The sequence below is a fragment of the Saccopteryx bilineata genome, chromosome 2 (assembly GCF_036850765.1).
Source record: "Saccopteryx bilineata isolate mSacBil1 chromosome 2, mSacBil1_pri_phased_curated, whole genome shotgun sequence".
Taxonomy (NCBI): Eukaryota; Metazoa; Chordata; class Mammalia; order Chiroptera; family Emballonuridae; genus Saccopteryx; species Saccopteryx bilineata.
The window spans coordinates 339,044,199-339,188,377 of record NC_089491.1 but is presented as its reverse complement, the minus strand read 5'-3'; the positions used below and the strand labels follow the sequence as shown (position 1 = coordinate 339,188,377).

The window sequence follows — 144,179 nt, the reverse complement described above, 5'->3', positions numbered from 1 at the left end:
ATTTTGTTCTAGTTAATGGAAAGTCACTGAGGGTTTTAAGCAAAGGGAGATGGGGTGACCTGACGTAATTTCTATTTTAAGACTATCAGCTTGAATAATGTGAAAACAGTGAATTAGTATGGGAAGACTAGAAGACGTTGATCTGGAGTAAGTGGTAACAGTGGAATTGGAGAGAAGAAGAGAGATTGAGACATATTTAAGAAATAGAAGTAACAGAATTTTATGATAGACTAGACACGAAGGAGAAGAAAAAGAAGGAATCAAATACTACTCTTAGTATTCTTGTTCAAGTAACTGAGAAGATGGTGAGCCATTTACTGAGATTCAGTGATTTGCAGAAGGTACCAAGAACCCATTTGAATCTTGCCACATCTGGGTTACAGTCAAGTGGAAATGTCAGATAAGCAGATGGATCTACATGCCGGGTGTTCAGATGAGAGCAGGGCTGGAGGCATTAATTTGGTCTTCAGCACGTCAACGGAAGAACAAACGTCCAAACCTGTAAGAATTTTTATGAGTTTGTTTGAGCCAAACTGACGACAGTTGCCAGGAAGCAAAATCTCAACGGATTGAGAAAATGCTCCAGAGAAGAGCAGTTTTGCACCTTATTTTATGCATTACAATCAAAGGAGAAAGCATAAGGTGGTTACAAGAAATGCACTGGTGGAGGGAGGCGGGAGAAAGCAAAGCAGGGGAAATCTCTGGATAAAAAGAAGAGACACATACTTCTTTTATAATACAGAGGTAGGTACAACATAGTTAACAGTCAACTATTAACAGGACAACAATAACAATGAGGGGATTTGTGGTCTCTGCTCTAGTTATGCTCTGTGGGTCGGGGTGGAGGGAGGAAATCCCTGGCATTCCAAAGGTATTTATCGTAGATACAAAAAGACAATAAACAAGCTCAATGAAAGTAAAAATAAACCTTTGTTAGGGAAGATACCGACATAGGACATGGACCTGCTCTTAGCCAGAAAGTGTTCATTTCAGACCATCCTGTGTGGTTACTCTAGGTTTCCCACCATGCTGGCCTCCCCTGAGTGGTCAGGTTTAGTATGTGGCCCCTTTTCCTACCCACCAGCATTATGATGGTATTTAAATCCCTAAAATTTGATAAGATTGTCTAGGAAGAAAATTTGTAAGGGTAAAACCCTTAAGAGACCCCTCCACATCCAAATAATTAGAGGACTAGTTGAGTAGGGGAGGCAAGCCAGGGAGTCTAAAACGGGGTGACTAGTAAAATAAGTCGCAAACGAGGGAAGTGAAAAACACTAAAAGAGAAAAATGGTCTTTCTTCTTGTTCTAAATGTTAAGCTCTGAAGAGCCTTGGATGGAAGTCCATTTGCCACAAGCACATCAATTGCCCCCAATGTTGATTTGTTTTAAAACATACCTTAAACTGGTGCTTTCACAGCCTGACCAGGAGGTGGCGCAGTGGATAAAGCGTCGGACTGGGACACGGAACACTCAGGTTCGAGACCCCGAGGTCACCAGTTTGAGCACGGCTTATCTGGTTTGAGCAAAAAGCTCACCAGCTTGGAGCCAAGGTCGCTGGCTCGAGCAAGGGGTTACTCGGTCTGCTGTAGCCCTATGGTCAAGGCACATATGAGAAAGCAATCAATGAACAACTAAGGTGTCACAACAAAAAACTGATAATTGATGCTTCTCATCTCTCTCCGTTCCTGTCTGTCTGTCCCTATCTATCCCTCTCTCTGACTCTCTCTCTCTGTCTCTGGAAAAAAAAAAAAAAAACTTCACAGGAAATGATAACATGTTTTATGGCATAGTGGGCACATGGGAGGGTGTCTAGAACCCTGTTGCTTGTGACCAGGGGTTTCCAGCTGTGGAATCCCAAATCATAGTAGTGAATGCTGTTGGCTTAGTCTGTGACTATACATATGGACTGTTTTGGTTAAAAAAAAATGGTAGAAAACCACCTGAGCAAACTTAAGCAAAAATGTGGCGAGTGTATTTTAACAATGTAGAGGTAACTTAAGAGACACAGGCTGCAGTGGCAGGCCTGAGGGAGGACTGGAAAGAACGAGAACAGGAAAGGCAGCAAGCAACAGGGGTTCTTCTCTCCGCGTGTCTCACTGCTGCTTCTCTCGGTAGCCTGCTTTCTTTCTTCTTGGCATAGTTGTCTCTCTACGATACTGTATATGCATAGCATGCTCTCATTCCTCCCAAGTTCAGAGACTTATCTCTGTGTTCCAATTCCGGATTCCTGGGGAAGGCACTCTGGTCCACCTTGAACCAGGGGTGCCTGCTTGGTCTGATCCACTGGGGCCAGAGGAATACTGTCACAGTGTGAGAAGAGCCACCAGGGAGGTGCTATGAGCTGACCACACACAACGCAAAGATATTGACATATCCAACCTGAAATTTTCAGTCATCTTGATTATATTTCCTGACTCAAAGACATCATCCGTTGTAAGAGGCATCAACTTACTGACAACTCTTCCAACAAAAGCAAACACCATATTATATATAATATATTATAAATATGATATATAATAATACATATATAATACATATAATTTTTTAAAGATTTTTATCAATTGATTTTTTGGAGAAAGGAGGAAGTAGTAGAGCAAAAAGTGTCAACTCATGGTTGCTTCACTTTAGTTGTTCATTGATTGCTTGTCATATGTGCCTTGACCAGGCAAGTCCAGGGTCTCAGACCAGCGACCTCAGTGTTCCACATCAATGCTTTATCTACTACACCACCCCAGGCCAGGCTATATGTATATATATTTTTTTTAATTTTTCTGAAGTTGGAAACGGGGAAGCAGTCAGACAGACTCGCGCATGTGCCTGACCTGGATCCACGTGGCACACCCACCAGGAGGCGATGCTCTGCCCATCTAGGGTATTGCTCTGTTGCAACCAGAGCCATTCTAGCGCCTGAGGCAGAGGCCATAGAGCCATCCTCAGCGCCCGGGTCAACTTTGCTCCAATGGAGCCTTGGCTGCAGGAGGGGAAGAGAGAGACAGAGAGAAAAGGGAGGGGGGGTGGAGAAGCAGATGGGCACTTCTCCTGTGTGCCCTGGCCGGGAATCGAACCCAGGACTCCTGCACACCAGGCCGATGCTCTACCACTGAGCCAACCAGCCCATATATGTATATATTTTAAGAGCCTACAAAAGTTCATATTTGTCTTTAACCATCACACACCACTTTCTTATCCCATATTAATATAACCATCAAAATCTGACTCCGTACTTCTTTTATAGAGTGTAAACTAATTCTAAGATTCTTTTGGATCATAAAGATTTTCTAATATTCATTGCCCATGCTCATTGTCATGACAGATGTAGCAATTTGGGGATTGGTAATATAATTTAAATGCATAGCAAAGAATCTAGAATTCTGTCTACATTTCTGCTTTGACAATACTTACAGGATTTTTTAATTGAATTACCCATCACTGGAATTTTAACTGCTTTTCTTGAAAGTCAGCTAAAAGCTTTTATATGATGTTCTGAGCTTGAGTGATAAGCCTTCACAAAATTGGTTAGAATCATCTTTCTCCTACCTTTGAAAGTTCTGTGTGTATTCTGAAAACTTGGCCTTCACCAATGTCTTTGTGTTGTCTGATGAGTGATAGGCAGTCTTCTGCATACACAATAAGTTTTTGTTTTAATGTTTTCAGTATGGTGCAAATGTGTTTAAAAATATTTTTGTTGATTTTTACAATTACACTTCTAACTTTAATTTAAATGAAATGCACCTGTGGTACTACCAATGGTACTAACTCAGCTGAGGTGAACACCTACCTTCCATACCAGGCTATGTTGGAAAACTTCTCTGACCGGCCCCTGGATAGTCTCTTTGGAACAATTTTAAGACATGTTCCAATTTCAGAAATCTCAAAATGTTGAAAATGTACATCTTGCTATTAAGCAACTATATAGAATTCTTTTTCTGAGATTTGATGTGGGATAGACCTTTTCTAAGTGCTTCATGTGGTTTAACTTATTTAATCCTCATAACAATCTAGCAAGCTACGTTTTATATGCCCATTTTACAAATGAGGAGACTGAGGTTGCAAGAGTAAGTAATTTCCCCAAGACTACTGACCTAGTAAATAATCAAGCCAGGATTTGAGACCAGCCTATCTGATTCCAAATCCTTTGTGTTTAATCAGTGTATCAAAATGCTTCCTAATTAATTGTATAGTAGCAAAAGTCATTAGATAAGATTAATAAATATAATAAATGATAAGATTGATTAACTATATGAACTGATCCATCTTGCTATGATTCAATGAGCTGAACTATCAGTGTTTTTCCAAGAAGTGTGGACAAGGCTACTGAGTAGTTATTGTGTATATCAATATATTATTTCTGGTACCAAGTTGGATGAATCACCATTCACATGTACTTTTTTAAATTTTTATTCAGTGATAGGAGGGGAGGCAGAGAGACAGACTCCCACATGTGCCCCAACTGGTATCCACCCAGCAAGCCCATAGAGGGTAATGCTCTGCCCATCTGGGGTATTGCTCTGTTGCTCAGCAACCAAGCTCTTCTTAGCACCTGAGGCAGAGGCCATAGAGCCATCCTTAGCACTGGGGGCCAACTCGCTCCAGTCAAGCTATGGCTGCAGGAGAGGAAGAAAGAAAGAGAGAGAGGAAGAGGTGAGAAGGGAAAGGATGGAGAAGCAGATGGATTTTTTTGTGTGCCCTGATCAGGAATCAAACCTGGAACATCCACACACCAGGCCAGAGCTCTACCACTTAGCTAACCAGCCAAAGCTCACATGTACTTGATTTCATCTTTACATTCATGGAACCAATTCAAATGATAATAGTGATGAATGGAAAACAACTTGAACTTAGAGTTATATGAGGCACTAAGCTCTTTCACTTATCACCCCTAGTCTAGGCGTCCAAAGTCCAGCCCCACTGAGCTGCTGCCTGAGCCACTGCACAACAATATCCATTCTCACTATCACTTTCACAGGATAGGAGACAGAGTGAATGAACATGAAAAGTGTCCCATTACCTTGGGCCCCTGATCCATTCATGTTAGGATTCTGCCTCTGGGATTCCACACCTCCAAGGGACGGAGTGTGGGCCAGCAAGATGTCACCTCAAAATGTTAGAGGACAATCCCAAGCACTGTGGCTTTTCTTAGAAACAATATCATCTAGGAGCCTATTTCCTTTATTAGGAAACAGTGATGCCACCTCATCCTAACCTGCTAGGATTTGGTAAGAAGGTTTTGTTCTAGCTGCAACCAATAGCAAACTTCTTGCCTATTGATTAAAAGTAAATTTAAAGCTCACAATTAATATCATAATTACAGCACAAACAACGTTCACAATCTGAATGAGGTAACTCATTCAGGGCACCAAAGGCCTCATGGATTTCCTTCTCTGATGCTGGGAAACCGCCCCCCTGCAAAGCCTCATTGACTCTCCAAAGGCCATGGTCAGTGTTTTTAAAAATAGATTATTTAGGCCCTGGCCGGTTGGCTCAGCGGTAGAGCGTCGGCCTGGCATGCGGGGGACCCGGGTTCGATTCCCGGCCAGGGCACATAGGAGAAGCACCCATTTACTTCTCCACCCCCCCCCCTCCTTCCTCTCTGTCTCTCTCTTCCCCTCCTGCAGCCAAGGCTCCATTAGAACAAAGATGGCCCGGGCGCTGGGGATGGCTCCTTGGCCTCTGCCCCAGGCGCTAGAGTGGCTCTGGTTGCAAAAGAGCGACGCCCGGAGGGGCAGAGCATCGCCCCCTGGTGGGCAGAGCTTCGCCCCTGGTGGGTGTGCCGGGTGGATCCCGGTCGGGCGCATGCGGGAGTCTGTTTGGCTGTCTCTCCCTGTTTCCAGCTCCAGAAAAATAAAAAAAAAAAAAAAAAAAGATTATTTAATGAATTGAAGGTGAGAAACTCACTATAACTTTAGAGAACTGAACAGAAGACACAAAAAACTTTGCAATGTAGGCTTTTAATGTGTTTGCCTCGCTTCTCTTTCCCATCTATCCCCTTCAGGCTTGGAGACAGCTCTGACTCACCGTCTTCGTGGTGTCCTCCCCGTTCACCTTAGTGTCGTTCCCTGGCTACTAGTCATTCTCATCTTTGTGGATCTGGGGTTAAAATCAACCACCGTAGGCCCTGGCCGGTTGGCTCAGTGGTAGAACGTCAGCCTGGTGTGTAGAAGTCCCGGGTTCGATTCCCAGCCAGGGCACACAGGAGAAGCGCCCATTTGCTTCTCCACCCCTCCCCCTCTCCTTCCTCTCTGTCTCTCTCTTCCCCTCCTGCAGCCAAGGCTCCATTGGAGCAAAGATGGCCCGGGCGCTGGGGATGGCTCCTTGGCCTCTGCCCCAGGCGCTAGAGTGGCTCTGGTCGCAAAAGAGGGACGCCCCGGAGGGGCAGAGCATCGCCCCCTGGTGGGCATGCCGGGTGGATCCCGGTCGGGCACATGCGGGAGTCTGTTTGGCTGTCTCTCCCTTTTTCCAGCTTCAGAAAAATACAAAAAAAAAAAAAAAAAATCAACCACCTTCTGGTTGATTATCCTTTTTATTCACTCCTTTATTGCCTTTCATTCCTTTATGCTGCAAATGTACTAGTGCTAGTTCAAACAGATTCTCGCTGTAATTAATAAAAACCAGAAAATTCAGGTCTACGCACCCCTAGCATCACAGCTGGAGGGTTCCGAGTTCCCCGTGTAGAACAGAATCTAAATCTTCCCCTCCTTTTGTCATTATCGCTGTGATTTAAAGGGAACCTCTGCGGTTGGAAGGCTATGGGTTTTGTTCTGGTCAAATAGGGTCCAAATTCTATGTCACTTACCAGGTGTGAGACTTCTCATTTACTAAATGGGACAGTCATACCTATCTACCTGGTAGTTCAAAGGTTTGAACACATTATTGTAAGAAAAGGAATACAAAAGAGGCAAATCAGTAAACATAACTTCTCTCCAAGGCCACACCCCTTATTTACATATTCATCTTATTTACATTCTAGTACATAATCATTGTCTGGCTAGTGAGCAACTACTATGTGCCAGGCTCCAAGGAGACAATGGGAAGTGAAACTGACAGGGAGTGCGTCTCATAGACCTTACTGTTTGGTGAATAAGATAAATTCTAAAGAAACAAAGAGCGAGACATTTTGCTTCTAAAACAGGACAGAAAAGAATAAGAGCTCCAGAAGTTTGGAAATAAGAAGGGCTGAGAGGCAACCAGGATGCCTTCGGGCTATATTTGCATAGCAAGCTGGTTTTTTACTACGATGGGGGTGGGGAGTGAAAATGCTGATGAAAGCTCCACCCCCTCACCCACCTGCACCGAACAAATACCCCTGGCGGAGACATCCTCCTCCTCTCAGACCTGAATGGTCTTGGCTGCTGCAGGCCTGCCCTCTGTACTGCTTAGTGTTGTAGGCTGCCCTGCTTATGAGCCAGGTGAAAAGAAGGTTCCCAAATCCTTGTTCTGAGGGTTCCACTCTCCTTCCCAACTGGTTCCCAGGAAGGCAACTGATTTCTCTGCTAATGATGCTTTCCTGCCCTCCTCTGGAGGGTGAGACCTCTCTTAAGCCAGCTTCCTCCAATGAGCTTAAGTCACTGAATTCTTCCACTCACACTTCCATTGCTTGTTGCCCACCCATTATTCATTTACTTCCTTTGTGTTGAGTTTTCTAATTTGGAAGTAGAACAAATCTATGGGTATATAATACCTGTTTTGTGTTTCTTTCAGGCCACATTTCACACATCTTATTCCGTTTAACTCTTACAAAACCATTACGATTATAGGTATTCTTCTCATATTTTGAAACTTTTTAAAAATTGAATCTTTGATTAACATGCAGGAAGGGTCTTCGACACCACATGCTCTCCCCATTACTCAGTATTGAAGAATTGCTCTAAATATTTTGCAAGCGAATTCACAAATGTAAGAGGACAGAAAAACGGTATGTGTAATTGCTGACTGAGGTGAGCACTGAGTTGCTCTATTTTCTATTTGTCAGATATTCAATTATAAGCGCTTGGACATCTTCTATAGACGGCAATTGAGTCTAAATTGTGAAAAGCAGCCTTTCGACTAACTAACGCATCCTGTTCTAAGGTGCTATTTAGCAGTATATTTTCTTAAGCATCAGTAGGCCAGGAAACTTTATAAAAGTAATGGAATATAATCGTTGCTGTAGATATCAATTCTGTTGTGTATGTATTGCTTATTTACTGACAAAGTCTTTTTTCCCAAGTGTCAGCACTATATCTGTAATGTAGCTTTCAACAAGAATTGTATTCTCCACTGACTCATCCATCACTAACAAAATGACTAGCAAAGATCCAATTCTCAATTACCAGCACAAAATTGTCCTGCGTTTTAGCATATATCAAGCCCGTCTAGTTCAGCTATTTTCTGACAGTGATGTATTTCATCAGGATGGCCCAAATCATTATAAGTTCCCCCCGGGGTCATATTATTAGGTTGCATTTTTCTTTGAGATCTTCAACTTTTGACTTCGCGTTATAAAATCAATAGTGACCAGAGTTTCTAAGGCAGCGTTCTAAGTGACATTAACACTTTTGCTGTTAAGGTGAGAAACCTTTGCAAAGTCGGCCAAGAAAATTCCACTAATTGTATCAGTCAGGTTTCCTGGGTCAGCCAGCCTACTGCTTGATTCTCTGCCACCTTAGTAAATATTCAACAATAGAGCAGATCATAAATGTCACAATACAAAGGCCTGCCTCAGTCTGCTCAGGCTGCTGTGACATAATTTACGAATTGGGTGAATGGAACAACATATTGGGATGTCCACAATCAGCTGCTAGTATGGTCAGGCTCTGGTGAGAGTTCTCCTCTTGGCTTACAGATGGCCACCTTCTTGCTGTGTCCTCTCATGGCAAAGAGAGTGTGCAAGCTATTTGATCTCTTCTTATAAGGGCATCAATTTCATCACAAGAACTCGATCTTCATGACTTCATCTGAACCTAATTACCTCCTAAAGGCCCCACCTCGGAAAACCATCACATTGTGGGGTTAGGACTTCAACCTATGAACTGGGGTGGAGAAGCATAAACACTCAGTTTATAACAATGCCCTCAGCATCTATGATGTAATCTGAAAGCTTTAAATTGCTGCTAATATCACTGGCTCGTGTATGACCCTGACCATAGCTAAGTATTATTTTGCTAATCATAACAGCAACAAAAAACTAGGCTATGACTAGGGAGGGAGAAGAGGAGAAGGGAATAAGTTAGGATAATAAAAAGAATAGGCGATTATGAGTCCAGCAACTTGGGACCTTGTACTGGCTCTGCTACTAATTCTGTGATTTTAAATAGCATCATTTCCTTAGGCGGCATTCTGCTTACCAGAAAAATGAGCAAAGCAAGACAATCTCGAAAGTACCACCGGCTTTAATGAATAAGTAAAGATTCTATGACTGTATGAATAATGTATGTCCTGAGATTGTTAAAAAGATACCATAAACATCACTGAGAAAAACTTCACAAAGACTAAATGTGAACAAAACAGGTAACTGAACGAAACAGTTAAATGACATGCTCATCCCCCAAGTGAGATCAACAAAACTTTCCTGCTTAGAACAGGCTAACTCTTTAACCTATCAAATATAAATTTGTAATCTATAAAACAAATGATACTTGTCTTCTGTTGGTTGGCCTCAGTACTGGGGACTTCCTACACTTAGCTCACATAATCCTTAAACACCCCTGCCAAGTATACCTCGTCATTTCCTCCTCCTTTGCCCTCCATCACACTAGTTTTCTGATGGTCCCTCAGGTACAACAAACTCACTCCCACATCTCCTGGCTCATCCAGGCATCTGACTTCTTCCCATTATGTGGGTCTCAGCTTAAATGTCACAGATCCTCTGAGAGTATTTCCCTGGTCTCCTTGACTAATATAACACCTCTGCCTTTACCCCCGGTTCTATTCTATCCAATGCTCTGTATTCTTCACACCACTTATCACTACATGAAATTACTTTCTGTGTATTTGCCCTCTGAATTCCCCACCCTGACAATGTGAGCTTTATGAAAGCAGGCTCTTAGCTTGCTCGTGGCTAGACTCCCAGCACTAGAACAGTACCAGCTTCATTAATATATTTTGAATGATTGAATGTCCTTCCCACTTTACAAATTCAGACACTGAAACCTAGAGAGGTTCGATGACTTTCCCAAAGCCACCTACTAAACCAGAAGGGCTAGGATTCAAGTCCAGGGTGCCTAACCCCAACATCCTTGGTCTTTCCAGTATCTTCCCAAATTCACAGGTGTCTGAATGCTCCCTACAGGAGATTTTAGTTTTGTGGTTTTGTTTTTATGATAATCTAACAGTAAAAATGTTCAGAATGATATTGAATACTGTTCCACAGTTTTAGGGCCTGCCTTTGCCATTAGGTTAACACTGTCTAAGCAAATACATAAACAAGGTTTTTACCCAAGTGAAGACTATATGATATTGTGATGTACTATAGAATATAAGCTTTACAAGAGGTCAAGTAGGAAAATATTGTGAAAGAATGAAATCATTACTTAGCTTATGGTGACTTAAACATACCAAGTTCCAATGAACTTATAGCATGTAACACTATAACGTAACAGGCAGAATTGTCTGAAAGTGGTCCTATGTACTCACTCTGGGTCGCAAGCCAGTTGGAACTGCACCAAACTGAGTTTAGTGACTATCTAACCTTCCCCCAAGAGTTGGAATGGTTCATTTTGTTTCGCTTCTAACATAGCCACGTTATTGTGTTTATACTATAAAAAGGTAAAGGAATAGAGAACGAGGCACCTTCACTCAAATATACATACACACACACACACAAATATACACACACACACACACACACACACACACACACATATATCCACAGCATGTCTAGCGAAGCTTGCTGGTTCCAACCCATCTCCCTCCAGGAACGATCATATGTCTGTTTTCTTGCTGACTTGCCTTGTAAGTCTCCCCCAACAAAGCCCATTACCTATTCATTCTGGCTGACACTGTGAATTTTTTTTTTTTTTGTATTTTTCTGAAGCTGGAAATGGGGTGGCAGTCAGAAAGACTCCCACATGCTCCCGACCAGGATCCACCCGGCACACCCACCAGGGGGCGATGCTCTGCCCATCCGGGGCATTGCTCTGTTGCGATCAGAGCCAGTCTAGCGCCTGAGACAGAGGCCATGGAGCCATCCTCAGCGCCCAGGCCATCTTTGCTCCAATGGAGCCTTGGCTGCGGGAGGGGAAGAGAGAGACAGAGAGGAAGGAGAGGAGGAGGGGTGGAGAAGCAGATGGGCGCTTCTCCTGTGTGCCCTGGCCGGGAATCAAACCCAGGATTTCTGCACGCCAGGCCGACGCTCTACCACAGAGCCAACTGGCCAGGGCCTGTGAAATTATATTTGAGCCCTATTGCAAGACAGAGAGTGATCATGACAGGATCCATCTAGAATAATATGGTAGCCACAAAGAGATTTATCCTGCACAAGTACTATATTCACATGATGACAAACCAGCATTAACTAAATGTTACAGATTTGAGTTCTGCTGGTTTTCTAGGTTGTAGATCATTAGTTTGTGACTTTGATTTGGATTGTAGTTATATAAGAGCTATAAGTATAAAATGTTTTTCTGTTTATCCATAATTAGTATTTTAACAAAATAATTTAAATCAACATGCGGTTGGAAGACACTGTTATGTTTGTAAGGTCAAGGCTCTGCTCAAGCCCAGGTCAATAATTTCGAGACTTTGACAAGTTGTTTTCCCATGGAAAGAACTACCTAAAGACGGTGCAGCTGGGTGGAAGTAAGTTTCTGTTGTACTACCGTGGCTGTTACCTAAGTAGCATTCTGAGCATTTGGGTATGAGAAAGCCTGAATTAGGAGGATGTTACTCACCTTCCAATATCAGAAAATGTAGTGTGGGCTGCCTTTCCTTCTGCAATCATGAGTTGTACTGAGTCACACATGCTCCCTCGGTCCCCCTAGAGACTGATGGCAGAACCTCTTGATATAGAACTTTTCTTACCTCTAAACTATGTAGGCAAATTCTGAACTTGCTATCAAAAGTAAAGACTTAACCTAGAGTATGGGAAGAAAACACGTGTACCATGATACTAGATCCTTACTCGAGAGCTGAAAATATTCCCTTGAGTTGCCTTATGGAATCAAGCGGTCCCAAACATATTCTATGACACCAACATTGAATTTACATGAACTCAGAACAGTGAGTTATATCAGACACCAGAACCAAAGCAAGTGTATAAAGGTGAAGGATAAAGTCTCTATACACACTCAGTTTTCACTCCTTCATTGGAGTTTTTCTGTCAAATCTACCATCCCTATATCTGCTTCTCCCTCTGCCTTTAGGGAGCTCTTGACAAGCATGTGATCACCTGGGAATCAAGCCGTAATGACTACATCTCTAGTCAAGTTAGATTGGGTTCTTTTCTCATTTGTTTTCCCATAAACCATTTGAGCTTTTAAGTTTTCCAACAAGCATCATTCATAAATCCATTTGCTATATTGAGGGTCTCAATATAATTTTAATTCTATGGTTTTAACGAATGAGCCTATAGCAATAATCTGAAGATGTCAAATCTCACTATTGATTCTCTCTTGGCATACTGTATTCACCCTACTTTCTACCTATATTCATTCTTCCAGAGAATTAAGTCAAAGTTCAAGAAGAGAACAATATATTTTTAAATGTTTTACTCATTGATTTTAGAAAGAGAGCGAGAGAAAAAGAGAAACATGGATTTGTTGTTCCACTTATTTATGCATTCATTGGTTGATTCTTATATGTGCCCTGACTGGGGTTGGAACTCCTAACCTTGGTGTATTAGGCCAGTGCTCTAACCAACTGAGCTCCCCAACCAAGTCCCAATACAGGGCGTCTTCAGATTACAACCATCTCAATATATGACATTTCAAGTTTACGAAGCTAACTCCCATAAACACTTTAAAAAATTGAGAAGTGTTTCAGCTTACATCATTAGCATCGTACTTACAGACTACGTGGGCGAACTAGTTTGGTTGTGCACGGTGGAAGAACACACAGTACAGTGTACAGTACAGTATATTTATGTCCTTTTCCTTTTTCTGTGGCTTAGTTGTGTTTTTATGTTCTAGATTATGATTTCACAACTGTGTTAGAATAGGTAAGTGACTTAGGCTAGGGTGTGTTTTGACTTACACCAAATTTCAGCCTATGTCACTGTCGTAGGAATAGAACTGTGTCATAACCCAAGGACCCCCTGTGTTTCAATATTAAATCCCACTAGTCTCTGTAACTTGAAACAAATGTAGTAACTGGTTTTGTATAAAGAAGCAGCCAACTAGAATTTTAATATATATTATAAAAATGTAAAATATATCAAATTCTATTTTAATATGCTAATTATTGTTCCAAATATTATCAAATATGTTAATGTATACATGTATATTAAATCAAGCATCGCCTTTTGCATTCTTTTAAGAAAGGGTTTGTAGCCTGACCAAGCGGTGGCACAGTGAATAGAGCATCGGACTGGGATGTGGAGGACCCAGGTTCAAGACCCCGAGGTCGCCAGCTTGAGCGCAGGCTTATCTGGTTTGAGCAAAGCTCACCAGCTTGGACCCAAGGTCGCTGGCTTGAGCAAAGGCTTACTCAGTCTGCTGTAACCCCACAGTCAAGGCACATATGAGAAAGCAATCAATGAACAACTAAAGTGCCACAACAAAAAATTGATAATTTTCATCTCTCTCCCTTCCTGTCTGTCTGTCCCTATCTATCCTTCTCTCTGACTCTCTCTCTCTGTCTCTGTCAAACAAACAAACAAAAAAAAGGGGTTTGTACAACTGATTTCCTATTTTGTACAAAATTAGACTAAACAGACCAGGAGAAAGCTCATAGGAACTATTTAGACACTTGGGTAGGAGCTAAGAAACAGAACTGTACTTTTCAGTGTTTATTAAAAACATTTCCCACAAGGTTTTTGAGGGGAATTATTTGAAGAGCTACAGCAGTTTAGTTGTTATGGAAATTAAGTTTCATTAGAGAGAGAGAGAGAGGAAAACAAGAGTTACCAAAAACATAGGATATAAAAGGAAATTTGAATTAACATTGAAATGTAATGTCACAGTTCATGGAATTCTTAAGACTTCTGCTGTTTTAGTCATGACTGTAAACAGGACCACAACACTCCAATGACCAACCACACTCTTCACCGCTCAGTGCCCATCACAAGGTCCCCTCCCTGCTCCTACCCTTCATCTGGAAAAACCCGTGGGAAAAGGCTCTGTCTTCATACTTCTTTAAGAGTGTGGACTTGTCAAGAAAGAACCAAGAGTGTTTCTAAGGATCTTATTTCTGTGTGCCCAGTGAGCCTCATAAAAGAAATGAAGATGGGACGTGTTACAATTAGGAGAGGGGGAAAAACAAAGGCTTCAGTACCAGACAGAAATGAAATTTAAAAGTCAAAGATAGATTTAAGTATTTCCCAGAAAGAGTGTGTGTGTGTGTGTGTGTGTGTGTGTGTGTGTGTGTGAGAGAGAGAGAGAGAGAGAGAGAGAGAGAGAGAATGTTTATGGATATACACATGCATGATGTATATTAATACGCCATAATCAATATATCTATAGATATATGCACACAGCCACACATGAAGAGAGTGTGTGTTTTCTTTCTTTAGAAAGATTCTGCTCATTTTTAGTGTAATCTTTCTGTGCATAATTTTAAAATATATATTGTATATTTTAAAGGTCATCTCTGTAGCTGTCAACATTGATATTAATATATACAGATAGAGATGTTAACAGTAGCAACAGAAAGGGTTTTTGAAATACCTAGGACTAAATGTAACTAGAAATGAGCGGAACCTTCCTAAAGAAAATGTTCTATTCCTACTGAGGTCCAGAAATGACAGCTTGATGAAATCCCATAGCCTGTTCTCTGATAAAAAGCTTAAATTTGTAAAGATCTCATTTCACTTAGATTAATCTATAAATTGAGTCAGATCCCAGTAAAGATACTGGAAAAGCTTTTAACCTTGTGAAATGGCAATTTTCTTTCCTTTTGTATAATTTTATTGGCCAATTCTTTCAGGGAAAAAATGCAGTAATGATGAGTTTTTATCATTGTCTTATTTCCTTTACTTGAAATACATTTCATCATTATGAGTTATGCCCACATCGGCTGATACAACTCATACAGACTATAATTTATTCACTATTAAAATAAAAACATGTATATTTTCATTTTACTAAACATCTTAAAAACAGCCAGCATAGCTTCTCTTTCCACTTTTTTTCTTGTGGCCACCACACACTGCTGCCTCTCCTTCCCTACTGTCCTTCGCTGTCTGTACCTCTTTAATCTGACATCTGAAAGGTGGAAGCACCACAGAGCTCCTCTCTATCTAAACTCTTGACCATGCAACCTCATCTGGTCCATCTGTATAATCCTAAATTTAAAAGGTCAACCTGAGCCTTCCTCCCAAGCTCCTTCCTAGACCCCAACTGCCTTATTGAAACATTTTCACCTGCATGTCAAAGTGACATCTCAAAACCACCATGCCCAAAATAGAGCTCTTTCTTCTCTCTGTCCCCAAACCTATTACTCATCTCACATTCATTTTAGTAAACATCACCACCAAACACTCAGTTGGTTAAGTCAAAAACTGAGCCTGACCAGGCAGTGGCACAGTGGATAGAGCGTCCAACTGGGATGCGGAAGGACCCAGGGTCGAGACCCTGAGGTTGCCGGCTTGAGCGCGGGCTCATATGGCTTGAGCAAAAAGCTCACCAGCTTGGACCCAGGGTCGCTGGCTCGAGCAAGGGGGTTACTCGATCTGCTGAAGGCCCACGGTCAAGGCACATATGAGAAAGCAATCAATGAACAGTTGGGGTGTTGCAGCGAAAAACTGATGATTGATGCTTCTCATCTCTCTTCGTTCCTGTCTGTCTGTCCCTGTCTATCCCTCTATCTGACTCTCTCTCTCTATGTCCCTCTAAAAAAAAAAAAGAAAAAAAAAAGAAAGAAATAGAAAAACTGAATTATTTCTGATTCTTCGCTTTCCCTCATCCTCACATGTCCAGGTTACTATCCAGTCCCTTTGGCTGTACCCCCCCCCAATATCTTTGAAATTTATTCCTTCCTATCTCTGCCATCCTCATCCTAGTACAGGCCAGCATCCTTTCTAACCTGGACCACTGTAACAGCCTCTAAGCGGTCTCCCTGCTTCCACTCTGGTTGTATCCCCCACCCCCCATCCGATTATCCATGCAGTGTGATTATTTTAAAGCATAGATCACATCTTGTCACTCCTCTGCTTGAAGTCCTCTAATGAATGAGTTCTCTTTGAAAGCAGCATCAAATGTACCTCTTCACCATAGCCAACAAGTTGGAGCTCTGTGGTGCTCCCAACAGGGGACCCTGGTAGGACCCCTACTTACTCCTCCAATGTCAACTTGTACCACACTCTCCTTTCCAACACAGGTTTCCAATCGTTTGGCCCAGAAGCCTTTGCATTTTTTGACCCTCATAACAAAGACATCCCCTGCCCCTCGTCACTCCCTATTCTTAATGGGAAAATTTATCATAAAAAAGTCAAAAGACAAAATGAAAAATAAATTGAAACACACAGAGGTCTCAGTACCTTAATATATAAAGGAGCTTTTAAAATATTTTCATGCAGTAAGTGTTTTAAGAAAAATACAAGACAGTGATCTTGCTGTGAAAGACTGAAATCATTTTTAAAATATCTCTCTAGTTTCCACAGAAATCCCCAAGAAATAGTTGTGTATGTTGCAGTGGTGGTAATGAGCTAGAATATCCATGATAATTTTGAAACTAGAGTAACTAAAAGAGAACAGCTTTATCAGACGTTAAAACATTGGTAGTCAACCTGGTCCCTACCGCCCACAGTGGGCATTCCAGCTTTCATGGTGGGCAGTAGCGGAGCAACCAAAGTATAAATAAAACGATAAATTTAACTATAGTAAGTTGTTTTATAAAGAATTATTCTGCCAAACTTAGCGAAAATCCAACATAAAGTACTTGGTAAGTAATTATTATTATATGCTTTAACTTGCTGTAACTCTGCTTTATAAATTTTATAAAGTAAAGTTACTTCCCTACTTTATAAATCACCATTACTGTGGAACTGGTGAGCAGTTAGAAAATTTTACTACTAACAGAGATACAATAGTGGGCGGTAGGTATAAAAAGGTTGACTACCCCTGCGTTAAAACATATCTCAGACCCTGACCAGATGTGGCGCAGTGAATAGAGCATCAGACTGGGATGAGGATGACCCAGGTTTGAAACCCCAAGGTCACCAGCTTGAGCACAGGCTCGTCTGGTTTGAGCAAGGCTCACCAGCTTGAGCCCAAGGTCGCTGGCTTGAGCCCAAAGTCTCTGGCTTGAGCAAAAGGTCACTTGCTCTGCTGTAGCCCTCCAGTCAAGGCACATATGAGAAAGCAATCAATGAACAACTAAGGTGTCACAACAAAGAATCGATGCTTCTCATCTCTCTCCCTTCCTGTCTCTCTCTCTGTCCTCTGTCTCTGTCTCTGTCATAATTAATTAATTAACAGATGAATGAATGAATGAATTGTTTATAATGGATACAGGAATCTGGAGCTCTCCTGGTTGGCTGCCCCCTGCTTCCTCATACTTTTCAACCCTGGACTGTTTCCTCCATTCCCTGGTGAGGGGCGCCTGTCCTATTCACTCTCTCCAAGGTCATGTGTCTGCTCATTCAGTCCTGAGTCTCCTAGCTACCAGGATCCAGTGCATCATCTCACTGAGTTCTCGCCCTACCTCGTGACAGATGCTGCTGCCTAAATCTCTTCCGCCCCACCTTAGCCTCCTCCCAAAGCATGGTAACAGTGTTATTGCTTTCTGGAAATACAATTCCTGCTCACTCAGCCCACTCTCTCTTTTTAGACCTCCAGTGTCTGGCGTAGTGAGAGCAGACCAGCAGCAGAAACACTCAGGTGAGGATGACAGACCCCTGGGGAGCAATGGGGACATGGGGTGAGACATGGGAAGGAGACAGGTGAGCAAGGAACTATAAGAAGGGAGAGGTTAGTTCCAGACTGAGAGAGAGAGAGAGAAACTCCATGTGCAAAGTGTTAGTGGTTCTCATTTTGAATAACTAATGGGAAGAAAAACTAACATTTTGTCTTGATTCCATGAAAAGTAATACCCAGTGATTTTAATAAATTGCTCATCATTTGCATAATTGTTATGCAGCATCAAGACTTTATATTATATCATTTTTGTGCTGTATAAATATGTGTGTATATCAGATTAATATATAAATTTAATTTGATAATGTTGCTTATTGCTGCTTGCATTACAAGTGGTAGATTTGTAATATCATATCAAAATTTTTAGTATATGAAGTTTGGTTTGGAAGTCCATTGTAGGATCTATAACATATCCAATTGGTATAAACTGAGTCCTGTGCTAGCCAGTGATTCTTCACAGAGCCTTATACAATATTCTGTCCAATAAGGTACCTCCCTTCCTCTGTGACTGGTCTAAAAAACAGGATTGATTAAAATCTTTTCAGTCCACTGCACGCAGCGATACATACTGTATGTGATATCCATTCCTCCAGCAGGGGGCTCCATCACCATTAGAAGTATAGCTGGAGTTCGAATAAAACTCCACTCAGTTTATCCACTCAGTTGTTCATTCATTCATTTGCTGATTTACCAAAATATCAAGTTCTCAGCATTTGCCAAATTGTTATTTTCCAGGGATATAGTAGGGAGGACTTTGGGCTCACAGAACTTAGGATCGTACCTAATTTTCAGCTACCTCTACTAGAAATAATGATTGTTTCCTGAGTAAAAGCTGTTATGACTAGGACATTCACTGGAAAAGAGGCTGATTCTGGTTGCTGAGAAAGTAAGTGCTTTGGAAAGGACTTTGAGTAAAGATTAAATGTGATTTTGTTCTCTGTGCTGTGACAAATGGATTTCCTCCTGCAAGTGGAAGAGAAGTTACCTCTGACCCTTCCTTAGCCTCTCCTGAGATCCAGCCGATGCTGAATTCTGAGTGGTGGAAGCTTCCTATGCCAACGCTTGTCAACTTCTAGTCTTAGACTCTATTATTCTAAGAGCTATTAAGGACTTGTAAACTATATTCAAGATGTGGAGACCATAAGCATTACCTAGAGCGATGCTAGTCAAAACTGAGTACAAGGACCAAAAAAAACTAAGATTTTATTCAGCTTACATTTTTTTCTCTTTCAAATGAAAGTGACATTGTTGCATCAAATGGGAGAAAACAACTCTTACAACTTGGATGGTCCACTTGCCTAAATTTTTGAAGTGTGAGTGAGATTGGTACTGTTTCATGAACCACTAACACATTAACATCTGGAGGCACTCAACAGGGAAAATATGGGGCAGATTCCAATGATTCCTCCTAATATTTCAGGCTGGATGCACCCCAAAAGTCAACAGATATACTTTCCTGATCGAAGGTCCAACCATCTCATTTTGCAGATGAGGGATCTGGAATCCAGAGACAAGGATAGACTTGTCCATGTCACACAGTCAGGTCTCAGAGCATCTTTTTGCTGGATTTTTTTCTTAAATATTGTGAAATCATAGCATCTTAGAGTTAAAATGAATCATCTTAGGGAGTCAACCAATCCAACCATCTACCCAAAGTGAAAGCCACTTTGGTAGCGCCCCTAAAAACGCATCACCCAAGCAGCACAGATCACTACCTGCCTTCTACCCCTTAAAGGGCCCACTCTACCCTGAGAATTCTCATCATGTAAAAATCATACATTGGGCCCAAAGATAATTTCTAATTGTTTCTGGTTTTTTCCTCTGCATCTCTATAGCGTCGCACTGCAATGATTTAAGAACAATGATCAGAACACCAGTTTTCTTTTTTTTTTTTTACTAAACATCCTCGGGTTTTAGCTGTTTTCCATATGCTGTCATTTTTCTGACATCCTCAGATCCCATTCGGAACCTAAACTGTAACATCAGATGCAAAATTATTTTAGATGAGTCTGACAGGCGGTGAGCACAGTGGGGTAGACAAAGATACAAAGCCTGTTCATCTCCCAGAAAATGTATTTTGTCTGTGGATGAGAGAATAAAGAGGACTCATTCTGAGCAACTAAAAGAAAAACTGCTTTTTGTGTCATTTCCATCTATAAAAGGATTTTTCAATGTAGCCAGTGTGCTAATCTAAAGAATGAATTTATTTAGAAAAGAAAAATCAAAACGTTTCATTCATATGATAGCAATACAAATCAACCTACCTCTTACCTAACATACCAGGCCCTGGGCTCCAGGTGAACTGGGTCCAAGTAGATGCAAGAACGCCTAGAGGTTCAATGGTCCCTTGATGATATATTACGTTGTCATGAAGCACATAGCCTCCAGTATCCAGAGAGATAACTATCAGGGTTCTTTGGGTTCATATGATAAGTGTACCAAGAAACCCACCAAGGAGTCAAGAGTGCAAATTGCTTCTATTAAGAAATAATATATGGCTTGACCAGGCAGTGGTGTAGTGGATAGCACATAGGCTTGGAATGCTGAGGATCCAGGTTCAACCCCTGAGGTCTCTAGCTTGAGTGCGGGATCAGCAGCTTAAGCATGGGGTCACTGGCTTCAGTGCGGGATCATAGACATGACCCCATTGTTGCTGGCTTGAGCCCAAGGTCACTGGCTTGAGCAAGGGGTCACTCACTCTGCTGGAGCCCCCCAGTCAAGGCACATATGAGAAAGCAATCAATGAACAACTAAGGTGCCACAACAAAGAGTTGATGCTTCTCATCTCTCTCCCTTCCTGTCTGCCCCTGTCCCTCTCTCTCTCTCTGTCTGTCTCTCTCTCTCTCTCTCTCTCTCTCACACACACACACACACACACACACAACAAATAGAATAATGCATTTAGCTAAGAAGGACTTCAGATTCTTCTCTAACATAAAGCACTCAACTTTTATAATATATGTGGAACGAGTAATAAACACTGAAATATTTAATTGATAGTTAAGAAATACTTGTTTTCAATTTAGGTTTCAGAGAAATGTGGAGAACTAAATTATATTATCTTAAATGGCCTTTAGTAAACCTCTCAGAATCGGAGATAGATTAGGAAATAGAAGCAAGGTTACAGAAAAAAAAGAAAGTGAATTTTTAAAAGCACTGGACCTTAAACTCTCATTACTTCATAAACCATAATGAAGCCCATACAGTCTGTTATTGAAGTGAGATTATCCATCACATTTTGGAGTATTTTTATACAGTTAGATGTTCTCTGTTATAATAGTTTTTGATGTTGATTTTAATCCAAGGGTTTTTAAAAAATAAAATGCATATGGGTTCCTTTTGATGCTAGCATGTTATTGAATTTCTTTCATCTCAGCATATTATCTTCATGCCTGAAAAAAATATATTATGTTTAGAAAATGCTGTTCAATATACATCTGCAGGTCCTTCTCACCCCACAGTCTGACCCACGTGTTTGGGTGCCCCTCACACATTTTCTCTGATTTTTTAAATATATTTTTTATTCATTTTAGAGAAGGGAGAGGGAGAGAGAGAGAGAGAGAGAGAGAGATGAGTGGGAAGGAGCAGGAAGCATCAACTCTCACACATGCCTTGACCAGGCAAGCCCGGGGCTCCAAACCAGCAACCTCCATGTTCCAAGTTGACACTTAATCACTGCGCCACCACAGGTCAGGCACTTCTTCTCTGATTTTTGCACTAGTCTTAAACTCTATTCTCAGAATCTCCTGCTCATATTTGTGGTATGCCTCTTATTCTAGCTGTATCCCAGCTGTCTGTCTTGTGTATCCAGTTATCTGCAGGCCAAAGTGCTCCCTTCATGGAACGAATAAAAGACAAGGCAGACAGGATATTTGCCATCTTTATTCTCAAAATAAAAATCTGGCTCTGAAGAGAGTCTTCAGATGCTCCCCATCCAAAGCGGTGATGCCAGGTGGTCCTTAGAACAATCATTTGTGCATGTGTTCATTCATTTAAAGGTGGCGCAGCAAAATGATCTCTAGGACAACATTCTGTTCCCAAACTCTGCCACTTATCAGCTGTGTGACCTTGGGTGACTTGCTGAACCTCTCTGAGCCTCATTTCCTCATCTATAAAATGTGGGAAATTATTATACCTATCTCATACAGTTGCTGCAAGAAGTAGTAAAAATGTGTGAAATACTTCAACAGTGCCTGGTGTATAGCATATACCCAATGTGTTTCCCATTAGTGTCACTATCATTGTCATTATTTATTTATTCATTCATTAAATACCTGTTGGTCTCTCCTAGTGCTGTTGCAATAGGCATTACAGTACAACATTTAACAAAACAAACCACAAACTCATGGAGTTTACAGAGAGACAGACACAAACAATCTCCCAAATGCATAATAATAAACATGATATAAATGCATGAGGGGTAACTGCAAACCTACATATTGTGAAACTGTCTATCAAATTTCTCAAAGTTTGCAGTCCCTTTGTGTTTTGCAGGTGACAGGCAGGAGACTGCACAGGTACTGCAGTCAGTGAACTCGGATTGTCTTGCTTGTCTGGCACCTTTGTGCCTATCTCCAAGACAAGACCTGGTTCCCACTCCTCCCCATCTTGTTTTTGAACAGCTCTGTTCAACATTGCAATCTACATTCCATGCTTCTACCATCACCCAGCTATCCCTTTGAATCTCTGTTCCAGTCAACAGTCCTCTTGGGCTCTGCTGCTTGGATGGCTGTTAAGTCTTCTTGTTTGGTGTATTTATTCCAGCTTCTGCTTCCCCATGTTGCCATATTCCTGCTACCTCCTTCCCCTCCCTCTTTAGAATACCTGGATCTGGCTTCACTTGCCGCCTCGACTACTTATTAGCTCTGTGAGTGTTCCCAACTTACTCAACCCTTCTCAGCCTTTGTCATTTCATCTATAAGAATGAGAATAAAGGCCTGACCAGGTGGTGGCACAGTGGATAGAGTGTCAAAGTGGGACACAGAGGACCCAGGTTCAAAACCCCGAGGTCACCGGCTTGAGCACGGGCTCACCAGCTTGAAAGAGGGATCTCTGGCTTGAAAGTGGGAGCATAGACATGACCCCATGGTTGCTGGCTTGAGACCAAGGTCATTGGCTTGAGCCCAGGGTCACTGGCTTGAGCAAGGGGTCACTCACTCTGCTGTAGCCCCCTGGTCAAATCACATATGAGAAAGCAATCGATGAACAACTAAGGAGCCACAAAGAATTGATGCTTCTCACCTCTCTCCCTTCCTGTCTGTGTGTCCCTATCTGTCTCTCTGTCTGTCAAAAAAAAAAGAATAAAAATATACCATAGAATTGAATGACTTGTATAAGATATAATCTCTTAAACAACTTTCAGTGTCCTACACTCAATAAATAAATATATTTATCCAACAAATATCTCTCCAGGCACCGAGGGTATTTATCAAACAAGTACTTATGCCCAGGCCCTGAGGATATGAGGAGAAAAAAGACATAAATTGGTTTCTTCATTTGTGGAGGTTATATTTTATCAGGAGAGGCAGCTAAAATAAAAATATAAAATATAATAAGTACTATATAGGAAACAAAAAAACTCACTGAGATAGGAAAACAAGGAGGATTTACTATAGGTAGAGTGTTTAAGAAAGAAGGAAAAAGAGGCAGCTAGAGGAAGGAGTATGTGCAAATGTCCTGAGGTGGAAAAAGTTAGGATGTTTGAGGGCCTGAAAGACCCCAGTGGTTAGAACCTGGTGAGCCCCAGGGCAGAGTGGCACTAGATGAACTTGGAGAGGTGAACCCTTTAGACCTCCATGGTAGATGGTTTGAAATTTTTTTGTAATTTAACTTCTCTTCCTCCTGCCACCACCCCTACCCCCCAGTTTTGCCTTTTACTTATTTTTTTACAGTTATTTTTTCTTTTAGCCTTTTAATAATTGATTTTTAGAGAGAGGAAGCCAGAGAGAGAGAGAAAATCAATTTGTTGTTCCATTCATTAAATATTCATTGGTTGATTCCTGTATGTGCCTTGACCAGGGATCAAACCTGCAATCTTGCCATGTCAGGACAATGCTCTTACCAACTGAACTACCCAGCCAGGGCCAGTTTTGCTTTATAAATAACAAACAGGTACTGCTAAAAGTCTAGTTGATCTCCATTGTAGGAATTCCTCTTGTCGCTACTAATCCAGTTCTTTAGCGCAGTGGTCCCCAACCTTTTTTGGGCCAGGGACCGGTTTAATGTCAGAAAATATTTTCACGGACCGGCCTTTAGGGTGGGACGGATAAATGTATCATGTGATTGAGACAAGCGTCAAGAATGAGTCTTAGATGGATGTAACAGAGGGCATCTGGTCATTTTTTAAAAATAAAACATTATTCAGACTTAAATAGAAATAAAATGGAAATAATATAAGTTATTTATTCTTTCTCTGCGGAAAGTACTAGTCCGCGGCCCAGGGGTTGGGGACCACTGCTTTAGGGAGTGAAAAGGATCACAGAGGACAGTGTGACTTAGGTAATGTTCTTCTGTTGTTTTTCTCCTCTTGAAATGCCGGCGTGCCCTGGGGGCTCAGTCCTATCTCTGTTTCCCCTGCAACCTCTCCTTAGTCCCATGACTCTATACAGCATTTATGTGCTAATGATTCCAGATTATATCTCAGGCTCTGACTTCACAGAACTCCAGATGCCTATCTAATAACCCTCTTGACCTTACTACTTCATGTCTGATTGGCATCTCAAATTCACTATGACCAGAAGAAAGCCATTCACTTTTGCCCTCCAAACCTGTTCTTCCTTTCATCTGTCCTACCACCATCCAGTCTTTTCTTCACATCAAAATTGTGAATACAATCCTTTTGTCATGGCCCCCGCAGCCCCACGCAATCCATCAAGTCCTATCAGCAGTACATCTAAAAGTAGCCCCCTTATCTGTCTATTTCTCTAGCACAACAGCCATTCATCTCCCCAGGTCAATCTATAATTACCTGCACTACTGCAGTAGTCTCCTGGGCCATCTACCTATTTCTCCAAGCAATCGGTTGTTGATTGTTACCCCAATGATCAGTTCTTTACAGACTAGCCAAAGCAATCTGTTGAGAATATGACCATAAATCACATCGTGTTAACTCCCTGGCTTAAAAACTCCAGAGTTTCCCATTGTACTTGGAATACAACCCAAGCCTCTGACCCTGAACAATGAAACCCTATGCTATCGGGCTCTTAGTTTTCCTCTCCTCCTTCATCTACTCCTCTCCTCCTGTATCAGTAAGATCACACCACACTGTCCTTAAACACCCCACAGGAGTTCCCACCGATGGGCTGCGGGCATCTCATTCCCTCTGCCTCAGGTCCTGCCCCCATCTTGCAGGTCTGGCTTTTTCTTGTCCTTCTGGTCATGCCTCTCAGAGAAGCCTTCCCTGGCATCTCATTTTAAAGTCCCTTGTTCCCCTGTCATTGTCTGTGATAGCACCACCCAAGAGAACTTCCTGAGATAGAAATGGCCTATAATTAACGCAAGTTAATACGGTAGCCGCAGCTAAGCCACGTGCGACTGATTTCACACTTGAAACATGGTGACTGCAGCTAAGGAACTGAATTTTTCATTTTCTCTAATTTCAGTTTATCTTCATATAAATAGTCTCATGTACAGATAGGCGCTACTGTTGGACAGAACAGCCCTACAACATCACCATACTTAATTTGTCTCGGAGCACTAATCACTATCTGATGTTCTCATGTTCATTTCTTTCATCAGTTCTGTGAGGCCAGGGACCTGGTCTATGTAGAAAAAACACTGGACACTCACAAAGTATTGAGTAGATTCCCTCTTGCTGCATCATAACTTATCACAAACTCAGCAGCTTAAAACAACACATGTCTGTGCTATCTCTGTTTCCATGAGTCGGAAACCCTAGGCATGGTGTAGCTGGCTAGTCTGCTTCCAGGGGTCTCTCTCATAGGTCTGCAATCAAGGCATTGGCTGGGGCTGGGTTCTCTCTCATCTGAAGGTGTGACTGGGAAAGGATCTGCTTCCAGGCTCATTTGGGTGTTGGCCAAGTTCAATGCTCTTAGAATAAGACCCTCTGTTCCTAGCTGACTGTTGGCTAGGAGCTCTCTTGAGTTCCTGGCCACGTGAGGTTCTCCAACACGACAGCTCGTTCTGTACCTGCAAGCCAAGCATGCCAGCCATGGAGAAAACAGAGTCTGCTAGCAAAACAGGAGTTGCAATCTTATGTAAACTAATCAAGGGAGTGCTATCTCATCCCATTAAGGGTCATTTTAGGAGTCTGACTGCTACAGGGGGTTATTACCTGTTCACTAAATGAGTAAGGGAATGAAGACTATGCTGGCTAAGTAGTTGTACCGGTTATAGTTCTTTTAGTCCTCCCTGGAGATGGTAAAGCCTCTTGTATTAGATTATCAAGAGGGAAATGAAGGCCCTTTTCCTGAAAAAATATACAAAATTAAAAGAGCAATGGAAAAAGAAGTTTCTTAGCAAAGAGGGTAGCTCTTTACTTGATAGCTATTAAGAGCACAGACCCTGGCATTAAAGTGGTCAGATCCAAAGCCCAGCTTCGCATTTCAGCCAGTTGTGTACTTCTCTGTGCCTCAGTTTACTACAGGATTGTTGTCAGGATTTACTGAGTTAACAAAGGTGGCAAACTTGGGATGGTGCCTTTTAGATGATAAGCACTCAAGAAGTATTGACAATTATCGTTATGGCTACTATTACTATACTGATTTTTGTGTTGAAAACAAACTTTCTGCTTCTGTTGCTGTTAATATGGTTCTTTTAAGTTGATGATTATACCACTTGGGGTTCTCAGTTGCAAAAACCAACTCTAGCTGACTTAAGCCAAAAATTAGATTTATTAAAAACATAGGTATGGCACCATTGTATTTTAAAACAACAGTGGTGGCACCATTGACCTGAAAAGCTGAGGTCTCCAGGTTTAAAATCCCAGGTCTGTAGCTTAAGTGCAGGTTCATCAGCTTGAGCATGAGATCATCATGATCCCATGATCACTGGCTTGAGCCCAAAGGTTTCTGGCTTGAGCCCAAAGATCACTGGGTTAAAGCCCGAGGTCTCTGGCTTGAGGCCAAGGTCACTGGCTTGAGCAATGGGTCACTGGCTGGGCTTGAGCCTCTCATCAAGGCACATATGAGAAGCAATCAATAAACAACTAAGGTGCCACAATGAAGAATTGATGCTTTTCATCTCTCTCTCCCTTCTTGTCTGTCTCTCTGCCTCTCTCTCACTAAAACAAAAAAATTTAAAAAAAATAGACATGGACCCCCAAATCACTGGAAGAATTGGACAACTGGTATGTGTCTGTGCCACTGATAATAACAGCCAAAATCAGAAGGCAGAACTTGTCTGGTGAAAAACCCCAGGCCTGTCTGCCCCCACTGCTGTCATTGTCACCTTTGAGCCTCTGATGTTATAGCTTGTACCACTGACACTCCCAGGCCCAGATGCTGCATATGGCTGACTGCCCTAAGGACCTCAGTCTTCTTCAGTGGTCACCACCACAGAATTTGGGTCTCACACCTGCCACATTACAGGCTCTGGGCTCTCAGCTGGCACCATCTGAGAGGTGGGTTCTCCGTCTCAAAGAGAGGGCAGAACAGCAAGGATTTGGCATTTTCTTCTTCTATGGTTACAAAGAAGCCTGCCTCCTTCCAGGATTCATTAGAAGGGGAATTTCCAGAACATAACATGAGCATTCCAATTCTGGACAGCTGAAATAATTTTTAAGGGCAAAAGTCCACTAAAGTGGTCATTAATAATTTCTCCATAATAAGCATGATATTTTTAATCTGTGTATTAAAAATTTAGTATGTTGGAGCAGGGAAGTTGTCTCAAGGATTTACATCCCTTATTATATCCCGTCCTAGGTCGAAATGGTACTCCTGGAGCAAGAATGAAATATTGGTTAAATACTGGTTGTTTGACTGGTTTATTTGTATTATTATTATTTTTTCCACTGGTGGATTTTTTCTCCATCAGAAAACCATTAATTGCATATTATATTTCTTCCCTAAACCTTGTACTGTTTCAGCCTCAGAAACTGTACAAGGTTAAGGTTAACCTGATATCACAGGCCTCTTGCCCTTTAAAAATTCAGTTGCTGCTGTTCCTGACCTCCTTGGAAGAAGTTCAAAATCTTATTGCTTGTGGTACTTTTATTGCATTTTTCTAGGAAACAGTCACGAGAGAAACTCTCATGTGAAGCTTTGCAAAGGACAGATTGGGCCCTTGTGATTTGGTACCAGTGAGCATCATATGAAGTAGAGGCTCCTCTACACATTAGAGAAGGGGCCCCTGACACCATGTCAAGGCCACATGGCCCTCCTGAAGGATTGTATTCATTTTGCATGCCTACATGGGATACAAAAGGAGACTTGGAAATTTTCCGCTTTGGGTAATATTCTATTACCATTATCTCAAGAATTTGGGATTTTTCTCTAGTGAGACCAGAATTTCCCCTTTAATTTTGCCCCAATACTACACATCTATAGAAATGTGTTCGACAAGCGAGCATCTTGCAAGTTAATCACATTGCTTTCAAAATATTTTGCAACAGTGTGAGAAAAACACATGTTGAGATGGAATCCTTATGCAGCTTGGTAAGCTCACAATATACAATCTTGGTTACAGTACTTAACTCAGCTTGATTCCCCTTTAAATAATGCTTCTCAACCAGAGGTGACTTTGTCCCTTGGAGGACACTTGGCAACATCTGGAGACATTTTGGTTGTCCCAGTGGGATGAGGAGGGTCAATGCTATTAGTGTCTAGTGGGTACAGGTTAGGAATGTTGGTAAACACCCTACAATGCACAAGGCAGCTCCCCACAACATAGAATTACCTCACCCAAGATGTCAGTAATGCTGAGCTTGAGAAAGCCTGGTATGAACACAATGACTTTCCTTGCATTTCCAGTTTTTCTTTCTCCTAGCGCTTTCCCTCCCCAGCCTAGAGGCCTCTCTCCTGCCCTCAGGTCTTTAAAGAAGCAGAATTTTTTCCCGTGGTCTCCCCATACCTCATCCTCAAGCCTGAATTGTGGACGATGAGGCCACACCTTAATCTCCCTTCCTGCAAATTCTTTGAACAAATTTCCCTTGGGTAAGTCCTCCTTGGTTTTGAGACTTTTCTAAAATGTTGTCACTCAATTAGGGGTATTTGAACCTGAGACTTAGCAAACCCAACTGCTGTTCTCACCACACTGTCTGTATCTGGTCCTAGATTTTCTAAACCGTATGGACCAAAAGCCCCGACGGGCCCCCAGCATCTCCACCTAGTCAATGTGGCCTTAGTCTCATCACCTCTTCCTGTTTCACTTCCACATTTGCAAAATGACAATAAAATTAACTTCACAGGGTAGTTGGAGCATATGAAATAATGTAAAACCTTTTAATAATCTATAAAACAATAGAATGCCTGTTTTTACCATTATTATCCTTTTTCTCCCTAACTCCTTTCTGTACTCTCCTCCCCTATGGTTAATACGTACAAGCCTCCCTGATAAGGATGTCATACCTCATACCAGTTAAGCATTTTCTTTTAGCAACAAAATCATTATATTTATAACATGCATTTTTATTATGCAGGCTCCTATCCATATAGATAGTGAATCAACAAAGTCACATGTTATAAAGAGCAGAGAAGGGGGGTACACTGCAAATGGACTCTCCCCAAATTTAGCAGAAAAAAAATACAAATGGTTCAGGAGTTTTACTCTATGGTGCCTAGGGATAGAAAATAAAATGAATTCTAAAATTCCATGTTTTCTCATAAGAAGTTTTATAACTTGTGGTTGAAAAAAATAGCATCAAATAAATAAAAGAAAGAATAAACTATAGTCTTTAAAATCTCTAATCTTTAAAATAGAAATAGAATTCAAGCCATAGAAAATAAATATCAAAGCATGGCACACATTAATATGTGATATTTTTGTTAACCTTCAAAAAATAAGTTATAAGACTTATTTTTTTATTGATGACATGGCTAGTTTATGTTTTATGAAAACATAGCTCATGAAAGTGTGAATTACTGTCCTCTTTTTCCTTTAGTCAATTTTCTTAAAGTTAGCAGAAGTAATCCCAGTCTTTTCACCTATCTTGGATGACCTTGCAATGTTGAAACCAATTATTCATAAAGTCATGGCAGGAGCTAAGCATTTGAAGCTTTCCCAAAGAAACTGAGTTCCCCATTGCCTCAGTTCTACAGCATTGGATGGGAAAGCAACCACAAAACATAAGAACAGTTCTAAAGAAATGAGCGTGGTAAAGGACAATTACTGCCCTTTGGCTTTGAGCATTGGAAGGTATTAATGAGTTGACTGTTGAAGCACAGAACTTTTTGAGAAGCAGGTCTGGCCCTGGCCAGTTGCCTCAGTGGTAGAGCATCAGCCCAGCATGTAGAAGACCTGGGTTCAATTCCCAGTCAGGGCACACAGGAGAAGTGACCATCTGCTTTTCCGAACTACCCACCCTTCCCCTTATCCCCTCCTGCAGCTATGGCTCTAAGGAATAACTTGGCCCTGGGCACTGATGATGGCTCAGTGGCATTACCTTAGGCACTAAAATAGCTCAGTTGCCAAGCAATGGAGCAGTAGCCCCAGATAGGCAGAGCATCAGCCCAAGACGGGTGTTGCCAGATGAATCCTGGTAGGGGCGCATGCAGGAGTCTGTCTCTCTGCCTCCCTGCATCTCACTTGATTAAGAGAGAGAGAGAGAGAGAGAGAGAGAGAGAGAGAATCAAGTCATGGAGACATGCTTGTCTCCTCTCCCTTTACTACTTCCCTGAGTTATAACCCAGAGTCAACAGACACAACTTTAGAGTCTGTGGAATGAGTGAGTCTATTCACAACAAAGTGAATTACAGGTATTAATTACCCAGTTATACACATACACTCTCTGTCTATATTTCCTAGTAGCCTACCTTTCAATTCCATAAAATACAGTTTCTTCACTATATATATTCTTTAGTAAGTATATATGAAGGAGGACATTGCAGAATGATTAGAGTTGGGAATGTTATAAATGCAAACACGTGGATGTGTGACTATTGAATCAAAATTCCATTCCCCTCCAGCTAGAAGCATGTTTTTGGAAGTGATGCCTGATGCACATGATCAGATTTGATACTGTCTCCATGTTGTGATCGTCATCAGCACTGGCAGCTTACCAATTCCTGCTCTTGAAGGCAGGTTGTTATTTACTAGTCCAGTGAGATTTTGGCTCTTCCTTTTTTAAGAAGTCTTTAGTGGTATTACCAACTCAAGTCAATGTGGCAGACTTTGCAAGCAAAGTCAGTCTCTTCATCTATCCAGGCTGGTATAGTTCCCTAAGGGTCCATTTCAGCAATCACTGCCCCTTGTGACAGTGTGACATTTGCCTTTTCTCTTACAGGTTTAAGATTGCACGGTTAACACTTCAGACTCTATTTATTTCAACCCAAGGATGCAACCTAAAATTCTCAGTTACTGCCAAAGGTGAGTAATGTCTGGCATGGGAATCCACAGAGGTGTGGATTAATAAAAGGGGAGGAAAGAGCATACTTTTCAACTGATAGTATTTTGTCTAAACAATACATTTGTTTCCATAATCAAGGCTATAATGATACATCAGCTTTAATTATTAAATCTAAAACATGACATGTAATTCAGAACACAGAGGAAATTCAAACTTTTTAGTAGAGTAAGTGCTTACAAATTAGCATCTGCAATAAGTCAGGATCCCCCCTTATCACTGAACTAAACATCCCTGTGTGATCAAGTTAACTCATCTTGTCCAAGGTCAAGTTAATTCTCCAAATGGCTCATCACCCCTCTGCTAGGCCAGCCAACCTCTGAGTCTGTGGCTGCCAACACGACCCAATCCTTGAATGAAAGTTTCTGAAGGATCAGAGCTATACGGTAATTTCCTGCTTCCTGATGCTGTTCACCTTCCACTGATGAGGCTGTTTAAGCTTAACCTACTCCCATTCTAAAATGAACCTAAATGTTTTGAAACAGAAGTCCCCTGGGAGTTCTAGAACCAGACTCGATCCAGTTGTGTGCCCAGCTCAAATGTTGTGTCTACCCAGATTCATGGCCACCCCTCCCCCATACCCATACCAGAACAACATAGCCTGTAGGCTGCCTTTCGGACTCTGGTCCTCCTCTATCATTGCTCTCTGACTCATCAGCATGTGCTACCTGAAACTCAGTGCTGATACTCTGCATTCATTGTAGAGGGTTTAATCAGGACATGATGAACAGAGTTGCGTAAAACCTCATGCTGAAATTGTTAACTATAAGGATCTTAGCTGTTCATGAATCTGCATGAGGCATATGACCTGAATAAGAACTTGAGAGAGGCAAGAGAAATGGGAAATTGAATTTCATACTCATGGAGACTTTCTGTGTGATGTCAATGCCAGTTGACTACTGCATTGTTCTGACCAAATTTAAAGTTTGTCAGTACTATTCTGTAGGTCACACTTTCTTCTCTCCCAAGAAAATTCCTACAACACACTCTGCAAGTCTACATCATTGTCAGGACTAGCTCTGACTTTACACGTCCACATTGCTACTATCTGAGCCCACTCAATTCCTGGTTCTACGAAGCCTATATACCTGCCCTGACCTTTGCAATTGCTGTTCTTTCTGCCTAGAACGCTCTCCCTGCAGAAGGCTGAGTGGCTCACTCCTCATTCAAGTCTCAACTCAAATATTCTTCTTTCAAAGAGGCTGCCTTTCAGTGGCTTGATTGGTTCAAGCATAGCTCCAGGCACTGAGGATAGCTCCATCAGAGCACGATGGCCTCAGGTGCTAAAAATAGCTTGGTACTTGAGCATCAGTCCCAGATGGGGTTGCTGGGTGGATACTGGTCCAGGTACATGCAAGAATCTTCCTCACTATCTCTCCCCTCCTCTCACCTAAAACAAACAAACAAACAAAAACACAAAAAGGCTGCCTTTGTTGCTCCTCTCCCAACAACATTCACTAAAATAACACCCTGCTTTAGTTTCTTCATAGCACTAAATACTACCAAAATTATCTTAATTTACTTATTTATTATGTGTCTCTCCCACTAGAAAATTTATCTCCATGAGAACAGAGATCTTATTTTAGTTACTGTTCTCTTCTCGATCCTAAAGCAGTGTCGGGCTACTGAATTAGTAGTTATTAAATTAATTATTTCTTGTAAACTCATATTCTTTATTTTTTAAAAAAAACTTTTATTTATTGACTTTATAGAGTGAGGAAAGGAGAGAGAGAGAGTGAAAGACTGATTTGTTGTTGCACTTATTTATGCATTCATTGGTTGATTCTTGTATGTGCCCTGAACTTTTTACGGTTATTTCCCTGGAAAAGAGTATGCATATATTTTGCATTTGGGAAGAAAGGTACACCTAATATCTAATGATCAAAAGGGCTGAAGGTGGTAGTCACTAGTTTTACCTGCTCATGCTTCACCCTTTGGGGCACTTTCTGGGCTCCCAGTGAGTGGCAAGGTTGGGCCATGTGACTAATTACAGCCAATGAGTTGTGAACATTAGGGAACATTTAAACATATAATTGCTATTGTGAGTTTCTCCAATGTACTTTTCCCAAGAAATATAATGGCAACCCTCAGCCTGGGTTCCTAAGTAACGATGAGAAGGAAAATCCCCTGCAACCCACAATAAACAGGTAACATCAATTTTGTTTTAAGCCGCTATGATTTGAGGAGTTGTGCATTATTGCAGAATATATAAATATTTTGTTCAGAGTAGCCCATCCTGAACAAAGTACCTATTTATTGTAAGCCTCTTGCCTTAGAAAGTAGGCTCAATGAAGACCAGAATCTTGTCTATCTTGCTGTAGATTATATGCCCAATATTTACTACTATACTGGCTCATAGTCAGTGCTGAATAAATATTTCTTGAGTTAGTGGAGGGGTAAATTTTCTTACATAATTAAGGGGTTTGTTCTAGTAACAAAAATTTCTGTATCAGTCCAGATTGGCTCAGTGTTGCTATAGGAATAACCACCCAAACGCAGTGGCTTGAAACAGCAAAAGTTAAATTATTATTTTACTACACACCCATTATAGGATGGCAGGGAAGTGCCACTCATTCCAGTTTCTCAGGAACCCAGACTGACTGTAGCCACTGTATTGAAAGTTGCTGGTTGCTATAACAGAGAGATTAAAGAGCTCAGAAGGGTCTTTCATTGACTCACATTACTTCTGCTCGTAACTAATGTGACTCATATTACTTCTGCTCATAACTAATAGGCCAAAATTAGTTACATGGCATTGTTCAACCATAAGGAAGCCAGGAAGACCAATTCTCTCTTGTGCCCAAGATGGCAGACAAAAAGGAAACAATTCTGGAACACCATGAATATCTAACAAAATAGGCAAATGAAAATATTTGTGATAAGGGGGAAATAAAACTGGGTAATATGGTAGAAGTAATTGAGAGACCCACTTAAAGTGGGTTGTTTGGGAAGTCTCTCAGAGGTAACATTTATATTGAATCCTCAAAGGTCAGAAGGAGTGAGCAAGAATGAAAAGAACATTTTAGACAGGAAACAACAAGCATAATGGCCCTAGGGTAGGAGGAGCTTGGTTTTTCCTGAAACTGGCAGAAGATGAGAATTACAGGAACCAAAGAAGCAAAATAGATGAAAGGAGCATGTCATCAAGATAAGAGAGACCATCAGCGTCAGATCATAGAGGGCCCCAAGAGCCATAATAGATGAACAGGATTTTTTTTAATTATTTTTATTTCCTCATTTTAGAGAAGAAAGACAGAGACAGAGAAAGAGAGAAAGGGGAGGGGAGGAACAGGAAGCATCAACTCTCATATGTGCCTTGACCGGGCAAGCCCAGGGTTTTGAACCGGTGACCTCAGCATTCCACGTCAATGTTTGATATACTGTGCCACCACAGGTCAGGCTTTTTTTTTTTAAATTATTTTTATTTCTTCATTTTAGAGAAAAGAGACAGAGAGAGAGAAGAGAGATGAATAGGATTTTATCCTCAATGCAACAGGAAGCCATTGAAAGGTCTAAGGACAAGAAGTACATATTTGATTTATGTTTTAAAAAATTAGTTCTGTCTATGTGGGGAATGATTTGGAAAAGGGTAAGAGTAAAAATGGAAAGACCAGCTAGGAGGCTGTTACAGCAGTGTAGACATGATGGGGCCAGGAAGGGCTGTGTATGTGTTTGTGTGTGTGTGTATGTGTGTGTGTGAGAGAGAGAGAAAGAGAGAGAGAGAGAGAAAGAGAGACAGAGACAGAGAGACAGAGAGAGAAAGAGAGAGAGAGAGAGGGAGAGAGGGAGAAAGAGGGAGAGAGATGGCAAGAAATGAACAATATAGATATATTTTGAAGGACCTTTGTGGTGTATTGAATAAAAGGGAATAGTAGGAGTTATTTATGACTCCCATTGTCAAAGATAAAGCCAGACACTAGCCTTTTTTTTTTTTTTTTTTAAGCGAGAGGGACAGAGGAACAGATACGGAGAGAGATGAGAAGAATCAATTCCTTGTTGTGGCACCTTAGTTGTTCACTGATTGCTTTCTCATATATGCCTTGACCAGGGGACTCCAGCCGAGCCAGTGACCCCTTGCTCAAGCCAGCAACCTTTGGGCTCATGTTTATGATTCCATGCTCAAGCTGGGTTCTCTGTGTCCCAAGCCAATGCTCATTCACTGCACCACTGCCTGGTCAGGCCAAACACAAGCTCTCATGAGTAAAAACTACTACTACAGACGGGAAGAGTGTCCACTGTGATCTGAACTCAACTTTAATTTATCCAGAGGTGATTGGGTGTTTTAAAGGGAAAATGAGGGAACAGGAAGAGTCAGGGAAATGAAAAGTTGTAAATGGTTAGTAAGTATAGGCCACCTGTGTGGGCTAACTGGCAATTATCAAAGTTAGGACTCTACCCTCCCACAGAGACTGGGAGACAGAAGTCCTGCCCTGTCCTCAGGGGTTGGCTGGAACAAATGAAGAAAAAAATGGCAGCTTTGAGTTTTCTCAAGTAGGAACTTTAGGGAGGGATGGACGAGGGCCTTCTTAGGAATGTGGTCTTGAGCTGTTAGGAACTACATTAGTGTTTGTTCAAGTCTTGATAGACCGAGGTTGAGGCCTCGTTGAGAAGAGGGTTCAGAGAAGCTTAGCTAGAGTTTGGTTAAGGAGAGAATCTTTGTCACCATGTTTTGGTTGTAGTGAGGGGGTGACTGGTGGTGTCTTTCACAGAGACAGGGAAGTCCAAGGGACAATTATACTGCTCACAAAAATTAGGGGATATTTCAAAGTGCACTTTCAAGATCAGGGAATGTGCAGATACTCCAGTACTTTCAGCCTCTTGTATAGTGCAGGCGTGGCCAACAGTTTTTGCCCGGGTCCAGATTAGAAAGAAAACTTTTTTCATGGGCCGAATAAAATATTAAAATTAAAAAATGTTAAATACAAAAACGATTCATTTAAGTAAACAAAATTTTATTGTGTAATTTGTTTATGAATAAATGTAAGTAATTTAGTACAACAAATTAACAAAAAAACTAATGTGATGTGTTGAGGCGCTTTGCATTGCCTATTATTTTTTTAATAGCTGGCTCTATACTTGTAGTAGCTATTCTTAACACAGCCTCCAAATGTAAATCATTCCATCTTGATCTTGTACTTTTATTTAGATTCATTAAAGAAAAAGTTTGTTCACAAATATAAGTTGAGCTGAAGATTACTGAAGATATCGTAGTTTATGTATTACAATTTAAAAGTACCACTTATTTCATTTCCACAGTGCATTGTGCAGAGAATATTAAAAATTTAATCGCGGGCCGCATAAACTCATTACGTGGGCTGGATCCGGCCTACAGGCCATATGTTGGCCATGCCTGGTGTAGTGCATTTTCACCAATGAAATAAAAGTTGGTTTTGCATCTCATTTGCATAATCAAACAACTTTCTTTGACTTGTCATTTGCTTTTCTGATGTTCTTGTTTAATAAAAAAAATCAAATGCTTCTTTTTTTCATTGCTTCATATTCATTTGTAAGTATCCCCTCATTTTTGTGAGCAGTTGTAGGTTAAGAATCTAGAAGACTTAACCCTATCATGGATATGTTAAATTTGAGATATCCAAATGTGTAAGAAGTTAAATATGAGAATGGGTCATATAGAAGTCTGGGCTAGAGCTATAAATTAAGGGCCATCAGTGTGATGTGACTCAAAGATCACACAGGTGAGTGGGAATTGGAGGAGAGATGGAGACTCTGGGTTTGGAGTAACAAATTCCTCCTTCAGACTTGTTTCCAGAAGTGGGTCATTGTTAGGTATACAGTTATATTTCTGATGGCCCTAAAGTAAACTGAACCAAATAACAATAATTCATGTTGCTGTTAAATGTTTAGAGACTTTGTTGTGATTTCAAATCCATCTCTAGTTGCTATTTCTAGATGGTAGCCCCCCAAATTACATTTATTGAACACTATTGTTATCCCCTTTTTATATGGAAAACTGAACATACTTATGATGAGTTCTTCGAAGTCAGTTTGCCCAGGGTGACAAAATTAGTAAGGGTTGAGTCCTCTATTCAAAACTAAGCAATCTGGTTCCAGAGTCTGTGTTCTGAACCCTTACACTATGTGGCAATGAGCATAGTAAAGTAGCTTGGTTTGTTTAATGTGTGCTAAGTTATAGACTTTATCTATATATAGTAGTTCTACTAGGAGTTTTAATTGGCTCTCTCTGTGCTCAGGTATGCTTGTCTGATCATTAGGGTTGAGGCACAATTCACCTGGCACCTGTGCCTTAAGGTATTAGAAACAAATTCTAGGAGAGAAGCCCAAAGCTTCAAACCCTTAAAAACAAATGAACACAAAAAATTTTAAATGCCACTGTACAGGCCAGTGAGATTTGCTGTGCCCTAAAGCAGTGGTCCCCAACCTTTTTTGGGCCACGGACCGGAAATGTCAGAAAATATTTTTACCGACCAGCCTTTAGGGTGGGACGGATAAATGTATCACGTGACCGAGACAAGCGTCAAGAGTGAGTCTTAGACAGATGTAACAGAGGGAATCTGGTCATTTTAAAAAAATAAAACATCATTCAGACTTAAATATAAATAAAACAGAAATAATGTAAGTTATTTATTCTTTCTCTACGGATTGGACCAGTATCGGTCCATGGCCTGGGGGTTAGAGACCACTGCCCTAAAGCATCAAGCTCAAGACTCAGTCCTGGGCACATTGATTGTGAGGGAGATGAATAGAAACTTTTCCCAACACACAAAGCTTTTCCCTCTACAGAAATTATACATAGTATTAACACAGTAAATTCACATTGTTGTCATAAGTATTGAAGAGTTCCTTGAATGTTGGAATTAGTTTCATCTTTACTAAGGTGATCAACTTTTTTACAATAAAAAGGAGGACAAAAATAAATGGAAGAAAACAATATTGTAAATAAAAGAAACATTTTATTCATTGCAACAATAATATACTATAATATGATAAATGCATAAAACATTTGTAATATTTTATATTGTAATTATGCTTACATGCCTATTAATTTTTAATAATTGTAAGAAAAAAGTACTCATTTAGATAAAAATAGGTCACACCACAGGCAATGGATCAACTCTGCATTGATTGGATACTGACATTTACAGATCAGTTTTCCATTATCAAAAAGGAGGACATGTAGGAGGACACTTTTCAGGGAGGACAGAACTTACAAAAGGACTGTCCCCCTAAAGGAGGACGATTGGTCACGTTATCTTTACAAAAGACAGAAAAAAAAAAAACCCAAAACCCTATATTGTAGCAGTCTTAGGAGCCCAAGAAAGGGAGGGAAAGGAAAGAGAAGGAATTCAGATCACAGGGACACTTTTAGGTGAGCAAGATGCCTTTGGACGGCTCTTGGGGTTTTTTTGTGCACGGTTTTTCCCCCATTTATGGTGTGCAGAAACGTCCTGATCTCATCTGAAATTCCTTTTATTCTCCCTTCCCTCGCTCCTTGAGCTGCCAGTTCTCTGACCCCAGTTCCCTGGCCTTGGGTCCCACCCACTCCTCCCCTTCCACCCAGTGGCATGCCAGCCTAGTTAGCCTAGCCAGTGCGCCTGCGCACACGCCCTGTTGCTCCGCTACGTCCCCTCAGGGCGGGTCCGGGAGCTCACCGAGGGGAAGAGGAAGAGGAAGTTGGGGGAGGGTCCTAGTGGGGAGTGAACCGGAAGTTCAAGTGCTGCTGCTTCTCCTCGGCTAGGCGGAACCTGCTCAGTTGGGCCCGGTAGCTGCAAAAGAACTTTCTCCCGCCCCAACAGTCACTGCGGCCAACTGCCTCGCCCGCCTGGCAGCCTCCCCCGCCTTCTCGTCTTCTCCTCCCCAGCTCGGCGCACCCTCTCGCCCGGCAGTGTCCGCTTGCTCCCACCGCCACCGCCTCCTCGTCTGCTGCCCGGCCCGCCCCGCTGCAGTGATGTGCGACAAGGAGTTCATGTGGGCCCTGAAAAACGGGGACTTGGATGAGGTGAAGGACTACGTGGCCAAGGTAAGCGGGCCGAGTGGAGTGGAGTAGGCGAGAGTGGGGAGTAGGATGGAGAGGAGGCTGCGGACTTGGATGGGAGCTGGGCAGGTGGTTTGGGGTGGGGGAAGGGAAGACATCCTGGTGGAGGTGGCGCTGTGGACCGAGGGGAGTCAGGGGGCGTCTGAACTGAAGGGAGGGTCCATGTAACAGGGTCCCCGTTGTCTGTGTCAGGTACCTGCTGTGTGGCTGCTGCCAGATCCCTTGGGGGAGGGGAGGCAAAGTAACCGACCCTTTTGGCCTCACTTCTGAGATCGGTTCATTTGAGTTCGGCCCTCTTCTAAGCCAGAGTTACATACTTAACATCTTTCTTTGAATGAAAATCATTCTCCATCTTGAACCTACTTATGACTGAAGTGACCTAAATGATTAGAATCAGAAGAACTTTGTTGTTGTTTTAACTGTGGGCTCCGTTAGTGAATTTAATGTACTCATTGACCGTGAAAAGAGAGGACCCAAAATAGCAATGGTTAAAATTATGAAACTTGCTATATCACTTCACTGCGGAGTCTTAACCTGGGTGTGGCCTTTTCTTCTCCCCTCTCTACCACAAATGCAGATTTACTTAAAGGGGGAAGGTTGTAAGCATCTGGGAGTGTTTATGGTATCCATGTAGTTTTCAAACAAGCGTGTTAACTTGGGTTACTCCATCTTGGTCTGTGATTCCATCTGAAATACTTACACGTGTTATAAGTAGTGATGCAGTTGAGTCACGGTATGTTTGAGGGTAAAATCGTGATGAAGATGGCTAATCTTCAAAAGTGAACTCCAAAAGGAAACTCTAACTATATATAAAACAATCCACATTGTGGTAGACTGGTAAAATTCCAAGCTTGCCTGCCTTCGGACCCTAAAATTGTGCTTTTGTTAATTAGGAGAGAACTTACATGTGGTTTTGATATGATGATAATCTAAAAAGAAATCTGAAGCAGATGTGTAATTTTATGACGTAACCATGGAGGCATCTTGCTTACCTAAAAGTGTGAAGAACTAGATTTTAGTTCTTTAGAGAGGGTATGACCACTAACATGGTACTGTTTTTGCTTCAGAGATCTGGGTTAGGAAGCAAGTAACCAAAAGCAAGAGTTCCTTAAAAACTTGAAGGATTGTGTGTAATAAGATTCAAGGGAAGAAATTACTTGGAACACTTCAATCCATGGTACTCATTCCATTGTTGAAACACCACAGTATTTCAGAAGTGAGTGGGCTTTTGTTTTTCTGCTCCTGTGCAACCTTGAAACATGAAAAGTTGATGAGTACTGAGCTTACAGTTACAAAAAATAACACAATTTATGTAGCGTCTTCCTGACACATCAGCTTTGTGAGCCTTGTGATGCCCTTTTATTAGTTCCATTTTGCAGATAAGAGGACTGAGATGCAAGAGACTTACAAAAAAATCTAAAGTTAGGGATAAAAAATGATGAAGCCAGAACTAAACTTAGACTCTTTAACTGCTCCATGCAGTCGCTCACAATCTAAAATGTGGTTGCAAAGCATATGATACCAAGATTTCTAGTAGGCTATTCCCAAGGTCCACATCTGCACACAGATAAATTGTACAGAGTCATCAATCACACAAACACATTTATGAAAAAATATGTCAAGAACAATGGATTAATTTATTTTCAGTTAGTTTTTAAATAAGGTCATTATGTTTGATTTTGGCATTTTTCTACTACTACCATTTTGCCTACTCTCATTAACAAAAAGGATGTGCACAGAAGGAACGATAGACATTGAAAGTAAAGTAAAAGAAAGTACTGTATTGAGAACTTTTTTATCCAAAAAGGTTGGGCTGTAATGTCCTAAGAGCAGATCATTGAGCTTTTTCCTTTCTTGGTTTTTACTGAGTAACTTGAATCATTTAAAAATATTTTTTGCTTTATTAGTGAAAAATAACAAAAAAAACCGAAACAGCCAAAAGCTAGTCCTCCAATTTTTACTCACCGAGGTCCTTTACTGTGCCTGTTCCCTCTCAGGTCCGTATAACATAGTTTCTTCTCAACAACCATCTTCCCTGACGTGAATTCATGGATTCACCTTTTTCATGCACCAGTTTATGAACCCTTGTTACCATCTCCTGAGTTTATGTATATGCATTTAGAGTATGTGCAGAGAAAGTATATTTTAAAAATTGGAATTTCCAGTTTTCCTCCTAAGGGGTTAGAGTCGTTAACATATTTTCCTCTGTTCTCCTATGAAGATCTCTCAATGTTAACATAAGGGAAGTGTTTTTAGTAGTCTTCCTTTTTTAATTAATGTTTTTTAAAAAATCAATAATTGTACTTTTCTGCCTGCTTTTGACTTTTATACAGGAATCTGAAGTATGGATAAGCGTAAGTTGTTGGTTTTGACTGACCTACAAACTATATTTAGTTAATTTATTGGGTACCTTTCAGGTCCCAGGAACTTTGCTAGGCCTGCCATGATGGTAAAGAATTTGGAGACAAAATCAGGAAACTTAAGCATCTATATTTAGCAGATCTATGGAGAAAAAGCTTACATACTTTTAAAGTAGTATGCAAATTATAAGTAATATCCTACACAAAATTCGGTTTGTGCAGTTGGAAAAGAAGTGAAAGCCAGCAAGTAAGATATTCATAAGCAGCTATCGTAGCTCCATTTTCAATCTGTATGCATCCTCTGAGTGACTGTTCTTGCCTTCATCTTCCACTTTTGCCTTTATGTTAGTTTCTCCCATTGGGATTAATCCAGCCCTCACTTGAGCTCCAGAATGGTTGGCTTTGTTCAGATAAATTTCCAAATTGAGCTCCCATTTTGTTCTAAAAAATTATTTCTGTTGTCTCCATTTTGACTAATGGCATCATGACCCAACTATTTGCCCAAACAAGAAATTGGGGGTTTTCCCCAAATTGTTATCAAGACTACCTATTTACTCTCTCTCATTCACTCCTTTACTCTCCATTCTGAATTGCTACTATTTTCTTGCCTGAACTGTATTTTTCTTGACTATCATTTTCCCCTCCTTCCTGGTCACCTTGCCCATTTTAGCTGGAATGACCTCTCCATAATGTGAATCTGAGCATGTTATCCTTTTCATCCAACCTACTTCACTCCCTCAAAATACTTATGTGATTCCCGTTATTATTTTTTAAATGGGCAACTCCCCTGTGGTTTGTCACACTTGGCCATTGTGATCTGGCCTGTGCCTGCCTTTCTGAACTCTCCTCTTTACAAGCAGCACCCAACCCCAGACCCTGCCATACTATGCTGTTTCTTAGTCGTTTGTCTGTATGTATGCTGTCATCCCCTTAACCAAGTCTGTTCACCTCAGCCCCGGGCCCCCAGCCTGGTGAGCCCTGTTGGTCCTTTTAGCCAAATACCACCTTCCAGAAAAACATTTTGACTTCAGATGGTACCCTGCTTCTTTTAGTGTTTTACTCATCAAATTGCTGTGATTTTGTTTACATGTCTGTTTTTAATTAGGCTCTGAGCCTTTGGGGGTTAGATGCTGTATTCTCTTTCATCTTTGTATCTCCAGTATAGTACCAAGGAATTTCACACATTAAAAGTGTATGTTCAAAGTGAGATGCTTTTTATTTGTAACTTAGCTACAGTTACAACGTACTTCATTAGTTATATAATGATGATTACTATTGACAGGATGACTTACACTGCCAGGTACCATAAAGCACTGTGCAAGATTTTAACCTAAGTTTTCATTTGCTTTTGACAACAGCATTTCAGTGTAAATAATAGTATTCCCATTTTGAGGATGAGGAAATTGAACTGAGAGAAATTAAATAACTTAACAAGGTCACTGAGTACATAGCACAGCTGGGATTTAAACCCAAAGTCTGAATCTACAGCCTGTAAAATTTTCACCCTATCAGTCTGCCTTCAAATGGTTATCTGGTTTTTTGGCTCACAGTAAGTTAGAATCAGCACACTTAGAAAATGAGACAGGGGCTTGCAAGAGACAGGTACCTGTTATCTCTATGAATGAAGAGTAGAAAAATGACTACAAAAGTTTTTTTAATGTAACAATTTGAAAATAATTAGCATAGAGACAACAGCTCTGTAAACTTTAAATCTCTTCAGGAGCTATCTTTGCTCAAGGCACGTCTATGAAGAGGCTAATAGCTTGTGAAAACTTGTATTTACAGTCACAGAATTTTGTGTTATAATTTGTAATTGTGATTCTATACAGTACAGAAAAAGTCGAATTGTGTCTGTTTGCCTTAGGAAGAAAAAAAAGTATTGTGATTCCTATTCAGAATGGTTTAAATGAAATAAATAGCACTTTTTTTCAAAAGTATGTACTTTAAATTTTATATATTTGAGCACTGTGGTGCTGTGTACAGGTATATCATTTCCTTATCACATCAGCTCATAAACATAATCCCATTTTAGAGTTTTTAGAAATGAGAGACAAAGATTAACTTGCCTGAGGTCAGAAAGCTCTTGAGTAATGAAGCTGAGATTTTAACCCTCTCTGACTTCAAAGCTCCTTGCTATTAAACTTCAAACCACTGACCTTCATTGCTCAACAATGCTAGGTAACTGAGGGGCTCCTAGCATGTAATTGAGTATATATGTATTAAAAATAATCACAGCAGGATGGTAATTATCCATTGAGGGTACTTAGAGGTGAGCTTTGTGGTAGATTTTGAAGATCCAATCTCTTAGAGGTGAATGCGTAAGAGTTGTATTGATATGTAGTTCTGTATAATCTCCAGTAGGTCTGATAGATGTACTCTCTTGTTTACATGTGCTTCTATTTCACTTACTGTGAAATACTATACATCAGGTCTCTAACTTCCCTTTCTCTGTGGTTTCCTTTCCCTCTCCGGCCCCCATTCTAATTACATCTGCCTTTGACACTCTGATAGGTTTGAAAACCAACAATTGTGTGCCCTGTGAGAGGATAGGATCTCTTGAACCTGAGAAAAGTATCAACTCTAATCTTTAGAAATTGCAACTTATTTGGATCGCTTTTCACTCCCTCATAAAATAGGCAATTCAAAAGAGGGTCCTGATTCAAACTCTCTTGTAATTATTAGTTTTACGCAATTTCCTTTTTCTTGTTGAAATGATCAGTTCCATATCATAAAAATGTGTCGCTTTCTACAGCAGGGCTAATGACCCAGTCAGAAAGTGCATATATCAGCTTGTGTAAGATATAGGTACCCTTAGTAGACACAGAAAGATTAATATACTTTTCTTCCTATTAGACTTTAAATCTTTTTTCTCTTAATATAAAATAAAAGACTATTTTTTTTATATTGGGAGGCAAATGTTCACTCAGATGTCTGTAGTGTTTTCCTTTGAGATTTTAAGCATTATCCTCACAATAGTACAGTTAAAGGTGTAATAAAGCTGATTTTAATTATAAAAATAATATATACTTATTATTTAAAAGATAAATCTTCATTGAATAGAAAAAGGCGAAACTAGTGTTCCATTGACCAATTCCCCTTAGGTGGTATCTTTCTTTAAAATATAAAACCTGGGTAGTTTTAAGACAGAAGTATTTTAAAAAGATAAAAATCGGCCCATGATTCTACTGTCTGGATAATTTCTTATAACTTTCAAAGGTGAAATAAAATTAATTCAGATACTAGAAAATGCAACAGTGATGACTCCCTTCCCAGGTTTCTGTGAACAAAGTGAGCCAGTCTGAACAGGTCCATATAATTAATTTCAGGAAAACATTGGAAATTCATTTACTCCTCCATTTTCCCACTCAAAAATATTCTATGCACACTTCTGCACTTTGCTTTTGAAAATTCCTTAATCAACTTAGGTTCCACATTGAAATTTATCTGCCCCCTCCTTTTTTATTGGTGCATAGTATTCTATTTTATGGATATACCACAATTTAGTTAACTAGTGCTCTAATAATAAACATTTTGTTTCCAGCTTATTTTTGTAATTAAGCAACATTGTAGTTATTATCTTTATATAAATTATTTTACAACTTTGAGACTTGTCTGTATAACCCTCCTGGTGAGTTTTCTGAGCTTAGGCGCCCATCAGCAATGCATGAGCCCGAGCCTTCCCTCCAACAGCAGCAGCACTGGGCATCGGCACACTCCTTAGTTTCTGCCATTTGAATAGTTGGGAAGTGATACGTTGCTTCAAGTTGCATTTTTTTTAATAAGGAAATTGATATCTTATTAAAACATTATAGGCATTTGTATTCTTTCCCCCATTGTCTTATTTATATATTTTTGTTCATTTTTTTATTAGTTGTTTTCAATTGATTTGTGTGCATTCTTTACAAATTAAAGGAATTAGTCTTTTTCTCATATGTTTTGCAAACATTTTTCCCAGTTTGTGTCTTGACTTTACCTATTTTGTCATTGTTCTTCACCAGACTTTGCCTTTAATATTGTTAAATAGATAACGGTTTCCCTGTCTGGATTTTTGTTTCCTATTTACAGAGACTTATTTCTTCTCTATGGATTACAAATAAATTTGGTTTCTCTTATAGAACTGGGATTATTAATTTTTTTTTTGCATTTTAGGCATTTGATAACTCCTTTTATTTATTTTGAAGTAAGGCATAAAATAGGAATATAGTTTATTTGTATATTTTTTTACATGAACAGAATTCTAATGTGTTTGGATTTCTTGTCTTCTGTTCTTACTAAACTGTTTTAATGAATATGGCTTCATAATATGTTTTAGTATGTAAGAATATGTAATTCCCCTATATTCTCTTTTAGAATTTTTGCAGGCAGTTCTTCTAAATTTTTTTTCTTTTTTCTGTTGTCTTAGGAAAAGTGTGAGGGTTGTTTGGACCTACCTCACGTTTAACCCGTATGTTTTCAGAAACATTAAACTTTCTTTTTCTGGAATTTTGGCATCGTATGACCCGAAGAACATAATGCATTAGCTTTAATCCTTTATGAAGTATCTTAGGAAGATATGACTGATTATAAGAATATACTATATGAAAGTATTTAAATCAGTGAAATGTTCAGGTATTCAAAATGTTTAGATTACATCAAAAACTACCTGGTAAAAACATATTACCGAAAGTAAATATATTGCAACTGTATCTTTACTGCACTTGATCTTTGAACAATGTGAGGTTTGGTGGCACCGACTGCTGCACAGTTGAAAGTTCACATATAACTTTTGATTTCCCCCAAAACTTAACTACAGTTGTCCCTCGGCTTCTGTGCAGGTTGGTTCCAGGACTCCCCATAGATACCAAAATCTGCAAATGCTCAAATCCATTATGTGAAATCACACAATACAGTGCATATAGTCAGCCCTCTGCATCAGCAGATTCCCATCCTCAGATCAAAAAGAATGTTTTCAAAGCACAGTTGGTTGTATCTGCAGGTACAAAATCCAGGGAGATGGAGGGCTGAGTATATATTTATTGAAAATTGCATAACAGTGAACCTGTATATAAAGGGCCAGCTGTATATCATAGTTTTGGTAAGCTTAGAAATGTGATTATTTTAAGTCCACAAAACATTACATGGTGGAGAGGAACTGTAATTCCTGAATTCATGAGAGAAGAAATCAAAATATAAGCTGACCCAAGAAAACGAAGGAGCAAAGTGTCATGTTACCTTAAAGTTCCAGAGGCCCATACAGTAATTAATGTGTATAAATGCAATCTCAAGCTTCAAGAAAAGTGTATATTTGCTCTACTTTCCTCTCATTTAAAAAGTCAGAGACAAAATGGGGGCATGTGTAATATATAAAGGTTTCTGTTTACTGTATGAAATAATGAATGTTTTAATATTTAGGTTAAGACTCTTGGCCATCTGAAAAATTAGATATCCAAATAAAGGTGGCTGTAGATAATGAGCTCTTTACCCATAGTGTAATTGAAGCTACAATTCTGCACTTTTAAGAATTTGAAAGTGCGTTATTGGTGAAACCATGGTATAGAGCAGGGGTCCCCAAACTTTTTACACAGGGGGCCAGTTCAGTGTCCCTCAGACCGTTGGAGGGCCGGACTATAAAAAAAACTATGAACAAATCCCTATGCACACTGCACATATCTTATTTTAAAGTAAAAAAACAAAACGGGAACAAATACAATATTTAAAATAAAAAACAAGTAAATTTAAATCAAGAAATTGACCAGTATTTCAATGGGAACTATGGGCCTGCTTTTGGCTAGTGAGATGGTCAATGTGCTCCTTTCATTGACCACCAATGAAAGAGGTGCTCCTTCCGGAAGTGCAGTGGGGGCCGGATAAATGGCCTCAGGGGGCCGCATGTGGCCTGCGGGCCGTAGTTTGGGGACCCCTGGTGTAGAGCTTACAGGTATTGGCTTCGGACTTAAACCCTCCAGCTCTGGCTCTTACATACTGTAGCACTTTTGGGTGAGTTAGTTAACTGCTTAGAACTTGAGTTTCCTCAACTGGGAACAATGAAGGTAATAATATTAATAAACTGTGTACCATTTCCCTGACATGTGGTAAATGCTAATGTATGTTAGCTATTGTTACTGATAACCAATAATCATTCATTTTTTAGAAGCAGAACTACTTAAAGCTCATCAACTTCAATTCCCTTATACTGTAAATGAGGAAATATTAGATATTAAAGCTTGACTGGGATCATACTGCTAATTAGGATTAGGACTTTAATTCAGAGTTCATGAACCCGAACAGATGTTTTTGACACTATGCTCTGGTGTTTTCTAATGAAATATTTTATACTAGCTATTAACCTCTATTGGAATATTCATTCTTGTGCACTCCATCTGCCTGGCAAATTCTGCTTATTTTTTGTTCTACATAGCATCCCCTGACTGTGCAGTTAATCCCTCATTTACACCAGCATGGTATCTAATGTAGAGCTTCCCTATTGTTTTTATGCTCTAGTGTAGAGTTTCTTAAACTTGAGAGCTATGGGCTCCTGACTTTACTGGCAAGTCACTGGACGTGAATGTGAAAAACAGTGGCTTAAGAAACTCAAAACTGTGGAATATGTCTTTTGTTCTTAATGGCTGGTTTAAAAAAACAAAAGTGTCTAGATGTGGACCGTTGTTTCCATTTGAATAGCACCTTTCAGTAGTCTCTGAGAACTCCAAATACTGCTGCAGATCTTGGTTTAAGCTGTGGTGTTTGTAGTGGGGCATTTGTCTCTCGGGAGGTGGGGTTTTCCCAGCATTTGAAGCCCCTTCCTGTGTTTGAAGAGTTCCCTAGGACAAGAGTATGGATCTTGGTGAAAGGCAAGGCCTGGCTCTTAGCACAGCAAAAGCTGAAAAGGACAAATAAATTGCTTTCTCCTGCCCACTCTTAGGAAATGGGCCTGTAACCCAAACAAGACTAAGTGCTTTTATCTGGAGCTGATACAGAGACTCAGGTACAGTAAGAGATGTGGTGGCAGCCATAAAACACTTTCCAAAAACAGGAGGAGCAGTGTGGCATCTCCTCTGTGCCCAGGGGGTTCTTGTGACGTATTTCAATTTTATTTATTCCTTTCAAACCTCCTTGGTTCCTGCCCATTTACTGAGCCTGGTTCTTTGACCTTCCCAGTAATTTTGAGAGCTACTTTTAACATCTGCTTAATGTATTACATTTCTTTTCATCTATATGAATTGGTTTCTGTTCTTGCATTTAAGAGCCCCATATTAATTTTTACCTGCCTGTGTACCCTGTTGTGCTACGAGCTTTTTAAGATAGAAATTATTTTTGTATTCCCAATATTTATCATATTGTCTCTTATCTACAATACAGTTTAGTTAAATTTAGGTTAAATTGGTATTTTTAGGAAATAACCCTTCTTTTGTTTTCAAAGTTTTACCATATACCTCTTTGTAACAGATGTTTATAGTATATAGACAATGTGTCATTTCTTTTTTTGAATAGGTCTAAGTTTTCAAACTTATTTTAAAGTCAACTTTATCTAACTTTTCCCCACTGCTACTGATATTCCACACTGATAGTTGTGGAATACAGTTCTGATAATAGTTGTGATAATATTAATAGCTTCCACTTGTAATTTCTCGTGGATCATTTTAGATTTTCTTTTTTGGTCAAATGATTTTTGTTTTGTTTTGTTTTGTTTTTTTTCATTTTTCTTAAGCTGGAAACGGAGAGAGACAGTCAGACAGACTCCCGCATGCGCCCGACCGGGATCCACCCGGCACGCCCACCATGGGGCGACGCTCTGCCCACCAGGGGGCGATGCTCTGCCCATCCTGGGCGTCGCCATGTTGCGACCAGAGCCACTCTAGCGCCTGAGGCAGAGGCCACAGAGCCATCCCCAGCGCCCGGGCCATCTTTGCTCCAATGGAGCCTTGGCTGCGGGAGGGGAAGGGAGAGACAGAGAGGAAAGCGCGGCGGAGGGGTGGAGAAGCAAATGGGCGCTTCTCCTGTGTGCCCTGGCCGGGAATCGAACCCGGGTCCTCCGCACGCTAGGCCAACGCTCTACCGCTGAGCCAACCGGCCAGGGCTGGTCAAATGATTTTTAATTGAAATATTTTTCTTTGTGGTTCTTAACCACACCACTGTTGATGTCATCTATGATGTCGTGAGGGTGGCAGCCATCAACATGGCAGCCTGCAGACTGGGCAGTCCCAGGACCTCTTGAATAGTTCCAGAGAGTTCTCTAGCTACAGATCAGCACTGCATCTGCCAGGCAATGTTGACATTGCCATAAAAAATGTGGTATTTCCACTGTGCTTAATGTTCTTTTGCTTCTTTCTGTCTTGGCGGTTCCTTGAGGGCTTTGAGGACCAGGGCAGATGCAGAAGGTGCTACCTCCACCTGGGCCTGTCTCTTCTGAGGGGTCATTTCACTGTGCTCCTCAGACCCTTCCAATCACAGGTGGCTGTGGCAGTGTCATCACTAACCATTTTTGGAGACAGACTCTGGACACTGAAGTTACAGGTTTGATCACTGGTCAGGGCACGTAGAAGAAGGGACCAATGAGTGCAGAACTAAATGGAATAACTAAGTAGAAAAACATCTCGATGCTTCTCTCTTTCTCTCTCTCTCTCTCTCTCTCACACTTTCCCCACTCTCTCATGCCCTCTTACCCCCCCTCTCTCTCCCTTTCCCCTCTCTCTCACCTCCCCCTCCTCCTCTCTCCCTTTCTCCTCTACCTTCTAGCAAATCAGTGAAAAAAAATTAAAAAACAATTTTTAAAACCATACAGTCTCAGTAAAAGTAGTTTTCACGCTTGTTTCCTTGTGAAAATAAGAATCATCAGTATTTTATTATTATGAATAAATATTAAAAACTAGACTTAATGCCACATTACTTATAACTATATAAATGCGTGTGGACCATCAAGCCAGTAAACTTGAAAGCTTTCTAGCTGCAAACTAAGTCCTTAGGAAATAGCTTCATTATCTGTCCTTTTAAAGCCTCTGTGAAGAGTAATCATATATACTTCACTTCAGACTCCGGTATCCCTGGGTTTGACCCCCAATCCTACCACTTACTAGCGTTGGCCATATTATTTAATTTTGTCAAACCTCAGCTTTCTCCTCTGCAAATGGGGATTTTAATAGTACCCAATGATATGCCTTATTTGTCTAATTTTTAAGAGATCATGGATGTAAAATTCACAAAGCAGTGCCTAACACGTTATAACTAAACATTTGCCATTTATGTTGTTTTTATGTAGATCCTTTATTAAGACATGAATAGTTGTGATGGAGACTGTATGGCTTTGTGAGCCATGTCTGCTGTTGCGTATGATACTCAACTGAGCGTGTCTGTGCTCTAGTAACGATTGACAAAATCAGGGAGTAAGCAGGACTTGGCCACCAGGTCCCTGTTGCACACTTCTGCATAACATTGAAGTTGCAAAAATTGGGTTGTCTAAATTTCTTTTCTCCTCGAGTTCTTGAGATAAAAAATAATTTAAATTGTATGAGCAAATAAAAACTTATTTGGGGGGTCGTCCTTTCCAAATATATGATTCAGGAATCTTTATGGTTAAAAGACAGGAAAAGTAAGGCGTAGAAAGCCAGGTGTGGATGGGGAAGAGAAGTTGAATAAAGATCACAAAAGAAAAAGCATTGACTCTCTACAGTAAATCTGAACCTGAGGCAAGAGGCCTGGGTTATTTTGAAAATTAGGAACTGTTCCTTATAAATATACAGATAGGAACTAATTTAGATCCTTAAACTGAAAGGGACTTCTACAAAATCTTTTAAGCTATCAGAGGTCACCAAAAATGTTCCAGAATTTTTCTCTTCCCAGCCCTTGTGTCAGTCCTGTAACCTGGCTTGACTTCCAGTTCCAGAGTGAAAGAGAAGGCAGTTAGCACAGTTTTCCCTGGTCCATTCATAATTCATTCAGCAAATATCATTTGAACACCTGCAGTGCCTGCCACTGTATTCAGTAGCCATGGAAATACAATAATGAACAATTCTTCTGAGAATTAGTTTTATTTGGTAGATTCAGTTAAAAGAGTGTATAGTACAGACAAAAGTTGTATGATTCTGAGTAAATAATTTCCCTATTCAGTAGATTTAGGAGGAATTAAACAACTTAAGAAAACATCAATGCCAAATCAAACATCAAATTCAAGATGAAAGATAATGGAAACTGAATGCTTTCTCTTTGAGTACTCTGAGTTCTTAACTCGATGCCAGATATGGTCCTTACATAACCAATAGATGTGTGTGTGTGTGTATATATATATATGTATATGTAAATCCTCACAACTACCCAGGTGGGCTTTCTCTTCTTTTATAATTAGGGAAATAGAAATTAAGTAACTTGCCCGGAGACCCTACAGCTAATAGTGGAAGGACAGGATTTGATCTGACTTCTTCCCAAAAACAAACACACACAAAAAAAAACCCCACATTTTTTTTAATCATTTGCATTGAAATTTTTTAGAACTACAAATGAAATACATAGATTAAAGAATTAAAGATTAAGTGTTAACAGTAGATAGAGCATTGAGATTGAACTAGCGAAAGATGGGGAAGAGCAAACATGTTTGAACTGATTAAGTAGAAGTTTTCTAAACTTAGAAGACCCAAGATTGAAAATAGAGTGTTTCCACATTCCTGTTCAGAAATTAATAAACAGAGATTAGGAGCAAGACACATCCTAGCTAAAATAATTAAGTAAAAAGGTTTTTTTTTTAATCTGAAAAATTTTGGGAAAAATATTAATTTCAAGGAGTAAAATCAATTTACCTTTAGATTATTTTTATGGTGGACAGTACTGAAAAACAGTGAAACAAACAGTTCTGTTAGAAATAAAAGATGTGAAAACATATTCAAGTGGTCATTCATGTAAGATTGAAACAGACAATCTTAAAACAGGGTGGGGCAAAAGTAAATTTACAGTTTTGAGTACATGAGAGTTTATTCTCATTATTTATTAAATATTGTTTTCCATATGAACAACTGGGAACCTACTATTGCTCCCACCCTGTATGTATCCCTCCTTCCCATTCAGAGATCAATGGATTGCTATAGAGATCACATCTGAAACTTTAGGGGTTGAATTTTTCTTTTTCCTTTTTCTCTTTGGCCCTCACCTTCCGTCCCTTTTTCTCTTTCCCACTCTCTCGTGCGTTTATTTACAGATACAGCCTTTAGGAATGTAAACCATTGGATCAGGACATGAGATATCGATTCCAACTTTGGAGCCTTGAGTTATTTTCTTGCAAATGAAGCTGCATTTTGATCATATTAATCTCTTGTCCAAATTGAAATATATTTTGTTTTGAATGGATTTTCTTAATGAGCATTGTTCCAGAGCGGGAAGATCACTATTTCTATCTCGAGGTCACTGGTTCGAGCCCCAGTCAGGACACGTGAGAAGCAATCAATGGCACAACTTAGTGGAACTAGTTGATGCTTCTCTCTCCCTCTTCCCCTCCCTCTCCCTCTTTCTCTCCCTCTCCCTCTTTCCCTCCCTTCCCTTCCCCTTCCTCTCTCTCTCTCTCTCTCTCTCTCAAAAATAGTTCTGTGTAGTGTATAGTTCTATGTAGCATATATGTAGTGTATTTGGGAGAATATTTGGGACCTTAGTTGTTATAGTACTTCTCTTTAAAAACTTTGTTAGTAAGAAAGATAGGTGCATGCTTAACACTTTTATTGGTACCTTTAAAGAGTTCTGCATTACCTTACATTTAGATGTTTTTCTAGCTCACACCTTATTTCTTTGATTTCCATTAGTTCTGTGTGATACTGGTAAGTAAATAAATGAAAACCTGTAATTTGTATATGTATTTCAGAACCTTTCATTGTCCTACGTTAAGAATCCCAGAGACAGCCCTGGCCGGTTGGCTCAGCGGTAGAGCGTCGGCCTAGCGTGCGGAGGACCCGGGTTCGATTCCCGGCCAGGGCACACAGGAGAAGCGCCCATTTGCTTCTCCACCCCTCCGCCGCGCTTTCCCTCTCTGTCTCTCTCTTCCCCTCCCGCAGCCAAGGCTCCATTGGAGCAAAGATGGCCCGGGCGCTGGGGATGGCTCTGTGGCCTCTGCCCCAGGCGCTAGAGTGGCTCTGGTCGCAACATGGCGACGCCCAGGATGGGCAGAGCATCGCCCCCTGGTGGGCAGAGCGTCGCCCCCTGGTGGGCAGAGCGTCGCCCCTGGTGGGCGTGCCGGGTGGATCCCGGTCAGGCGCATGCGGGAGTCTGTCTGACTCTCTCTCCCTGTTTCCAACTTCAGAAAAATGAAAAAAAAAAAAAAATGAAAAAAAAAAAGAATCCCAGAGACAGATTTATAGATATTTGTATAACTGTGTTAAAAACACAGGACTTTGGGCTCTGGTCGCGACAGAGCGACGCCCCGGAGGGGCAGAGCGTCACACCCTGGTGGGCGTGCCTGGTGGATCCCAGTCGGGCGCATGCGGGAGTCTGTCTGACTGTCTCTCCTCGTTTCCAGCTTCAGAAAAATACAACAAACAAACAAAAAAACACAGGACTTTGTTTTATTTTGCAATTTTCATTCTCAATATATGTGCTTTGCTGTTCTTTTTTTTTACTGTGCACATTATTATTATTATTTTGTCATATTTTTCACTCCATAAGATGCACCTGACATAAGACACACCTAGGGTTTTAAGGAGGAAAATAAGAAAAAAATACTCTGAACCAAATGATGTGTTAAAATACCATATTTTTTGCTTCATAAGACGCACAAGCATTTTCTCCTCCACTTTTGGGGGGGGGAAAGTGCATCTTACGGAGCAAAAAATACGGTTTTTTGGGAGTAGAGGGGTTGGTTGGGGGTTTTTTTGTTTTGGGTTTGTTTTTTGTTTTTTTTTTTCATCCCTCTGAAGCTGGAAACAGGGAGAGACAGCCAGACAGACTCCCGCATGCGCCCGACCGGGATCCACCCGGCACGCCCACCGGGGGCGACACTCTGCCCACCAGGGGGCGATGCTCTGCCCATCCTGGGCGTCGCCATGTTGCTACCAGAGTCACTCCAGCGCCTGGGGCAGAGGCCACAGAGCCTGTTTTGGGTTTTTTTGTTTGTTTGTTTTTTTGCTGTTTTGCTGTTGCCTCAACCATCACTACCATTCAGGTGTGTCTGTTAGTTATTTTATTAGTGAAAATAAATAACCTTCGATTGGAAACATGTTTGATATGACTGATCTGTTAAAATGTTAAATGATCTCTTTGGTCAGGGTCAGCTAGTATGGATGTTAACCAGTAATAAGAAACTATTCTTCAGAATACATTTGAAGTATTTTATGAGCATGAATTATATATTTATTAAATAAGTGATTGTTGTAGTAATTCATTACTTTGAAATAAATTGATATTTATAATACTAAAAGTTTGATGCATTTGATGTGATAGATTGTTCATGTTTGTAGGAGACATGTAGCGTAAGCGTAAGAGCAAGTTGATTTTACACTTCTCAGACCTACCTTTCTGTGGTAGCTTCCGTTTTTTCTGTATTGTGACATTCCAGATGAAGTATTAATGTGTTCTCACCTTTCTTGCTTGCTTTGCCCCTCAGTTGTAGGTTGCATGTTAGAATCCATTGCTGTGTTATGATTTAAAATTCTGGTACTGGCCTGACCAGGCGGTGGCGCAGTGGATAGAGCATCGGCCTGGGATGCTGTGGACCCAGGTTCGAGACCCCGAGGTCGCCAGCTTGAACGCGGGCTCATCTGGTTTGAGCAAAAAGCCCACCAGCTTGAACCCAAGGTCGCTTGCTCCAGCAAAGGGTTATTTGGTCTGCTGAAGGCCCGCGGTCAAGGCACATATGAGAAAGCAATCAATGAACAACTAAGGTGTTGCAACGCGCAAGGAAAAACTAATGATTGATGCTTCTCATCTCTCTCCGTTCCTGTCTGTCTGTCCCTATCTGTCCCTCTCTCTGACTCACTCTCTGTCTCTGTAATAAATTAATTAATTAATTAATTAATTAAAATTCTGGTACTGTTTTACCCACTCACGTTACCAATGCAATCATGTGTGATTTCTTTTGGCAAAGGTATATCCTAAGGTCAGAACTTTTACCCTTAAGGACCAGGGTAGGGAGCAGGACAGAGGGAGGATTGTAGGGAAGGAGAGGCCATAGCATTCATTTGATTCTCAAAAGGATCTGTCATTAAAAAATATATGAACACTACAGTCTTAAGGAATTCTGAATTCTAAGTGGGGAAAGGTCATACCTACCTGTGACAGAATTATTGGGGACAATGAGTTAACTATATAGAATTTGTTAAATTTAATAGTTTTGCATATTCTTCTGTCAGTCAAGTTGTCCAGTATTAACTTACTTGCTGTGCTACAAAATGGTCACACATATGCTAATTAGATCTACTGTTTGTTAAGTAGCTTTTGAGGACACTGGTTTCTTGTGACAGTACAGTATGTACTTATGCCTTAGAACATAGTTGCAGCAACGTGTACATATCTTGGAAATCAAAGGAAGAGAATTGTTCCTTTTAGCCTGAAGAATGGCGTTTTTAAAAGTTCTCTGCAGGAATCAGATGACCATTTCATTTAGAAATACTATAAATGCTATCCTATCTGAATGTTTATTATACAGAAGACCCAATATTGTTTAATGGAGTCCTGTGAGAAGTACTGATCTAGTAAATATCTCCACCAAACTACACTTTTGAGATATATATAAAAGATTTTGCCATTAATGGCAGGAAATCTGAAACTATTAAAAATATACCTCATATTTGTAAATACACTCTATGTTCTTATTCCATATTGAAACTATTTAGGGGAATAGTTTTGGAAAAAAACTATTTGACTTGTAAAAAGTTGGGGAAGATCTAGTGAAAGGAAGAGTGAGCCATCTAGGAAAATAGAAATACTAAGTACACTGTACTTTCCTGACCTGCTCTATACTTGTATTGTAGATGTTAAAGCTACTAATGCTTTTTATCACAAAGTCCCTTGGAATGACGTTTTTCTTCACTTATGTACCTAACCTGTTGTCTCTTGTTTGCCTTAAACTTCCAGAAGCTAGCTGTACTTGCATCCCACCAGAAGGAAATGTACTGTCTGGACTATATAAGTGATTAGAATAATAGCCATAAAGGAAACCAAAGACCTAATATTTGCTCTGTGTTATGAAATAAACAATAATAATAATGATATTCTCATGGCCACCATTTAATGTTAGGTTATTTGCTGAGTACTTTGTCTACATTTTCTCATTTACTTGTCATAAAAATTTAATTAAAAGGAAAAATGCATGTATCAATGTACCTTGTGATGTATCATATGGTATTTGCCTTTCTCTGACTGACTTATTTCACTTAGCATAATACCCTTTAGATCCATCTGTGCTTCCTCAAGTGGTAAGATTTCATTCTTTTTTTATGACCAAGTAATATCCCATTGTATATATGTACTACAGCTTTTTTGTCCATTCATCTATTGATGGGCACTTGGGTTGCTTCCGTATCTTGGCTATTGTAAATATTACTGAAATGAACATAGTGGTGCGTGTATTCTTTCAGATTAGTAGTTTGTGTTTCTTCGGATATATATCAAGAAATGGAATTTCTGGGTCATAAGGCAGTTCTATTTTTAATTTTTTGAGGACCCTATATATCAATTTGTATTTCTACCCAACAGTACACAGGGTTCCCTTTTCTCCACATCCTCGCCAAAACTTGTTGTTTGTGGATTTATTAATGATAGCCATTCTGACAGGCATGAAGTAATGTCTCATTGGGTTTTAATTTGCATTTCTCTGACCATTAGTGATATTGAGTGCATCTTTTTTCATTGATCTGAAAAAGAGTAAGGGAGAAGGAATTGAGAGAGAGAAGCATTAACTCATTATTCCAGTTAGTTGTGCACCTATTGATTGCTTTTCATATGTGCCCTGAATGGGGTTAGAACCGGCCACTCTGAAATTGAACTGCCAACCTCAGCCTCCAGGACAGGGTTCTATCCACTGCACCACGGGCTAGGGCTTGAGTGTATATTTTCATAAGCAACATTGACCATTTGTATGTTCTCTTTGGAGAAGAGTCTATTCAGGTCCTCTGCTTATTTTTTAATTGGGTTGGGTTTTGGTTTTGGTTTTTTGTTTTGTTTTGTTTTCGGTGTTGAGTTGTATGGATTCTTTATAAATGTTGGATATTAACCCCTTATCTGATGAATTATTGGTGAATATCTTCTCCCATGCAGTAGGTTGGTTTTTTGCTTTGTTGATGGTTTCCTTTGCTGTGCAAAAGTCTTTTAGTTTGATGTAGTCCTGTTTATTTTATCTTTTGTTTCCCTTTGCCCAAGGAGCTATATCAGGAAATAATATTGCTAAGAGAATTGTCTGATATTTTACTACCTATGTGTTCTTCTAGGAGTTTTATGGTTTCAAGTCTTACCTTTAAGACTAATCCATTTTGTGTTTACTCTTGTATACATGTAAGAAGGTGGTGTAGTTTCCTTTTTTTTTTTTTTGCATGCATATGAGTACTTTTTAAAAGATGAAGTGGGTAGAGGAGGAATGGAGTTTCAATTTTTGTTTATTGATTTAGCACAAACCTGTTGTCAAAAAAGAAACTTTTGGAACCACAGTGATCATAGTTCAGCTCATGCTGAGCATGTTGCAGCTTTTACTTGACCTGATGAATTTTGTCTTTGTTCGCTTTTGTATTTCTACCACTTAAAATAATATTTAGCTTATAGTGGGAGCTCGTAAATGTTTGTTGAGTGGATGACTGACCAAATAAATGGCTAGTGAGTGGAAAATTCTTTAAAGCTTTAAGGTCTTATAAAAGATCTAGAGCTGCATAAACCAGGAGAAGAGGAGTTTATATACAAAGAACTTGCGATTCTTCTCTGTCCAAAAGGCAAAATCAAGATCAGATGAAGTAGTATCTGTTCGAGGTGAAAGTCTTTGGCAAAATTTGGAGTCTAAATGGCAGGCAGAGAAGATTGTTCAAAGTCTGAACAAGAATTAAAGAGTGTTAGCAGAGACAGTCTAGATCAGTGGTAGTGAACCTGGTCCCTACCGCCCACTAGTGGGCATTCCAGCTTTCATGGTGGGTGGTAGCGGAGCAACCAAAAGTATAAATAAAAAGATAGATTTAACTATAGTTGTTTTATAAAGATTTATTCTGCCAAACTTAGCGAAAATCCAACATAAAGTACTTGGTAAGTAATTATTACTATATGCTTTAACTTGCTGTAACTCTGCTTTATAAATTTTATAAAGTAAAGTTACTTCCCTACTTTATAAATCACCATTACTGTGGAACCAGTGGGCTGTTAGAAAATTTTACTACTAACAGAGATACAAAAGTGGGCGGTAGGTATAAAAAGGTTGACTACCCCTGGTCTAGATGAACCAGTTCCCTTCCATCTTAGCATTAGCCAACTGGCAGAAAAGGGGTCTGAAATGGGATTTGGTGTAGGTAACATCATCATAGGCTTTCCTCTTGTCACCCAGTACATTTGGGGTGTTTGTGTTCTTAGATACTATTAACTACTTGTAGTGCAAACAACAAAGAAATCAAAAAAGATGCCAGGCCTCTGTGATTTAATCACATAAAACATGATTCATTTCAAACTTCATAATTTAACTTAAATCATTGTAAGACTTCTCTACTCTTGACATAGAATATTACTGATTATTTTTGTTATAATTTGGTATTCTAGAGCAGTGTTTTTCAACCAGTGTGCCGTGAGACATGGTCAGGTGTGCCGTGGGGAAATTAAACATGGGTCCCCAAACTATGGCCCGCGTAGGCTATTTATCCGGCCCGCCGCCAGCCACCTCCATCTGAACATAAACATTCCCCTCACAATCCCTCCAGCTATCAGCGACATGAAGAGTGGAGGCACAGGGAACGCTCACTGACCAATCACCTTCTAGGATTCATCCCGACCACTAGCGATGAACCAATAGTAGGCCGCCTCTCATCCACACCCAGGAAGGTCCCTGCTCGGGCTGCCGTGCACTTGTCATTGTGTTGCCTGGCGAGTAGTTGAAGCTGCTACACCTCCCCATGGTCCCGATTTCTAATCCTGGTCAGGACTGGAGGTAAATGTTGCCACCACTAGCTGAAGCCTCAACCTCAGCTAGTTATGTCTATCCTGATGGTGTATATAGATATTTGACCTTTTTCTTTTTAATAGAGGCCCCCGCAGAGGGTGATATACAATGCATCACAATGCTGTCTAACTTTAAAGCTAAAGTTTGCTGATCTTCCTTTGGACAGTTTTTGATTATCTGTTGCCAAGGAGTTCCCCATTCTGGCCAACAAAGCTATTTTGACATTGCTCCCATTTTAAACCACATATCTATGTGAGCTGAGCTTCTCAAGCTTGACTGCAATAAAAACTAAAAACAGAGAGAGACTGAGAACTGTTGAGGAAGAGCTTCTTTCGTGTGTGTCTTTCTACCATTCCTGCCAGGATATCCCTTTTGTGTTCATCAAAACAGGCCCAGATTTCACACTGAGTATAAATACATTTAGAAACTATATTATTAACTATATGTATAATATGTACTGTGTTAGAGTGTCATTTTGTGTCATTTTGGTAGGTGGTATGCCCCAGGATTTTGTAAATGGAAAAAATGTGTCATGGCTCAAAAACGGTTGAAAATCACTGTTCTAGAGGAAGTAATCAAATTATTACCCAATACCACCAAAGCCAGATTCTGTAATACTTTTCCAGTTTTGTTTAAGATGAAAGATGAATTCAGCAACTACTTTGGCTCCTAGACTTTGACCCAAAATAGTAAGACTGATTTTTAAGAAGTAGTTTGGAGATTTTCTGCAGTTCTGAAAGTGCTGTGTGCTGTTGTCCTTCTGTTTCCATTCTAATACTCATTTTTATAGGGATAGATTTTGAGCAGACTGAGGTTTAGGAATAATTATTCTAGAGGAAATAGTAACAGCATATATGTGTATATACAATACACATATACACACACGCTGCATTATAAATACTGAGGGTTTTGCTCAAGCATCGAGAACGCTGTTAAATACCCTTTTTTTTTTTTAATCTATTAGAAAGGAAGGGAAGGAATGGGACAGGAACATTGATCTGTTCCTGTATGTTCCTTGACTAGGGATAGAACTGGCAACCTCTGTGCCTCAGGGTGCCACTCGAGCCAACCAAGCTATCTGGCCAGGGCTTAAATGGACTCTTACTACTGACTTTTAAAAAACTACACAAAACTAGAAAATAGATCTTTGAATTTGAATTCAGATTTTCTGAGGTTAATTTTCTTTGGAAGGAAGATAAATTATATGATTCTATAGAGTACAGATATTGTTAATGGATTTTAAATTTGTAAAAATTGTTATTTTCAGCTAATATAAAAAGTTATCAGAATTTCATATACTTAAAAAGTGTTTTGCCAGACCAGGTGGTAGCGCAGTGGACAGAGCGTCAGACTGGGACATAGAGGACCCAGCTTTGAAACCCCAAGGTTGCCGGCTTGAGCACGGGGTCGCTGACCTGAGCATGGGATTGTAGACATGACCCCATGGTCGCCAGCTTGAACCCAAAGGTCGCTGGCTTAAGCAAGGGGTCACTAGCTCTGCTGTAGCCTCACCCCTTATATGTGCCCTCAAGGCACATATGAGAAAGCAATTAATGAACTAAGATGCAGCAATGAAGAATTGATGTTTCTCATCTCTCTCCTTTCCTGTCGGTCCCTAACTGTCCCTCTCTCTGTCTCTGTCACCAAAGAAAATGTCTTTATTATTGCAAGACCTAGGCAAAATTATAAGTGTTTTCAAAGTCTAGTGTGAAGTAAAAGAACTATGACAGACTTTTTAAAACCATGTAATTTTGTTTAACAAAACTGGAAAACTATTACAGAATCTGACTTTGGTAGTATTGGGTAATAATTTGATTACTTCCTCTAGAATACCAAATTATGAAAAAAATAATCAGTAATATTTTGTGTCAGTTCTCTCTCTAAAGCTCACTTGGTTTTTCAGTCTAGGCTCTATCCATAAGTAGTGTAATTTTTACCTTTATTTTTTATTTTATTTTTTAAGATTTTATTTATTCATTTTAGAGAGAGTAGAGAGAGAAAGAAGGGGTGGGGAGGAGCAGGAAGCATCAACTCCCATATGTGCCTTGACCAGGCAAGCCCGGGGTTTTGAACCAGCAACCTCAGCATTCCAGGTCAACACTCTATCCACTGCACCACCACAGGTCAGGCTTTACCTTTATTTTTGAAACAGTCTGTTCTAATATTGAGTTTCTCTGTATCTGCCCCATTAGTAATTTAGGATATTTAGTATTGGTTTGGTTGTGTGTGTGCTTCTGTATTGTATGTTTTGTTTTGTGTGTTATTTTTGTTGTTTATTTCTTGGGGTTTTGTTTTTTGGGGATTTTTTTTTACAGAGACAGAGGGACAGACAGGAAGGAACAGAGAGATGAGAAGCATCAACAGTTTTTCGTTGCGACACCTTAGTTGTTCATTGATGGCTTTCTCATATGTGCCTTGACCGTGGGCCTTCAGCAGACCTAGTAACCCCTCACTCAAGCCAGCAACCTTGGGTCCAAGCTGGTGAGCTTTGCTCAAGCCAGATGAGCCCGCGCTCAAACTGGTGACCTCAGAGTCTTGAACCTGGGTCTTCCGCATCCCAGTCCGACGATCTATCCACTGCGCCACCACCTAGTCAGGCTGTTTCTTGGGGATTTTTGTTCTGTGTTGTGCTTGTGCTAAAGCTTTTTTTTTTTTTTTAATATTATTTATTTATTTATTTATTTAAGAGAGGAGAGAGAGAGAGAGAAGGGGGGAGGAGCAGGAAACAACTCCCATATGTGCCTTGACCAGGCAGCTCCAGGGTTTCGAACTGGCAACCTCAGTGTTTCCAGGTCGACACTTGATCCACTACGCCACCACAGGTCAGGCAGCTAAAGCTTTTGATATTAATTTTCAGTTCTATTGCATTGAGATTAGAGAGTGGGTCCCATAGGATTTTAAACTTCAAAATGTATTGAAATTTTCTTTCATTTTTTTAAAACCAAGTTTAGGTAATATTCAGTGGAAGTAGAACACATACTTTCCATAGTGTCCAAAGTTTGATATATGTTAATTAACTCATTAATCATGCCTGCTATAGCCTCACCTGCCAAAGACAGAGATTATTATGATAGTCCCTTGCTACACTGCTATTTTTTTCAGGGTTTGCTTTGTTTGTTTGTTTTTGTTGTTGATTTTTGTTTTTGTTTTTTTTGCTCTTCTCTGATAAAGAATCATGATTAACATAATTTTTAAAATGTAAAATGAACATCTTTTTCACATTTACTTTTTTTACCTTGAATTCTTAGTCATATATTAATACTACTTTTATTAGTTTATTTTAAAAAACATGTGCCTGATACATTTTGTCCATTCTTGTATATTTTTCACATTTTCTTGTGTCACTTTGTTTTTAGTGGTTCTCTCAGTAGCAGCTTCTGGTTGGGTTTTTGTTGGTTTTTTATTATTAACAAAATCCAAGATTCCTTACCTTGAAATGTGATAGTCCACATTTATTTATAGTCATAACTGATCATTTTAAAATTTCTGCTTTTATACAGTGTGTCCATAAAGTCATGGTGCACTTTTGACCAGTCACGAGAAAGTAACAAAAGACAATAGAAATGTAAAATCTGCACCAAATAAAAGGAAAACTCTCCCAGTTTCACACTATTCAGTGCAGTTCGATGTGGGCTCACGCACAGATTTTTTAGGGCTCCTTAGGTAGCTATCCCGTATAGCCTCTACAGACTCGTCACTGACTGATGGCCTACCAGAACGGGGTTTCTCCACCAAACTGCCATTTTCCTTCAACTGCTTATCCCACTGAGTAATGTTATTCCTATGTGGTGGCGCTTCGTTATAAATGCGCTGATACTCACATTGCACTTTGGTCACGGATTCAAATTTAGCGAGCCACAGAACACACTGAACTTTCCTCTGTACCATCCACATCTCGACTGTCATGGCCGTGGGCTGCTCCACTGTATACATGGTATTACGTCATCATCTGCACATGCACACATGCTGCCACATCATCCTACAGAAACTGGGAGGGTTTTCCTTTTATTTGGTACAGATTTCACATTTCTATTGTCTTTTGTTGCTTTCCTGTGACCAGTCAAAAGCGTACCATGACTTTACGGACACACTGTACTTTGAATTTACTTTGTTTAAGCTTACTTTCTTTTTTTTTTTTTTTAAGGAATTTATTTTCTTGGCTTTTTTCCCCATAACTTGCTAAGTAAACAAATAAGCAATAACCTTTGGTTTTAGTTTTTCAAAACAAAAATGTCTGTGTTGCTTTAACTGATTATAAAAGTAATGCATGCTCATTTTATAAAAAATATGGTATTATTGAAATTCAGAAAGTCAAAGTATCCTTATAATTCTATTCTCTAAAGATAACTACTAATTTTATGATTTTATATATAAGCATATGCTTCTTCTAAGTTTTAAAGTTTTAGGCAACTTGCCTTCTGTGAGCTTCAGTTTTCTTGTACAGGAATAGTAGCCTGACCTCATAGCTTTTGCGATAATTTAAGTGAATTAATATCTGGAAAGTACTTGTAATAGTGCCTGGCACATGGTAAGCATTCAAAGAATATAAGCATTTTCATTTAAATGATTGTGCATAATATTCACAGAGGATATGTCATCATTCACATAAAAACATTCAGAATACGGTATTTAATGTGAATCTCTCAATAAGACCCTGTGTCTGACAGAATCTAGTATAGTTTTTATGTCCTCACCTCCTTTTTTTTTTTTTTTTTTTTTTGTATTTTTCCAAAGTGAGGAGGCAGTCAGACAGACTCGCACCCAACCAGGATCCACCCAGCATGCCCACCAGGGAGCAATGCTCTGCCCATCTGGGGTGTTGCTCCATTGTGGCTGGAGCCATCCTCAGAGCCTGGGCCAACTTTGCTCCTATGGAGCCTTGGCTGCGGGAGAGGAATAGAGAGATAGAGAGGAAGGAGAGGGGGAAGAGTGGAGAAACAGATGGGCGCTTCTCCTGTGTGCCCTCGCCGGGAATCGAACCTGGGACTTCCACACGCTGAGCCGACGCTCTACCACTTAGCCAACTGGCCAGGGCCTATAAGTGTTTATTTTGGCCCTGTCTGGTTGGCTCAGTGGTGGAGCGTCAGCCTGGCATGCAAGGGGTCCCGGGTTCGATTCCCGGCCAGGGCACACAGGAGAAGTGCCCATCTGCTTCTCCACCCCTCCCCCTCTCCTTCCTCTCTGTCTCTTCCCCTCCCGCAGCCAAGGCTCCATTGGAGCAGAGATGGCCCGGGTGCTGGGGATGGCTCCTTGGCCTCTGCCCCAGGCACTGGAGTGGCTCTGGTCACAGCAGAGCGACACCCCGGAGGGGCAGAGCATCGCCCCCTGGTGGGCAGAGCGTCGCCCCCTGGTGGGCAGAGCGTCGCCCCCTGGTGGGCATGCCGGGTGGATCCCGGTCGGGCGCATGTGGCAGTCTGTCTGGCTGTCTTTCCCAGTTTCCAGCTTCGGAAAAATACAAAAAAAAAAAAAGTGTTTATTTGAACCAAAGTGACAGCATATGCTGGGGAGCAAGATCTCAAATGCCTCCCTACTTTCTGTTTTACATAAATGTGGGATTGTGTATGCTTATGAAATTAGGTACCTTCCTCTCAAGACTTATCTTTGACATTACATTTTAAAACCCATATTTGCTTAAAGGCTTGCTTTACTTATCTCTTTTATTGCCAAATCTCCCCTTTTCGTGTCCTAATTTTGACTTCATATATTTTGCATCACTAGAGCAACAGATCTCAAGGCGGTGTAGATCTCTAGGGACCCTGGAGACCTTTTCAGGAGGTCAATGAACTTCGTTCATACTGTTACATTAAAATCTACCAGTCTGAATACACTTTGAATGATCTGTGCATGATTTCCAAGCTACCTATAATATATTAAGACTTTATTTGCTCTTTTCACTGTGATGATGACACTTTTATTGATGGTACAAAAGCCAAAGCAAGTAAAAACTGCTGTGTGAAACAAAGCCATAGCACCAAACTGTACAACTGCTGGTCACCGTGAACTTAACCCCCACTGTGTGCAGTTAAACATTATGGCAGAGTCAGTTCAGATTGGCCTTGGGAAGCCACTAAAAAAATCACTTTTATTAAATCCTGACTGTGCCATACACTCCTTTAATATTCTGTTTGAAGAAATTGAAAGTGCTTGTAAAAGCACATCTTCAGCTGCTGGAGATACAACCTGAACTAGCTGCTTTTTTTTTTTTTAATGGAACACTATTTTTATTTGAAAACTGACAAACTATAAATACGGTTATTCAGACTTGAATATTTGGCTGACATTTTTTAAAAATAAATTTAGTGAGCCTGTCAGTTCATGGAAAACTGATGGTTTTTTTATTGCCAATGGTAAGATTGGAGCTTTCAAGAGAAAATTCAAATTTTGGAACATTTATATCTGCCATTTTGAGCCTGACAGCTTCCCAGGACTTAAAGGCTTTTGTTAAATGATATTAGAAGTTATATCAATGAATGTGAATGTTTTGATAATTAATATTAAAGAACTTTTTCAACATTTGGAAGATCTACATAGCTCAGTAAACCAATATTCTAAATGACCAGTGCATGACATTACAAAATCATGCATGGATAAAGATCCATTCACTGTGCCGGTAGACTGATAGGTTTTAATTAACAGAGTATGCAGTTCATTGATAGTTTCAGATTCCACATTGTAATTATCTTTAACAAACTACCACCTACTGAGTTTGGGGCAGTGTCAAAGAAGAATATCCATAATTAACAGAAAAGGCTGCTAAAAATGTTTTACTTGTTCACCTACATATCTGTGGGAGGCCAAATTTTTTCCCTAAAGTTCAGCCAAAATAATATATTAAAACAAATGTGGAAGCAGGTATGAGAATCTGGCTGTCTTCTATTAAAACAAACATTTTAAAAGATTTGCAAAAAAATTAATGCAAGGCCATCCTTTTTGGAGAAAATAGTCATTTTTTTATTTTTAATAATCTCATTAATGTGTTTCTGTTACTTCTAAATGAATTAGGTATTTAAAAAGTTTTCTACTTTAATTCCTAATTTCATAAGTACCCATAGATATAACCCATATAAACAAAAAATCTCTTTGGGATCCTGAGACCAAAATGTTGGAGAATTACTGCACTGGGAGTGTCGAGGGTCTCCCCACTGTGGCCTCCCTCTCATCCTCCAGGAGTGTGGGCGGTACATTGGCTGATTTGCTGCCCAAGACTGCCTGTCCACATGAATATTGATTTGCTTGTGTGGAATGCGCAAGTCATGCTTTATTCTCTCAGGTGTCCCCAAACTACGGCCCACTGAGGCCATTTATCCTGCCCCCGCCGCACTTCCGGAAGGGGCACCTCTTTCATTGGTGATCAGTGAGAGGAGCACTGTATGTGGCGACCCTCTAATGGTCTGAGGGACAGTGAACTGGCCCCCTGTGTAAAAAGTTTGGGGACCCCATGGTAGATCAAAAGTTCTCCACCCTCTGCCTACATCCAGCATATTTAAAGGACACCTCATATGTACTATACTACTGTTAGTATTAATAACTCTCCTCAAAGGATTATACCTGATCCATAAGCTCCCATCATTACTATAGATAGTTTCTCTTGTCTTCTGTAATTCAGTGTTGCAGCGTGGTCAACAGTAAGAGATTAGGGTAGTTTAATTTTCTTTAGCATTAACATGGTTACTTTCTCTTTCGTGTTTGCTTGCTTCATCCTTATAAAACAAATTGCCAAGCTGCATTAATGGGTGGGTGTCTACTGATTTTCATCTGTAATACAATGAGCTTTTACAATACACAGGCTCAGGTCTTTGTTGAGCTCAAAAAGTTTACTTTTATAACTATTCTGTTCTCTTTGTTCTGGTTATGTCTTACTTGTAGGTTTGAACTTCACACTCATTAATTATAATGATCATTTTTTCTTCAATCATTTTTACTTTATCACCTCACTAGTCTGGGAGAATTCCTTAAGTGTGTTCTCATTTCTTTACATAATTGAGTTTTCTAATTTGAGTAGTGTTACCCAACTCTGCTGACTTCGGTGCACATTGTAATTGTGCAGCTGCAGTTTTAATTTCCTTGTTGTATTTCAGTTTCTCAGCCTGCTTCGGGGGTCTCAAACTCGCGGCCCGCCGAACAATTTTGTGCAGCCCACAGACTAATCCACGAAGTTCAAAATATTTTGGATAAAATTAAGTAAGCCTAGGGGCCTACTTGTATTTTTCATTTCTCTAGCATCCTAGCTAGATATTACCTTAGTTAACAGCAGTTGCGATGCGAACTACAGTTTCTGGTCGTTTTGTGACACTGAGTAAACTGCATGTACGATTGTGCTTGTTGTACTGATTTTTGTTTTCAACTGCAGTGAGAAAAGTGTTGCGTAACAGTTGCCTTTTGTAGACCTTGTGCGGCGGCCGAATGGCTGTGATCTTGCTCTGCGGCCCACATGCCCAGTTGAGTTTGAGACCCCTGTGCTAGCTCCTTTTCCCATCAGCCTGCATCTCAGTTCGTTCACCTTATATGTTTGCCGGTTCTTGTCTTAGGATAACTTTTTCGCAGAAACCATGTCTTTTAAATTCCATTTTCATTGTGCTGTAAATGCTTTCTAAAATTAAGTTCTTGAGTTTTCAGTTTAGTATTTTATTTTGCTACATGATTAGTTTTTTTACACCCCCTTATTGTTTTTCTTTAGGGTTTTTTTGTGTATTTCTTTTCCTGCTAGTTTTCACAGCAGTTGGGGCAGGCATATCAGTGAATGCTTCTCTGAGAATATGCTTCTTACACAGGGGGTCAGTTTGCTTTCCTTTTCAGTTTGTGGACACAGTTTAGATAGTCAGGACTTTTAAGCATCTTTTTTTACAAATAGTTATTTACATTAGGGTTTAATGTGTTCTTGTTGGTTTTAATTTGTTTAATATATTCATTGCAGAGTTAAAATATAAAATACACTATTTAATATTTAATTTCCAAACTAATTCCGTACTTCACACTCAAGCATCTTGACTCAATCATATATTAGTTTTGTAGTAAATCCAGGCATAGCAATAACTGTTTTTACAAAGCACATAATCCACCCAGAAGTACCTTTCCCCATTCACCAAGACAGTGTTAAGATACAGGAAAATGTATCCTTTGGAGTCAATGAAATATGATACTATGCTCTATAAAATAAGAACTTTAATGTTATAGAGTATTTGGTATTAACCTATATGTCCAGAGTGAGGAAATTTAAGTAAACTATGACACGTCTACTTGACAGAATATTATGTACCTTTCAAGAATGACAGCAAAGTATCTTGTATTAAATAATAAATAGTGTCATCATAACTTTTAAGCAACTACCTTCATAGGGAAAAAAATAACAAGTAGAACAAGGTAGTAATAATGGTTGTACTTTGGATGATAGAACTAGAAGAAGCATCCCTTATTTTCCGAATTGTATTTAATGCACATATTACTTCAGGGGTCCCCAAACTACGACCTGCAGGCCACATGCGGCCCCCTGAGGCCATTTATCCGGCCCCTGCTGCACTTCCAGAAGGGGCACCTCTTTCATTGGTGGTCAGTGAAAGGAGCACATTGACCATCTCATTAGCCAAAATCAGGCCCATAGTTCCCATTGAAATACTGGTCAGTTTCTTGATTTAAATTTACTTGTTTTTTATTTTAAATATTGTATTTGTTCCCGTTTTGTTTTTTTACTTTAAAATAAGATATGTGCAGTGTGCATAGGGATTTGTTCATAGTTTTTTTTATAGTCCGGCCCTCCAACGGTCTGAGGGACAGTGAACTGGCCCCCTGTGTAAAAAGTTTGGGGACCCCTGTATTACTTTATAAGTGTGTGTGTGGTGGCAGTGGGGTTGTTTGTAACACTTGTGAAGGGAGTCCTTAGAAATAAGTCTTGCTGTACTGATTTTCTTTTTTGCAGTCCCTGCATTGTTAGGTAAGGGAACTCGCAACCATTCATTGAAATTTGGGTGTTGCAACAATATGTTTGGGGGAATTATGGAAAATGATGATTGGATGAGAATTTAATGAACTAGATTCAAGACTATTTGAATGGTAGTACCCAAATACACTACTGCTTTATCTAGTGAACTCAGGGGAGTTGCCTGAACACTGGTGGGGCTCATTTTTTCAGTCTTACTTAAATTTTTTTAGAAATACCTTAGGTGACCAGGATGAAGATAGGTGAGGTGCAGCTGGAGGTGGGATGGGGAGAATAAGGACCAATAATTTTCTTTTTATTTATTTATTTTTTTTATTTTTCTGAAGCTGGAAACAGGGAGAGAGACAGTCAGACAGACTCCCGCATGCGCCCGACCGGGATCCACCCGGCACACCCACCAGGGGGCGACGCTCCGCCCCTCCAGGGTGTCGCCCTGCTGCGACCAGAGCCACTCCAGCGCCTGGGGCAGAGGCCAAGGAGCCATCCCCAGCGCCCGGCCCATCCTTGCTCCAATGGAGCCCTGGCTGCGGGAGGGGAAGAGAGAGACAGAGAAGAAGGAGGGGGTGGGGGTGGAGAAGCAAATGGGCGCCTCTCCTATGTGCCCTGGCCGGGAATTGAACCTGGGTCCCCCGCACGCCAGGCCAACGCTCTACCGCTGAGCCAACCAGCCAGGGCCAATAATTTTCTTTTAATAAGAATCAAGAAATAACTTAGAGCCTGGAAAAATAAGATAGCCATTATAAGATGAAACTTAATAGCAATTTATATGATAGTTCTACATATATACTCAGAAAATCAGAAACTGAAGTTTAGGATAACAGCAAAGGATATAGAAAAAATTTTTTTCACTACAGTGTGATGTGGCTGTTAAACATAATTAATAATCTAATGTGAAAATAGGGACTGCTTGTTTCATGCACCGCAAAGGAACAGAACCAGAACCAGTAACAGTGATTTTCCAGCATTTAAAGCAGGAATGGATTAGCCAATAAGGTCTTGAGTTGCCTGTCATTAGAGATTAGAGATGCTTAGTTGCAGGTTGGGTATACATAAACAAAGATTCAAACACAGGGTGGGTGGTTGAATTAGATGGTATTCAGAGTCCTTTTCAACATTGAGATTCTGTTACTTTTCAGACACTTAGTAATGTTTTTAAAATACCTCTTTGTGAAGTGGTAGCTGTTTTGGTAAGCAACAGGTTACATAGTGTGACAAAGATGGTATAAGTACACTAATTCATTAAGTTGGACTGTTATGCACAAGTTACCCATAGACATTGTAGGTGATAGATATAAATAAGGCATTGTTCTTTCTCTAATATGTAGTTTTCATTGAAGTTCGTAAATAAATACTGAATTGAATAAAGATAAATGTAATGAGGGACATATAAACAAGAATTATGAAGATTGAAAGGAGGGATTCTATATCAAGTGTATCAGGTAAAAGTTGTACAGATAGACCTTGAAGGGTAAGTGGTATTTCACTAGATCAAGACATGAGTGGAAGCTGCATACCATACCAAAGGCAGGCAGCAACATGAAGTTTGCCCAGAGTGGGGAAAGCACTGGTTTGTTGGGAGCAGTATATGAATAAGAAGAAAAAGGCCAGCATGGTAAATTGGTGTTAAATTGAAAATGACTTGAGTGTCATTATGAGGATTGTTCAACAAAAGGCAGTTAAAATTTTTTGCATGGTTATTTACTCTTTAGTAACATCGATTTACTTGATTTTTAGTTGTTGAAATGTAGAAGGTAGAAAACTTGGGTAGAAAGCTATTCAGGTGAGAACTGCTGAGGCCTCTGATAATAATAGTGATAGTAGGTGACATTTATTGAGTGCTTTCTACTTGCCAGGCACCTTATGTTATTTCAGGGGAGCCTCAGCAGTGCTGTGTAGTGGATACTCCTGGATTTCCAGTTGGCTTTTGGTAGTTCATTACACCATAGTATATTAATTGATTTCTTCAAGCATATTCTCTGGCATACACGTGTGCATACATTCACACTCTCCAAATCAATAGACACCATGTTGAATACTGTTACTTCTTATTATTTTATGATACTCTATCATAATCAGTCACAAAGTATCACATTTGACATTGTAAGATATGATTTTATTTAGAAGTATAAGGAATTTAAAATTTAATTAGCAACATAAAATATAAATATATGAAAAGCTAAATTGCAATAAAAGATAACTTGTCAGTAAGTTAACATTATTGAGCATTCCCTTCATTGAAGCTCCTATGTATCTTTAGTAGGCAGCAAATTGATTGAGTCAGACCTTCCTCTTTTATCCCAGGCAAGCAGCACAGTGCCTATCTTCTGGTAGGCTCAGTAAATGTTTGTTGAATTAAATCTAATTGTAAATAGTGTTGTCTTTTTCTAATTCAGTGTTTCTTCATCTTTTTAAATTCATTCCTACTTTGGTTAAAAGAACTCAAAATTCGTAGACTCTTTCAAAATCTGTTCATAGATTGTCTAGCAGTCTTTAGCTCTCAAGAGGAAAGGTCCAGAATCGGTAATTATCATACCATATCATGGCATCAGAAATAGATGAGACTGAATTAGATTTTCTTGTACTTTTTAATGGTCATCTGTCTTCCAAGGAGGTACTCTAAGCCGTGGAGTAAAACATGGCCCAAATTCCTGAAGCATCCATGGGCAGGAAGGAGAGGGAATAATAGCTATGGGTTTTGGGTTGTGACTTTTATATTAAAACAACATACACTTGTATATATGATGTGCATATTCGTGCAGATATATTTGAATTTTTAACTTGGCTATTTAAGATTCTACTTTCAGATTCAGGGAAGCATGTATTCTTGGTTTTTTTTGGAATACTTCAGCGAAAATGTTTGAGCAGTACCCAAACTAACAGTACTGGGTAGAATGGGGCAGGCTCCTTTATATGAGTGGGTGAGATATCTAGCAATTGATATTTATTTTATCGAACCAGTTAATCAGTGAAGTCTAAAGCTTTTGTGGACAGAGACTCACAATCCCACCTTTTTGTATCCTTAATGTGCCTAGCACAAGGCGAGGAACCTGGTTTCTCAGTACATATCATACTAGTTGATTTATTGATATTAAAGCTAGAACTTAGTCCTAGACCATCACACCTGTAAGTTGCTAGTCAAACACCACTATCAGGTTAATGAACATATCCGATGCCCTCAAGTGCCCTTCCTGCTCCCTCCCAGGATTTGCTTTCTAGCACTGTAAATTCATGTGCATAGTTTATAATTTTATGTCAATGCCACATTCTTGATTACTATAGTTTTAATAATTCTTAAATCAGATTGTGTTGGCCTTCCATTTGTTCTTTTTCAAAGTTGTTTTGGTTATTCTAGATTGTTTTTGTTTTCCTATGAAATTTGGAGAGAGTTTGTCAATGTCTAAAAAGTAACTGTGGGAGCTTTGACTGCTATTACACTGTGAGTCTGTCTGTCAATTTAGGGAGAACTGACATCTTTACAATATTGAATCTTCTAACCGCAAACATGGTATGTTTCTCTGTTTATTTAGGTCCTAATTTCTCTCAACAGTATTTAGTAGTTTTCAGTGTACAAGTATTTCACATTTTTGTTAAATTTATCATTAAATGTCATTTTTGAATTCTATTATAAATATTATTTTTAGTTTTGATTTGCAGTTATTTATTGCTAGTATAAAATATAGTTTATTTGTATATTAATCTTTTGTCCTGCAACATTGCTAAAATTACTTATTATTTCTAATAACTTTCTGGTAGATTCCTTTGGATTTTCTACATAGATGATCGTGTCATTTGCAAAAACAGTTTTTACTTCTTCCTTTTCCAAAATGGATGCCTTTTTCCTTTTCTAATTATACTGGCTAGAATGTCCAGTTAACATTGACTAGAAGTGGTGAAAACAGGTATCTTGACTTGTTTCTGATTTTAAGGGGAAAAGCATTCAGTCTTTCACTAGTTAAGTATGATTGTTAGTTATTTTTTGTAAAGAGCCTTTGTTAGTCCAAGGAAGTTTCTTTTCCTCCTTGGCTGAGTCTCTAGCAGGAATAGATGTTGGACTTTGTCAGATGGTCTTTCGTCCTACCTGAGATGATCATGTGGTTTTTCTTTTTTCTTTTGTTAAAATGGTGGATTATACTGTGTTTTAAAATATTTAACCAACCTTGTATTCCTGGGATAAATTCAACTTGGTCAGGGTATATTTTGTTGGGTTCGGTTTACTAAAATTTTATTCAGAATTTGTGTTCATGAAGGCTGTTAGCCTGTGGTGTTCTTTTCTTATAACATCTTTGTCCTAGTTTAGAATCAGTAATGCTAACCTCATAGAATGAATTGGATGTTTTTCCATTTTCTGGAATAATGTGTAGAATTCTTGGGAAAATTTAGCAGTGTAGCCCTCTGGGGCTTGGGAGTTTATGTGCATCTTTTCTGTTTGTTTTTTAATGATTACTCTAGCTAAAGACTTATCAATTGTATAGATCTTCAAGAAGCAGCTTTTGATTTCAATTTTTTTTTTTTTTTTTTTTTTTTTTTTTGCATTTTTTCTGAAGCTGGAAACAGGGAGAGACAGTCAGACAGACTCCCGCATGCGCCCGACCGGGATCCACCCGGCACGCCCACCAGGGGGCGACGCTCTGCCCACCAGGGGGCGATGCTCTGCCCATCCTGGGCGTCACCATGTTGCGACCAGAGCCACTCTAGCGCCTGGGGCAGAGGCCACAGAGCCATCCCCAGCGCCCGGGCCATCTTTGCTCCAATGGAGCCTTGGCTGCGGGAGGGGAAGAGAGAGACAGAGAGGAAGGCGCGGCGGAGGGGTGGAGAAGCAAATGGGCGCTTCTCCTATGTGCCCTGGCCGGGAATCGAACCCGGGTCCTCCACACGCTAGGCCGACGCTCTACCGCTGAGCCAACCGGCCAGGGCCTGATTTCAATTTTTTTTGTTGTTTTCCATTTCATTGGTTCCTGCCGATTTTTATTCTTTCCTCCTGCTTACTTGGATTTAATTTTTGTTCAGAATATTTTTAGGTTCACAGCATTAAGGAGCAGAAGGTCCAGAGATTTTCATCCTCTCCTCCTAGTTTCTGAGAGTGGAAGTACACATACCGTTTGAGACCTTTTTCCTTTTCCAGTATGGGCATTTAGTATCATAGATTTCTCCATAAAGCGGCTTTTGCTGAAGGCCTGCAGAAGAGGGTTCTTTCTTTCCTATTAGTAACACAGAGCCTGTCCAGTGTTGTCATTCTTGTCTGCTAAAATAAAAGTTATAAAGTCACTGTCTGCAGGGATAAAGGACAGAGTTTAAACACAACAGCTCCATTTTGAATGCGTTTGCATGCTTATACAAAGGGAAGGAAGCTGTCAGATATTTTGATACAAGAAAATACCTTTTTGACAAAGCTGTCCTATCAATTGTACACAGCAGGTATTTCTTTGCTTTGTCTCACTGAAAGGACCTATCCAGTTAATAGTAATAATGGAATGGAAGTCTTAATAATGGAAGTTAAATTGCTTTTATCTATGACTCATTGGAGCAATATCTGTCTTCCCCTCAGCCTCACATTTCTGCAGTTGTGAATGCAGACTAAGGCGGTACACCAAACTGCCCTTACTACTTAAATTTGCTTCTAAATATAAAGTATATTCCATTAAACCCTGTCTTTGTTTATGTTTCGGCTGTTAATGCAGAAACCTGCCTTCACCCAGGTTTGGATAGTCGTTAGAACCAGGATGAATCAGCATCAGAGCTCCACAGAAATCAGTTAACCTTCTCTGTTTTGCACTGTTACATACTCTGCATGAATTATGTCCTTTAATGATACACTAAAACCTCATGACAGGTATTTTCATTCCCATTTTACAGAAAAGGAGGTCCCACAACTGAGTGGTAGAGTTGGAGTTACTGGCATTAATGCCATCTCCACTGACCTTGAGCATGTTGTATATACCTCCCTGTGTGTCCACATAGAGTGTTTTAAAGAACAGCTCAGGGCCCTGGCCAGTTGGCTCACCCAGGTTCGATTCCCGGCCAGGGCACATAGGAGAAGCGCCCATTTGCTTCTCCACCCCCCCCTCCTTCCTCTCTGTCTCTCTCTTCCCCTCCCGCAGCCAAGGCTCCATTGGAGCAAAGATGGCCCGGGTGCTGGGGATGGCTCCTTGGCCTCTGCCCCAGGCGCTAGAGTGGCTCTGGTTGCGGCAGAGCGATGCCCCGGAGGGGCAGAGCATCGCCCCCTGGTGGGCAGAGCTTAGCCCCTGGTGGGCGTGCCGGGTGGATCCCGGTCGGACGCATGTGGGAGTCTGTCTGTCTCTCCCCGTTTCCAGCTTAAAAAAAAAAACAAAAACAGAAAAGATAAAGAACAGCTCAGAATGGCTGTAGAATGATAGAGCTCTGAATGTGTCAATTCAGGATATGACTTGATGAGTTGACCAAACCAAGCTACGTGAAAAATACAATAGTTAAGAAAATAAACTGCTACTCTGCAAAGCCCTTAAGATAAAAAGGGAGAGTACTGAATTGGCAGTGTGGTACTTTTGAGGTTTAAATCTCTACTCTGTTATTCTCTGAGCCACACTAAAAAGTATTTAACCTCTTTCAGCTTTAGATTTTTCATATTAAATGGAGATTTTCCCCTTTTAGGATTATGAACAGATTAGAGATGAGAGTAGCCAAACCTGTTGTCACTGGTCAGCAGAGAGGATAATTGTATTTATCATTGTTAGAATATCTGTTCATCCTCAATGAGTGAAAACTATTTTTTGAGGCCTTAAGTTTATTTTCTGATATTGCCCATCCCATCCATCACCAAGATTATGTCGTGTTCTTCTGAAAAGTATTTGTGTAGCACTGAGCTCCTCTCCTTCATAGCAGTTATAGTTTGAGATATGTTTAAACACGTGATAGGACTAGGTGGTAATCTCCATGCAATCAAAACCGTGTCTGATTTTGCTCTTCGTTGTCCCCTGTGTACAATGTCCACCATACAGTAGAACTTTAGTAAATGTTGAATGAATGAAATGGAGTCTTAATAACTTATGATAATGACATATGATTTCATCAAAGTAGTGATGCTTTCTTTGAAGAATTAAAATACATGTCATATGATCTGTATAAAAAAGTCAGTATTTGAACTCATCAGTCTCCTGTGGCCACCTCTTGACATTATGCAGACGGAATGTTTTAGAAATAGAGCACAGTACTCTATTTCATTACATTTAGTATTGTTGCTTGTTTTCAGCTCAGTAATCATGGTTTGAATTACTGTCATACTGTGTGCCAAGTGCTGTATTGTGCAGAATTTCATTTCAAGTTTTCGGTTACTTACTCACTTTGCAAGAAATGCAGTCACTGGCCCTTGCCAGGTAGCTCAGTTGAGCATCGTCCCAATATGCCAAAATTGCTGGATCAATCCCCGGTCAGGGCACATACAAGAATTAACCAATGAATGCATAGATAAGTGGAATAAAAAATTGATGCTTCTCTTTTTTTCTAAAAATCAATAAATTTAAAAATTGTTTAAAAGGCAATTATTTCGTGAAATTCTTCGAACTTTAAAAATACCAAGTACCTTCCCTCCTTTAGTCTACCATCCAATAAATAGTGTTTTCATTTGGCTTCTTTTATCAGGGAGAAGATGTCAACCGGACACTAGAAGGTGGAAGGAAACCTCTTCATTATGCGGCAGATTGTGGGCAGCTTGAAATCCTGGAATTTCTGCTGCTGAAAGGAGCGGATATCAATGTATGTAAAGAACACTGTCCTTCTGTTGTATGTTTTGGGTAATTTTATGTAGATGTGTAAAATAGATATTGTGGAAGCCTCATTTAAAATAATACAGTCTGAAATTATACCAGAATTCTGTAACCTAGAAATATATAGTTGGGCTTTTTAAGAACAAGCAGAACAGACTGACCTTCAGGCTACGGATCAGGATGCTTCCCCTGAGCGGTTGCTCTTCAGGTTCTAAAGCAGCTTGAGAGTTAGCACTCCTTCACGGAGCCGAGGACTCTGCAGTCACATGTAAATCTAAAATGCAGTTTTGGACAGAGGTCAGTAGGCAAGGGGTCAGAAAGGAGCAGTCATCTTCCGACTCTTTGCCTGTGGCTTTTGCATTTCAGGGTTTTAGAAAAATGTTTAACATGACAGCAAATGAGATGAACTTCCCACATTTCACGGACACCATGTCACCCAGCCCAGCTGTGGCAGACTTGTACTTTTCGTTGGCTGTGTTCTTCCCTTCCAGGACCTCACTGGCCTTTCTGTACTAGTGGGGAGTAGAAGCTCAGAGGGATTAAGAACCAGGCACACAGGAAGTGACAGAGCCAAGATTGGAACTGGGCAGAGCCCTACACCCTCTACATCATGTGGCTGACTCCCAAGGAGAAGCCTTGCTGTGGAGGCGAGAATCTTGTAGCTGTGAAGTACTTTGTATAGAAAGGCAAATAGGCAGACACGGACTTTAAAATATTCACAGGCGTTCCCTAATTAGATGTAGAAAGAAGAAATGAAAACCAGGTAAGGTGGCTGATCTCTCTGTTATTTCACAGGCTCCAGATAAACACCACATCACCCCTCTTCTGTCTGCTGTCTATGAAGGGCACGTTTCCTGTGTGAAATTGCTTCTGTCCAAGGTGAGGTCAACTGCTAATCTTTACCGCTTTTTCCATTACTGTGTGACTGTTTCACCTGAGTATTTGGTTAATTTATTTAAATTTGTTTGGTCACAGGGACAGAAAACCAGTAATGTCCAAAATTGAGGTCTGGGGCATTGTAACCCAAAATATCCAATCCACAAACTGTTATTAGTTCACTGGGTAAAGAACTTAGGTTAGAATATAAAACAGTCTTTTTCATCAAGAATAGCCTGCTGTAAAAGAACAAGTTAGCTGCGTCTCACTGGTGGTGGCGCAGTGGATAGAGCATTGACATGGGACACTGAGGTGTCAGGTTCGAAACCCCGAGGTCACTGGCTTGAACAAGGGGCCTCTGGCTCAACTTGAGCCCCCCCCCAGTCAAGGCACATATGAGAATCAGTGAACAACTAAGATCTTGCAACTATGAGTTGATGCTTCTCATCTCTACGTTTCTGTCTCTCTCTCTCAGAAAAAGGAAATGTTAGCAGCAGTGAGCATTTTACTTAATGATAAAGAAAATGTTGCCTGACCTGTGGTGGCGCAGTGGATAAAGCGTCGACCTGGAATGCTGAGGTCACCAGTTTGAAGCCCTGGGCTTGCCTGGTCAAGGCACATACAGGAAGCAACAATTACTATGAGTATATGCTTCCTGCTTCTACCCCTCCTTTCTCACTCTTCCTCTCTCCAAAAATTAATAAATAAAACTTTAAAAAAAGACTAGTTACAGTTTGCACTTTTCATGTAGTACATACTGAGAAGAATATTAGAGGCAGTTTAAGTGAGGGCTCTTCAGGTCATCTGGTCTCTTGATTTGTCTTTGCTATTATAAGCTCATAGAGTTCAAACTCCAGCCTCAGGAAAAATGCACCAGTTGCAGGCATTCTAGCTAGCTGATAGGACCTGCAAGTGGGGGGGGGGGGCGGGGGGGCAAGAAGTCTTACCAAATAAAGCCTCAGTGTTAATCCTGAGATGACCATTTCATGGCCATGCTCCGGAAAGTGTTATTCATAACATTTCATTTGGGCCTTTAAAATAAAGCCCTGCAAGCCTGACCTGTGGTGGCGCAGTGGATCAAGCATCGACCTGGAACACTGAGGTCGCTGGTTCAAAACCCTGGGCTTGCCTGGTCAAGGCACATGCAGGAGTTGATGCTTCCTGCTCCTCCCTCCTTCTCTCTCTCTCTAGCTCTCTCTCCATCTTTATTCTCTAAAATGAATGAATAAATAAATAAGAAATGTAAAATAAAACCCTGCAAAAAGAAGCAAGAAAGAATAGAAATTAGATGAGTAAATGTATATAAAGCATTTTGCCACCAGGCCTGGTACAGACGTGTTTAATAAATAGCTTCTATTATAACGAAGACTGAAGAGAATTTGCTGCTCCATCGAGTTAGCTTCAGTGAGAATTAGATAAAACTGGGAAAGAAGAGAGCACATTTGTCTTATAATACATTATTGAAGAAGAGAGATGAGAGGTATCGACTTGTAGTTGCGGCACTTAAGTTGTTCATTGATAGCTTGTCACATGTGCCTTGATGGGGGGAGGGGGCTCCAGCTCAGCTAGTGACCTTGGCCTCAAGCCAGTGACCTCGGGGTTTTGAACCTGGGACCTCAGCATCCCAGGTTGATGCTCCATCTTCTGTGCCACCACCTGGTCAAGCTATTTGACTTTTTAAAGATAGTTCTGAAAGCAGTTAATTCAGTTCCTCTGAAACTAGGGGTTTTGCCCATAGCTTCATGTTAAATACAATTACTGCATTTCTATAAAGGTATGGTGGTTTTGTAAGTTTTGGAAGGATTTTGGTATATAGCAACAGTCATTTTTAGATACTGCACACCATACTGATACAAATTCTCCAAAAGCCAAAATAAATGAAAATATCTTTTGCCCCTGTGGTAGGTTGTGCTCACAAAGATTTCCAGCCACTGTCTTTCTCCTTACTATCTGTTCCCTCCACTCTCATGAGAAGATGATAAAGTGCTTTTGTAAACTAATAGGTAATTTCAGCTCTGGGGGATTATTTTTGCTTACTGTATTAAGTAAGAAACTGGTTGTTGCAGGCTGCAAATATTGATTTATAGTTCATGAAAAATTGATGTAATTCCCATATTTTTTTAGTTTGGACTCTGTATTGTAAGGAACTAAACCCAGCTCATGTAGGCTTAAAGAGATCTTGTTGACTCACTAAGTACAGTTGAGGCAGAGCCTGACCCTGGCTTATACCACAGGATCAGGATCTGATTTTTCTGCCTGTCAGCTCTGTTCCTCCGCAATGGCTTAAATCCTCTGGCCACCGCCTCTCAGCTACATGTACAGTAAAGAAACAGTCGACAGTACTGTATTGTACATCTGAGAGTTGCTAAGAGAGTGCATCTTAAAAGTTCCCATCACACACACACACACAAAAGGATGAGAAGTGATGATTGTTAACTAAACTTTGAAGGTGATAATCATTTCACAGTATGCACAAATATCAAATCATTGTGGGGTACACCTTAAACTACTACAGTGTTACATATCAGTTATCTCAATTAAAAACAAATAATCCGTAAGTCTGAGTAAAAATAAACAAAAGGAAATGATTCCTTCTTCCTCCTCCTTTCCATGATATTTTCTACCCACCAAGAGTGTTATTGTCTGAAAGTACAAAAACCTCCATGGGTCCTTTTTAGCTGAGGTCCTTAGGCTCTAGTCATTTACTAAATGAGATGGTCCTAAGCATGCTCTCTGTAGCTGGATCTCAAACTATGGGTCTGAACTGTATTTCTTTCTGATGTGCCTCTTTCCTGTGGGACAAGCAAAAGACATAATCATTCTTACACTAGAGATGACCTGAACCATTCATTGTTCTTTACCCTTATTTCCAAAAGATGCTCCAGGTCGTTGAGACAATTCCATTGTTAAAAACAGACTCTTCTGGCTTGATTTGCATGTACATTAGGCCCTAATATGTTATCCTAGAAGGGCCTCTATAAATATGTGCTCTGTTGCTAGATTATTGGTTGTAAATTGAGTTGTCTAACTTTTAACCAGCTTGTTTTTCCTCTACTTGCTCCTATAATGCTGTTGTTGTATTGAGGCTTGATTGTTGTAGCTAAGCCATGACATTAGAAGAGGGCTCTATTGGTGGCGGATCAATTGTAACTGTGTAGAGCTGTTATTTTAGATGAACGATTTCTTTAACCTTTATGAAAGCCGCCCAATAAAATGTACTTCTGCTTTTTCAAAATTACTTTCATTTTATTATTGCATAAACTTCTTTAATGGATACCCTATAGTTTTGTTAGCCAGGTTTTTTTTAGGAATTGATTGTGCTCTTTTAAAAATCCATAGTTGCTAAAATGAGGCTATTCCAGTGCATGTTTTGTAGATTACAATCAATGTTTGTATTATGAAATCTGGTTTGCTCTGCTTTTTATCAAAAGTGGAATCCTTATGTATTATTATAAATTCACTTTAAAAGTATTCAGTTTAAGAAGTTTACTACACTCATTGACATTCTTTATATATTATTCAGCTGGTATGTTATCAGCATAGGAAAAAGCCAAAACAATAAATAGAAATTAAAGAACTCAGGAGGATCATACTAATGGGGGGATCACAAAAAGAATGCTAGAATATTTTAAATTAAACTACTTTTTAAATTTAATACAGTGGAAGATGAAATTAATGACAAGTAGAATTTAAAACATTGAATTCTTGATTATCCATAAAGCAGAAGAAACTAACATCTGTGGAGAAATCTAATGTGTATTAGGTACTTTGTATATAATCTTCCATCTCTATCAACCCAGATGCACAGGCATACTCATCTCCATTTTATGAATCAGGAGACCATTTTTCTCAGAGAGGTTAAGTAAAAACTGAAGTCAGTCAGAATATAATGGAGTTGAGATCATGACTCCAAATCCCATTTTCTTTCTACCTAAGATGGCCTCTCACAGTTACTGTCAGGGGCAGGTATGAGACTGAACAGGTATATTTCTGTTTGTAAAAGCTATTTGGTCTGGTTTTAATTGGTGAGCCGGTCATGTAGAGAACACCTGGGGACTTCCCCTTCAAGATTGAGGTCTGAGCACATGCCAGTGACTCCCCTTTTCCCCATCACAGAAGAGATGAATCAGTGTTTACTATGGACCGTAAGAAGGGGTTCATAAGACATGAAATTATAATGAATTCTTGAGACACAGAAAAGGGCAGGGTGGGGTTGAAGAAAGCATTTCTTTTTTTTTTCTTTTTTTTCTTTTTTTTTTTTTTTTTACAGAGACAGAGAGGGAGTCAGAGAGAGGGATAGACAGGGACAGACAGACAGGAACGGAGAGATGAGAAGCATCAATCATTAGTTTTTTTTCTTTGCACATTGCAACACCTCAATTGTTCATTGATTGCATTCTCATATGTGCCTTGACCGCGGGCCTTCAGCAGACCGAGTAACCCCTTGCTCGAGCCAGCAACCTTGGGCTCAAGCTGGTGAGCTTTTGCTCAAACCAGATGAGGACTCGCTCAGGCTGGAGACCTTGGGGTCTCAAACCTGGGTCTTCCGCATCCCAGTCCGACGCTCTATCCACTGCGCCACCGCCCGGTCAGGCAAGAAAGCATTTCTTAATATGAGCAAGAGAGTATTTGTTGCAAAAGGTAGGAGTTGACCGAGGGCTGCTCCACGCCCAGAGAGGTCAGCACCCCAGCAGCAAACCCGCGGGGAGCTGGATGCACTTCGGAAGAAACGAACCCAAAGGGAAAGGCTGAGATGTGGCAGCGAAGATCATAAGCAAGAAATTATATGTGAATAAATCTAAACAAGTACAGTATTTAAATTCAGAACTAAAATGTTTTTTTTTTAATAATAAGCTAGAACTGTACAATTGTTAATAATAACCTAAAAGATGGAAGCAGGTTGATCAAAGCTCTTAGTACTTGCACCAAATCCACAGTCCATGGAAAACATGAGTAAAACTAGTGAAAAGAGAAAGGGACAGGAGAGATGAAACAGGTAAAACTGTGGGCTCGAGAGCATCCTGAGAAATCGGGCAGAGGACTGAGAGGCCCAAGCGAGAGTGTGGACCAGACGTCCACAGTAGACATGACCACTGGACAGCACAGCAGTCGGGGCAAAGGCCGGGCCTGTTTCTATCCAAGCAAAATTAGACTATACACACGTGTCATTTTGAATTATCTCAGTTCAGTAAGGTTTTTTTTTTTCCCCACCCTAAAAAGTCTTAACCAGGAAGTTTTTGGAATAAAAGGAATATTTAAAAGGTAGTATAAAATGCTCTGTGGTTCAGAGGTTGCAGGCATTTTCTTAAAGGGTCAGGCACAATTTGCCACCATATAGTTGCTCTCATAATTTGGGCGCTGTAATTCTAAAGCCGCCATCACAGTACAGAAATGAAACGCCCGGGCGTGGCTGCATTTCAGGCAAACTCACAGAAACAAGGCTCTGGGCCGTGCTTGGCTGACCTTGCTCCAGCTCGTGATAAGATCGGAAGCCACAGTGCACAGCTTTCCACAGCTCCAGCCTCCATGGTGAAAACTGTACTTCCTAAGTGAAGCAAGCTGTGTGTGTCCTTCTGGGTGCTTTGACTAGACGATGCTAGTGGATATTTGTTGATAAGTCTTTTATCATCAGTGTAGCCAAACAAGAGTTTGTCAGACAGTATGGAATTTTCATCGTTCAGTACTGAACTGGCCCTCCTGATGAAAATCTCAAGTGCCCTAGTAATAGCAGTGTTGTGTGAACACATTATTTCAAAAAGAGTGAATTGTGAAATGGTACTCTTGAACTATATTAGCCAGTGGACTTTCATGAGGCCAAACTTCATTTAGTTTTACAGCCTCCTCCCATGACCACGTCAGAATACCAGCTAAATTATGGAGCAGCCATCATTGAGAACCACATGAAGACTAGCTGAACAGAAACCCTGTAGCTAGGGATCTAGAGAAGCAGCCATGCCGAGACTGGCAGGGTGGTACACTCAGAAAAAGCAGGCTGTGCACCCACACCCAGCTGTGGGGATTAAGAATTAAGAAGGGTACCTGGGCTGCAGAGTCCCCCCTGTAGAGGAGGGATCCCAGCCCCACACCAGGCTTCCGAGCCTGGGGCACCAGCGCTGGGCAGAGCCCCATGGCTTCTGAATGTGAGAAGCAGTGAGGACTGCAGGATTGCATATCAGAACAAGACAGGGCTGCGGGAGGCCCGAGTGTTGGTTCCACTTGAGGGTTCCACACAGGGACTTGGTGGCTCACAAGCTTGCAGGGCTAGCAGTTTGAAAAGCACCAGAGACAGGTGGGGGCGGGGGGACTGACTCGACTAGCTTCAGGCAGCTGGTATATCATTAGCATAGGAAAAATACAAAACAAACAGAAGTTTAAGAACTCAGTGTGATTACTCAGTTTAAGAACAAGGAAGATTACTAGAATATTTGAAATTAAACATTTACATTTAATGCAATAAAAGATGAAATTTGTGACACAAGTAGAAATTTAAAACATTCAATTCTTGATTATCTGTATAGCAGAAGAAACATCTGAAGAAAATCTAATATGTATTATGCACTTTGTATATAATCTTTTATTTCTATCAACCCCAAAATTTCAGAATATACATTCTTTTCAAGTGCACATGAAACATTTTCCAGGGTAGCCCACGTATTAGGCCACAAAACAAGTCTCAATAAACAGGTCTCAATCTGAGATGATTGGAATCATACCGAGCATCTTCTCCCAGACATGGTATGAACCTAGAAATCAGTTACAGAAAACTGAAAAACACAGAGTGATGTAGAGGCTAAATAACATGCTCCTAAACAATGGATGGGTTAACAATGGGATCAAAAGATATACCTTGAGAAAAGTGAAACACAGGGACTCAAATTCTGCAGGACACAGCCTAGCAGTTCTGAGAGAGAAGTTTAGCAATACAGACCTACCTCAAGAAACAACAGAAATCTCAACTAGTTTAACCTTACACCTAGAGGAACTAGGAAACAGAAGAACAAACAACATTCAAGTAAGTAGAAGAAAGGAAATTATAAGGATCAGAACAGAAATAAACAAAATAGAGTAAGAAGTAGAAAAGATCAATGAAACTAAGAGCTGGTTCTTTAAAAATATAAATAAAATTGCTATTCCTTTTAGCTCGACTTATCAAGAAAATAAGAGGTCCCAAATAAGTAAAAGCAGAAATGAAAGGGGAGAAATGACAGCCAACACCAAGATATAAAAAGGATTATAAGAAAATACAACAATTCTGTGCCCTCAAATTGGACAACGTGGAATAAATGGGTAAATCCCCAGAAACATACAATTTTCTAAGGACAAATCAGGAACAAAGACATTCTGAACAGAGCAGTAACTGCTAATAAAATCAAGTCAGTTGTCAAAAACTCCCAACAAAAGTGCTGGATCAGATGTCTTCACAGCTAAATTTTATCAAACAGTGAAGAATTAACCCTATTCTTCTCAAACTATTTCAAAAAAATTGAAGAGGGAAGACTCAAACTTATGTTACAAGAATGATACCAAAACTAAGCAAAGATACTAAAAAAAATATAGACAGATGTCCCTGATGAACATAGATGCAAAAATCCTTAAAATATTAGCAAACTGAACCCAGCAATACATTAAAAAGATTTCACACCATGATCATGTGAGATTTATTTCCAGAATGCAAGTTTGGTTCAGTATCCACAAAACGAACGGGATAACACCACATAAACAAAATGAAGGATGCAAATTATATGATCATATCAATAGATGCAGAAAAAGCATTTGACATCATCCAAAATCTATTTACGATAAAGGCTGTCAGCAAGGTGGATAGAAGGAACATACCTCAGCATCATAAAGGGCATATATGACAAACCACAGCTAATATCATACTCAATAGTGAAAACCTAAAGAGTCTTCCTTAAATTCAGAACCAAGACAGATGTTTGTTTTTACCACTTCCATTCTGCTTGATACTGAAAGTCTTAGCCATAGTAAACAGAGGAGAGAGAGAAAAGATATCCAAATTGGAAAGTATTTGCAGATTACATGATATTACATAGAACCCTTAAGAATCAACAGAAAAAAAAACAACCTTAGAATTAATGAATTCAGTAAATTAGTAGAACACAAAATCAATAGTATAAAATTCAGAAATTGGTTGCATTTTAATACACCAATAACTATCAGAAAGATAAACCAAGAAAGGACTTTGTGATCATTTCAAACTTCTATAATCTGTCATCTTCTCCTTCCTGGTTTACTTAATCATCTTGTACTTACTCATCAAGGCTCGGCTCAGGCAGGCCCTCTTCCAGAAAGACTTTCCTTCTTACACACACACACACACACACACACGCACGCACACACACACACACACACACACACACACACACACGGCTCGGCTCAGGCAGGCCCTCTTCCAGAAAGACTTTCCTTCTTACACACACACACACACACACACACACACACACACACACGCGGCTCGGCTCAGGCAGGCCCTCTTCCAGAAAGACTTTCCTTCTTACACACACACACACACACACACACACACGCACACACACACACACACACACACACACGGCTCGGCTCAGGCAGGCCCTCTTCCAGAAAGACTTTCCTTCTTACACACACACACACACACACACACACACACACACACGCGGCTCGGCTCAGGCAGGCCCTCTTCCAGAAAGACTTTCCTTCTTACACACACACACACACACACACACACACACCACACACACCCCTGCATCTCACATCCCATTCTGCATTACAGCCACTCATCACTGATGACACCGTTGCTGTTCTCACCACTGAGTCATGGTGGTTGATGTGCCTGTCCCCCACGGGAGCCAGGCTGGCAGACTGTTTTGTTTTACTTTGACTCGCCAGCCCCTTACACAGTGTCTACACATCACACATTCAGTAAATACCTGTTGAATGGCTGGCCTGGTTTGCCAGAGAAGGGGGAAGGCATTCCATTTGGAACCCAGCACAGATGAAGGCATGGCGCATGGTGTGTGAGGGATGGTGGGAAACTCCTTAGGGAGGTACATGGTCGGGGAGCAGACTCACCTACCACGCACTGTAATATGGACAAGATTCCTACCTCCATGGAACTTTTAATCTGGTAAAGAAAGACAGATTCAACAGCAATGGACACAAAGGTCAATGTCCACATTCTCAAACCTAAATCACCGTGTTGCAAGTAAAACGTCCCAGGCCAGCACTGCCCAGGTGTAGTGCTGAGGGCAGCCCGGGGCCTCCCGCCCAGCCCACAGCCGGCGGTGGGTGCTTAGTTTTTACAAGTACAACAAGCAGTATTATATGTGTTCTTTAGGAGTTTGTCTAAAAGTTTTGTAAGCTCTGGATTTTAGAAATAGTGTGTATAATACTTAGGCACTCTCCAGAAAGTATTGCAAAGAAGAAAAAATAAGTTTGTCACTGTAATACTCTCCTTTAGCAAAAATGATTTCCCCCTATTTTATATTACACCTAGGGATAAATTGATTTTCAAACCATAATTAATTGGGTAAATATATGCACGTATAGAGCCAGTCATTGCCAATGTTATTGGCAAGTTGTGTGTGTAGTTTACAATTTCTTGTGCCTGAAAAATAATCTGCCATTTTTAATACTTTAATCCATAACCTGGCCAAGTGCTGAGGGTTTTCTTCTTCAATAAAGTCCGTTTACGGAAAGGAGCTTCTAATTCTGGGTGTAAACCAGCTAGTCTGTTTTCGTCTCACTGTGGGCTTGTTTAATGGCGAAAGCTTTTCCGCTCTCTCCCAGGGTGCTGATAAGACTGTGAAAGGCCCGGATGGACTGACCGCCTTGGAAGCCACTGACAACCAGGCCATCAAAGCTCTGCTTCAGTGATGGCTGGCCGGCTGACGGCGCCGGAAGGACGCCCCTCCTGTGGCCGCCCACTGCTGCCTGTCTGTCTGTCACTCTCTATCTGCCAGCTTCTTCAGCTAAACACTTTACGAGGGTTGAGGGGAGAGAGAGATTTATAACCAATCAGACTACCAGAACAAACAGTGTCATGGAGGAGAGGACAGAACCACGATCAGGCTTTTACTAGGACTCCTGATCAAGTCAGCCTCTTCTCCATTTCCCAAAAATACACAGCTTCCACTCAAGGGAGAGTCAAGACAAACCAGACCGTCACATTTGACGTTCTCAGCTCACTTATGAATTAGGTAATGTTGAGGGTCTGATTCCACAAAGGCCAACCCTGTGTACACGGTAGCCCTCGCTGTGCAAGCAGCATGGCTGCTGCTGTAAACCTTGGGTGCTGAGACAGCAATTGGCTCTCGCCTTCTGCCTTAAGGTGCACACTTTGGGGAATCTTCTCGTATAGTCAAGGGCGCTGCCTGTGGTTGGTGACCAAATCTTTCTTCGGTGGCTCAGCCTTCCCGAAAGCTCAGTGCCCGTGAGGAGGGGCACACTTCTAAATTGCTAGATGACTGAACTTTGCATTTCCTCTCCCCTTCCACATGGCTCTCATGTCTCTCGGTAAAACTGACTCGCTTTATTTATAAAACCTTAAGTTTGGGAAGTCTAAAGGAGAAACCATTCCAGTATGCCTATTTTTTTCTCCTCTAGATTCACACATTTATATAACATTGAAACACTTTTAAACTCCTGCTGGTAGTAGAAGGGGATTTAAAACTAGACTTGTGGCCATGAGCCTGTTAGGATCAGTCAGAGAACAGTTGTCCCAGGCCCTGTGCGTTGTCCCCGTTTGCTGAGTGCATGGGTGCTGAGTGGTTGTGTGCGGAGGACCGGGAGCCCTGTGGCACACCTCTCGGACCTCTTGGATGCTGATTACCTACACCAAGGCCGTAACTGGGGTGACCATTGGGACAAATTCAACCCCAGCTCTTCAAAAATATGCCTGTTACCAAGTTTCCCCAAGTTGGTAAATTCTGCTGAACGTACGCCGACCCACCGGCAGAGTATATTGTTTCTTTTCTAAATCATGCATCAAGTGTGACACCTTTGAAATGTATTGTCCTTAAATATATGCCCTAAAATGGGGTTCTTAGGACCTGCAGAAAACATTTAGATACATTTTCAAATATTTATTTCATGAGCAGTACAACTAATTAAAACTCATACCCTTAAATTTTGCTACTTTTGCATTTAAAATACTAAGATTCCTCTGACCTGCCACCCAGATAAGCTTCCTAGAAATATTAGGATTGTTCCTTAGCCACTTCATGCAATAATTGAATGTACCTCAAATTTTTAGAAAGGGGGGCGGGTGGGTTAGGGACTTGTATTCAGATTATGGATAATAAAGAATTGATGATTTTTTTTAAGGCAATGTAGCATTTGATAACAGTTAAACTATCAAGAACAGTCAGCCTAGCTAATTACAAATCTTAATGATCAGTTACTGGTTGGTTGGTTGGTGTGTGTGTGTGTGTGTGTGTGTGAGAGAGAGAGAGAGAGAGAGAGAGGAGAGAGTATGAGAGTGTGTGTGTGTGTGAGAGAGAGTATGTTTGAGAATGTGTGTGTGTGTGAGTATGTTTGAGAGTGTGTGTGTGTGAGTATGTTTGAGAGTGTGTGTGTGTGTGTGAGTATGTTTGAGAGTATGTGTGTGAGAGTGTATGTTTGAGTGTGTGTGTGTGTGAGAGAAAGAGTATGTTTGAGTGTGTGTGTGTGTGAGAGAAAGAGTATGTTTGAGTGTGTGTGTGTGTGTGTGTGTGTGTGTTCCCACAAGCCCTTTTTTTATCCTGTGGCTTTTTCACTGACAGCCCGCCTAGCCCTGCAGTCTTTCTGCACCCAGGAAAACAATCACAGAGTAGTGGTTTAAATTCTTTGCTACATTTGGCTAACTGCCGCCTTCACGCAGCCCAAGTCGGAGTAAAAGTCCGGAACCAGTACTCGGTCACATCACAGAACTGAAACCCGAAGCGATCCTCTCGGAAGACAGAGGGCACTCTCTCAGTCTTTCCCCATCAGCCTAGTGACAAGGTGTTCTGATATCTTTGTTTCCACCTGTTGGCATAAAGTGATCCAGAAAAGGCTTGGGCTTTACCCTCTACACGGTTTTCACCTTCCCATCCTAAGTGTTTTGTGAGAGTTGGCTCTTGCAGAGAGTGCACTGTCCTGTCATTCCCAACCTGGTCCACTTCTGACAGTCGCCTGGTGCGGAGACCACATGACCCCTGTCCGTCTGTCCCGACGTCCCATACTGCAGTAGGGGCTGCTTCGCCTTCTTTCTCAGCCATGTGCAAACCCCGTACTCAACGAAGCGGTTGCTTGAGAAGATAACATAGTTAACCTGACCAAGATGGTTTACACTGTTTTTTAACTAGGTTATTTATAATGTATTTCTGAACCACTTGGCCGAGAAATTCACAACACTTAATGTTCATATTTTGAGTAAAGGAAGTTAAAACCATGTTTGCTTTTTGGTACTACATGCATTAGTGAAAGCTTTTTTTCTCCACTGAAGTAATATTTAACATCTCAGCAACAACCTTGCATGTTCTATAGTTTTGTGTTCAGTCAGTCATTTCGTATGCACTATAGCAATTACAAGCAGGTGTATAAGATCGCCTGCATGTTTACTATACTATTAGAATACTAACCAGTTCCCCCTTGCAGCTTCAGACTGGTATCCAGACTACGGTTCAAATACAGCACCTGTGTACCTGAGTAGCTGTATGCATAGCTCCCCTCCTAAACCCAGAGGGGCACGAAGAAGGGGAGGCGAGGGGGGTCGGTGTGGAAGCTGCAAGCCAGTAGCCCCTTTAGTCCCTGATTTCTTTCTTCCAAATAATGGAGTTCAAATCTGTATGTACCTGATTTGTTTTCTAAAACTTCAACTGAGCTGCGTTTCCTTCCATGCAATATTGTATACTCGACTGTCTAGAAGCTGGTGAGAGTGCCCTCCTACGTAAGCAGTTGCAGTGTTTTGCATGCAAAATTTTAAAAATTTAAATTGTCCTGATTCTATTTTGTAAATGGAGAAACAATCATATCTTTCTAAGCAGTAATGGAGGAAGACCTAGTGCTTTGTGCATTTTGATATATTTGAGTTCATTTTTTCCACAATGTAATTAATACTTTGGACACAATTGGGTTTTCTCATATCCTCTTTCATGTACATCAGAATGCTAAATAATACTGTGTTTTGGTTTTGTGTTGCAAGAACAAATGGAATAAACTTGAATTGTGCTACAGCTGAGGTGTCAGCACTTCTCTCCCTCGGTCACTGTCCTCTTCCTTCCCCAGCCAGGCTCCTCACAGCCGGACCTCAGGCGTCTAGTTCATCTAAATTCCCCCCCCCCGACTCCCACTTTCATGAAAAAAAAAGTGGAAAGAAAAATAGGACGTAGGAACGATTTAATTGCAATAAACTACACTACTCATTGGGAGGTTTAGCTTTTGTGTCAGTCTCCCGATCCATATTGGTTGTAAATGTTCGGTCACATTACTAGGGAAGGTACTGGGAGGCGGGGGGTGGGGGGTAGAGGGATTGTGCAAAAAGGAGAAAGAGAAAACGAGGGACAAAGCAACTGGCCATCCCGGGTCAGGATCTGAGGAGGTATGAAAGCTGCTCTTTCGTACGCTCACTTAAGTCGCTGCACGTTCCTAGGAGGGGCACCATTTCTTCCAAGCTCACTTGCCCATGCGCACTTTTTAGGGTGTACTTTTCAGTAGCTCTGATTTAACATGAAATCACTTTGAACCTCAAAACTGAACCAGATTTATATAATACTTGTGGTTCTACTATAACCTTGTGAACACCCCCGGACTATTGTGTAGGTCACTTTTGAAGTGGCCCGTTAATATGGGAAAAATAGATGCACAAGCAAAAATAACAGCAAAAGCTCTCTTTCGGAACTTCTATGTAGCGGCGGAAGTATAAATGTTTATATTAGTATATCAACTACATATTTATATTAGTATATGAACATGGCAATGTATGGTTGTAGGTGAGAATGTCCACCGCAAAGGTTATAAACATTGAGGTTTCTGTTTTAAGAATTAGGGTCTATAAAAGAATTTAAGTCTGGCTAAGTATGTTTTAAAGCAGACAGTGCCCACTTCCATAATAATCAAAGAGCAGACCAGCATCTGCAGATGAAAGTCACGTGCCTGTAGGAAAGAGAGCTTAGGGTGCGTTGCTATGAAACTCTTGTGATTAGAGAGCAGCTATCACAGGACTTGGACGCAGCACAATGTATCACTGTTAGAAGATCCTTGTTCTTCCTTTTTCTGCGAGACCAGTGATTCTCCAAAGGTGGTCCCTGGGGTAGAAGTAGCACCATACCCAGCCCGGTCTGCCCAGTCAAACTCGGGCTGACTGCAGCAATGATGTCGTAACAAACTGGCTAAGGATGGATGCCCAAGTTTGAAGACCAGTGCACAGACCATAAAGGGAGAAAGAAATAGTCTGAAGGCCTGTGAATAGCATGTCGTCAAGGCAGGCTTCCTAGAGGGAGTAGATGGAAGCCTTTGACTCGAGAGAGAGCTAAACTCTGGCCAAGTCCTGGAGCTCTGGGCACCACGAAAATCTGAAGATAACCTTCCAAGTTAGATTCGGGGCAAAAGAGGTCAGGGTAGGATGTCACAGTGGCTCCAAAGATGTATCACTGGTGAGAATGGCCCTTCACTATTATTAGGGTTTTCCCCTGTAAGATGTCCTTTCACTTGGTGTGGACAGTATTGTCCGTAGTCCACAGCAGCCCACAGCTGAACGCCTAAAACTTCAGCCCTGACTGCGGTGAGGGAAACGTCAAGGAATTTGGGGAGACACCTCTGTATCTCCTGCTTGCCACCTTGCAGGTATCTGGGATTGCTGCAGTCACTTAACAGTGTCCCTGCTGGCTTCAGCCCCCGTGCCCTGTACTGGCATCCGTGGTGTGAACATGGGTTCCCACCACAGTGGGCGCACCTTGTGCCAACTAACCATATTCTGTTTCAGATCAGCTCTGTCCCCCATGCCAGCCAGATCATCACACATCAGATTTAGGATCTGTATTTTTTTTTCAAGGCTTTTACTCTATGGAAATACAATTACTGATTGAGAAAAGTTATCGGCAGCTTGAATAGCACCTGACACAGGGCAGGTGTTCACTGTACATGTTCTGAACCGCTGATGTCAGACCACTGGACATCACACACAAGATCACCTTTGTTCCTGTGAATCCTGGCTAGAGGATGACTGGCTGTCAGGACCAGTGGTCCTGAGAGTCATTGTACCCAGATATCAGCCTCCTAAGTACTACAGACACTGCACACCGGAATCAATGACGTAAAGATAAGTATCACAGAGTCACAACGATTCATTGAGGAAATGCTGACTGTGAGGTCAAATGCAGGTTGCGGGGCCATTGTGGCTACCTTGAACCACAGCTGTAAATAGAGCAGCCGAACAAAGGGCTGTCTTTCCCCCTCCCCCAGCAACCTCCAAGCATTCAGCTGCAGGGACAGACTCACCTACAGCGTTTGGGTAGAACGTTGATGGCTCACACATCTGCCGACACTCATAGACGTAACGACTTATCCTACAAAGGAAAATAGTGCATTAACAATTCCCGTCCTCTGAATGCTGGTTTTGAGGATACTACTAGATCACTCAAATCACGTACACCCCCCGTGAGAGGCTGCCAGGTCCAGCAATGTCAGTACCACTTGTGAATTGCCAAATTTCTGTAGCCAACTTACGTACTTTTACAACTAATTTTTTGGCTAACATTGATTGTGTGACGGGAGCTAGGGTGTTGTGCTGAGAACTTCGTCACCTGACTCAGCTTTCACAATAATGAGATGGTAAAAAGAGGAACAGACCAAGAGAGGTTCAATTACAAACAGCCAGTAAACAGTGCATGTGCAGTACAATTAATTTTGTCTCGTGTTAGAGCCCGGGCACCTACAAATGAAGTGAGGATAAAAGCTGGTCTCACGCAGATAGTCAAAACCAATGCTCCCAACTTGCTCCCTTGCTGAACATTATTGCTCTAATCTATGGGGAGGTTCAGGGATTCAATGCTCACTTACTTTCTTCCTTTTTTTAAAACAGTGGATCCCCAGGACTTACTAAAACTTTATACACTTTAACACCTCCTGATTTCCTTCTTGCCCAACCCCTGGCAACTGCCATTCTAGTCTCTGCTTCTATGAGTTTGCCTACAGCAGCCCTCCCTTGCCCACGGGGGATATGTTCCAAGACCCCCAGTGGATACCTAAAATCTTGGATATTAACAAACTTTATATATATTATGATTTTTCCTATACAGATATACCTCTGATGAAGGTATAAATTAGGCATTTGTATTTACCAGTTCTGAACTAAAGAAAGGAGAACTAAGAAAACAATCCCATCCCCAGTTGCTTCCAAAAGAATAAAATACTTAAGAATAAATTTAACCAAGATTATAAAAGATCTGTATTCAGAAAACTATAAGACATTGAAGAAAAAAATTAAAGATATAAATAAATGGAAGCCTATCCCATACTCATGGATTGGAAGAGTTAACATCATTAAACTGTCCATACTACCCAAAGCAGTCTATAGATTCAATGCAATGCTTATCAAAATACCAATGGTGTTTTTCACAGAAAAAAATAATACCACAGAAGGCCCGTATAGCAAAAGCAATCTTGAGAAAGAAGAACAAAGTTGGAAGTATCATGTCACCTGACAGCAAAGCATATTACAAAGCTATTGTAATCAAAACAACATGATGCTGGCATAAAAACTGACAGACAGATCAATGGAACAGAATAGAGAGCCCAGAAATAAACCCACACCTTTATGGTCAGTTAATCTATGACAAAGGAGTCAAGAACCTACAATGGGGTAAAGACAGTCTATTCAATAAATGGTGTTGGGAAACTGGACAGACTCACACGAAAGAATGAAACTGGATTGTTTTCTTACACTATATACAAAAATAAATTCAAATAGATTAAAGACTTAAATATAAGACCTGAAACCATAAAACTAGAAGAAAACATAGGCAGTAAAATCTTGGACATTTCTCTTAGTAATATGTTTTCTGATGTATCTCCTCAAGCAAGGGAAACAAAAAAAATAAATGGGATTATATCAAACAAATTTTTTGCACAGCAAAGGAAACCATAAAAAATAAGACAACCTGCTGAATGATATATCTGATAAGGAGTTAATATCCAAATATCCAAAATATGTAAGAAACTCATACAACTTAATATCAAAATATCCATGATCTGAATATAAACATTTCTCAGAAAGGACATATATATGGCCAATATAGATACCAAAAGATGCTCAGCATCACTAATCATCAGGGAAACAAATCAAAACCACAAAGAGCTATCACCTCACACCTGCCAGAATGGCTGTCATCAGTAAATCAACAAACAAGTGATGGTGAAGATGTGGAGAAAAGGAAGCCTTCTTGCACTGTTGGGGGGAAGGCAGATTGGGGCAGTCATTGTGGAAAACAGTATGTGGGTTTCTCAAAAAATTAAAAGAAATTACTATATGACCCAGCAATTTCACTTCTGAGTATTTATCCAAAAGAAATCCAAAAAACATATGCACCCTATGTTCATTGCGGTATTATTTACAATAGCCAAGATATGGAAACAACTTCAGTGTCCATCAAGAGACAAGTGGATACAGATGTGGTACATATGTATACATAGTACCTACAATGGATGTGGCATGTGTGTATAATGGAACGTTACTCAGCCATAAAAAGGAGTGAAACTTTACCAATTGCAGCACCACTGACGTTGCCTAGAGCAGTGGTTTTCAACCTCTTTACCCTTGGAAATCAGTGAAGATGGGAGAATTATTTCAGGGACTGCTAAGGCAGAAATCACCTTGAGCATAAGCAAATTTGACTAAGATCATTGGGTCTATAATCTTCACACAGTATCAGGCACGAAATTTATGGCAGATCAATCCACAGACTAGTGGTTGAAAAACAATGGCCTCGAGGGTATTATGCCAAGTGGATTAAGTCAGAGAGAGAAAGGCAAATACATGACTTCACTTACCCGTGCAATGTAGAACTAACAAACAGAAACAAACTCATAGACATGGAGAACCAATTCATGGTTGCCAGACTTCGGGGTCCAGGGGGTGGAAGGAATGGAGGGAATGGGGGAAATGGGTGACAAAGGGGGAAGGAATTAAGGACAAATTGCCAGTTATACCAACAGCATAGGGAATATAATCAATAACATTGTAATAACTATGCATGGTCCCAGTGGGTATTAGACTTATCAGGGTGATCACTTTGTAAGTTATATAAATGTCTAATCACTACAGTATACCCCTGAAACTAATATAATATCGTATGTCAGCTGTAATTGAAAAATAAAATTAAAAAAAAGAAATGGGATTGCTGGCTCAAGTGTTAACTCTATTTTTAATATTTGGAGCAACCTCTAGGTATTATTTTCCATAGCGGCTGCTCTAATTTGCCTTCCCACCAACAGAGCACAAGGGCTCCCTTTTCTCCACATGTCCTTGCCAACACTTGTCCTTTGTTTTGTTTTGTTTTTTTTATAATAGCCAACCTAACAGGTGTGAGATGGTATCTCATTGAGGTTTTGATTTTCATGTCCCTGATGGTTACTGATAGCAAATACTTTTTCATATATGCATTGGCCATTTGTATGTCCTCTTTGGGAAAAAAAATGTCTGTTCAGGTCCTTGGCACATTCTTGAATCGAGTTATTGGGTCAATGTTGTGGGCACTGGATATCACAGTAAATGCTACTGACAGGGCTCCGGCCCAACAGGGCTTATATGCTGGGAAGAAGACAACTGAAAATCAAAGGCTACTCCTAAATAAAGGCATTACAGGTCCTGATGTGTGCTGGGTGAAAAGGAGCCAACACGCGGGGGGTGGGGGGGGGGTGGAGAGGGCCTCCCTGCTCCCGCAGGGCAAGCACCCCTGTCTGAGGCTGGGGCCTCCCCTGTTGTTTGTGCATTTGCATGAAATGTTAAGGCCTCAGATATGCAAAGCTCCACGTGGTTAGACTTGGCCCTTTGCAGTGTAACCTTGATGCCAGCTCAGACTCAGAAGGGAGTTGGCAGACAGCAGCAGCATTGAGACCAGAGTGGATGCTGAGCAGGCCGCCTGGGGGACCGCCTGGTACCCTGCCAGTGACCCTGACTGCAGGGCCATCTCTCTGCCCTGGGCCCACTCAGGAGTCAAGGCCCAGTGGCAGGACTCCACCCTGCCGGGCTCTGCTCCAACCCAGTGGCCCTTATGGGACCACGCAGGAGAAGGGAGCCCAGCTCTCTCCGTAAGCAGCCCCCAGGGCCAGGGAGAGGTCGACCTGCGTTTAGCTCACAGCAGAAAACAGACACAGGAGCGGGATGGGGTCCCCAGGCCTGATGTCCCCGAGGAGCATGCATCCTAATAAGTCTCTGCTCCTTGCACCGAACACAGATGCAGTTTCTCCCCTTTTCTTTCGGAGTGCACTGTTACAGAAATCCTGTGGGTCACTGCATGACTGGAACTCCAAGCTAAAATCTTGGTTCATACAAAATTGAGACTCATGGACATAGACAAGAGTGCAGTGGTTACCAGGGGGAGGGGAAGAAAGGAGAGGGAGGGGCTGGTGGGAGGGGAGGGGCATAAAGGAAACCAAATGAAGGGTGATAGAGGACAATTTGACTTTGGGTGATGGGTATACAACATAATCGAATGTCAAAATGATCTGGAGATGTTTTCTCTGAATCTATGTACTCTAGTTGACCAATGTCACCCTGTTAAAATTAATTGTCTAAATAAAACTACAAAAATAAGTAAATAAAAATAAAAAATAAAATCTTGGTTCATGCCATTATTAGCACTTCTCTCCATAATGATAATAATCAATAAAACCCCCATTAAAACCTGGCTGGCTGACCTGTGGTGGCGTAGTGGATAAAGTGTCGACCTGGAAATGCTGAGGTCGCCGGTTCAAAACCCTGGGCTTGCCTGGTCAAGGCACATATGGGAGTTGATGCTTCCAGCTCCTCCCCACCTTCTCTCTCTGTCTCTCTCTCCTCTCTCTGTCCCTCTCTGTCTTTCTCTCTCCCTTCTCTCTCCTCTCTAAAATGAATAAATTAAAAAAAAAAAAAAAAAACCTGGCTGGCTGCCACAGGCAGCGGAACGGCTCCCTCAGGAGGGGTTCCTTGGTTCGATGGTGGGAGGAAACAAAGGCATTCCTCTCTGAGAATAACCAAAATCATAGGTTTTGGTTGCATGACACACATGGGTTACCTTTTTAAAGTTTAAACCCTCTCATTTCAGAAGACTAAAAGGCCATGACTTTAAAAAGAAGTCTTCCTGATGAAATATTAGGGAGTTAAAAAAAAAAGATCCAGTACCTCTGACCCAAAACGTTTTTCTTTCTTTCTTTTCTTCTTCTTTTAGTGAGAGACAGAGACAGAAAGAAAAAAAGGGAGAAAGATGAGAAGCATTAATTCTTCATTGCAGCACCTTAGTTGTTTAATGAGTGCTTTCTCATGTGTGCCTTGATTAGGGGGCTCCAGCCAGGCCAGTGACCCTTTGCTCAAGCCACCACCTTTGGGCTCAAGTCACCAACCATTGGGTCATGTCTATCATCCCACACACAAGTCAACAGCCCCTCACCCAAGCTGGGGAACCCACACTCGAGCCAGCGACCTTGGGGTTTCGAAACTGGGTCCTCAGCATCCCAGACCAACACTCGATCCACTGTGCCACCGCCTGGTTAGTCTTCGTATAAAGAATTTGTAATGAAATATCTTGAAGTTTTTCAGACATGGTTGGCTGAAGAAAGGGAAAAAAATCCCATTCTTCTCAGTAGCCTCACTAGGAGTCATTAGAAGAGCCCCAACCTGGGGCCCAGGGAATCTATTAATCCTCCGTGACCCATCCCCCTCCCAGTTCCCTGGCTTTCTGTTTATTAATAAATGATAGGGCTTGTTCTCCCATCCCACTGTTACCTGTTTCCAGGGCCCTTTGAAGGAATAAATAAGTGATAACTGGCTGGACTCCTGTCCCCAGGATTTTCTCCATGCTGAGAATCCTGACAGCTCTCCCAAACATGATCTGCCTCTACAGATGGCCATGGGGGCGCTCCTGCCCTCCCCTGTGCAGACACGCCTGATCATTCCAGGAGTCGGCTCCTCCCAGCAGAGGCAGCCAGACTCCTGTGCCGTCACAAGTCTCCAGGTAGGTGAGCTGGGAAGTGGGCTTTTCTATCTCCCAAGGTCGCATTGGGGTTTAGGACTTGAACATATAAATCAGAAGCAGGGGACACAATGTTGTCCACAGAACTTGCCAAAAACAGCTAACCACAGTCTAATCATGAGAAAAGATTAAACCATCCCAAACTGTCCACACAATTGACCAACACTCTTTAAAAAAAAGCGCGAAGGTCATGAAAGACTGAGGACCTGCCATAGATTAAAGCAGTGGTCCCCAACCCCCGGGCTGCAGACCAGTACCCGTGGGCCATTTGGTACTGGTCTGCAGAGAAAGAATAAATAACTTACATTATTTCCGTTTTATTTATGTTTAAGTCTGAACGATGTTTATTTTTTAAAAATGACCAGATTCCCTGTTACATCCGTCTAGACTCACTCTTGACGCTTGTCTCAATCACGTGATACATTTATCCGTCTCACCCTAAAGGCCAGTCCGTGAAAAATATTTTCTGACATTAAACCGGTCCATGGCCCAAAAAAGGTTGTGGACCACTGGATTAAAGGATACCAGGACATATGACAATTAAATGCAACTTGGGGCCCTGGCCAGTTGGCTCAGTGGTAGAGCGTCGGCCTGGCGTGCGGAAATCCCGGGTTCGATTCCCGGCCAGGGCACACAGGAGAAGCGCCCATTTGCTTCTCCACCCCTCCCCCTCTTCTTCCTCTCTGTCTCTCTCTTCCGCTCCCACAGCCAAGGCTCCATTGGAGCAAAGATGGCCCGGGCGCTGGGGATGGCTCCTTGGCCGCTGCCTCAGGCAATAGAGTGGCTCTGGTCGCAACTGAGCGAGGCCCCAGATGGGCAGAGCATCGCCCCCTGGTGGGCGTGCCGAGTGGATCCTGGTCGGGTGCATGCGGGAGTCTGTCTGACTGCCTCCAGGTTTCCAGCCTCAGAAAAATACAAAAAATAAAAAAATAAAAAATAAGTAAATACAACTTGGGATCTGAGACTGAATCCTGTAACAGGAAAGGACATTCCTGGGAAAATGGGTTGGATCAGAAGAAAGTCTATAGATTCTTTATTAACACTGTTATATTCATGTCTTGGTTCTGATCATTGTACTGTTTTCCGTAAGATGTCAACATGAGCGCCCTTGAAATGCTCTGCGCTATTTTTGTAGCTTTTCTCTAAGTCTAAAGTTATTTCAAAATAAAGAGCTTTTTTTTAATGTCCCAGCGTGCCCCATTCCTTGCACTCGCGGTGTAGAGAAACAGATCACCAACCACATTTTCTTTGGGGGCTGGGGGGCAGATGGTACAGAAGGGAGGAACTACACAATTTCTACACCCGACAGGAAGAATGAGGGGGCCGGGAATTGAGACGTTTCAAAGCGAAAGGCAGATTGTGAAAGCTGGTTTCACAGAGACAGATGTAGAACTCACACTCTGCAATAAGGGGCTGGGGGCTGGCCTATTTCCAGGTGTCTGGCTCCGAGGCTGGCCAGGGGCCTTTTATTTCCAAGACTGTCAGCTGTTTGTGTCCACCAAAGAGCAGGAGAGGCCCAGCTCCCACATGAACAACCCTATCGACCTTCGCCACTGGCTTCTCCCTCCTGCTGGATGACTCGGGCTCTGAGAGCTTGGACCGCAGGGATTAGCACCTGACCGTGTGGGCAGCCTGACAGTCCCTCCTATTAGACACCACAAAGTGGGTGGCCCAGCCCCTCCTGGCCATCCAACCAGACGGTTCTAAGCATTTTTATTGCTGTCCATTTTATAAAGGGTTTTTTCCCCAGTGTTTACCTTGTTTAAAGCATACGTGAGCTGCAGAAGACATTGCAAATAACAGAATTTCTTTTTTCTCATAGCTGAATAATATTCTATTATATTCATTTCATTATATTTATATATATAAAGATGTGATATTTACATCTTTATTCATCCATTGGGGCTGAGGGAGGAATGGGAGAGAGGATGTTTAAGGGGAACTATTTCAACTAGGAGATAAGCCCCAGAGACCTAATACACAGTATAGTGGTTATAGACAACAAAACTGTATTATAATCATTAAACTTGCTAAGAGACTAGATTTCAAGTGTTCTCAACACTAAAAGAAACGACAGTTATGTGAGACCATAGAGGTATTAGCTAACATTACAATGGCAATCACATTACAATATACATGTATCAGATTGATGCATTATACACCGTACACACCGTATACACAAAGCTGAATGTCAAATATGTTCCAGTAAAAAAAAGAAAGAAGTAAAGAAAATTTCCCAGAGCCGACAGGTGAGAAAGAGCCCACCATGTGTTTAGCCAATGGATGAAAACTGACCCAGACCAAGCACATCAACACAGAACTTCAGAACACTGAGGACCGACAGAAGGGCCTACGAGCTTCCAAAGAGGAAGACAGGAATCCCTTTAAAAAGGTCTGGAGTCAGCCCTGGCCGGTTGGCTCAGCGGTAGAGCGTCGGCCTAGCGTGCGGAGGACCCAGGTTCGATTCCCGGCCAGGGCACATAGGAGAAGCGCCCATTTGCTTCTCCACCCCTCCGCCGCGCCTTCCTCTCTGTCTCTCTCTTCCCCTCCCGCAGCCAAGGCTCCATTGGAGCAAAGATGGCCCGGGCGCTGGGGATGGCTCTGTGGCCTCTGCCCCAGGCGCTAGAGTGGCTCTGGTCGCAACATGGCGACACCCAGGAGGGTCGCAACATGGCGACGCCCAGGATGGGCAGAGCATCGCCCCCTGGTGGACAGAGCGTCGCCCCTGGTGGGCGTGCCGGGTGGATCCCAGTCGGGCGCATGCGGGAGTCTGTCTGACTGTCTCTCCCTGTTTCTAGCTTCAGAAAAATGCAAAAAAAAAAAAAAAAAAAAAAAAAAAAAAAAAAAAAAAAAAGGTCTGGAGTCAGGGTGACTTCTGACTTCTGCCCAGAAGCCCTGGAAAGGAAGATGTCACATCTTCAAAATTCTTAGGGCCAATGATTTCTAACCTAGATCACCATTGTTATTAAAGGCATTTGCCACCTGGCCTGCAGTGGCACAGTGGATAAAGCATTGACCTGGAGTACTGAGGTCCCCAGTTCAAAACCCTGGGCTTGCCCAGTCAAGGCACATATGGGAAGCAAGTACTATGTGAGTTGATGCTTCCCCCCGCCCAAGTCAATTAAAGGCACCTGCACTCCACACACCAGATGTGAGATTTCACGGTGGCAGTATGGTTGTCAAAAAAGAATCTGTCATTCACATGCTACTGTCATGAATTTTTCTCCGTAACCACTGATGGCTTGTACTATTTTTTATTAATGTTTCTCTTAAATTGAGTCATTTTCTAAACTTCAATTATTGAAGGAATTCATTATGAGACACTTGTGATAAATCAAAAGTAAACATGAAAATGAATAAAAGCAATGACTTCGAGTTTCTACAGGCCCCCGCCGGCTTCCCAAGGCTCCGAGCCTGGCGTGTTTCTCTGCACGAGAAAAGGTGATTAGCAGCACTGAGAGAGGTGTGGAAGGCCAGCACCCCGATGTGCCTTTCTGATGTAATCAAGAAGATTGAAAGAGGTCTGAAAGAACTGTCTATGAGCCGACATCACATTATGTGGCCTGGATGCACCAAGGACACCCCAGTCCACCAGCTGCTATTGTGAATTCTGCACAGAAAGGCTACATGGAGGCCACCTCCCGCTCAGCAGCAAGTCTTGAAGCACAAGGTGGCCTGTGCCTAGGTATAGACAAGCACAAAGGGCCTTGAGATACCACCAGGCTCTATAGCTAAGATCAGACAAGAATATTAAGCCTTGTTTTGATTTAAAAACAAAACCTGTCTGTGTCTGCTCTTCAAAGTTGCAAAACCAAAGGGGGACTTCCTGCAAAAAAGGCAGGTTTCCTCTGTGGGCCAGTACCAGGGCTGGCTTCCCTGGCCCTCCGCCTGTGTGTATCCCATCAACTGACCTCAAGAATCGCAATTTGTCACTTCACCGAAAGGCCCCACAGGGTTGGTCTAAAGGGAATGGTAGGCTTTCTGGTTCTCTCCCGGCCTCGACCTGGTTTGCTCTGTGTGAACACAGCCACGGAGGCTGGTCTCCAGTGACATAGGGCTTGCTGGTCCCTGCCCAGGAGGGGCGGTGTCATAGCCCTGTGTGCTCAGCACACTCTCTGGCCACACTGATCCGGGTCGCAGTCTCCACGGCCCTGTGTGGCCTGCACTGCCTGCCTTCCATGACCCCACTCCAGCCATGACACGGGTATGAGCAAGGTCTGGGAGTCCAGAGACCAAGGAGGGGTTGTGGAAGCTGTGGTTCTGCTAAGTCAACAAGAAACCAAAGAAAAGACTCCTGGCCTATGAACAGCTAAGAGGTAACTTGGAGGCCCCAGAGGAGCCGGACACTCTCTTCCATCTGGATTTTTGTTTACAAATGTTGGAGAACCCTGAAATTTGTCCTTAATCTCTCCTTTTGCATTTATCCTCTCTCCTTTACCATAGCAGTAGCTTCATGGTTCACATAAAATCTATATGCTGATGGTTCCCGAACTTATATCACCATACCAGAACCTCTTACCTAACAGCCACACTTGCATATCATATCTTTTATCTTATTTTATTTTTATTTTATTTTTTTAGGTGAGAGGAGCAGAAGTAGTGAGGCAGACTCCCGCATGCACCCCATCTGGGATCAACCCAGCAACCCCATCTTGGGCCAATGCTTGAATACCAAGCTATTTTTAGCACCTGAGGCAGTTGTGCTCCAAGAGAGCCATCCTCAGTGCCTGGTGCCATGCTCAAACCAATCAAGACACTGGCTGCTGGAGGGAAAGAGAGAGAGAGAGAGAAGCAGATGGTCGCTTCTCCTGTGTGCCCTGAACAGGGATTGACCCTGGGACATTCATACGCTGGGCTGATGCTCTATCCACTGAGCCACCAGCCAGGACCTGCATATTATATCTTTACTCAATATGTCCATTTGTAATTTTATAGGCATCTGAAACCTCATATCCCAAACTGGGCTCTTCATTTCCCCCAGAGAGCTTTTGTCCAGTCTTCCCCTCTTGATATATAGCCATCCCTCAGTTCCACATACTGAGGCCTCAAACTTTGCAGTTAGCTTGGACTTCTCCTTTTCTCTCCCTCTCTCTCCCCATTTGACATAGCAGCAGACCTTCTCAGTTCTTTCTCCAAACTCTATCCAGAGTCTGACAGTGTCTGACCACCCCCCCTGGGGCCTCCCTGGTCCTCTTGGTTACTACAGAGGCCTCTGCTTCTGCCCTAACACCATTCCATGGATGTCAACATGGCAGAGTGGTCCTATAAGTTAGACCGCATCACTCCTCTGGTGTCCATCTCTGCTCAAGAAGACAGAGTCTCACTAGGACCTACAAATCCCCCCCAATCTTCCCAAATGCCTCTGACTTCTTTTCCATTTTGCTTGGCTCCAACCATGCTAGTTTCCTTACTGTTCATAAAATAAGCCAAGAATGCTCTCACCACAGGGCCTTTGCACCTGCTGTTTCCTCTGCCTGGAAAACTCTTTCCTAGACAGTCACATGCTAGCTTCTTCCCTTCCTTCAAGTCTTTATTCAAAAGTAACATGTCAATAATAAGACTCTACCTTGCTGAATTGTGCCCCCTTCCAAAATTCATATGTTGGAAGTTCTAACCCCCAGTAGTTCATAGTGTGACTGGATTTGGAAAACAAGGTCTCTAAAGAAGTCATTAATGTTAAATGAGGTCAAGGTTAAGTGTAGGCCCTAACCCAACATGACTAGTGTTCTTAAAAGAGGAGATTGGGACATAAACACACACAGAGGACTGACCATGTGAAGACATGGGGAGAAGGCATCCATCTCCAAGCGAGGAGAGAGGACTCAAAGGAAACCACCCTCCCAACGCCTTGATCTTGGACTTCCAGCCTCCAGAATGGTGAGAAAATAAATTTCTATTGTGTACACCCAGCCCATAGTGTTTTGTTATGACAGCCCTAGCAACCTAATACATCATCCTAGCTACAATGTTAAAAGCCTTCCAGAACACCTGATGCACCCCTTCCATGCTTTATTTTTTCTTCCTAGCACTTATTACTATTAAATACCCTACAGATTTTTCTTACTTCATGTGTTTATTATGTTGTGCATTAGAATGTGGTCACTCCAGGAAGATGAAGATTTTTGTCTGTTTTCTTCCTCACTGTATCCCTAGCATTAGAAGAGCCTAGAATGCATTGGGCACTCCATAATGGTTAGTTGAATGAATGAATTTTTCCTGCCACCCATACCTCATAGATGTGAGCTTGCATTTGCCATACAGCCATAACAAGTATGTCCGTGAAGTGCTGGGCCACCCTGTGGCGGAGGGCAGGGCACCTTGGCCATGCATGTTACAAGTTTTGCTGAGCACCCACTTTCTAGAAGATAAGCATTTTCAACTGAAGTTTAAGGGAGTAAGAAGAATGAGTCAGTATATCAAGCAAACGATTATTGACGTAGAAAGAAAGAGCTTGCTGTCTGGTTCTGATGGGAACAGATAACATTGATCGAGAACTTGCTGTCATGTGCTGCTAACCCCGGGCTGCTGGCTTGATATTATCTTACTTCATTCCCTCAGTCACTTAGTGACATTTCTGTTGTTGATGATGTTATTATTGTTATTGTTATTGCCTTTAACACAGGAAGATCCAGGTTTAGAGAGGAAGGCTAAGTAGCTTGACCAAGGTCATGCATCTAAAGACCTGGTCAGGTACTCAAGTGGACTGCATTTGGTGTCAAAGCCTGTGCTCTTAGCCACTGTTCCAGAAAGATGTGACTGACTAGCTGGGATCTTACATTAATCTGGGATAGTCAACCCGCTGGGCTCTCCTTGAATATTCTGCTCTAATAGACTCTTCCTTCCCAACCCAACAGGGCGAAGACCCAGCTCTGGGAACAGCCTCCCACTCCTTCCTGCTCAACAGCCTCCTCACTCTGGTCCCCTGGGCTGAGGGAAGCATCATTACTGTCTCGGCCATCAGCAGGCAAGTTCTGGTGGCAGGGCTCTGGCTCTGAAGTCTAGAACGGTCATCTCCCAAGGGTGTGCAAGCACTCAGGGCTGACACCAAGCCCTGTCAGGGACCGAGGGCCAGGAACAGATGCATTCATAGGATTTCACAGCAGCTCCAGGGAAGGAGGCCCCCACAGTTGTTTTGAAACAATCTTTGCTAATATCTGTGGCTAAACCCACATTCATGGGAAGAGGTGCCAGTCACCCAAAGAAGTGTGCCTTTCAGGGCGAGCGAGGGCTGTTGTTTGACACCTTCTGTGTGTTGGTCAACAGTGAGAATGAGTCATGACCGGGGACAGGAAGCGGTGCAGGAGCACCAACTGTGTGTCTCCTCTATGCTGACACTAACATTTTCAAGGGAACCAATGTTTCATGGTGGCCTCTGACACACCAGGCATCTTGTTGGTGCACTTCATCTCCATAATGTAGGGAGGGGATAGCTTCACCTTGCAAATGAGAAAAACTCTGAGGCTCTGCGAGCTTGCAACTGAGGCTCAGGCTCAAAGTCTGTGTCCTAAGCTTGGTGTGAACTTCCTGCTACACTCACATGCCTTGGGGCAAAGGAGAACCTTTTACCTCTAGGAGAATGTCATATCTCAGACAAGTGTCTTCTTTCTAACCAAATATGGCCACAGTGCTATCCAAGTTACCAAAATAACTTTCCTATTGGGGGAGAAAGAAAAGACTATACACCGGATGACACTGAACTTGGAGAAGAATGGCCCGGGTGGGGTGTAAGGAGGTGGTCCCCATTATGGTGACAGAAAGACTCACTCTAGGAAGCTGCTCCAAATGTCTTTCTCGGCATTCAAGAGGCATTCCTTTGGGTTTAATGTGGATGATGGCAGGAGTCTCTGCAGAGTCCACCTGATGGACTGACCCTGGAGCAGGATGGCCTGGATGAGTTACAGGGATGGGAAACCGCATCTTGAGGTCAGAGGCCATCATCAAAGTTGGTCTTCCCCTACTTTTTTTTTTTTTTAAGGAAGGCAGAGAGACAGACTCCCACTTGTGGCAGAGAGACAGACTCCCACTTGTGCCGTGACTGGGATCCACTGAGCAAGACCCCTACTGGGCGATGCTCTGCCCATCTGGGGCCATTGCTCCGTTGCTCAACAACCAAGCTACTTTAGCACCTGAGACAAGGCATGGAGCCATCCTCAGCGCCTGGGGCCAGCTTGCTCCAACCAAGCCATGGCTGTAGGAGAGGAAGAGAGAGAGAGAGAAAAGGGAGAGGGGGCGGGGTGGAGAAGCAGATAGTCGCTTCCCCTGAGTGCCCTAACTGGGAAGCGAACCCAGGACATCTACACACTGGGCCGATGCTCTACCACTGAGCCAACCAGCAGGACCTCCCTACTTTTTCTAAACTAGCCCATTGACAGCTCTGCCATCAATTCCCTGAGGCACATTTGGGTCTCAGTGAATGCTGTGTATCAGGACCACTGTCTACAGACGAGAGAATCTCCAGAAGCATCTGGTTTATCCCTCCACTCCAGAGGCCACCAATACCCTCCACATGGTAAAGGGCACGGGGATCCTATTCTTGAAGGTGGTTTCTCATCTCTACTATAAGCACTTCCCTGGGTCTCATCATCCCACAAAGAAATTCTTCCTTATAGCTGATTTCAGTTTCCCCACGGAAACCTCAGCTCATTTTGTTCTCCATGAATACTGAAAATCCTTTCACAAAAGAGTTGAATACATCCAAACAACCTTACAAAAGCAGGGAAGTGTGTAAAATATTCACACGTCATCCTACCAGCCTACCTTACATTTCATTTCTCTGCATCTGCTTCCAAATTATTTTTCCATTGGTAAAAATATTTGCAATAACCACAATCTCAACACAGATACCATTTTGTAGACTTTTCTTCATATCAAAATATATCTTCATGCACAAGCTAATTTGCATATACACCTTTCAGACAAATCCTCATGAATGTGCTGTCTTTTCTGCACAGGTTATCCTTGAAGCCTCATTTATATACTCTAGAAAAGATAGAATGAGTGCTTTTGTTTGAGGGGGTGTCTGTCCATTAAGATGGGGTTCATTGTCTGGCCAGAGTCCCCTTAAACCCAACAACATTCATATAGAAGATGGATGGTTGAGGTTATGTCAAGGTTTTCTTACCTTTGGGTAAGGGTCCCTATTCCTTCCCTCCTATCCAACCTATGTACAGACCCATAATTCACCTGCATAGTTTCCAGTATGACAAACCTTAAAGGCTGTTCCATGCTGTCCATGAAAGAGAACAGAAAACCACAGAGCTATGCATTATACCAGACTTCCTGCCCAGTCTTCCCCAAAAGACTCATCTACAAACTGAGCTCCCTCTTGACATTGCAGGTCTGCTAAGCTCCGGGTCTGTTGCCATTTCAACTTTACTGAAAACCTTGCCCCACCCGACACTGGTGTCCCCCTTATGGGACAGAATATATCCAGAGCACCATTTCTACTTTGGGTTCTTACAGTTGGACAGCAGCACACAGCCCATGGCCAGGGGATAGGACAGTCCCCATTATAACTCAGTGGCTGCAGCAGAATTGAACCTATGGCCTTCCATTATGCTTTCAATTATGATTAAAGAAGAGTGAAATATGTGTCCTTCTCTGTACATATCCTGGGAATTAAATTTTATGTGTTTTTGTTTTGTTTTGTTTTGTTTTCATTTTTCTGAAGCTGGAAACCGGGAGAGACAGACAGACTCCCGCATGCGCCCGACCGGGATCCACCCGGCACGCCCACCATGGGGCGACACTCTGCCCACCAGGGGGTGATGCTCTGCCCATCCTGGGCGTCGCCATGTTGCGACCAGAGCCACTCTAGCGCCTGGGGCAGAGGCCAAGGAGCCATCCCCAGCGCCCGGGCCATCTTTGCTCCAATGGAGCCTTGGCTGCGGGAGGGGAAGAGAGAGACAGAGAGGAAAGCACAGCGGAGGGGTGGAGAAGCAAATGGGCGCTTCTCCTGTGTGCCCTGGCCGGGAATCGAACCCGGGTCCTCCACACGCTAGGCCGACGCTCTACCGCTGAGCCAACCGGCCAGGGCCCTAAATTTTATTTTTAAGGGAGGCAGAAAAAAAATCAGAGTACTAGCCCTCAGAAACAGCGACAAGATGAATGCACACCTGTAGGAAAAGAGATACCAGCCCGCAATAAAAAGTTCATTTGAGTTAATGAGCATCAAACTAAATACGAGAGACACCACTGAACCTAGTGTTGAATCCCGCCGCACTCCTCTACTGTCTTCCACCTGGCACGTGCAAAAGGACCATCATCGCTCTGCCTGGGACACTTCTGATTGGCAATCTAATTCTGGAGTGTCATTGTGCGTCCTTCTACAAGCATACAGGAATGATGGCTTTCTGGCAGAAGGCCCCGAGAGAGTTGTCAGACATGCTGATAAGTAGGAATCATCCCTATTCTCAGTGTTTGACTGCACAGTTCAGTGCTGATCTTCTATAATTTTCCCGTGTCCACACTGACCTTTCCCCATAGCCAGGCACAGAGCCAAGATAATGAGCGAGCATCTGCCCCTGACCGTGGAAGTCCTGCTTCTCAGAACGCACAAGGAGACTTGTTCACTGTGGTGAGCTGTTGTCAGCTCCTAGGAGCTCGTGAGAGCCGACTGTTAAATGCTCAGGAATTTCCTGAGCAGGCGGACATCCTCTGGATAGCTGGAAATCAGCCGTGGTGAGGTTATTTACACCATAGAAACAGCAAATACTCCACATCAGTGCCAGTTGTGAAACATTTACCAGCACGCCGCTGCTTGTTCTTAATCCCTGAAATTTTGTAGGCATTCAGAAAGGGTCAGAGCATCAGCATTGTACTTTTAAATCCTCCCCCAGAAAATGCCAGGAAAGATCCTCCAGGCAGTGTTCCATCTTAGCTGGTTGGGCTACTTTGAGAAAGTACCACAGACGTCTATTCCCAATAGGCTGTGTGATCGGATGCCAGAGAGGAACTTCTCTAGACAGCAAACTGCTGACTTCCCATGTGTCCCCACATACTAGAAAAGGGATGAGAGAGTTCTCCAGGGTCCTTTTTATAAGGGCACTAATCCCATTCATGAGGGCTCCACCCTCATGACCTAATTACTCCCCCCCAGAGGTCCCACTTCCTAATACAATCACAGTAGGGGTTAGGATTTCAACATGAATTTTGGAGGACACATACATTCAATTGGTTGCAGGGCTAGTTATAGTTGCTGGAGTTGTAAGAGCTCATTTCAAAGAGATACTTCTGAGTTCAAGCAGCACTGAATTCCCTGAGGAGATGAGGTCCCTGCTCCTTCTTCTACTACAAGGTGACCTGGCACAGCTATCCCCAGGCTCTGGTGTTGACCACTCATGCCTGAGGGACACTGAGTGACCAGAGTGTGGGTGCCTGGGAAACACATCAGAATTCCTATGTGTGAGAACCCTAAATCTTCATCACTTGGGAATGGACTGTTAGCCCCGCTTTTGTGGTTTGTGACAGAGAAGTTACAGCAACGTATCCAAGTTTATTAGAAACAAGGCAAAACTGGGACCTTTTGACCTTATGGGTTCATTCAGGCTGCAAAATAATTGAGAACGTTTGAAAGAATAACAGGGAAGTGTTAATGAGCTCATTAGCACTCAGGCACTGTCTGCTACTGGTTCAAATAGGAACAGAGCCTTTGGTACTTAGAAGTTTGTTCTCAACAGTTAGAGTACTGACTATTCAAAGGAAAAAGGTAGGTGTTAGATCATATGGCGACTTTACAAAAAAATTACAGTGTATTCTATAAGGAAAGGACATGTGAGTCAATCGTCTGAAACAGCTGATAACTCTAGCTTTTATGCTTGGAAGTAAATGTAACCACTGGCCAGCCCTATGTTACTTTAAACCAGGGGTAGTCACCTTTTTATACCTACTGCCCACTTTTGTATCTCTGTTAGTAGTAAAATTTTCTAACCACCCACCAGTTCCACAGTAATGGTGATTTATAAAGTAGGGAAGTAACTTTATAAAATTTATAAAGCAGAGTTACAGCAAGTTAAAGCATATAATAATAATTACTTACCAGGTACTTTATGTCGGATTTTCGCTAAGTTTGGCAGAATAAATCTTTATAAAACAACTTACTGTAGTTAAATCTATCTTTTTATTTATACTTTGGTTGCTCCGCTACTGCCCACCATGAAAGCTAGAATGCCCACTAGTGGACGGTAGGAACCAGGTTGACTACCACTGCTTTAAACTAATGCTACCAGCCATGTGGTGACAGACACTTTCAACACATCCACAGCACCTAGTAGGGTTTTATTCAGCTCAAAGAAGCCAGTTTAGTGACTTGGATCTATTTCAGCCGAAGGAAGTCATGCATCGCTGTGTTCTAGGTTGTGTTGCTGGTCTTTTCAACATTCAGTGAGCACCTATTGCACGCAGAAAATGGCCAGCTTCTCAAACTGGAAGGTGAGGCCCCTGGAGATCTCATTTCCAAAACCCAGATTCAAACAAGCTCCCAGGCGACATCCATGCTGCTGGTCCAAGTATCACGCTGCCAGCAGCAAGCAGCTAGACAACGGTCATAAGATTGTCAACCAGTCTTCGCACCTTAGGAGCTTATCTATAGACACATCCACAGAGGACTTTGACACAATGTTAGTGCTATGAGGGGACACCAAATGCCCAAAGAAGAGATGAAGGGTTTTCTGGAGAGAAAAGCAGGAACAAACCAGGGGTGGCTTTGCCTCTCTGGCTACAGTGCTTAGGATTTGTGTGATAAACTCTGAGGAACCACCACTGAGGGTTCCTGTTGAGTCATGAAAGCAACGTGGCTTATGCTGTGGTTAGAAAATCGCTCTGGAGCCAGTGATGGAGGCAAGCAGAAACATCCCTGGAGCTTTCCTTTCCAAGTCCTAGCTGCTACACAGAACACAGGATCTGGGAGCACAGTTAGAATTGGTTTGGAGGTGAATGAACGATGCAGGAAATGATGACAGCTAGCCTAAGGGGAAAGAAGTGGATGAAACTGTATTAAAATTTGATGCAAAATCAGTATCTGGAATTATTTCATGTAGAATTAATTCCTTATATCACAGACACTCACACATTACTTTAGTGTAAGCTCAGTGACAACAGAGCCCACGTCTCATCTGCTCAGCACTATCCTCCCAACCCCTAACAGTGCATGTGGTAAGTATTTTATAAAAGGTGTTGGATGGATTTGTTGGTGGTAAGACAGGTGCCAAAGAGACCTATTAGAAAGCTTTTGAAGTGATCTGGGCAAGAATAGAGAAAGCCTAAATTAGGTATTGGCAATAGAGAAGAAGAGAAAAGAGGTTGAGAAACATTTAGGGATAGACCCACTGGACTTGGTGATGGAAGAGAAATGGTTCACGAGAATAAAGGAAAAGAAGAAAAAAGACTTGGTGACTTCTATCTTGTGTGTCTATAGTGAGTGACAGCGCCCCTATACAAGACGGGGAATCCCAGAAGTGGTAAAATGATTCCTTCAGTTATAAATATGATGGATTTGAGGTTCTGGAACATCCAGATGGACATGAATACGTGAGTCTAGAGCCTGGGAGAGATGTCTGAGCTGGGGATATAAACTGGGGAGTTGTCAGTATCCAGATAGTCATTAAAGCACTTGGAGGGACTATATATATATAAAATGAATGCACAGCAGACAAAACTTGAGGTACACCAACCATTAAATGGTGGGTGAAGAAAGTGGAGCCTGCAATGCATTAGTCAAATAGAGATGATGAGAATTGTGACGTTGTCATTCTACATGTCTTGGAAGCCAAGGGAACAGAGAATGCTTCCAGAAAGCAGGTGTGATCGATGATGTCAGATTTAGCAGAAAGGTCAAAGAAAAGAATAAACAAGAAGTGCCTGTTGGATTCCACAATTAGGTGCTCATAGGCTCCTAACACTCAGTAGGACTCTGTAGGTGGGAGTCAAATGCAATGTAATGAAGATTGAATCAGAGATGAAGAGAGGATTAAAAAATAAGTCACTAAGTTTGAGAACGAAAGGAGAAAGAATAACAGCAAAAGAGGGCACAGGAAGGTTCTGTTTGAGCATCTTTTTAATGATGGGAAAGACTTAAAATACTATATATATATATATATATGTAATGAAATGAGAGTAAAAGGCCAGCAAAGAGGAGTGGATACAGGAGAGTAGAGATGAGTGAAAGCATGATCCTAGAGATGGGAGGGGTGGGTTAGAGGGTGGGGTCACGGACACAGGTGGTGGCATTGGCCTTCCGCAGAAAGAGGGAGACTTTAATCTCTGAGTCAAGAGAGAAGAAAGGAAAGGTAGATCGAAATAAGTAAATAAGGTCAAGTAAATTTAATAACCTGACTTTCCCTGTAAAACAGCCAGTAGAAAGGCAGTTTAGATTCTTTTCTTATGCAAGCAGCAACATCAGAAAAACGAGAGCCAAGAAACCACATCTTGGCAGCCTGTGCAAAGGTACTGTGGCTAGTGTGCAAAGGGCTGCAGGCAGGGAGACCTGGGAATTGTTTCAACCCAGCACGAACAGCAATAAATAAGAACCAAGAAGACTCAAAGCTGTGCGGGAGGCAGTGTGTGGTACCACATCACATAATCCCACTGGTGTGGGTACACTGCTATATCATGAAAACTCACAATTCATATGTCACACAGTAATCCTGGCCTTTATGTCCTGCCTGACCATTCTTCTTCCCTCATTTATTCAAATGCCTCAGAGTAGGGGTATGTGTATCAAAGAGTTAACATGTCAGACCCAAGAGGGCTAAGGTAGTCTGTAAGGTTGGCATCGGGGAACTAGGCATTCAAATAGTTCCTAAATGATATGATGATTTATGGTGCCTGAATGATTTTTGCAAGCAATGTGGTTTGTGCTGAACACCTTCTTCCCTTCTGAGAGCCTGGAATTTTGGTACACACTCTGCAGTGACCCCCCCTTGTAACAACCTGGTGCCCTGGGTCTCTAATGGAATGCCATAGCTGATATCACAGACATATCTCTGCATTTCACTGAAAGGGGGAGAGTGGGCATTTTGTGACCCCGTGTATGACAGAGAGAACATGAGAAAGCCTGCATACAGATTCTTCCAGTCTAAGCCTATGTCTTCTTCCCTTATGATTAGATATGTACCCTTATTACAGCACTTGAATAAATCTTAGCAATGAGTACCATTATATGCTTGAGTCCCATGAGTGCTTCTAACATATCTCTAAACACGGGGGCCTTAGGGACCACTGAGACATGGTCCATACCTGCCTCCCACTTGGATGTCACCTCCCTTTTACTTGCCACCTAATGCAATTTGGCTGGTAATTAAGGTTAAATGAGGTAATCAGGGTGGGCCCTGGTCTGATGGGATTAGTGCCCTTATAAGAAGACACTATAGAGCAGGGGTAGGGAAACTTTTTGGCTGAGAGAGCCATGAACACCACATATTTTTTTTTCTTTTTGTATTTTTCTGAAGTTGGAAACAGGGAGGCAGTCAGACAGACTCCCGCATGCGCCCGACCGGGATCCACCCGGCACGCCCACCAGGGGGGATGCTCTGCCTGAGGCAGAGGCCACAGAGCCATCCTCAGCGCCCGGGCCAACTTTGCTCCAATGGAGCCTTGGCTGCGAGAGGGGAAGAGAGAGACAGAGAGGAAGGAGGGGGGGTGGAGAAGCAGATGGGTGCTTCTCCTGTGTGCCCTGGCCGGGAATCAAACCCAGGACTCCTGCATGCCAGGCCAACACTCTACCACTGAGCCAACCAGCCAGGGCCAACGCCACATATTTTTAAATGTAATTCCATGAGAGCCATACAATATGTTTAACACTAAATACAAGTAAATATGTGCATTTTATGTAAGACCAACACTTTTAAAGTACAATAAGTCTCTGAATTCTTTTTAATAACGTTGTTATGCTGTTACTAACCAATAATGAATAAAGTACTTCTTACCATTAATGTGACTTCTGGTGCTGCATGGTTTTGCTGATGGCTTTGTAGTCTGGTTGATCTGTGGTGAGGTTAAGCTTCATGCAGGCATTGAGACTTCCACCTCTTAAACGTGATCGTAGGTTGGTCTTAACATTCTTTATATGTGAGAATGACTGCTCACATACATATGTAGAGCCAAACATTGTCAGTACAGCAATACTCACACGCTGCAGTGTGTGGTATGTGACGGGAAGCGCATTCCAAGTTTTGACAATCAGCTGCTCTGCGACTTGAGGTTTTTTCATTTCTTCCCACTTGTGTTTGCTCGCCAACTCTGCTTGCTGTTGTGCAAGTCTTTCCAAATCTTGATTCAGTGACTTGAACTTATTCATCCACATGTCTGAGGCCTTCAGGTCAGCAGCCTGTAGCTCAAAATCTCTGACGGAGACACCGGGGATGTAACTCAGGTTGGCGCTGTACACTGCACACTCGTGTGGATGGGTGATGAACTTAAAAAGACGAGTACACTCACAAAATTCTTCAAAGCACGCTTTAAATGACTGCAGGAGATTAGATGTGAAGCCTGCTGGCTACTGGAGATCAAGATGTTGAGCAGGGTCACTTGCTGTGCGTGCATCTTTAAACTCTCCCAGTTTTTCAAAGTGTAGTAAATGACCTGTTTCAATGTTGGCAATGAAGAGTTCCAGCTTGGTTTCAAATGCAAACACTGCTGGTTGAAGGGATAAGACTGTATTTTCAACACCTTGCATTTTCACATTGAGCTGGTTCAGATGTTCAGTCATGTCCACGAGATAGTAGAACTTCAGGAGCCACTCAGTGTTAGCTAACTCAGTCAGGATGCTCAACGTTTTTCATTTCAAGGAAAGTCCAGATTTCACTCAGACAAGCTGCGAAACAGCTGAGCACATTCCCTCTTGACAACCAACGCACATTGCTGTGCAGAAGCAGACCAGGATCATTATTCCCAACTTCATCCAGCAGTGTTTTAAATTGGTTATCATTTAAAGCTCGGGCAACAATAAAGTTAACCACCCAAATGACCAGCGACATCACCTCACCAAGCTGCTCGCTACACATCTGAGCACAAAGCACCTCCTAATGTAGGATGCAGTGAAAACTTAGGATGGATCTCTTTTCATGTTCATGAAGAAGCGCTACGAATCCTGTTTTTACCCACCATGCATGGAGCACCATCAGTACACACTGAAATAAGTTTATCCATCAGTATACTTTTTCTTTAGCGAACTCAGTGAAAGACTTGAATAAATCCTCCCCTCTAGTTGTCTCTTTCATAGGCAAAACAGCAAGACTTTCCTCACATAGTGTGTTACCGACAGCATACCTTGCAATCACGCTGAACTGGGATAAATGGCTTATGTTTGTTGACTCATCCAAAGCGAGAGAAAAGAATGGTGCTGCATTTATGTCCTTCACTTGTGTTGCCTCAATTTGATTTGCCATCATGATGGTACAATCGTGAACAGTTCTTGCCGACAGAGGCATGTCTTTTATTTATTTGATTATCTTGTCTTTATCCAAAAAGTCGTCAAAAAGTTCATTGGCAACATCAAGCATGAATGTTTTGGCATACTCCCCATCTGTGAATGGCTTTCCGTTTCTCACAATTACTAAAGCACCAGCAAAGCTAGCTGAGTTCCAGTCACTTTGTTGGGTCCAAACACGGAGTTGCTGCTGACTAGCTTGCACTCTGCACAGTAGCTCTTGACATGCTTTCTTCCTGCTGTCCCCTGCTGGATATTTCGATGCAAATGTAGTATGGTGTGTGTCGTAGTGCCGCTTTATATTTGACCGTTTCATCAATGCAATTTTATTATTGCATATCAGACACACTGCAGAACCTACTCTCTCCACAAAGGCGAATTCCTCTGTCCATTTCTGCTGAAAAGTACGATACTCCTCATCTTTTTTTCTTTTAGCCATCTTCTTCGTCAAAAGGATTTCTGGGCCCTGGCCGGTTGGCTCAGTGGTAGAGCGTCGGCCTGCCGTGCAGGAGTCCCGGGTTCGATTCCCGGCCAGGGAACACAGGAGAAGCGCACATCTGCTTCTCCACCCCTCCCCCTCTCCTTCCTCTCTGTCTCTCTCTTCCCCTCCCGCAGCCAAGGCTCCATTGGAGCAAAGATGGCCCGGGTGCTGAGGATGGCTCTGTGGCCTCTGCCTCAGGAGCTAGAATGGTTCTGGATGCAACAGAGCGACACCCCAGAGGGGCAGAGCATCGCCCCCCGGTGGGCATGCCGGGTGGATCCCGGTCGGGCACATGCGGGAGTCTGTCTGACTGCCTCCCGGTTTCCAGCTTCGGAAAAATGCAAATAAATAAATAAATAAATAAATAAAAATTAAAAAAAAAAAAAAAGGATTTCTGCCATTAGCTAGCTGACTACTTGATTAGAAGGAGGGAAGTTTACATCCTGACCTCACAATGACCCATGTACATTATGCATTATCCAATAAAAATTTGGTGTTGTCCCGAAAATAGCTGTGATTGGCTCCAGCCATCCGCAACCATGAACATGAGTGGTAGGAAATGAATGGATTGTAATACATGAGAATGTTTTATATTTTTAACGTCATTATTTTTTTTTATTAAAGATTTGTCTGCAAGCCAGATGCAGCCATCAAAAGAGCCACATCTGGCTCACGAGCCAAAGGTTTCCGACCCCTGCTATAGAGAGTGCTTGTGCTTTCTCCCCCCCCCACCTCTGCACACACAAAGAAGTCATGTGAACACACAGTGAGTCTGCTAGCCAAAAGGTGTCCTCACCAAAGCCCCACTCTGCTGACATCATGATCTCAGAATAAAAATGGTAAGAGCCAACATCCTGGCCTGGCTCCCTGCCTTAAGGAGAAAGTATTCCATCTTTTACCATTAAGTATGATGTTACCTATAAGTTTTTTTGTAGATATATAGGTTTTTCTTAAGTTGAAGTTTTTTATTCTTCCTGGACTACTCTGAGTTTTTATTATAATGAATATTAGTTTTATGCATCAAGTGTTTTATCCCTTCCCATCACTGCTTGCTAAATTATCAATTACCATCAGTAAATCACCATAAAAAGTTTTATGGGGAAAGATTTTTGTTACAAAGGATAATTTTCAGTATTGTTAGTATTATTTATAGGACTTAGAGATAGTGGAAAAGTCACATGGGAATTCTAAATTGTAATTCAACCTCCATAGATTTGATTTCGTGTGATTGACTGCTGCATTACTTGGTTTATTTGAGTCATAAGCACTTTAGAAAGTTTTGTATAGCATTCTGGTAAATAACGACTTATTAAATACCAATTTAGACTCTTGAGATGAGAGGGATTCTGTTAAGAGAAATGGGAAAAGAATACAATTGGACATAAAGAGCTCTTGAGATATTACCCATAAAACTGCACTGGTCTTTAAGTTTCTGGACCCGGAAAGACTCCCGAGTGCATATCAACTACTGCTTTCTCTCATTTCTTGCTGCTTCAGAGAAAATTTAATTCTCAAACTCTACTGTACTAAAAATTGAGTCAGGTGTGCCTAAGATCCAAATACCTTAAATAAATCATCCAGATGAGTTTTCTTTGGGAAAGAGAGAGATTGTCTGGAGTCAAAGGAAAAAACAGTTTGATTCTCAAGGAATTTAAATGTATCCCATCACATTAAATGGCATATCTAGATTTGGCAAGATGCCTCCTTATCAGGCGGTGGACTAGGTCCACAGAGATAAAATAAATCTGACTTATGCTCATTGGCATTCAGGAGTCCGCGGACAGTGCCACCACAGCCCGTCTGGGACCTGTCCATTCCCCACCGCAAGGCAGCTCTGTGAGTGCGAGAGACAGAGGGCTTGCCCCCATCAGTCCCGTCTTTCCTCTCATCTAGACGACACCAACCCCGTCCGAGGCTCAGCCTTGCCCTGTGATATATACAAGCCATTGGGAAGAAATCTTTCTCCACTGCAAAACTGGACTCCATCCCGAGGTTGATGACTGGGATTTCCCTTTCACTCACAGAAAGCTTTGATGATTTGGGCAGGAGGAGGCAGGAAGGAGAGGGGTCAGATCAGCCATCGGGACGGGGATTCCCTTGCCAGTTGCCATTCTGATAGTGCTTACCATCTTCTGATTCAAAGAACAGCCATCTTCACAGGAGCAAAAACAAAAACCTGCCTGTCGGTACATTTCACCTAGTGAAACGTACCTCTCTCTGGGCAGCACCATACTGAACAGGTCTCTCCCTTTCCTGAAAGACATTTCTCATGAAAACCCACGGCAGTTCTTCAGGCCTATTGCTCTTAATGCTTCACTGATCCAAATGAATCCCATTGTGTCTAGGTGTCTCATAAAGCAAGGAGTCCAAGACTGCACATAAAAATTCCAAGGGCAGTTTGCTATCCATGCGGACAGACTGGACTCCCTCCCTCGTCCATGCTTCGTGTTATGGTCAGATTAACACAGCTTTCTTAAAGACATTCCCTCATACCATTCATTCTTTTTATAATTAGTGTAGAACAACCCAATCAAATAGGTCATCTCATTTAGAAATGCACATGCCTTTGGGAGAATGTACAAATAACGTGCATGAGAGACAAGAGACCTTGTTATGAACGGAGTTCTCAGGACTAGTTCACCAGTGGCAAGTCTGGCACCTGGGCCCCCCCAAGAATACTCAGTTGGAGGGGAAAAGAGGTAAATTGTGTAATAACTGAGCATGTCTGGCCTTATTGGGGTACCACAGAGAATGGAATGAAAGGGTGGGGGAAGGGACACAAAAAGAAGAGGTGGCTTTGTGTCAAGGACAGAATCCAACTTCTCTAGAGATGTTCCAGGGTTTTAAATTGCCAAAAACAGCAAGCCTGCTCCTTCCCCCTTTCCTTCTGGTGAATCCCTGAGAACAGAAATTCAGTCATGCTGTCAGCCTCCTTCTCACATGGAGAAAGGAGGGTCCCTGTGGCTGTGCTCAGCAGTTTCTTCTGGCAGACTCTAGCCCACGCCATGTCCTCTTTAAGCACTTTTAAAAATGTTCTCCACTTTTCTTCTAACCACTGTAAGTCATAAACAGCTGCCTGGCCACTTAGCCAAGGAGTTCATCACGGTGAGGGTGGGGTGCGGGGCTCCAATCAGACAACCCGCCTAAGGAACCCAGCTAACAGCTCTTGTAGCCCAGTCACAGCATCGGGGGAATCAAAGGACCTCAGAGTAGTCACCACTACATTGAGGTGACTGCGAAGACCAGGCAGCTAGCAATTGAAGGCTCATGGGAAGGAGGGGGAAAAAGAATCTATTTCGAGCACCTCCTGTTCATTTAACACTCACCTTGACCTTGGGAGCCTGTGTGGTCATGCTTACTTTACAGGTGAATTCACAGACAAGCTCACAGACCTTGACCAAGGCTACATGGCTAATGGGTAGATGAACAAGATTTGAACAACACCAAAGTCCTTCCTGTCTCCATCGTATGGACCTCAAGAGAACTGCATCTGAGCCTTTTGTTATATTGGGGCCGTGGTTGTCAAACGTTAATGCCATGTGCTGAAAATCACAAGGACAACTACAGAACCCTGGAACACTGAGAGAGAAAGAGATTGATGTTAAGAAAAGGCTCTGGCTCTGCTTTAAGGCAGAGAGGCAGAATCACAAATGTCTACAGAGCCTGTAGATAGCAGTTAGCATCTGCAAGCTAAAAAAAGCCACTAAAGGGCCAGCAGAGAGAGGGACCAACAGGTACATAGCATGTTCAGTGTGGCTTCCTTATGTGGGCAAAATTAAGAACTTCAGCTCATACTTCCAAAGCGGCGAGGTTCAGTAAACACAGAGACATTCCCGAACAATACATTGCTGGAGCTGTTTCCCAACTTGCATCTCATTTAGGTACGGGGGGTGGGGGTGGGGTGTCTTTGTCATTTTTGCTCGGGAGAGTGAAGCTTGGAGTTGGTAATGTGGGAAGAGAAGCACAGAGAGCTGTGGTTGGAGTGACACCATGATCAGCAGACTGGGGAATGGAGAAAGGGGAAGGGAGGGGTGACTGCTCACAACCAGGACGATCTGGAAAATACTGGCTCATGGAGAACCTCAGACTAACTAGTAACTATGGAGTAGTGACCAGTTGATTCCAAATGCTGTGCCTACAAAAAATAAATAAATAAGCAATTTAGTTAGGGCAAAATTAAATGACACAGCTGTCTCCTTGTGACTCTTCCTTACTAGAACTTGGATGTATTTCTGAGGTCACCTCATGGTAGATAAAATATGCAAAAAAGAACAACTGAAAGGCATAGTTGGACACTCTGAGCAGTGATTGCAAAGCAAAGTGATCAGGACTGAAGACAGGACACAGACTACTCCCTCACTCTGAAGGAAGGTGTAAAGCCAGTAGCCACGGCCACCATCATAGCCGCCTGGCCCATGCAGGTTTGCATTTGACTCGGACAGACGGTAATGAAACAATGGAGCCAAGAACTGGTGGGCCATTATCTTTAATCCTAGCTTGCACCCAGCGGGCAAGAAATACACACAGTAGGAAAACACTTCCCTTTCCATTCTGGGCTTCTAAAGCCACTGACTTATCCAAGTTTCCTAGAATCAAAGGTTTCTACCTCGCCAGCCTTATTCACCTCTGTTCCCCATCTCCTTCTCCTGCACAAACTCTACACAAACTGGCTTCTCCTTCAGCACTCCGCCATCTTGGCTGCTTCTCCTCTCCTCCACGTGGCCTTTCTCTGCTCACTTCCAGCATGGGCGCCTCTGCCCCATGTTATAGTGTAGAAATCAAAACCTTTAATCCAATATACAAACAAGGAAGTCTCTGATACAAAGTCACTTATCTGAGGCATAATGGGATCCCTCATGAGAGTGCACCACCCCACATCATGCAACAGTCAAGGGTGTGGGGAAAAGCTTAGTTTTGAAAAGATCTTAGTATTAAAAGGGTGGGAAAGGTCTCAAACTAAGCCTTAGGCCAGGGGTCCCCAAACTTTTTACACAGGGGGCCAGTTCGCTGTTCCTCAGATGTTGGAGGGCCGGACTATAAAAAAAACTATGAACAAATCCCTGTGCACACTACATGTATCTTATTTTAAAGTAAAAAAAAAAAAGGGAACAAATACAATATTTAAAATAAAGAACAAGTAAATTTAAATCAACAAACTGACCAGTATTTCAATGGGAACTATGGGCCTGCTTTTGGCTAATGAGATGGTCAATGTGCTCCTCTCACTGACCACCAATGAAAGAGGTGCCCCTTCCGGAAGTGCAACAGGGGCAGGATAAATGGCCTCCGGGAGCCGCAGTTTGGGGACCCCTGCCTTAGGCTATAATGACCCTGCCTGCTTACAGCCTGTCTCCCACACCCAATGCAAACTATAAGTGAGCAAACATATATATCATATATATCATATTTACAAACGTATTTGACCAACAGAAGGTATGTTAGTCTGCTCAGGCGGCCAAGGCGTTTCTGAGGAGGGCCCTCTTCCTAACTGGTAGGTGGCCACCTTCTCACTGTGTCCTCACATGGCCTTTCCTCTATGCACACAGAGACAGGCAGAGAAAGAGAGATGAGAGGGAGAACAAAAAAGATCCAGTATCTCTTCTCATAGGGACCCCACCCTTATGACCTCACTTAACCAGTTTCCTCAGAGCTTTCATCTCCCCATAGAGCCAGCCCCAGGGGTAAAGCTTCAACACACTAATTGGGAGGGAACACAAACTGTTTGGAGTCTCTGACTGAGTCTATGCTACCGATTCATAGAAGATGCTTTTTGGTTGCTGTTTCCTCTCTCTTTATACAGAAACACTGCAGGAGGGGAAAAAAAACAACGGCCGATATATATATTTTTTAATCTTTAAAGCACCTGTTATGTTTCCTGCTCTGCCTGTTCGGGTATTTTCTCATGTGTCCCAGGAATGAGAATTCATTCGGCAAGCACTGACCAACATCTGCAAAGACAGGACAGCTCAGGCTTTGGCATCAGAAAGCTCTGGGTTTGCATCTTGGCTTTGCTTTTACTATTTGCATGTCTGAAAGGAACTAAGGGCTGTTCTGTGCCTTGTTTCCTAATCCATAAAGGGGTTATTGTGAGGAGGGACTCGGCAGGGTGCACAGCTTTTAACTCATATACAGAGAAAGGGAGTTGACGGTGTCTCTCTCTCTCTCTCTAGATTATAAGCAAATTAAGGGAAGAAAATGTAACTTTTTTATCTTTGTATCCCCAAAGCCTAGCACAGTGCAGGGCAGTGACTGAGGGAGGAGGGAGGGAAAGGAGGGGAAGGAGGGAGGGAGGAGAAGGAGGGAGGGAGGGGAATAGGGAGGGAGGGAAAGGAGGGAGGAAGGGGAAGGAGGGAGAGAGGAGGAGAGGGAGGAGAAGGAGGGAGAGAGGAGGAGAGGGAGGAGAAGGAAGGAGAGAGGAGGAGAGGGAGGAGAAGGAGGGAGAGAGGAGGAGGGGGAGGAGGGAGGGAAGGAAGGAGAGAGGGAGGGAAGGAAGGAGAGAGGGAGGGAAGGAAGGAAAGAGGGAGGGAAGGGAAAAGGAAGACAGAAATGAGGGCTGCCTTTTGCTGAGCTGCACTAGGTGCCATAGGAACATCTACTCTCATCAAATCCTTTTACAGCTAGTGCTCGACTTATGACCACGACTGGTTCCCACAGACCGGTTGTAACACGAGTTGGTCGTAAGTTGAGTGGGCTATATGTACAGTACTGTGAAATGATGTTATAAAAATCTTTAAGTCATATTTTATCATAATTTTCTTTCATTATTGTTATATATCATAATTTTCTTTGTTCATTTTATGCCACTTGTATCATCTCTACACCATTTTGTTTCTTATTTTTACATTCATCAGGTTTAAGTAAAACACTGCATTACCAGTACAACTGGTTTAATATTTGCAAAGACAATTTCCTCTTGGTAGACATGTTGGGAGGGGTTTGATGAAAAATATCCAAGACACAAAACACAAATTGCTGTACCGAGTCTGGGATAACAGTTGAAATGGTGCATGCGGAGATGGTAGTGCTGCTGGAAGTTGCATAGGTCATAAGTCGATCAATATTTGTACTTGTCTGTGCCCCCAACTGTACCCTAACCATGTTTTGTGTCTAGAATAGTGTCAGGTGCATAGTGGGTCTCCCATAATTATCTGTAGAATTAATATAAATAGCCAGCCCAGCACATACTCTTAGACTCAACCATCTTCTCCTATTAAAGGAACTCCTTCCAACAGACAAAAGGCACTGAGAGGTCAGATGTCATTGTTGAGCCACTGGAGAAACTGAGGTGCAGAGTTATGAAGGGTTTCCTCCACCACCCTCAAGTCAGCGGTAAAATGCCATTGTCTGCTCCCTTATCTATTCCCCACCCAGTTTCCAAACAAATGAGAGAAGAATAGAAAGCCCCTGAGTCAGACATGAGTAGTCACAGCCAACTCCTACATGCCAGGATGAGCCTGAGAACACAGGCAGCCAGTCGCCAACCTTCACGATGCTCAGAGGTCCATCATGAGGGTGAGACCTTCCAACATGGGGGTGGAAATGATAACCTGGGAATCCCATCTGCAACTTGAAAAGCCAAGGGTGAATTGCCCTTTGGGGAGTGATCCCAAGAAGTGAGTGGTGAGTATCTGTCAGTGGTCTCTCAAATGTGTCATTCTTCAAAGGCACCTTTCACCCCCAGAAGGTGCTTAGTAACCACCACAGGCATCAGCAAGCACCTTCACTGTCCTCGCAAGAACAACAAATAGAGAAGAACCACCTGGCTTCTCAGATGAGCCTGTCTCTCTAATTCTAGAATGTGCTCCGGCTGCCCACGGGTGTTAAGTCAGAACAGAGGTCATGTTTTACTCCAGAGCTGGGGGGGTTATTTATTTCTTACCAATAATAAAAACAAAAAAATAAATATTGGACAAAGTGATCAAAATCTTGTTGGTTTTATGGAAGAGACTCTTCACTTGAAAAAAAATAAGAAAACCAAAGGGACCCTGTAGAATTAAGGGCTGCGAATGAAACTCAGTGCGGCAGGTGCGGCTCCTGCTCAGAATGGTTTGCATCCCATCAAGGAGAACAGCATCACTCTCTCACAGTCCACACCATCCCCCTGGCGGCTCCTTTACAGCTCTGGGCCACTGGCTAAGGTAGGTGGGTGTTACCTGATCTCACAAGTACAAAAGCAACCCAAAACATCATATTCCCAGCCAAGGACACAACACGAAAAAACAAGCCAGCCAAGGGGTCTTTTCACCCTTCTAGAAGAGCGTTCTGTGGCTCCAGTCAACACAGTGCCATGGATGAACCCCTGGGCCTCATGACCTGCATTCCAGGAGCGAATCCTGACAATTTTAGCCATCAAAATAAGTGATATTCGAATGCACTATTTTAACAATCAAAATGAATGCAAAAGCTGGTTTTTCAAAAAATTCAACATTGAATTACCACCTAATCCAGCAAGTCCCCAAACAAATTGAAACTGACTTGAACGGTTATTTGTATCTCCATAGTCATCACAGCATAATTCACAACAGCTAAGAGGCAGAAGGACCCATATGACCATCAACAAATAAATGGATCAACAAAATGTGGTGTGTACATAAAATGGAACACTATTCATCCTTAAAAAGGAAAGAAATTCTGACACAGGTTACAACATGGATGAACCTTGAGGACGTGGTGCTAAGTGAGATAAGACAAATACTGGACCCTGGCCGGTTGAGTAACAGCATGGAATCAATGTATACTCACAGAATTCTGGAGCTGGAGATGGTGGTGTGCAGATAAATACTTGAGAGCTCTCAAAAAAACAAAAAGTGAATGCATTTATATACATTCCATAGGCTATTGTAAATTTTACAGCTATAAAGTATATATATTTATAATAATAAGTTATAGATAATAATAAAATACAGTGTTTATGGCAGGTCCCATAGAGTTGATTTTTATCCTGGGATGCTTTTGTTGATTGGGGGGGGGGTCACTTACAGATAATATTGTTCTGTGTAAGTTTCAGATGTATGCAGCGTAGTAGACAATCATGTGCTTTACAGAGCAGTTCCCTGATATTTTAAATACCCACCTGGCCCCATGCACAGTTATTATAATATTATTGACTATATTCCTAATGCTATAATTCACATCTCTGTGGCTCTTCTGTAACTGCCAAGGTGTATTCTGAATAACACCCCAAGTTAAAGAAACATCACACCCCCGAATCTGTGATATTTGCACTTGCCAATTTCCTTGGTGTAAATACTCCCATTGTGGCTGATTTTAAACTACCAAAAAGACAGCACCAGCCCTTGAATTGAGACTAGACACACAGTAGTATCTGTCTTTTCTTTATTATTATTCAGTGAGAGGAGGGGAGGCAGAGACAGACTCCTGCATGCGCCCTGACTGGGATCCACCCAGCAAGCCTACTAGGGGGCGATGCTCTGCCCAACTGGGGGAACTCATGGTGATATCTGTATATAATAGTGTGAATGCACTTACTGCCACTGAACTATGCACTTGAACAATGGTTAAATTGGTAACTTTTGTGTTATATATGCTTTACCACAAAAAAATTGAAAAAAAAACCCCATGTTGAACAAAATGCCAAAATTTAAACAAAGACAGGATCGATATTATTGATTTTTTTTTCCCTTTGCCTAAGGCTCCAATATCATCCAGTCTTATTTCAAAATGCTATTTTGGTCATTACCGATTATTTTTTGCATTTATCTCAATCTTTGTAAATACTGCCTTGAAGTATTATTTATCTTTGAGTTCACAGATTTGGGGCTCCCTGCTACATTTCATGACCAAGAAAAGTGCCTCCCTGTCCTCGCCCTCGTCCTGTCTCCCTTTCTAAATTCCATGTGACAGTCCTGACTCCTCCATGTTTCCTGCTGGACTCCATCTCTCCTTTGTTGTGTCTGGACAGAGAGAAGGGACCCTGGAGCCAACATGTCTAGATCGTCAAAGCTGTGCTTCCCTTTGCGAACCTTCCTGACGTTCTCTGGGTCCGTCACTGGCTATATTCGGGGCTTGTGTCCCATGCCGGTGGCTGTCGCCCTAGCCCCGTCACCACCTGGAACCTTCCAGCCTATGACCCCACGTTACCTTCGCAGAGGACCCTGCACGGTGCCAGCTGGTTTTTTCCTCTGCTGGAGGAATTGATTCCTCGTGATCCCCTGCGCTGTAATCTCATCAGGCTGGAATAACTTGACACTCCCCTTGGTCTGAAACAGAACGCGTTTGTCTTCCAAAGCCCAGGGCTGGGGCTTTTGCGAGTTCCACTCCGAGGCCTCCTCCTGGGGAACTGGGACCACTTCCCTGCCGGGCTGGGCTGCGTTTGCCCTGCCCCCGAGAGGTGCCATGTCTTGCAGGGAAGGAGAGTGAGTGACAGCTACAGGCCCACAGGAGGCCTATAAAGCAACCCACAGCTCTGTGACTGCTAAGAACTCCTTGCTCCTTTGTGGGGAGCCTGGCTCCTGTCCCCCTAGCCAGGACAGAGCTCAGTTAAGGAGTCTCCAACAGCCCGGGAGACACAAGTGTCCAGCAAGGAACCGGATCTTGGGCAACTGACTTCTTCATAGAGGCACATGCCATTGTCGTTAGAAGGCTGACAACACAGACGCAGTCCACGGAGCGCCAAGGGAGGTGGCAGGAGAGCTGGGGTCAAGTTCAGCCCTTGGCAGCTGGGTGACCTTGGGCTCTTTGGGCCCCAGTGTCGTGACTCCGTGATGGAGACAATAATGGCTATTTCAGAGGTTGACTAAGACAATAAAATGCGCTCATCATTACAGAAATGTTTGAAAATGCTGGAGCACCAAGCAAACGGGACATGTTATTTTGATACCTGTCTATCCAAAAGTCATGACTAAGGCACTTTTTTTTTTAAATTTTTATTTATTTATTCATTTTTTTAGAGAGGAGAGGGAGAGACAGAGAGAGAGAAGGGGGGGGGGGGAGCTGGAAGCATCAACTCCCATATGTGCCTTGACCAGGCCAGCCCAGGGTTTCAAACTGGCGACCTCAGCATTTCCAGGTCAATGCTTTATCCACTGTGCCACCACAGGTCAGGCCTAAGGCACTTTTCACAATGAAACACCAAGACAAGAGACTGCCCCCTGGGACACACAAAGCAATGTGGGCCATAGTTCCGAGAGGACTCGGGCCGTGGCCAAGGAGACCCCGTCCCCCAGGAAACATGAGGGTGTCGGGACCCAGCCTCCCGTTTCTCACACCCTTTTCCTTTAGGATGACATACCCACTGTGGGCCGAGCAGGGGCAGCTGAGTGATGGGGCAGGGGAAGCACCATGCCCAGGCCGCCCTGGAGGGGCCGGTGCTACCTTGAAGATAGGTAAGAGAGCATGCAGCAGGAACGAGGCTGAACCAGCCTCTGTTCCAGACTCAGCCCTGAGCCTGCAGAGGAGGAGAAGGGGGTCAGAGTGTGTCCTGCTGAGAGAAGAGGGGCCACAGGTGACCAGAAAGTTCCCATGTACCTGGGCACGTCCCGGCTGACACGTGGAATCATAGACGTCTGCAGAGCACAGCACACACTCAGAGGCAGAGAGCCCAGGGCTCAGGGGTGGCAGAAGCAGCTGCAGGGCCGTCAGCAGGCTGTCATTTGGAATGTGACTGGGCCTGACCTGTGGTGGCGCAGTGGATAAAGCGTCGACCTGGAAATGCTGAGGTCGCCGGTTCGAAACCCTGGGCTTGCCTGGTCACGGCACATATGGGAACGTGACTGGGTTGTGGTCCCAGCTGATGCCTAGTCTCTTTCCAAACCTGCTTCTACAGCCTTCCTAAGGGTTCCTTGACCTACCTAACCTCCACTCAGTAAATCTCTTGTTTCCCTAAGCAGAGGTAGGATCTCGTTTGCCTTGGTGAATTCTGAATACACCCCAAGTTAAAGAATCATCACACCCCCGAATCTGTGATATGTGCTCAGGAACACCCCAGCACCCGCCCATTCACCCTGGCCCTCGGGTGGCCAACAGCGTCTCAGAGGCCCCGAAGCGCTGACTTGGGGTATGGATGCAAGAAATGTGTCTCAGCAATCAAGTCACCTAGGGCAAGATGAAACACTCCCACAGATGAGGGACAAAATAACAAATATTCAGTTCATGTCAGAGTTTACAGAAATTGCAGATTTTCAGTTTTATGTTTCAACACCTTTGTCTTCATTAAAGAGTTCTTCTATACAGTGACTTCAGCCAGAACCTGGATTAAGAGAACCTTTAAAAGTTAGAAATGTATTCCTGGCACACTCTACCTTAGAGTGAATGAATGAGGACTTGGCTTGCTCATTCCGAAGGGTTGCCAACCCCTGAGTTAGGAAAATGCCAAAGCTTCTGGCCTTGGAACAGAAAATAGGTTTAGCAAAAAGTGCCTGGTTCCAAAAAGCCAGCTCCTGAGCGCTAGACTGATTCCTGTCTTAGTCATTAGTGACCCATGGAGGTCGCAGTAAACCCCTCAGTCCCCAGCTTTGCTCCTTAAGCAAGGTGGCAAATGGTGTCTTCACCATCTCTTATCCCCCCTGTACAGAATGTTCACTGATAAAAATGGTCTTTCTTGGCCCTGGCCGGTTTGCTCAGTGGTAGAGTGTCGGCCTGGCATGCAGGAGTCCCGGGTTTGATTCCCGGCCAGGGCACATAGGAGAGGCGCCCATCTGCTTCTCCACCCCTCCCCCTCTCCTTCCTCTCTGTCTCTCTCTTCCCCTCCCACAGCCAAGGCTCCATTGGAGCAAGGATGGCCCGGGCGCTGGGGATGGCTCTGTGGCCTCTGCCCCAGGTGCTAGAGTGGCTCTGGATGGAACAGAGCGACGCCCCAGATGGGCAGAGCATCACTCCCTGGTGGGCATGCCGGGTGGATCCCGGTCGGGCGCATGCAGAAGTCTGTCTGACTGCCTCCCCGTTTCCAGCTTTGGAAAAATGCAAAAAAAAATAAAGCAAAAAAAAAAAAAAAAAAAATCTTTCTTTTGAGTAACAGCATGGAATCAATGTATACTCACAGAATTCTGGAGCTGGAGATGGTGGTGTGCAGATAAATACTTAAGAGCTCTCAAAAAAACAAAAAGTGAATGCATTTATATACATTCCATAGGCTATTGTAAATTTTACAGATATAAAGTATATATATTTACAATAAGTTATAGATAGTAATAAAATACAGTGTTTATGGCAGGTCCCATAGAGTTGATTTTTATCCTGGGATGCTTTTGTTGATTGGGGGGGGGTCACTTACAGATAATATTGTTCTGTGTAAGTTTCAGATGTATGCAGCGTAGTAGACAATCATGTGCTTTACAGAGCGGTTCCCTGATATTTTAAATACCCACCTGGCCCCATACACAGTTATTATAATATTATTGACTATATTCCTAATGCTGTAATTCACATCTCTGTGGCTCTTCTGTAACTGCCAAGGTGTATTCTGAATAACACCCCAAGTTAAAGAAACATCACACCCCCGAATCTGTGATATTTGCACTTGCCAATTTCCTTGGTGTAAATACTCCCATTGTGGCTGATTTTAAACTACCAAAAAGACAGCACCAACCCTTGAGTTGAGACTAGACACACAGTAGCACACTATTACATAGTGTTTCCACCATATGGATACACTTGATATAAAAAAACTCAAACACTTTACCTTTTTCACCCAGCCTACCAACCCCTCTTCCCTCTGTCAACTGTCAGTCTATTCTCTGTATCTGTGAGTCTATCTGTTTGCTTTATTTATTTTGTTCTTTAGATTCCACATGTAAGTGAAATCATAAGGTATTTGTCTTTCTCTGTCTGATTTATTTCATTTAGCATAATACCCTCTAGGCCCATCCATATTTGCAAAAGGTAAGATTTCATTCATTTTTATGGCCAAGTAATACTCCACTGTATAAATGTACCACAGCTTTTTTATCCACTCATCTCCTGATGAGTACTTGGGTTGCTTTCATATTTTGGGTATTGTAAATAATGTTGCAGTGAACATAGAGGTGCCTATATTCTTTTGAATTAGTGTTTTACGGTTCTTCAAATATATTCCCAGATGTGGAATTGCTGGGTCATAGGAAATTCCATTTTTAATTTTTAAAGCCTACTATCCATAGTCAGACAGGGATTGTGATTCAGCCATTATTTGACAGATGGAGTTGCATTTCACTCTGCTAACTTTTCCCAATAAATTTACTGTTACAAAATATGATGAGAGCTGCTGATAAATTCACTTTTGTATAAACTATGATCACTAACTAAGTCCTCGTTCCCCTTCTGCTCTAGTCATGACAAACGCTTAAATTTAATCTGCATTCATATTTTTCCTTCACTTTCTTAAGTCTAGACAACTGAAAAATAAAACAAGCACTGATTTGTAGCATTTGCCAGTTTCCTTGGTGTAAATACTCCCATTGTGGCTGATTTTAAACTACCAAAGAGACAGCACCAGCTCTTGAGTTGAGACTAGACACACAGAAGTACACCATTATTACATAGTGTTTCCACCATATGAATACACTTGATGTAAAAAAACTCAAATGCATAAATAAAATGTATAAAAGACAGTGATGTGTTTTGAGTATTTATAACGTTTTTAATACATACATTTATATTTATAAACTTATATAGTTTTTAAAAATGGCTTTATTTAACAACCATCTCACAAAATTCCTTAAAATCTTCACAATCAGCTCTCTAATGATATAAGCCCATGCCAGCACACCACTGATTGGAGGGAACCGGGAGAGAGTCACACTGACCTCTCCACATGTACAAAATATTTGGAGATGGGAGGTAGTGATGGCAGACATTTGGATCAGGTCGTTGAACTGCCCACAAAGATGTACATTCACACTTAATTCTGGATATTAGACGGGTATGGCTGCCCAGGTCTGAAGCTCTCCAGCTCCTCACTGACTGTGAATTTGACCTATTTTCAAACAAACAAACAAACAAATAAACAAAGCTGATGTATTCTCCAATTTGGCTACTGGTTGTACAGACCTCTCTAGGTCCCTCTAGACCAGGGATCCCCAAACTTTTTACACAGGGGGCCAGTTCACTGTCCCTCAGACCGTTGGAGGGCCAGACTATAAAAAAAATCTATGAACAAATCCCTATGCACACTGCACAAATCTTATTTTAAAGTAAAAAAACAAAATGGGAGCAAATACAATATTGAAAATAAAGAATAAGTAAATTTAAATCAACAAACTGACCAGTATTTCAATGGGAACTATGCTCCTCTCACTGACCACCAATGAAAGAGGTGCCCCTTCCGGAAGTGCGGCGGGGGCCGGATAAATGGACTTAGGGGGCCGCATGTGGCCCGTGGGCCGTAGTTTGGGGACCCCTGCTCTAGACAGACCCTTGGCTTTGACAGCATTCCCCATGACTCCGTAGGGCCAGAAAGAATGACACAGCTGGGGAGCACTTTGGAGACAAATAAAGCTAATGAGCTGACTCAGCAAAAGTAGCTCAAAAAGCAAGAAGTGACCCCGGCTCCCAAATAGCTTTGCCTCTGTAACTGTGAAGCAAAATGGGAGAAGATCTGATTTACAAACAAAAATGAGGACTTGCTCAAACAACCCTTGACCGTAGCTGAATTGAAGGGCACCCCCAGCAGGGCTGCAGGCAACCAGGCACTTCTCTATACTATCGGTAGGAGTGTGCATCAGTACACCTCTACAAAGCCAGTCTAACATTGACTTTCACAGTTTTAAATGGACATCCTCTTTGACCCAGATGCTCAAGGTTCATGGCAGCCTTGTTTGCCTTAATAATGGCACTGAATTAGTAGCAAACTCAAAATCTGTGAATAGGTGGCTTGCTAAATTTATAAATGACAATAAATCCAGACAAAGGAATACTATACAACCACTAAAAAGAATATGGCAGCTCCTCATCATCCTGATACACCAAGGTTGTGAATTCAATCCCCGGTCAGGACACATACAAGAATCAACCAGTGAATACATAAATACGTGGAAAAACAAATCAGTGTTTCTCTCTCTCTCTCTCAAATCAATTTTTTTAAATTTAAAGAATATGGCAGCTCTTTATTACCTGTTGTTGAACATCCTCAACGATATACTGATAAGAAAAAAAAAGTGAAAAATACTGCATAGTATGTTACCATTCGGATGTTTAAAATAATATATTATACACTTAAAAGTACATAAAATAAGGCCCTGGCCGGTTGGCTCAGTGGTAGAGCGTCGGCCTGGCGTGCAGAAGTCCCGGGTTTGATTCCCGGCCAGGGCACACAGGGGAAGCACCCATCTGCTTCTCCACCCCTCCCGCTCTCCTTCCTCTCTGTCTCTCTCTTCCCCTCCCGCAGCGAGGCTCCATTGGAACAAAGATGGCCCGGGCGCTGGGGATGGCTCCTTGGCCTCTGCCCCAGGCGCTAGAGTGGCTCTGGTCGCGACAGAGCGACTCCCCGGAGGGGCAGAGCATCGCCCCCTGGTGGGCAGAGCGTTGCCCCCTGGTGGGCGTGCCGGGTGGATTCCAGTCGGGCGCATGTGGGAGTCTGACTGTCTCTCCCCGTTTCCAGCTTCAGGAAAAAAAAAAAAAGTACATAAAATAACTTTGAAAGGATATACCTGCAGAAGCTGATCATAGCTTGCTTTTGAAGCAAAGAACTGATAGAGGTCAAGAGTAGAGAAAAACTTATCATTCCCTTTAAAACATCTTAATTTTGTATCACGTATTATCTCTTTTTAAAATAAATTATATAATAAAGTGGGTGTCTGTTTTTAAAGAGCAACAGCAAGTACTCTCTACCTCTGTGGTTTCCTAACCATAGTCCTGTGCCTCTCAAGTGTTCCTCTGGTCCAATTTGGAAGGAGCTACTCCACTTCAACTTGCACAGAACCATCTGGGTTTTAGCTCTGAAAGCCCGTCGTGGGGAATCCTTCAGTCCTCACAAACTAGGGCAGTTGGCCATGTCATTCTACTCTCTGAACCAACATGGTGCCCTCCGGTTAGCCTACTAGTGTCTAGCCCAATGGGCTCCTCCTCCCTTCCTCCTGCTGGTGCTTCTTGATAGCCCAGCCCTGCCCAGCCAAGAGGGTAGGAGGTTGGTGGCTGCAGCCCAAGCAGGTCAGCCTCCTGGGCACAAGAATGGGGAAAGGGTTGAGAGAGGCTCTGGAGGGAGCTGGCCCCTTAAAGAGCCCTCACTTTGTTGACATGGGAGGAAGAGTAATGAGAAGGAATTACCAGACTGGGGCTCTAGCCTCAACTCAGTAGTACATGACCTCGGTCCACCCTTTCACCTTCTAGACCTCAATTTTTTTATTTGCAAAATGACTAGGGGAACGTGGGTGCCCATCAGGTCTTAGGGGCACATTTCACTCACCTCTTAAGACCTGTGCACAGGGGTCACTACCCAGCCAGCCGGGATGTGAGACTCACACACATGCTCAGAGCTCTCCCAAGAACTAACCCAAACCTCCAACTCTCAGTTCACGTGGATTTTAAAGATACCAACCTGAAGTTTCTACCCAGAGAGCAACCAAGTCTCTTCCAGGATCCAACTGAATGAAAAAGGCCTTCTCTTAAAGTAGCATTTTTCAACCCGCTGGGAATTAGTTCAAGATGTCAGCCCATGGGCCCCATACCCAAGATCCTGATTCAGTGGACCCAGGGTAGGAATTCAATGCAGGCTTTCTTTGTAGCACGCTTTGAAGCCCCGTCTTATAAAACAGTGCTGCATTAGAGTGTCAGAATTCTCAACTTCATTTTCTCCTTAATGAAAACAAGCTATTATCCAGTAATGGTTATTTAAAAAACAAACAACAACAAAAACAAGTTTTGAGACACCCAATCCATTTAATACATCGCAGCACGGAATGACACGCTCAGGAGTAAAACTTTGTTTCAAAACATGGACAAACATCAGCCTAATTAGCCAGGTGTTAAGACTCTCAATACAGGCCTCAAAACACAGAATCAAGTAGCAGTAAACAGGTGTTGTAAGCAAAGACAGAGAGAAACAGTTGCTTTTGTGGTTCTTTGAGAGGTTTTGCAACATTAAAATGGAGTCACTCACACTCCAGCGCCAGCCGACTTCAGAAGCTTCTCGGCTCAGTAAACCCAGACCATAATTAGCACTGGAGATTTTAACCAGATTGCAATCAAAAAGCTTTTGAGCCTAATTGAGGAAATCTATGTCCTTCCTTTCTTTCCACTGCCTGTAAGGTGTCGCCTTGATGGATAGGGATGCTTTTAAACATCACTAGCATAACGTTTCACTTTGTTCAGACTAAAGATTTTTATCCTTTTGGAGAAATGTGCAGATCACACACAGTGGGCACCACCATGCCAGGGACCCACACACACACACACATACCACCACCACCACCACCTGTCTCTCTGATGGGACAAGTCTAGGATCGGGAGTTCTGAAGAAAAAGCCAAGTTCCACATTAGAAATTAATTTTCATTCTCCCACACATTCAAAATGGCTTTTTGGTGGCCCAATAACTAGTCCATAACCCCATAAAATTCACTGAAAAATCTGAGAACAATTGAAAATGACCATCCTCAGTGGAAGCATCACTTTTAAGACTCAGTGTTACTGGGACTAGCTGGTCACATAGGCTTCATAGAGTTTGCTCACGTGTTAGCCAATGCTGAGAAGGGGTCCCTGCTTAATAAAATTGTAGCTCCTCAACTTTCATTCATTCCTCCTGGTTCTGAGTAACCATTTAGCTTTGAGGAAATTTCTTATGTCCTACGCTCTATTTTCTCTTTTTTCCCTCTTCCCTGGCCTAGGGTTACCCACCAAAATATTAGTTTTCACAATTTGATCTCTTCCAGTTCAGTATCATGATTACCCATGATACCAACCTAACAATGAAGTGCCAATCACCTTTACCATGCAATGGAGAGAGTGGTGTTTGAGACATCTAAAAGGTTCACTGTTGAACGTTTTAGTGTTTTAGCAGGACTGATCAAATCGTCGTTTCTGAGACTGTGGGTTATGGGGCTGAACAGCCTCAGAGGACTTCATCCTTCCCTCCTACCAGTTCCCGAAACTTGTCAGTAATTGCAGACCATTAGGACTGGTCTTTCATATCGTCTCTTCCTCTTTTGAGCTGTCGGATTCAGCGGGATGCTGCTTAGTGTACATTGGGGCTTTTGTGACTCGGGATATTCAAACCTGAACTTTGAGTCTATTTGCAAAGATAAAATGTTTCCTCTCTCAACCAGGGAGTCTGGCTGTCTTTGGGCTTTGCTGGTCCTCCTTTGTCATGTAATAAATACCCTTCTCTGTTTGGTATGTGTGCTCTCTCATCCTCCCTCTCCTGACAGCGACAGTGACCAGTGGGGAAGTGTTCATCTGGATTTCTCCATATGCAGGAGGACCCCACTGGCCCCCTCCACAGCCTAAGCCATTGGAGTGGGTTTTACAACTTTAAGCTGGACTGGAATTCCCTTGGAATTCTGTCATACAAATAAGTCAAGACTTTTCCCTGTGCTTCAGTAAACCTCTGACCTCCTATGTCACAAAGGTAATAGAAATCATCAGATAGGAGGACGCACTGTCCACTCTTCATGCGCCCCCTCTATCCTCCCTCCCTGCCCATCACAGTGGGAAAGGGGCCCCGCCCACCCTCTAGACCAGCTCCCCATGGAGGCTCTGGACCCCAACTCCCTGGGCCCCTCTCCTGTAGTTTCAGCCGCTCCCCCGGTATGAGTCTAGGCTCAGCGCCACTTGTAAGGGTGGGCAAAAGTAGGTTTACAGTTGTGAGTTCATGAAACACAGAGAGTTTATCTTTGTATGATTATTTACAAATTATTGTATTATTTTCCATATGAACAACTGTAAACCTGCTTAGAAGCAGCGGAAACTTCCCCTTGACTCTACGTCAACTTCTAGTTTTGTCTTATCTTTTTCCTCACCCCCACTCGAGTTTATTAAAGGACTTTTCCCTGCTCCCTGCCTCTACTCCATCACCTCCCACCACTAGCTGGCCTCTGCCCCGATTATTACTGCTCAGAATCATCTCTGGATCAGGTCACCGTTGACATCTTTGATTTTTTCCTTCTTTTTTCCTCAAAATAAAAATTTCCTATTATAAAAGCATGTATGTGCACAACAGAAAAATCAGACATCTCTGGCAACTAAAATGGACATTAAAAAAATAATAAAAAATCCATAGACCATTCACCCAAGTCAACCACAGCTTGGGGGTACTATAGATCCTAGCTGAGCTTCTGTGCATATATTCACATGTAGAAATAGAGATATGTGCACAGAAAATTCACACACATACATATAAAACATTTGGATTATTTCAAAGTTTTCATTACTACAATGCTAATTTGAATAAATTTAAATTGATAGCTCTGGCTGGTTTGCTCAATGGTAGAGCATCGGCCAGGTATATGGATGTCCTGGGTTTGATTCCCACTCAGGATGCACAGGAGAAGCAACTATCTACTTCTCCACCCTTCCTCCTCTCCCTTTTCTCTCTCTCTCTTCTCCCACAGCCATGGCTCTGTTGGAGCAAGTTGGCCCTGGGTGCTGAGGATGGCTCCATGACCTCTCCTCAGGTGCTAAAATAGCTCAGTTACTGAGAAACAGAGCAATGCCTCAGATAGGCAGAGCATCGCCTGGTAAGGGGCTTGCCAGGTGGATATTGGTCAGGGTGCATGCAGGAGTCTGTCTCTCTGCCTCACCACTTCTCACTTAAGAAAAATTAAAATAATAATAAACTTAAATTCATATATAAATATACATATCACTTAAAATACATATATATTTGTGTACAAACTACTATGTATTTGTATAAGTACTTAGCAGGTTTAAATAGATACCTCACCCAGAAAAAGCTAAACAAAAATGGGATTGTGAGAGATACAAATAGCTTATTTATACAGGCATATGCCTCACCCAGACCGTCCTTTTTTGCATAGTGAGCTTATAAAATATTATAGCCCTCGTCTGCTTTCTTCCATCAGTCTTTTGTTTTATCTTTGCATATCTTACAGAAATCAAAACTGCTGTTCCCTGCTACTTCTGTGTCTTCCAAAGATTTAGGACTGCACTGGTCTCTGTTGTTAAAGGTGCTGTGACAGCCAGTTCCATTCATTTACCTGTCAGAAAACAGTGGGAACCACAGGGTGTGGTATTTACTTACCGCTTATTCAATAATAAGATGTTATTTTATTTGTTTTCTAATTACATCTAGTGTGATACTAAGATCAGAAGAGACGCCAGTGGAAATTCTAGGCAAATGATATTGGTGTGCTGAACATATTTCACACTCATAATTATGTGAATTCTATCTTTGCCAACATGCAGTATATAATTTATAATACCCCAAGCATATTGAGACATGTGTTACTATGTAGCAAATGAATGAATGAATGAATGAATGAGGAACTAAAAATCCCACTCCCTGGAAAAGACAACACTGGATAATTTTGTGTAAGCCTTTTGGACCTTTTCCTAAACATCTATAACCCTATCTACCAATACAGAATTTTATTTCATTATTTTTACAAAAGATCACATAATACAGGCTGTTCTACAACTGCTCGTTTTGCTTAACAATGTCCTGAACAACTTTTCAAACCACGACATACATATTGATTTCCTTCCTTTTAATGGTTTATATCATTTTTCTGCATATGGCCTATGATTTATTTAAGCATGTCCTCGTTGAGAAACATTTCACAGTTTTTCTTATCACCAACAATGCAGCTTTCACATCTTGTACCTGCATCTTTGTCTGATCATTCACGGAGGCTAAACAGTCAAAATGAGACTCGCTTGGTCAAACAGGAATCGCATTTACATTGTGATGGTTCAAATTAAACTCCACAAGGATCTGGCCAGTCATTCTCCCTTACCCTCTCCCCCCAAAAAAGGGTATTATAAATCTTTTCATTTTTGCCAATTTGACAGGTTAAAAAATAAACTCATTGTTTCTCTTAACATAATTTTTCCTAATCAGAGAGACTGAACTTCTCATACACTGATGGGCCATTTTATTTCTTCTTCTAGGAATTGTTGAATCCTGCTCATTTTTCTACTGGGCTATTTTTTTTAAATCAATTTATAAAATTTCTTTAACTAAGACTCATCACTCTACCAACCCCCAGGCGCATTCTCAACAGCTTCGCTTCCTGCTGTGGAAGCGTCTAGTTCCCACAGTGGAATTGCTAACACCCTCTCACAGCCTCAGTGACACTGGCCCTGCTCCCAAGCAATACGGGCTCTTCATTCTTCTGCTTGAAGCTCTCAACAGCTTCCCAGGGATCTAAATGACAACTGAATTCTTCCCCACGCCTTCCAAGACCCTATGGACCTGTGTTCTCCACCACACCAACCATCTAAACCAGATGGGCTTCATTTCTATGTCAGAAATATTCTTGCCTCTACTTCTCCATGCCAGGATTCAGACAATATTTATAAAATCTACAGAATCAACAGATGGATGGAGAAAAATTCTTGGTGTGTTTCTACTACCCTTGTTCTTGGGTCATTTCTTTGATCTGGGTCTCATAAGGCTTAGAACCTCCTCTTTTAAATAGTCAGGGACTTTTATATCCTGTCCACCTCACTTCCCAGGCCCTAGCCCTAACCTTTGTCTCCCTCCCACTAGTCTCCACAACAAAGGACATGTTAGGGACCTTCTGAGGGTCCAGGTTAATGAGTAGCTAAGGTTTGCATCTCCCAGCTAGGAATCTACCTCCGTATTTACATTTGGCTGCCCTGGTACATGCGGCAGCAATGACTAAGCATTGTAGCAGCTCTCAAGTTGTACAAAAGAAATTCAGAGCCCATAGATTACCAGGAACTACTGCTGAAAAAGCAGTTGATTATAAATACAATGTGAATTAATAGGCTCTGTATGAAAACAAGCCTACAAAAGGAACAGCGAGCGGCTATCTGCTCCACAGAGGTCTCTGTTCAGCCTCTGTGATCTGTCTCCAGCTTGACAGTGACTGTCCTGTCTGTCCCTGGACATCAGCTTGCTATACTGTGTGGATACACTCTTAGCCCTGCCCATGTAGAGACAGAGACTCTTTAAATGGACACAGGCTCCCAGCTGTCAGTCTACCCAGCTTTCCAATCAGGCCAGCCCTGTAGGCACTTTCAAATGACACTCCCCTCAGAGGGTCATATTTCCCTTACGTTACCCTAGCGTTACCACCAGGATGGACAGAGGGCCCCTGGAAACCAACACGTACTGTACGCTCTTGCCGATGGTACACAGTGTTTTCCCCAACTGAGTAGATGGAAAAAAAGAACAGTGACCAGCAATGATGGTACCCGGCCGGTATCCTCGCTGGTCTAACTCCAGCTCAAAGGGAGTGAGCAGGTAATTCACCGTGTAGACTAATAACAGCTGTGGTCACAGGGAGAATGTGGGGGGTGAAGCTCAGCCTCCCCCCACCAGGAAGCTTCTGGGGCTGCATAACGTGACTCTCCACTGCAATTTGAGAGCACAGAGCCAAGCACCTCAACATCATGTCGTTCTTCTTCTTCTGGCCTTGGTGATGTTAGATTCAGGGAGATGTGCGGTGGCTGGCTGCCAGAGTGTAACTAACTATTGAAGGAGCAGGAACAGGGAGTGCTGATAGGGCCCCTGTGAGGCTGAGAACAAAGAAGGTCAGAGACCCTTATCAGAAGTTTATGTTTGAAATTCGCCACTACGCTGAACCTGGCCCCTGTTGCTATGCCGGCCCCTGTTGCTATGCTGCGTGCGACCTCCCTAGCGAATAGCTAACTGCCACATCTGCTTCTGTATAATGCTTGCTCACTTAGGATATATAAGGACCTAGCTGTAAGCGCCAGGCGCGGCTCCCGTTTGCAGCTCCTTGTGGGCACAGTGTCTCTGAACATCTTGAGAGTTCGCCCCTGTGCAGGTTAAACTGGCCAATAAAGTAACATCTAAACTCCTGAAAGTCTCCGATGTTTGTTCTCGTACCCGGTGGATGCAACAGGTGACATGGGACTCCACCAGTGTGAGGAGCCCATTTCTCAAGGCCGTGCCAGAGAGGCCTGTCCAAGTCTGGTAGGGACTGTGGAGGCCGCAGAGAATCAGGTTTTGAAGGGCTTTTGAAGGAGCCTCATAACAATGATCAACGACAAATTGTATTTATGTTGCAATGTGTTAAAATGAACAAACCAGCCCTAGACGTCAGCCTTGGGCTCAGGACTCAGCTCTACAAGGGAAGTGAAAAAGGAAAATCCCTGCTCTAGAGGCAGCAGTGACCTAGTTAAGAAATAAAGGCCCTGGTTGGATAGCTCAGTTGGTTAGAATATTGTACTAAAGCACAGAGGTTGCCAGTTCGATCCCTAGTCAGGGCACATACAGAAGCAAGATCAATATTCTTGTCTTTCTCCTTCTCTCCCTTCTTCTCTCTCTCTAAAATCAATATAATAAACATTTAAAAGAAGAAGAATGAATGACCCTTGCCTCTAAAATCACACCTTATAGTGGGGCTCTTGGACTCCTGCACCCCCACTGGGAGAGTCAGCACCAGCAGGGCCCCCTGATGGCCACAGTGGGCATAGTGCTTTAGGGCCCGAGTTGGATCAGGGGCCCATGGAAACGTTTTAATTTCTTGTAAAATCAAGAAAATAAAGTTAATAAATCCAATCCAGGCTACATTCATTTTTATGCCAATGCATTATAAAATCTAAATTTTAATTTTTTTTCCACTGCAGGGGGAGGCCCTTAAAAAGTGAACATTTCAGAGGACCCGTGGAGGTCATGATGCAGCCCTGAGCAAAAGTAAAACCTGGCCCTGGCGGTTGGCTCAGTGGTAGAGCGTCGGCCTGGCATGCAGGAGTCCCGGGTTCGATTCCCGGCCAGGGCACACAGGCGAGGCGCCCATCTGCTTCTCCACCCCTCCCCTCTCCTTCCTCTCTGTCTCTCTCTTCCCCTCCCGCAGCCCAGGCTCCATTGGAGCAAAGTTGGCCCAGGCGCTGAGGATGGCTCTGTGGCCTCTGCCTCAGGCGCTAGAATGGCTATGGTTGCAACAGAGCAACACCCCAGATGGGCAGAGCATTGCCCCCTGGTGGGCATGCCGGGTGGATCCCGGTCGGGTGTATGCATGAGTTTGTCTGACTGCCTCCCCGTTTCCAACTTCAGAAAAATACAAAAAAAATAAAAATAGTGAAACCTAACCACAGCATGAGATGCCTAATTCCTGTTCAGCCAGTGCACACACAGCTGCCGAGAATGAGGAACCTGCAAATGCCCTTTGCTTCTCTCCCCAGGGCCTGGGACCCAGGCCTGAGCGGCCCTCCTGCTCCCAGGTATCTGAGCCCTGCCCTGGACCCAGAAAGGAAACAGAGATAGGAGTGATTGCGGTGATCACAGTTGTGACCTCTGAATGAGTACTTCCTGTGTACATCAGATTCTACACTAAAGGCTTTACCTGCTTGGACTCATTTAACCACCTCTACAGCCCTGGAAGGTAGATATTGCCACCTATGGTTTATAGATGAAGAAACCACAGCTCAAAGAATTTAAGTAATAAGCCTTACCATGTACTTGGCATCAACAACGCCAGGGGGCGCCATATCCACATTATGTTTCCTGATCGTGATGCCCACAGACTTATGGGATGGGACACTGCTGGTCAGGTTCATTCATGTCCTTTGGGGAGCAGGTTATACACTCCTGCTCTCTCCCCCTCAAGGCCAATGATAAATGTTTGAAGAGCAGCTAGCCAAGGTTCAGTTTCTGCAACCATGGAATATAATCGTCCTTCCCACTATTTATTTGTTGAGGATCAAGTTCAAGATCTCTTGGCCTCATTGGCCTCATGCTCACACCAACTGAGTCAAGTGGCCTTGACTTTTAAATTCTTTCAGGATCTAAATGAAGCAATAAGACACTTCTCTAAGGACTTCAACAAGGCAGGAATTACCTGATTTTTGTGGGTAGTCATTTAAACCCAAAGTACTTTTGACCCCAAACTACAACCCCAAGGCATTTGTTACAGAGAAATAGTCCCTGTGTGCGCACAGAAGCACGTTCATTGCAATGCTGACTATGAGTGCCCAACCTGGGAAAACCCAAAGGGTCCTCAATGGGGAGTAAAATATGACACATCTATACTAAATAAGGCTACACAGGGATTTAAAATAATGGACACACATGGGAAACCTACAAGGTATGTTAGAGCAAAAGAGGAAATTGCAAGACAATGCATGCTCAATTATTTAGTTCATGTTTTCTAAAACCCACAGAGATGTGTATATAAATGCACGGAGAACGGTCTGGAATGATGGAAACTAATCTCTTGAGTAGTCACTTCCGAGGAAGGGAGGGCCAGTGGGAGGAAGGTTACCTGTTTCCATGCACATAGATTCTGCCTCCAGCTCCGGCCATGGTGGGAAGTGCCGGCCTCAGCCGAGTCCACAGAAGTTCGGGTGTCCCCAGCAGCTGCTGGAAGAACTGGCTACGACCAGGGTACAGACTTCGGCCAGTGACAGGGGACTCCCTTGGGTGTAACTAGTTTCTTGGCGATATCCTACCTGACCATGACCAAAACCTTCTGAGTTTTCTTCTTCTTTTTTTTTTTTTCTTTTTCTTTTTGTGAGCTTGTGGCCAGCTTGGTAAGTCTCATCTTATATTT

General features: G+C 42.1%; 1 protein-coding gene across 1 annotated transcript; it reads left to right on the top strand.

Moving 5' to 3' along the window:
- The first annotated feature begins 39,172 nt into the window (after positions 1-39,172).
- MTPN (myotrophin) lies at positions 39,173-91,689 on the top strand. The gene is made up of 4 exons (XM_066262370.1): positions 39,173-39,505; positions 77,496-77,609; positions 78,416-78,499; positions 88,283-91,689. Exons 1-4 carry the CDS (start codon positions 39,434-39,436, stop codon positions 88,367-88,369), a joined length of 357 nt encoding a protein of 118 aa, XP_066118467.1. The 5' UTR covers positions 39,173-39,433; the 3' UTR covers positions 88,370-91,689.
- Positions 91,690-144,179: the final 52,490 nt, after the last annotated feature.

Coding starts and splice junctions, on each gene's coding strand:
- MTPN (XM_066262370.1), top strand. CDS start 39,434: ATGTGCGACAAGGAGTTCATGTGGGCCCTGAAAAACGGGGACTTGGAT. Junction 77,610..78,415: donor TGAAAGGAGCGGATATCAAT/GTATGTAAAGAA, acceptor GTTATTTCACAG/GCTCCAGATAAACACCACAT. Junction 78,500..88,282: donor TGAAATTGCTTCTGTCCAAG/GTGAGGTCAACT, acceptor GCTCTCTCCCAG/GGTGCTGATAAGACTGTGAA.